Consider the following 121896-nt stretch of genomic DNA (forward strand, 5'->3'; position numbering starts at 1 on the left):
ACTTTAGTGCTCTAGCCTGCATGAGGAATACAAGCTGCAGTGAGTCTCCTGATCCTCTCCTTTATGGTGCTCTTTTCTTATTGTGAAGGGATCCTGTACCCTGCAAACTGGATCCAGTTTGAGCTAACCTCCAAGAACTCCTCCAGGAGCAGACTCAGTGGACTGCAGATGCCAACTGGGGCTGAAAGAGAGCTAATCTGAATTAAAATTAACTCAACATGAAATAGGTACAATGTAGTCTTTAGGTCCTCAGCACCCTTTTGTCTACAGATTCACTCTTGTCAGGTTGCAGAAATGGAGATGTAGACATCCTGTGCTGTGCTGCTACTACCACAGCTAGCTTAGACATCTCTAAACTGCAGTGCAATCTTTGATACAGAACAAGTACCTTGGTACAGCCAGATGTCTGGTACAGCCTGCCTGAAAAGTAGTCGAAATCTTGTGCCACGGCTCCTTCCCTTTGCCCTGTGTGTCTTCTCTCATTCAGTGAGAATCTGGGAAGTCTCACTATTTGCCCAGGACTTGCAGATGTTCTGCAGCACCTACAAATGGGGCAAAAACCATCAGGAAATCCTAGGCCAATCCACTGTAGTTTACTGTGGGGTTCATGTGTGTGTGCTTCATCAACCCATTTGAAGGCATGGTGAACCTGCCCTTTTTCGGGGTGCACAGTGCAAATTCATGGTATGCATACACAATAAAGGTGATACTTTCTAAGCATGCTGTATCTACTGAGAACAGCTCGTGTCATCAGCTTGTACATGTCCAACAAGAGTGATACACCCCGGAGTGCCTGGGCTTGCCCATCCTCTGCCTGGGAGTATTAATCGTTCCTAATCCAGCAGGCTATACCACCTAGGAATATTCTTCAGTCCAAAAGGAATTCTTGTCTGCTTCTTGGTTAGACGCCCTTTGGCTCCTTCACAGCACTTAATGTTGAGTAACTGGGCTTGCTTTTTTCCAGTGAGAGTGACACTGCTCATCTCATGTTGAAACACTTGAACAGCCACAGAGAAAACCTCCTGCATGTCTCAGATTTATTATTGCTTATGTACTTAGACAAAGTTTTCATGCAAAATTCTAGGACATTATGAGGTGGATATTAACTTGAGTGCAATGTATTACTGCTATTCAATCTGTCTTTTGATAAAAAAGAGCAATAGTGACAGATCTGAGAGGCATTTCTAAATTAATTTACCAAACTAGCATTTTGCTTCCAGCCTTCCCTTGTGTGCACAAGGAGTTTTAAATCAGGAAAGCACCAGAGCAGATCCATGAATGTGTCACTATGAAAGTGCACAGAAATACACACAGCCTTGCTGCTTAGGTGGTATCTAATTTCCTAAATTTTTATCTTTATGAACAAAATAGATTTGTTTTGTTTACTCTTTTCAAGCCAAAAATCTTACTCTTTCTGGCACTCTTTAGACAAAGATTTCAGTAACATAGCTTTGGGAAGATCTGCTACTTGAGACACTGACGTCAGTGAATCCTACCACACAGTGACAACTACAAGGATTAATTCATAGGATTGTATCAGGTTAATTCATGCTGTCATGCCTTTCCAGTATATTTTCACCCAGTGTTATGAGCCTGATTTCAGGATTTGGGAAGCATTTTAGTGTGATTCTTTAAGGAATACAACCTGGTTTTGCTGATTTCTTTGTTGTAGGACCTACTTTAATTTGAAGATGGAATACTGCAAAATTTAAGGAAAACTAAGCTAATAGATTGCCTTCAATTTTGCAATTATCAGGAACATTACAGTCTTCAAGTTGTATATTGCACTTTTCATTATTGTTTTGACTATTAACTTAAATTATTCATGTTGAAAAAAATGCATTTAAATCACCAGCAATTACTTTGATAAAACAGTCTATAAATAAAAAGATCCATCTGGTCTACCATTTACATTAATCTTTCCCTTGCTAAATTGTAGAATAAATAGCTACATGGCCCGCTCCTTATTTCCATAATGTTAAAAAAATACAAGTCTATTTTACAAAACCTAGTGTATGAAGAAACTACTTTGAGTTACTCTTTATTTTGGAAGGTGCTCCTGGAAATGAATGGGGATAATATTAGAAACAGTAAAAGTTACTTTGAAAATAAATCCTGCAGACTTATCGGGAAAACTGTACTAAATGTTTATGGGTCCCATAAACTTTTTAAAAATAGAATGGGGAATTTACAAAACTGGACCTGAAAATGGAAAATTTATCTATTAATAGAAACAGTTTACCCAATGTGTTGGTAAGTGTATTCATTCACCCTTCTAGGGAAATTTACCTTGAATCTTTCTAAGTTAGCAGTGCACTTGAATAAGTAGCAGAGAACAAATTCCACAAATTGCCACTTGAGTTTTTCAATGTGTTTGCTCTTTTCCTTCCTCTTTCCCATTTGTCCACAGCAAATTGATGACTTTTGTCACAGATATGAAAATACAGGTCAAGGAAATCAATGAAAGGATCACCACTATCATGTAAGACCAATTTCTAGGCCAGTATAATCACCAGCATGCCATCTTCACTTAGGTGCAAATGCCTTCCAACCTTCAAACAGCTCAACTTAAACATCTCTATCTTAGCATTTGTACAGGTACATCACACTCAAATGTTTTTAATCCTTCTCCTCCCAGTCCTGGAATTTTGCTCTCTTCAAGTTATATTGCTTTAAGACAGTGTGTACAGGTTGTGACTGTATGTTTTCTTCATCTGTCATTTCCTTTTGCTTCCCATGCTTACCTTCTGTATGTGCTGATTCTGTGACTCAGTCTGCAGTGAATTGTTTACCTGTTTTCCATCTGCTCAGCCTGAGATAAGCCCATGAGCCTGTGTTCAAGTCTGCAATCTTTCTAATTCTATGCCTGGCCCTTAAATGCTAATGGATAGTGATGCAGACAAATGAAACTGGCTGTCTGAATCCATGAACAATTTAAACTTGATGCTAGTGAGGTTCTCCAAACAGAAAGGCATATCCAAATCAAATAATATCATATCCATTTTTCCCAGCCATTGTTTGTATATTGTTGTATATAACTTTACTGTGAGAAGTGTTGTGGATCTGAAAACCTGCATGCCACATGAGTGTGAGAACAATGTATGATATATCCCATATGCTAGTACAGGTAGGAAAAACAGCAGATTATCCAGGGCTTGCTATCTTTTTTCCCACAGAATATAACTAACTTCTTGTAAGTGGAAGATTTGTGTACATTTACTAAGACAGAAATACCTCAGTGTAAAAAATCAGGACAAATTCTAATTATCCTCCTAAGCCTAAGTAAACAGATTTGTTAAAGGGGGGCACACCTCACTGGCACTGCACAGGAACCACAAAACTGCTCTGTATTTATCGTGGAAATGTAACACTCTCGCCATCTCATTCACATGAGCCATTCTGACCAGCTCAATTGTGTGTGTTTGGTTATTTCTTCTCTGTCCCAAAAGCTTTGTCCCAAGACAACAGAAGCTGTTGTGGAGCATAACTTGCAGTCCAGACTCTGAGATGCCTCCCTGGGACCTTAGAGCTCACCCCATCCAGTAAAACTGACCTGGTAGAATAATTTCATCCTCACTGGGAGAGAGTTGAGGTCCTCAAAGGAAGGGAGTGATACCTTGGGTTGAGGGTATGGATGACATGGCACAAAAAAAAGATCAATAGGAGTCAACTCTGCATGTGAGAGAGAAACTGCTTGTCTTGCCAAGTAAAAAATTTGTGTTACTGGTTACAGCTCAGTCAGTTCAATTTCTCTGTCTTATGCTCTGCTGATCAGAAAATCAGGCCATTAATTGAAAAGAAAGGATTTTGGCTAAAGAACATGTATGATAAAATATCCCTATGACAAAATAATACCATGATGGAAACTAATTATAACTAACAAAAAAACCAAAAACCTCCACGAAAACAAAAAAAACAACAAAAGGATCAAGCAAAACAAAACAAAAAAGAGTAATTTATAAGAGCTGTAACTCTCATAAATTCTCTTCTGGAGAATTTTTGTTGCACATTATGTCTGCATTAAAGAAATCTGTAATTGTGCTCAAAAAACATAGCAGAACTGTTCTCCACTTAGTTTTCAGCACTTTCACAAGGGATTTGTTTTAAATGTACTATATTTTCTGAGTTACAAAAATTAAAATAAAAAAAATAAAATATTCTTAAACTACATCTGTTTGAATTTTCAGTTACATTTTTTGCCTGATCCTCAGCTGGAATAAACTGATATAGTATTGGAGTCTCCTCAGTTTATACTGTTGAAAGTCTGGCTTCCTATCACATTTAAACATAAGGTTCTATTTAAAAATTAAGAACTTGATGAGACTATGGTCAGGCTAGAGCTGAGATTAAAGTAAACTTGAGGCAGTTTGTAAAAGCAACACTACCTAAAACCTTTCTGGAAACAGATCCCAGAAAAAACACTGCCTTATTATTAGAGATCAGATCAAAGACAATTCTGGCAGAGAAAAACATGAAATTCAAATGCCAATCTAATTTAACCAATGGCTAAAAAAGTTTCTTAGGAAAAGCAGTCTACAAAGAAGTGGTTTCCATGAGTAGCTGCTTGGCGTACTGTGGCAGAATCTGTGGAGTGCTCTTTTCCCTTATTATGAGGGCCAAAGTAGCAATAATAGCACCAATGTCAGCAAATAGAAAAACAGGATGTGAAAAATACGAGCTGACATTTTAGTTTTCCCCAGATGTTTGACTGACAAGTCATTGGGTACTGACCAAAGGGAGCATGTGCTTCTCCACAAAAAATCAGCCATTTTATGACCAAGACTTGTTTTCTTCTTTTTGAACTTTTAAGTCCATGAGTAACTCTATAAAAAAGTACAGGAAGCCAAGAATAAGAAGGAAATCCATTAAGAAACAAAACAATGAAGTGGATGGATTTTAATGTTGTCCATTAGAAGGTTTATTCAAGGGAAAATAAAAAAGATGCATCAGCCTCTGTAGTTAACATGAGTTATGGTCAAGTGGAGTTCGCTTAGGGAGTCTTAGCTATACCTTTAGCTATAGCCCAGAGTGTTCCTCTGGACTTACTCTCTGGAACTGGATGAGAAAGAAGTTGTCTCTCATTTCCAGAGTTCCCCTACCCCAGGATACTCACTGAGTAAACATAAAAAGATCAAAACTGGGATGGACTGTAATGAGTTCTACACACTGGGTAGGGATGAGAGGTCCTGTTTATGCCTTGAAAGTGTAATTTCTTGTCTCAGTAAAACGCAATTTGCCTTTCCATAGAATGGGGAAAGTGTTGTAAAGTAGCAAACATCCACCATCCCTCCTCTTTTGGCTTAGCGCTTCTCTGCAGTGAAAGAGCATGAAATACCAATCTGCCACAAAGGCATTTTAAAATTTCTTGGTCCACAATCCCATCAAGCCAAGAGTGCTTACTAGTAAGTAGTTTGTAGCCAGGACGTTTCAAGAAAGATGAGAGATAGGAAATAAAGACAAAAGCTAGGAAAAAATATGAGTTATGATGAGAATACTCTTCAGATGTTACAATTTAACTTGAGCGCCCTTAGAAACTGAGAGTATTCATAGTGGTTTTTTTATTACAAGAGTATGTCAAGTAAACTTAGGAAGCAGAATGTACAGGAAAATCTCAGTACATGAGATTGCTGTCCGGTAGAAGGAAAGACAGACCTTGTACTATGCTGTAGAATGATGCTAAGTACATGGTAGATACTAAACGGCCATGCAACAAGCACGGCTGCATGGTACAGCAATCTAATGCAACATTATGCAGCCATCTAATTAAGACAAAGTTCAAAAAGCATCAGCTGAAATACCTGAATCATGTGAGATGATAGAACAGACAATAGGAGAGCCTCCAATTGGATGGATAACAAGATCTAGCAAGCATAGCACAAGGACATTCAGAAAAAGATGGTCTGTGAAGGAGGATGGTGTAACCCTAGTGTGTAAATCTGGAAAGAAACAGGTGAAAGAAACAAGAAAAGATGAACTCAAGCAAAAGACAGAACAAAAGTGCAGTTCTGAATAACTGAGTTTGGGATTACATTAAGTGATGTAGTAATCTAAACTGTTTCTGCTGATAGAACTGTGTTTTAGACCTCAGTCCCAGCCTCTGTATGCCTCTATTCCAGTTACACAGAGGATAATTTATCTTTTTCAAAGTGACATGGTAGGGTTCTCAAATACTAAAGGAATTTCTGAGAGACGAAAAAGCTACTTTTGTCAGAAAAGCAGGTACTAAAATGATCTTAAACAGAATACATCTTATTTAATGATATTCAGTGAGGACACTGGTCTTGCCAGCACACTGCACCATTTTAATATTAAACCAGAGTGCCTGCAAGTAACTTTATTTGACTCCATGTTTACTGCAAAAACTTGTTATTAAAACAAATGAAAGTTTACATACAGACACAATTTGAATATTAGTCATGCATAAGTATTTATAACAGGATGTGATAAATGTCTCATTTCTGTGATAAAAGTAGGGATCGTTATCTGAGCTTGAAAACTTCTGGTCAGGTATTTACACTCTAGGCTATGGACATGCTTACCTGATAAAGATTAAGTCTGCGGAAGAGTCTTCCGTAAAGTATTGAGCCTCTCCTCAAAATTATTAAGACTTGCTTAAACATAAACGCCAGATAGGAAATATTAATGGGGGAACAAGATGCACAATTTAATCTTTAATGATCACTGAGTAGTGACTCAGCACTATCCAATCTGAGAGACTTTCTGGCTACCTGGTAGCATATTGATCCATTATTATCTCAGAAAGAAAGAGCAAATTCCCATAACATCACGTGTGGCAATGTGAGATGGTAAAGTAGAAGCTAAATATTGCCACTAATTACTCAGTGAACAATAAAAAATATTACTCACTGGGACTATCTATTGATGGTTTAGTTTTCACTGGAGGTTTATAACATAACATATATGAAACAGCAGGATGAGACAAGTTATACTCTACTGCACATATCAGTAAGAGAGGGAAACAGAATTTACATCAGCAAGGCTAAACAGGAAATTTTCCTGCTTAGCAAGGCTAATTTTCAACAAACATTCTTGACTTGAAATTTTAAATGAGCATATTTAAAAACAGAAAGAATGATACATATTCATAGTAGCAAAAATGTCTAATAATGTAATGTAATCTACTTATGCTATAACAATATACATCCAGCAACATTTTCAATTGCCTCCATTTATTCAATAAAGTGTCTTCTTGCAGACAGGAAGGAATAAGGAAAGCAAACTTTAGAAAGGCTGAAGGAAAAAAGAGGAAAGGCTTTACTGGGAGGATAAAAGGGCAGATAGCAGGAGAAGAGTGTTTTGTGTAGAGGGGCACTGTCTCATAAATGCTGATCTGCAGAGAGCTGCCAGCTAATAAATTCTTACCTGTGTTTCTGGAACCTGTAATTACAAAAAAAGATGACATGTGGGGAAGATTAAGTATTATTCCATGAAATATTGATAGTGACCTTTTCAGGGGATGAAGTTCTACATTAGATAAGGTGAGCCAAAACTCAATGAAGTCACAGAAAAATTTCAGTTTTCCATCTGCTAGTGACAGCCCGTGCTGTTATCATCACACCCACACTACTGCTCCGTCTGCTTCCTCACCCCAGTTATTATCTCTGGCTTTGCATAGCTCCAGGGTCTCTGTATAAAGTTCTTAGTCACGTTTTATAGGAATCAAGTTATTGAGTACCTGTGCTGGAAACACTCCTATAAGCATTTTTTCCGACCACTCTGAGTCAAAGGAAAAAATTGTAGTTGCATTTTTCATAATACCTGCCCACATATTTAGAGAGATCTCTAGAGATTTTTCAAGCAAATCTAAAAGGTGACACTTTGATCTCTACTTCTAGGAAGCACACTGAATTAAAAAAACAAAACAACAATAACAAAAAAACCAGCCCTTGTTTGGCAGAAGTGATTTACAAAAGGACAGAAAAATCACCTAGAAGGCCAACAAAACATTTCTAAGGTTAAGTATACATTAAGGAAAATGCATACAGTTTTAAGACAGAAAGACCAGGAAAATTTCTCCCTCTCTTGTTCTATCTGATAGGCTAAGTTTGCAAATGTTTACAAAGTTTCATTCCTGTTTTTAACTTTTAGGAAACTAAATCCAAGAACATCTGATTATTTTATTAAACTATTAGGTTTTTGCTCATGTAAGTTGTGTTTTCTCGTGTGATGCTTAACAATAAATTAACACTCTCTGTTTGAGAATGGACTTCTGTCATGAGCAACCCAACAAACAGATCACACGAATCTTGTCTTCAAAGTGAGATTGCAATGGATCTCCTGAAGCTAAGTTCCTTACCTGAACCATCCAAAAAATGGGCAGGCTTTTTTTAGAGTTTGTTTGCTCTGGACTTTCATCAGATACTTCCATATCTCCATTTGCAAAACCTGATATACTTCATGAATTTACCCATTTTTCAATAAATAGTTTGAAATGACCAGTGGTTGTCCTATCTGATAGCATGGCATTTTGGTTAATGGAACATTTGTTTGTATTTGAACGTCTCATGAAGTGCAACGTATTTGATGAAGTGAAATGATGTACATATGCAATAAAATGTCAGACTTGGAAAAGGGGAATATTTTTAAGGTGCTCTAGAAGCCAAAAGCATTTATGAAATCTGACATATGTGAATTGACAGCATGCCACATTCATGAAAGGCAACTTTTATTATGGAAGACATAGGAATTGTCTCCCACAGATATGTCTCTACGGTGTGCTAAAGCTGTAGCCCAAACAAACAAGGTGGTGAGATTTTCTTGTAGGCAAAAATCAATAGCTTGCGGCTGGTGCTTCCTGAAACAGTACACCAGGGATCTCTCTTGCCACTGCTGAGTGGCATGTAGCAAAGCTTTCCTAAAGTTATGAAATTCTTTTCAACTCACAATGAATCACTCTTAAACTATTGTAAGCATTTGTATCTACCCATATCTTTTGTCTGAATCCTTCAAATTTTATTAAGAGGAATGAACACTGGATGTGTGAGCATGTGTAGGATTGGAAACTTATGGAATAGGTATGAAATTTAGGATAGCAATGCCATTAATCAGTGCAAATCCTGACACGGATGACATGATTTTAAGGCCTCCTGCTCCCTCCCCAAACTTCCCCCTCAACACCCTCCCATCCCTTCCAAGCTCCTGTGTTATCCAAAATCTGTGCCAAATACCTTCAAAAAGACAGGAGACTCATTGTCTGCCCCGGATGAGCAGGAACACCCATTTCACAAGGAGCTTCGAGCGGTGGCTGTGCATTGCAGGAGGGTGTCCGAGGCTGCACCGTTTCCAGCAGCCTCAGAGCTCTGGAAATGGCCAGAGGAGTTGTGACTTCTGCAACACAGAAAGGAGCTGCAGAGAGCAGCAGGGTATATCTTGTGTGGGGATATCCCTGCTCGTGGAGGAAGCTTGGACACCTTAACTTTACTCCCTGCATGTGACATGACAGGCCAGGAGTTATCGGAGAATCATAGAATAGTTTGGGTTGGAAGGAACCTTAATGATCATCTAATTCTCCAACCCCCCTGCTCTGGCAAGGTCACCTCTCAATAGACCAGGTCGCTCAGAGCCCCCACCCAGCCTGGCCTCGAACGCTAGCAGGAATGGGGCATCCACACCGCAACGTGCTGTGGGCAGATGATGAGAGTGGCATGCTTTGACACTTCTTCACGGTCTGTCAAAAACACTGACCCGCGCACTCGCCGAGGAGGAGGAGGAGGCTCGGAGAGCTCCAGCAGAGCCGAGGGGCGGCACCTCCGGACATGCCCGCGGAGCCGGGCTCCCGGGCACACACCTGGGGCAGCCCCGCCAGCCCCGGGCCCCTTCCCCGGGCCCGTCCCGCCCCGTCCAGCGCACCCGCACGCCCCGAGGGACGGGGCTGCTCCTCGGCCCGCCCCAGCCCGCTCCGCGCAGGCAGGCAGGGAGAGAGGCGCGGGCAGCCCCCAGCCGGCTCCTGCTCCCGCTCCTGCTCCGTCGCCGCTCCTCTCGTTCTGCTGGCCCGCGGCCGCGGGAGGGCAGAGCCCGGCGCAGGATGGCCGCGCCGCCGGGCTGCCCGCTGCTCTGGGCGCTGCTGCTCGCCCTCTGCGCCGCGCAGCCGGGCCCCGGCACCGGGCTCAGCCTCCACCCGCCCTACTTCAACCTGGCGGCGGCCGCCCGCATCTGGGCCACGGCCACCTGCGGGGAGGCGGCGGGCGGCGCCGGGCGGCCGCAGCTCTTCTGCAAGCTGGTGGGGGGCCCGGCCGCCGCCCCGCTGGGACGCGCCATCCAGGTAAGCGGGCGGGCGGGACCCCTTCCCTGCGCTGCGCCTCCCCAGCCCGCCCGCATCCCCGGGGCTGCGCGTGTCTTTGGGGGCTCTGAGGGAGCGTGTGCCACGGCCGTGGAAGGGGAGCGTGGACAGGCGGGAGCCCGGGCAGGGAAGCGCCGGGCAGGATGGATGGAAGCAGGCAGCGTTGCCTCTGCCCGCGCACCTGCCCTCAGGTGTCCCGGCGCCTCCCGGAGCCACACACCCACACACCGCCCCTCCCGGGCTGCTCGTCCCGTCGGGCGCCTGGAAGTGCCTGAGGGAGTGCCCAGGGTGGTGTTTGGTGGTCTCAGCGCTTGGCCCGTGGTTGCGGTGTGCAGCGGGATACTGCTGGGGGTGAACCAGCGAACCTGGGGGAGTGGGTGGGACGGGGCTTCACTGGCTGGACAGCGGGCATCTATCTCTCTGCAAGCGGCCAGAAAAGAGTCCTGGCTTTAGTCAAGTATTTTGTGGTGTTTTAGAAGCTCTAAAAGTGAAGCTTATCGTTTGTGCTTTGCGCTGCTTGTGGGAGGAAGCCAGAGACTCCTTGCGACTCTGGCAGGGAGTATAAGTGCAGAGGGCAGCAAGCATCGTGCTGTTCTTTCCTAGCATAGGACAAGATTGCTACACACGTTTTGTGCCAGTCACAAGAAAGATAACAATAAGCTGCAAAACTTCTGAAAAAGGATTAATAGAAATACATCTTTCCTTTGGGAGAAATATATATTTACACATTCGTTAGAGGATTAGGAAGGAGTAACAAATGCACCAAATTGTTGCACTGTGATAGATGCTTGGTATCTGTTTGATCAGGGCTTTGTTTAAAGAGGGGACTTTCCTGAAGCCTCAGACCTTCCAAAGTTATTTTAATTCTCACTTGGTGGGAGGAGAACCAGAAACTGCAATTTGAAAGGGATTCTGAAAGTTTAAAGGTCCACTGTCTGGCTTCAGGCAATACAGAAAGCATACAAGTAAATTTTTAGGATCTTGAAAGAAGAGTTAGTGTTTCAAAGTCTTATGAGTGTTTGCATGTTTAATAGTGAAATAACCCTAAAGATATGGTTTCAGAAGGGGCTGCAATGGATAACAGAGTTGTTCTTCTCTCTTTTTTAATGAGAATAGGCACTCAATAGAGGGGGGGGGGATGACTAAGAAGGTGCAGCATGTGTATTCCTTGCCCTGTGCCAGAAGGGAGCATGCACCATCATGCAACCTGCCCTCAGTTCATCGGGCAGCCACAACCAGCAGTGTGCTTTGCTCTGGACTTCCCTCTGCTATAACTCCCTGCCTCACAATGAAACCTTCGTGCATCTCTCTCTCTTTTTATATTACCTTATAGCTCTGTAGTGCTTTCAGTCATAAAAAAAGCTCAAAGTACTTTGGAGATGCTTACAGGCTGAGTAATATACAGTTCTAATAAAAGGGAAACTGTGACACAGGTATTACATGCTTAAACTGCGGTTACAAAAAAAGTTGTGATGATCAGGAAACTGCTTGGTTTACTGCTTCTAACAAACTCTGACATTTAGGCACCCATCCTTCCATACTGAATGCAGTACCCATGTGTAAAGTTGCGTGAAATAACCGTGCCACCTGGTAAATTGTAAACCCAACAATCTCTCTGCAACTCACTACAGCCCACTGCTGCAGTGAAATCTCAAGGTGACATGCCTTGAAATATCAGAAATCACAGGTGATAAAAATCATCAAAAGCAAACATCAGATAAACTTGTCAAGCAAGCGGAACGAAGCCTGCGTGTTGCCACTGATGGTTTTTGCAATTGTTCCCTTTATATGCTAACACTCAACTGGAAATGAGGGCTTGCCGTCTAAAGGAAGAGGGAGGCTAGAAAGGGGGGATTTCTTAAATGTTTGACTTGCAGGTCCTAGGTTAGAGGGCTATTATGGTTCCTGCCTGATTAAGGTTCCCCGAAGGACTACTGCTAGCTCAGCCCTGGCAGGAGAAAGTGTGTTGTGCCTCTCAGAGCGCTTGTGTAAGCGCAGATACCACAGCATCTCTTTCCAGTTTTAACAAAGCCCCTTTGAGATACATAACATGAATGCTTCTGTGGTTTACCAGTAGTTGTTGTGGTTCAAGAAGGGCTGGAAAGTCTTTCAAAAGGCCGGGGAAATCCAGACATGGAAAATGCACAATGTGTATATTCTCAAGCTGCTTCACCTCTCAAGTTCAAAGATGCTGTAAATGAGAGAATTTCTTCTTTCATGGAAAATTGGAGAGAATTGCATTAAACTTTTACAGATTGTGAGCTTACATAGAAGGTTTTAAAAGTATTTAAAAGCAGAAGTATTCAAGTGTTTTTTCTTAAGAGTGTGAGGGAAGGTCATGTGGCTTTTGAAAACGTGATAGGTATAATGGCCACTGTGTTGTGCTGGTTCAAGTTCAAGTGATATCACACACTTGAGTTGCTCTCTTTTGGACTCTCTACAATGCTTGATTGCAGGAGTTCCTGTATGAATACTGAAATTGGAAAGGAGGTGCAGAATGTGATCCTCATTCTGGCAAAGGGAACAGACAGCTTTGTTGCCAGTGCTATCTGAAAATAAGGCAAAGAGGAAGAGCAGCCCCAGCATAATTTCCATTGCTCTGACATTGGTTGTTCTTGTTCAGGTTGTCATTTAGTGATGTGTGTTTTAATGAAGCCTGTAATATCCAGCAAATTCAGAAAGAACATTTGGATGTTGTTTAGAGGTGGTCAGTGGGATGGCCAGTCCCTTCGTGGGCAGCTCTTAAGGCAGTGCTGGACATACACTGTGGAAAGAAGTGGGTTTCCCTTATGTAGTGCACTGGGATGTGGGACAATGGCTTAATAAGAACAGTGTTGAGTGAAGAAATGTGCTGCAGTATAAAATATTTCAGCAGCTGGTAGATAAGTGGCATGCCTGGTTTTGCCTGCCAGCCTGTCCACAGTGGTGTGCAGGCATGAGTTGAAGTCTAACTGCATACCTGTCCTGCCCTGCCAGTGGGCACAGAGCTGCTAGGTATGAAATAGTGAACAAATCCTTCATTGTTGTCACTTTCTTATAAGTTACAGGTGAGACATTTTTGTCCCGTGTGTCCCTGGTCCACACTAGCGTATTTTGGCAAACTTTCATGCAGTTCCAGGTCTGTCCTTTGCTCAGGAGAAGCAGGGGAAAGGAGGGTAGCAAGGTCACCAGCAAATGCACACCTGCCTAATGAACTGCAGCCAAAATCAAACCAAGTTTCAAGACTCTGTCTGCTGGAATGGAGACGTGTCCTGTAGCAGCCAGGCTGAGCACGATGTGCCTGAGATCCTGCCAGTAAGAAGGAAGGAAGGCTGCTCTGTCCAATAATTTTTTTTCTTTCATTTTTGTTTTGTTGCCTAGTTGGCAGGGTTGCTGGAATGTAATTTAAATAACTGAAACTCCAGCTGTTGCAATGAACTTCTTTGAATTATGTGCCCAAGAAGAGAAAGATGGTATCTTGAGTTCAGATCAAGTGCTCGGGTATACTGAAATCACATAAGTGCATGTAAATTAAACTCTTGTGTTTAATACTCCCCATTGTTTTTTTCTCATTCAACCTTTCTTTGAGGTTGTTCCCTGATCAGAGCTGAAACTGCTGTAACAGCAACTGTTTCCTGTGTACTTCCAGCCTAATCATTGTGAATGTAATTTAGATCTAAAGACTATGTTTCAAGCCCATTATAAAGCTATTTAGGGAAGCTTGCCCTGTTGTAACATATATGTCAGAACTCAGGTATGCGTTTGTCAGGGAAGATGCTCTGATGTGGTGGTGACTGCAGCTGCCAGAGCATAGATTGATTTCCCAGGGTATGGATTTTTGCAGATAGTGACATGATGTTCTTTGTCGTCACTGCAGAAACTGGCAGCGTTGCCTGTAGCTAGCACGGGCTGATGTCTATCTGCTGCAGCAAACCACCTGAATCAGACAGAGCCCTGGCATATTGTAGTTTGTATTAAAGTCAGCCAAACCATCTTTTCTAACAGAGCTGGAGGAAAATCGTGTTATAACATGACCCCAGCTGTAGTTAACCAACTCATGTTTGTGAGTGTTTAGTCTCTCTGAATTGTCAAGAGTTAATCCCCAGCCTGGTTGGCATCAGCTGTTCTGAATCAGAAGAGCTAATGTTATCAATGTCTTCTGGAAACTGCATCATATTCTAGGCTTTCTGGAGGAGGAGGATGAGGGCTATTGCTAGATGCAGATGCTGAAATTACTGCTATTGATGAAGAAATATTCAATTCAGTGAACATCTATGTTTCATATTTGAAAGGCACAGGATGTTATATTGGTATCACATGAGATTGATGAAGTATTTTCCAAACTGTTAATAACTGTGGTAGATGTTGAATAAATTCTGCTGGACATCTTGAACTCACCAAGCTTGCAAGACTGCACACAGCAAGGGTGTGAGAGCTCTTCTGTTACTTCTCTATAAAAAGCAGACAAGTATGATTGCTCCAGTTACTTTACACTAGTTAGTCTGACAGCAGTGATAAACATAACAATGGCACTTATATAGGAATCTGTTAGTTCTTAAAAGATGGGGATGTGCTTCATGTTGGGCAGTGTGGATTGTGGAAATAACAAAAGATTTGTCACATGCTTTTGATGGTAACATATGCTTAGTTGATAAGGTAACATTTGCCCCATACCCTTTATTTTAAACAGGAGTCCAACATCATGTCAGCAACTCACAGACTGGCTACTGAAGTAGCCATGGTGGGTGTAACTGCTATTCAATGAAAATGTAATTTTTCTACAAAGATCTGTAGCTGGCACAGTTTAGCATTTTCACTTATTATCTCCACCTAGTGATTGGAATAAGAAGTGAATGGGACACTCAAAAGATCCCTTAATAACTAATTTCAGCAGTTCAGCACTAATCTTAGTAGACTGTAAAATGTGTTTTCTTGGAGATAAAAATAACTTGTGGGGCAAGCCAAGATATGAAATCAAAAGACAATTAATTTTCCTGAAGTTTATTCATCATTATTGTACAAAGAGCTTAAGAGACTCTCAAAGGGCATCTCTGGATTGTGGCTTTAGTTGTGTACTGGAAATTGGGCAGTAACTTCTTGAAATGAAGATACAATGGCATTCTATAAAGGGAAGCTTAAAGGGAACAGTCTGTTGCATTTTCCACAAGTACATATTGTTTAGAAAACTCTGATTCAGAATGTATTATAACAGCATGAAAAAAAATGAAAAATTATAAAATTCTAATACCAAACTTATAGCCAAGTAACAGAGCTTTTTTTTATGGATTCATTTATACCAGGCTATGTGCATATGCAGATATTTCATGGTGTTTTAGAAGAATTGAGGATAATTTTTTGTTGCTCCTAATCCTGTTCTAAGAATCTTTATTTCACAAATTTTCTGCAGATTTCCTGCAGATACCACTCTAGAAGTAATAGAGGTAATTTCACCAAAGTGTCAATAAGTTAATAAAGATTTACTGTAATTGCTGTATTGAGATTTCTGAAATTTTAGTTTGTAACATAAAAGTTAGTGTGTAAGAGTATAAGTGTTTAATTTAATTGCTTTAACTGCTTGGGGAATAATTAATACATAAATAATTATGGTATATAAAGGAACAAAATTTGCGCTTACTTTTAGTCAAGATTTTAGTTCAGAATCTCCATTAACAACCACACAGATCATCAATGCGTAAGATGTTTGTCTGAGACCATGTTTTTGATTGCTTGTGTTTCAGGGCCAATTTTGTGATTACTGCAATGCTGCTGATCCCAGCAAAGCTCACCTGATAACCAATGCCATTGATGGCACTGAGCGCTGGTGGCAAAGTCCCCCTCTTTCCATGGGCTTGAAGTACAATGAAGTCAATGTCACCTTAGACCTGGGGCAGGTAAGTGCTTGAGCTATGGGGTGAGGTGTGATAATTTCTTGTATTTGTGCATATGCTTTGCAGTTGGGAGAGACTTTTGAGCTGATGATTTTTACTTCCTGACATCACAGCTTTTTTTGGTTTATGTTCTGTACTTTTTTTACCAAGCTGACTGTGTACTGTTGTCTTTGTAAGGAAGGCAGGAGGCTCCCTTCAAATGACAGATGTAAACCCCCTCCCTCTGAATTATTATAATTTTGAAATTAAGGGCCTCTCAGGCAAAGATATGGGAGTAGGAATAGCAGTTTTTTACTAGGAAAATTAAAATAAAAAAACAGTAATACAAAACATCAAAACACTGACAGAGTTTCAGAATACAACTTGACACCCCATCAGTCAGTCAGGGTGTTGGTAGCAGTCCCATTAGATGGTGGCTGCAGTCCTCCTGCAGTGACAGATGTGGCTCAATTGAAGCAGTGCTCCTGTGGAAGGGTGCAGTTTTCCTCCAAAGGTCCAGTGATGATGTAGAAGGATCTGGTTTTCTCTGGAATCCAGTGGAAAAAGGTTGCCTTAGTGTTTCAAATCGCCATTTTATCTAAGTAGGAAAGGCTTGGCTCCTTTCCCCATGGGGGAGAATCTCCCAATGGGATGATGTAATTTTATAAGTCATTCAGTGGGACTTCATGACCCATTAACAGAACATATCTTCCTGGAGGAAGGATGGGTTGTGAAAAGAACACTGCCCCTCCTGGTTTTAACATATTGTCCATTAACAGAAGATATCTCCCATGGAGATAAGGATCACTGCCCCACCTGGTTTCAACAGATGGCGATAGAATAGATACTTTTGGTCACATCCTGTATTCCAACCCAAGACAACAGTATCAAGTGATTATTTTCCTTCAGGAATTTTTATGATGGGGGTTCTTGCCACTGGGATCACGCAGATGGTGTACTTTCTTGCACAGACCCTGTAACTCATTAATTTTCAGTGACTTGGAAGGATCTCTTACTTGAAGCTCAAACTCAGCCTTCTGTTTAATATTCTCCTTTTCCATGAGGTTAGAGAGAGAGAAGCTTCATGATCTCTGTGCATGCATGCATTTTGAGGATAATGTTTGGAGTCTGCTTTTGCCTCGGGGGTCCTTCTGGTTTCTCTGTTATCCAGTAAGATCTTCAAGATAGACAGAAAAGTACTGATAAGGTGGTCTAAAAGGGAAGGGACAGCAAAATCAGTGTAATATGAATTAGTAATGAGACAGTAACAGGAACACCCATTTTTCCCCTGCAAGTGATAGGGAAGTAGTTAAGAGTAAACCTCTGTATCTGTTTTTAAACTGGATTCTAAGCTGCCATAATTGGGTGCTGATCCAGTGAAATTAGTTACACTGTGCAAATTTACACCACATGAAAACACACGTTTATAAAAATATGTGTGAGCCTGCAAAATATATGTATTCACGTGCATATATACTTTGGACTGCAGTAATTATTTTTTGATTGATTATATAGGACAAGATTTTTTGAGTTAGTTGACAGCAAGGTGGGGGATAATTAAGAAATAATTTCTCTGTGAGACTTAGCTGCCATTTTGCTGGGGATTCAGGTGCAACTTATTTTGTCTTGTTTTACATTGTGTTTTAATATTCTTGTTCCTCCCATGACTGGAATGGCTCTCATTTTGAGGATATCTTCATTCATTGTTCCAGTAGAGCTGCAGCGCAGAAAGGCCATACCAAACTTGTTTTCCTGGTGTGCAGTTTTTACCTTCTTTGGAGGACCTACTGACAGACACTTTACTTTTTATGTGCTGAGTAAACTTCTGAGAAACCTCTTTCCTTGAGAGGAGGGATATGAACTAAGTGCCCTCTTTTCCTGGCACTCCTTGGACACCAGCAGTTATGTGCTAAGATTTCTGTAGCTGTTAAAGGGTTTCTTAGAGTAAGGTTGTGTGTTTCGCATTACTCTGGTACTACTTGGAAAGATGACTCTGAATCCTCTTTCTTGGAAATGAATCCAAGACAAAGGCGAAAATTACTCCTGTGATGTCCTGTGTTCAGGAATGAATCATTTTAGCTGGTGGATGGATGAGGATTTGGTAAGATTAATATGATTTTTTTTCCCTACTTTGCAGACATTATCTCATATCTGCTTTCATCCAGATAAACCTTAACCCCAAGATTTGTTTGAAGTTGAGAGTCACTTTTGACATTTTACTTAGTACTTTCACTCCCAAATTCATACAGTAGCACACAGTATTAATAATGAAGACCGATAAGTACTGTGACAGAGTATGTCTACTCAAGTGAACACGTAAGCACTGAGACCACAATTCACCTTACCCTATTTCATGGTCCTAAGTATTAAGAGCTTGGTGTGTCTTAATGATCCAGACTTTCTTAGTAATTGACAGAGACAATTTTTCAGAGTGCAATACCCCATCAGCTGAGCTGAGATGAAGAATTTGGGTTTTAAGGAAAAATAAATCTTCTTAAAGTTAGATATGTATCTAAATACAGAACCACATACTGTAATATTGAAAAGGTAACAGGGATGTAGTTTTCCTCACTAATTATGTGTTTTGTTTTGTTGTTTTATTTCTTTATTCTGCACTTTATTCTGCAAAAAAAAGGATACGTTTTTGGGTGTGCAGAACATGACAAAGAGTAAGGTACAAATGCGTGCAGGGAAGCAATGACTGAGTGTAAGCTACCCATCAAGAATCCACAATTAGAGGAAGCAGGACATAGTGCAAAGTCAAAAGCTTTTAATTTTCTTCATTCCTGCCATTATATCTTTATGACTGAGAGCAGGGTCCCAGCGGACTCTCTTACCATGGTCTCATGACAATATTTAATTTAATAGCTGCACCACGATGGAAGTTTTAGTGCTCAGTACAATGGTGTTGGAATAGAATACCCACCTGGTGCTGTTTCTGTTTCACATGGTCTTGGGTGATCTTGAAAGTCAAAATGCCTTCCAGATGTTAAATCTGCTTGCAAGAAGAATGCTTATTTTGCTGCATTTCATTATATGAGAAAAAGCAAAAACCTTAAAGCAAAACCCCTGCTTTACTTCCCTTTCTGACTTTCTGTACTATAGTTACATTTCTAATCAATGACAGTCTTTCTGAATAACAATTATAATGTTGATCCCTGAGGCAGCCTCTCCATTCTGTTAACATACCTGCTTACACTGTGGCTGTTCCTGACTTGTTTGAAATATTTGGATCAAATGAAATCTCAGTTATTTCTCTAATTGGTTATGGTTTTCCCAATGTAGTTTTCAATGTATTTTAAACTTCTGAATCCTGTCTGACTGAATTTCATTGCCCTTCCCCTGACCCTTTGGATTGCCTAATTTCAGCAGGTGTGTCCTCATCTTTGGCTTGCTTAATGCCCAACAGATATTTCTGTAACACTCCTCCAGGTATTTTTCTGAACTCTCTCTTCAGAAGAAAGTTCGGGATAGCATGATAGCATATGATGAAAAAGAAATGTCCAGCTACAAAAAGTAGTTCAATGAAGTAGAGCCCATATATTTTATTGTTGCTTTGAGTTGTTTATTTTTTTATTTTTGCTGTGTTTTTGACAATAATATAGTGCTGAAGGACTCAAACTCAGTGAAGTCTTGTGCACTAATATGTTGAATAGTTTTTATGTAGAGATATTAATAGTCACTGTTGTAAATTAGAAGTACACAGTGGAATGCAATGTCCAAATTAGTACTTTTATTAGGGAGGGAGGGCAACTCAACCATAAATTTAAGCTAAGTGGTGTGGCCTGTGGAGGACTTCATGCTTTTATGTTTTATACCAGTTAGAGTGTATAAACATTTTGTAAATTGCTTCACAGTTTGGCAAGTCTTCTGAGTTGCTTTTATATGGCAGATATCTAATTTTTATATTTGGTAGCAATCCTTTGATTTACAAACAATATTTGTTGTTTGGAATATTATTCAGCTTTGGCTAATTGTTGATAACTAAAACCAATTGTTCTTAACTTACAAAAGATTGACATGCTAACTTAAAATGTTCCCAAAGTTACAGTTAATTAAAGTGTTATTCTGAAAAATATGAAGTGTCCTGTGCTCACTTCTTCCGTAGGGAGAAATTCTGAAGGCAGTGGGAAATTTATCACAAACTTTATTGAACTGGGCTCCCAAAAATAGTCATTGCACTCATTGTGCTTGGCTTTTGAAGACTTTGTATTATCGCTGACCCTGAAATCAGACCCAGCTCTAGCATGAAGTTGCATAACCTCTATAATAACACTGGGAAATCCTACAGATCAGGGCATGAGAATCACTGCACGAGGCTTCTGCGGTTCTGCAGAGCTGTACCTGCAGTGAGACCAAGCCCTTCCTCTGGAACCCCTTCCAGCTCTGAATCCACAGCAGCACCAACCCTGCTCTGCTGTTTTGGTTCACAGTGGGGAGAAAAGAGGCTTTTAAGTCTGGGGAAGGTGTAATATTGTCCCTACAGTACCCAAAAATGGGGATGCTAACAGCATCTCTTTATATTAGAGAACTCTGGTTCTGAGTATTTCAGTGTGCACAGGAAGCTGATTTGGGATCATGCTGCAGAAGAGTATGCTTTGAAGTTAGTTGTGATTTTTGGTTCATACCCCACAGGAAGGTGCATCTAGTTGTGAACTCTAGAGTAACACAACTTCATCTGATGAAATAACAGCTGCCTGATAGAATCTCTTAAAAGTTGTATCATGTAATACATGTTTCGTTTATTCCTAGGTCACACTACAAGCAACTCATTCAGAGTTGAGCTACCAGCCTTGATAAGGAAAATACCTTAAAACACATTCTTTCTTGCTCATATGTTTCCCTTTAAGTTGTAGTCAATGTCTCATGGGTTTTTAAGCTTTAATTAAAGATCTTTTCGATGGATCAGCATTTTTTTCTTGTGTTTGCATTAGTAGTTACACGTCATTGGTTTTAAAATGCGTTTCTGATACTAATTTGATATTAATCTGAAAATATACAGGAGAAAACCTCACAAGTCTTATTCTCCTTTGCTTTTCTGACTTTTTTCTCTGGCTCCTGTTCAGCATCCCTTTAGGAAGGTCTTGGTTCCCACTCCTTGATCTCACTTCCCTCTTTCATGTCTGTACTGCTTCCCCCATCTTCATTTCCATGCTCATTCCTACATGGTACTTTAATTTTGTGATATGTTGTTCTGAATACCTCCATTTCAACCCAATGTAGTACAAGCAGAACCTCTGCTGGTTGCCTCTAATCCTGTGCACTTCCCTGGGTTTCCTCCCAGTGCTGACAGTCCAACTGTGCTCCTTCTGCTTTGGACTGCAGCCCTCATAAGGAGACATTTATCTTCTGGACAACTGAGGGCTGAATTGTACAAATCATTTCCCAAATCTCAATAGCTTCAGTGTTCTGTGAAGAAATAGGCCATGTATAAGAAATAATTATGAGCATTAAGTTGGTCTTTGTCCAAATCCTAATGGAAAAATGGCTGCACAAGAACTTTCAGGAAAATAACCAAGACTCATTGATGTAGCTGCCTGCAGCCTTGACAAAAAGGCCAAAGACTGGTTGAATGTGGAGAATGGACTATGCTTTCATCTCTGGACATGGTTCTTCCTTCTAGAGTACTGCCCATGCTATGTAGGGAGAGCCTCTCCCTTCTGGTCCTGCCATCAACTGAGACAGAGAACAGATGTGTCTGTGAGGCCTGTTCACAGGCACTGACTTACCTAACTAAAGATGTTTTTCTGCATCGTCTGGGTAAAGGAAAGCATGATGTGAATACAGCGTGGCCAGGGATAACTGAACAACATTGAAAATCCTATGCTTGTTCCTGGCTTCTGCACCCCAGACTGGGAAGCTGGAACACAAGGAACGACTTCAGCATGCTGTGCAGTGGGAGGATGCCTCTGCAGCCACTGTCACTACAGTGCAATGTAGTCATTGCTGTGTATATGTGTACTCAGTTGAGCTGGATGGAACCCATTCAGGAGGTCTGATGCCTCCCATGTAGCACCCACACAGGATTTTCTCTTCACTTCTGCTACAGCTATTTTTCCACATACCTAGAAGAGTAGCTGGCAACTCCAGAAATGCCGGCTCAGCTCTCTCTAATTTGCATCTTTTTGTATTACTGTTTATGTTACAAAATGCATTGTTGGAAATTGATGAATACTGACTGTCAGGAGTGCTTCACACAGTACCTGGATCTTCCAGGGTGCCTAAAATCCTACTGAGATGTTTGAATAAAAGGACTGCTTCCCTCTTTGCAGCATCAAGAAATCAAAGCATTTAATTTTAGTCAGATTTTTGTTTCTTTTGAACAGATTGGTGCTTTTGTAACTTGGTCTTTGAGAGGAAACAGTGCTCAAGACCTTAAGGCTTCATTACACCAAGAAATCAATGGGCATGCACACGCCAACCCTATGCAGTCAGTGGCACTAAGGTGTGTTCTGGAGCAGATGCTAAGCACAGTTCACACTCCTTGAATCCCTCTCCTGCATCAGTCTCCGTTTGAAAAGTTTATCTTGTGCACTGAATCATATCAGATCTCTGTCTCATCTGAGCAATCTGCAACACCAACCACATTATTCAAAATAATGAAAGAAACCTACAACAACCATACCGCGTTGAGGGAAGTTTTGGTGCTGAAGCTCTATCTGCCAATAACCATCTGAGGAAATTCCACCCTGCTGGAAACAGATTCAAATTACATGAAGAAAGATTGCTGTGGTATCTTTTTGAATGCATCTAAAGATCTACAGAATGCCTCAGAAAGAAGGTCTACCTGGATTAAGTTGGGTTCTTTCTCCTGCCACATTCTAGGACTTTTTAATGAGCTAAAAAGGAAGAACAATCTTTTTCTATAGAAGCAGCACACAAAACATTATGATTCTTTGGAACATAAGGTGTTTTTTCTTTTGTGCTAGTTTATGTCCAGCACTCATCTAACAAGTCATTTCAATGTTTTAGTATTCTGGTTTGAGTTTATGGTGCCAGGAATGGAGGAAAATGTGCTGTACCTTTATATATGCATATCTAACTTTTATCCATTTGTTAATGCTTTCTAGGATTCAAAAAAAATATTGGAAATTTCTCTATGTAAAGGGTTGTTTAAACTTTTAAGGAGAAAATAGAGAAAACATTTACAACTAATATTATTGAGAATTTTAGCATTGTCATGAGAATGCAGTGGGTAACAGGAAGTTTTCTTTCTGTTGGTTTAAAATAAGTAGTGTGCATGCTGTTAGAGATCATGAATACTGTATCATTAACAATGATGGTACAGCATAGGTCTCAATCAATTTAAATGACCTCTTTTAATACCTTCTTAAGTTCACCTCAGAGCTGTTATAGAAATCTCTCTCTTGGTAATGTAATGTTAGTGAATAACACTGGATTTTAATTTTCATTCTCAAATGAGGTGGGCATTTTTTTTCATTCTGCTCAATGATTTTTAAAAACTTTTTCGGGGTTTTTGTGAACTTTTAAGGTCATCAGCTGCTAGCACATTTTAAGTCTGGACAAACCTGAGTGAATAGGGAAAAGGTCATATCAGTGTGGAACTTATCAAATTCCAGCTGTTGATAATCAGTCAGGTTTGACCTATGATGATGGATTGAAGCAGGATATGATATTGGACTCTTACAGTAATACATCCTTTTTCATGCATTTGTTTCCATTACTGGAAACAAAATACTGTTTCCACTTTCAAATTCAGTTCTTTATTCATACAAGAAAATGGTCAGAATTTTGATTCAGTTGTATTTTTGGGATTTTTTGTGATTTTTTTTACTATTATATAATTATATCATAATGCTTACTTAGAGTTTTAACATTTCTTTTGAGAGATTTTTTTATGAAACAAATTTGGCTTAAAAGCAGCCAAATAAACATTTTTTCAAAAATTAATGCAGTTTCTTTTTTTCCTCAGAACTAAATGGCTGAAAGAAAACATTGCTTTGAGTTTAGTTTGCCTTCTTTTCAGAGTAGGTCTTAGGTCAGGATCAAGATTTAAAGTAGTGAAATGCCAGCTTAGAATATGTGATTAAAATTGGCTTTAATGGTTGCTTTTCTAGGTCTTATGTCAGCAAGGTTACTCTTTTATCTTCAGATGGGATTTATTTGCTAAGCCAAGATTATTTTTCTTCTGTTGTTGTCTCATCAGATCTGAAGAGAGACTGTTCATCAGCTTGGTCAGTGTTTAATCTTAGTGGAAGTTTAGATGTTCAAGTGCCATTCTGCATCCTTGATCCAGGCCAAAACAATCACAGGCACTCATGTGAAGTCAGGAGCAGGACAGATGATAGGCTTGGTGATTATGTTTTGGTGATATGTTGTCATTAACTAACACTAATTTAATTTTTATCAGACCTTTCCCTTTCTGAATGTGCCAGTACAAATCTGAGCAGTATTTCAAACTGAGAGATGTAAGAACAGTGCCTGCCAGTAGAAGGTTTTTGTATACAACAGTACCGTGAAGTTGCCATACTTTTTGGTTTTTCCCTTCCGTTTTTTATTTGCATGGAAATATGCAAGGAGTGGTGCTGGGTGGCAGTTCTTCAAGCATTGGCAGACTTGCAGAGTTCCTGATATAGTATACATTTTTAGGAGCAGGTATGTAATTGTTGTAATCACTCCACATTGTGACTACAAGCAGTGGAGGCCTGGAAAAGGCAGGACATTGTCTACATGCTCCCTTTATTTCCTTTTGAGCTTTCTAAACCACTTGTCTTAGATAAATCTGGATCAGTCAACACATGGAGTGTTATCAGTACTTGCTAACATGCATGTCAAGATGGGACTTCCAGAGATCTTAAGACACAGGGGAAGGAAGACAATAAATATAATGTTGCCTGCCAGTGCAAACCTGATTTGAACAGGTAAATTCCCTTGAGAGATTCAGCTGACAGAAAGCGAGAACACGAACCACTCTTTTATTTTATTTTAAGGAGTTTCAGAACTGTTATGCTTTCCTAGAAGGACACTAATCTTTGCACTGAGTAGCCATACCAGATGACATGTAATGTCTGTATGGCCAATATCTCTACTCTGAAACTTGGCAGTGAAGTAGCAGAAGTTACTCAGACATAGTATCAGAAACTCAGAGTAAATCTTGCCACGGTCCCCAAAGTATTCACCTATTTCTGACAACGGCTAAAATCACAACTTCTGTCAGCAATTTGAGGGCATTACTACACCTGTGCAGTCACAGAGCATAGGTTTGGGTTTTGCCGTGGCTCTGTCAGCAAAGTGGCTGCCACTTACTGTGCTCAGTATGGTTGTCTAGGAAGTAATTTTTCCTATGCATATAATATCTGTTTCCTGAAGTACCTAATTTAGTATCTAGGAGGTGAAGCTGATGCTTGTCAGGCTGTGTTAAATACAGGGTAAATTTCAGCACTAACAGAAAAGTTGAGTTATTTTCCTCCCAGTTCTCTCTGCACTGACCTAAGTCAACAACATTCAGCAAAGTGAAAGTTTCTGAAATAGGTTGCAAGGTAGTATACCTGCTGCAGTGGTGCCTTGGTGTGTGTGTGGAACAGGGACTTGCCCTGGAGAGTAGTTGTACATACTGCATTAAATTAATGCACAATAAAAAAAAAAATCAGTTTTTTTAAATTTTGAGATGTGAGGTATAGCATGCAAACATACTCTATGAAGCCCCTGAGTTCCTCCCATTTTTCCATGAGGTTTTACTCTCTACTGCGGATACACATACAGATATTCAGAAGCTGATGTCCGAAATAGATGTGAGGATGGAGGCTGCACATAGCCATGGGGTTGTTGTACAGAGCTGGTTAGGGGCAAGTATTTCCAGGTTTCTGTTTCACTGCATTATTCACCATTTGAGTCTTCCTCTTGGTGGTCCCTGTTGGTGTGACAGCTATTGAATTGTTCCTGGCTGACAGCTGAATGGGCCAGGCATGCCAGAAGATGCTGTTCCCAGTTCATGGTTGAGAGCTTGTATGCACTTGCGGTTTGGAGTCTAATAAACTTTGCAAAGTATTAGCTTCAGAGTTATGACATTTGTGAGGTATGAGCAGAGATAAACTGCTTGGGTGTATTTGATGTGGGGGCTCTGACAGCAGCTTTTGACAAGCTGCTGACTGCAGTGTCCCCCATCAAAGTCAGAATCTCCTGCCAGCAAATGATTCTCAGTTGAGGTTGTTGAGGGGGAAATTCCAGTGCAGCTTCACTTGACTACTGAGTGTACCTCAGTATTGGTTCACTTTTATTGACAGCTCCATCCATGCCATGGTTTAATTTCCAAATGGCCTTTAGAATCAATCTGTAAAGATAATTTTTATTGATGTTATGGTTTTTTTGACTGTGGACTATCCCAAGGGCTTACAGTAAGTCTTCCTGTCTTGTAAGATCCATTTCTTCTCTAGTGTTTGAGAGTCCTCTGTGTGATATACAATGAGCACGTAAAGAAGCCAGATGAAACTTTTGGCCTTGGGAACCTTGAGCTGATGGGGCTTTTTGAGCTATTTCAGACACTGAATGAGCTATCAATACAAAAGTCTCTCCTGTGCTGTTTGAAACCCACAAACTCTGGGGTGGCTTCCTTCCAATACTTGTAAGGTCTGTCAAATACCAAATTTGTCTGGAAATAATCTTAACGCGAGGGAGCGGGTGGCTGGGATTATTATCAACCAAAGGACTCCCAGTGTAAAGGGTATCTGCATTTTCTCTTACATGATTTTGATATTCCTTAGCTACAAGCACAATTACATGATTGGAATGCATCACAAATGTACCAGGGTGCTGCAAAAGCAACTTGGTTGAGTGATGTAACTTTTCCAGGTTGAGTACTTTACCCTTAACACCCCCAAGCAGTCAGATGCACAGCAGACCTGTTCTGAAATGCAGGAGAGGGCATTTAACACAGTCCACTTGCAGATGTCTTAATGTTCTTGAACACATTGCCAGGTGAAGTAGCCAGCTGAGAATGTGACCTCTTATTTTAATGGGAATGAAACTGCAGAGTGTACCTTTTCCCTGTACACTAAACAAAAAGTGTTTATTTGCGTTAGTTTCATTATTGCTGTGCTTTTATAGAGTTCAAAAAAAGTTCCTGACAAGATCTGTGTATATTCTGTTACCAGCTATTCCATGTTGCCTATATCCTTATCAAGTTCGCAAATTCTCCTCGTCCAGATCTCTGGGTCTTGGAAAGATCAGTGGACTTTGGAAAAACTTACATTCCCTGGCAATATTTTGCTTGTAAGTATCAATCCTTGTGTCACTGGTCTTTTAGGGATAGGTTTCTTTAATAATTTCCTCAGTATAAGCAAAATCAAACCATGGGGCTTGCTGAAGATTTCACCTGCAGAGAAGGCAATGAATGTTAAATATGTTTTTTTTTTCTAATTTAGCCACAATAAATTAGTGATGGGAATGTATGAATATGGTATTTTGAAAATGTAACTCAACACATGAATATTTTTCACTTTCTTAGAAATTTCTGATTTGCTTTGTTTCTCTTGTTTCTTGAACTTCAGTGTCCTTCATCCCTTGGGATCCTGGAGTTTCTTGCAAAAAATCAAAACTAAATACAAATGCAAATCTTAGAGTATCTATGTAGTTTTTTTTTCTGGTGATGACATTAGGAATACTGTGCCAATTCTTGTCAGACACCACTGAATTGCTTAGGAAGAGAGGTTATTGTTTTGGGGAATGTCTGTTACTCTGTCCTGAGTGACACAATCACTGTTATTACTCTGTTACGGGGAGAATTTACCTGAAAGCACAGGGGATACCTCTCTGTTAATTTAAATTCGAAAAATAGAGCCTATTTCATATAAAATTAATTTTGTTCTTGTTTGACTAGACTCGAAAGCAGATTGCTTGGAGCGCTTTGGAAAGGAAGCAAATGTTCCCGTGAGGGGGGACAGCGATGTCCTGTGCACCACCGAGTACTCTCGCATTCTGCCCCTTGAAAATGGAGAGGTGGGTGCTTTCAGGAAAGACGTGTAATGCTGGAAGCAAACATCATTGGTTTCAGAAGTTTTTTGGAAGTAGTTTTTTAGCTAAGACTGCTTGAATCTCTGTCATAAGCTAAACCTCAGTGAGATTTTGGGAGCATGACCTGACTCCTAATTCTCACCATTCCCTATGGGGGTAGGGGCTGCTCAGGGAAATCTGTGTTGATATTTATCATAATTTGTGTACTTCCCTATAGTCATGTGCATTTGAAGGTGTTGTCTGCATCTTCTGTATACTTCCAATGTGCATGGCAATACTTGGTGCACCAGAAATGCTCATGTGAGTAAAGGCTGTAGAAACAGATATTTACCATTCAAGAATAAGTAGCTGTCAGAAAAAAAAAAAGAGAAAGCTACATGTTTATAATATAATAAAAGTATTTGGAAAACACTACTTTGATTTTAGCCATTGTTCCTTGCTAAGTAGAACTGTGGCTTGTATTACTTCTATGAATGTTAAACTCCTGGATGTATTGATGGCTCCTCCTGGCATTCTGCTCTAATGCCTGATGTTATGAGAATTCAGATCTGAACCCCTCAAGAGTTAGCCAGAGTTTTGAGCGGATGGATCTAGGGTTTCATATTAAAATAGAATTTATTTGTTAAAACATCTGTAAAATTTTCCTAATCAGATATTGTAAATAATAATTTCCACAGAAGAACAATGCTGGTGCCATTCCCTATTACATGCTCTATGACTTTTCCTGAAAGAATTGTGTTGCAGTTGGAACAATCATCATACCCTTGTTACATGCTTCAGAGTATAGGAGACATTTGAAAATAGAAATCTGTTATCTGAGTGGTTATAAATAAATAAAAGTCTTTTACTAAGCTCTGTATGTACAAACTAGGTTGTTCATTCAACAGAGATTCATGATTGCTGAGCTGGCAGTTCTTTCTTTAAAAAGTAAAATTGTGTTGGATGCCTTGTTTTGGAAGTCAGACAAACCTGCTTTCACGTGGGGGGATTTTCTAAAGCAACACTGTGTACTTTCTTCCAGAAGACCATTAATATGCTTGCAGGCACTGGACCTGCTAACAATAATATTTTCCAGGAATGTTTATGCCTTGACCCAAAAATAAATGTGCTTTGGGAAAGAGCCAAAATCTGATGTTTTTAATCAAGCTAAACTTCCATTGACACTGTAAACTGTTCAAACAACTACTTGCAACTATTCCTATTGTTTTTTCCTATTAAAATGTACTTTTTGCATGCTATACCTACTGTTTTCAAAACACAGGGCACTTTTTTTCTTTTTCTGATGCGTCATATGGATAATGAGAATACAGGAGGCTCCAAGACTAACAACACTGTTTTTCCCAATATCCTGATTTCAGTATGAAATGCCTAGTTGTTATTGCAAATATGTTCAAAAACAATAGTAAGATTTTTTGATTCTTTTATTAAGTCTGCTCTATGCTGCTATTGGCACTTGCAGCCAATCTATTTTAACAAGTGTACTTGCTTCTTTGTTAGATTGTAGTATCTTTGGTAAATGGCCGCCCAGGAGCAAAAAACTTCACTTATTCCCCTGGTCTTCAAGAATTCACAAAAGCGACAAACATCCGTCTCCGTTTTCTCAGAACTAATACTCTTCTTGGACACTTGATATCCAAGGCTCAGCGGGACCCCACTGTAACTCGTAGAGTAAGTACTGTTGTCACTGAGGTGCAAATACTCAACAAACATACCCAGCATGTTAGGGACCAAAAAATGGTCTGACTGTTTTAAGTTTGCAACAACCTGACAATGAAATTTGCATTGCCCACCTTGAAATTCTCATATTTTTCTCCAGGTTTGTTTGAGGCATGAAGATAACTGGGCCAGCATGGATTTATGGAGGGGCAGTAATGATCAATTATTTTGTAACACACCATTCTTATTCTCTGGTTTCTAATATGGAAGGAAGCTCAGTGCATAATGGGAGCTATAAAGAGCCAAAGCAAAATTATTCTAAACTACCTTATGGAGAACTGAGGAACTAAATATCTTCAACTTTATTTGTCACTACTTTCTGATATTTATTCACAAAAGGTTTTCAGAAAATAACACCTCTGAAGGAGCAGAAATCAAAGGCTGTGCTTGAAAATTGCTATCTTTCCACAAATCATTTGAGATGCCTGGGTGTTTTCAGTGCATTTTGGGCTATCCAAGAGCTTGAAGGCCAAAGTTCCACTCCCATTCAGGGGAAAGGGATATAAGGAAATACAGGGAACACCACACATAAATTCATATACTTACAGAGATTTCAGACTTCATATTGTATTGCTATTTTTAAGCTTTTCATTTAAAATGAAGATTCGGTAACAATTGGAGGAAGCCCTGGGGTGAGGCACCACACAAATGTGTGTGAGGGTTTCTGCACTGCAAAACATAAAGCTATTCTAGTTTTTGACAGCACTCCCATCAAGTGCCCTTACTGCCTTAAGTGAATTTTAAGACATTGCTCATAGGTAGATGTAAATACAGTTTGCAGTTTACTTGGCAAGCAGCACAGCTGTAGTGTGAGGAACTTCTGGTGTTATCCTGGCCATGGAATAGATAATGAAATCTCAAGTGTTTTACTAAATTCCTAAAGGAGAGTGCAAATTTTTTATCATAGACACCTTCCAAGTCTAGCACATGTGATGTTGATATTTCTGACACGATGCAAGCAAGGCAAGACCTATACATGCTTCTTGTGCTTGTTCCACAGTATTACTACAGCATAAAGGACATCAGTATTGGTGGTCGATGTGTTTGCCATGGCCATGCTGAGGAATGTAATCCAAAGAGTGCTGAGAGCCAGCATCGGTGAGTAAATGGAGCCTGGCATTTATCTGAGAAAAACAATACAGGAGTGCTTTCAAATGACCTTTTCTTATTACAGAATTATGTAGTTGTGCAGGGATTTTTTTTCTTTTTTAAAAAAATAGAACCTGCTAATGGCTGGCAAGGAAACATGTCAAGAGTGATTGTATGTGAAATACAATAACAGAAAATCTTTAGTTAGATTTTTCATTTTAATTGAAATACAAGTTTGGCCGATTGAGTATTTTCTTAGAAACCCAGAGTTCTTTGTGGAAAACATTAATTGATATCACCTTCTTACAATCAGGAATTAGAAATCCTACTCAGGAACAAAATCAGTCAACTTAATGGAAATATTGCTCACTGTAAATGAGCTCATGCAAGATCCAATGGCTTTAGATCATTACTGTAAAGAAACTGAATGGACTATTCCCTTTCCCTGTCAAGTTTCTGTGACCTCTACATTGGTTTCACATGGAGTTAGATCAGGCTTCTTGGCTCGCCTGCTACAGGAAAGTAACTACGAATAATCAGCCTGTCTCAAACAGGTTTATTTTATAAAACTGCTTTAAACCAGCTGTTGCTGTTATCCATGGCAGTATTAAAACAAGCTATTATTAGGATGATGCAATATTTTCAGCTGTGTTTTAATGAAGAGTAAGTGGGGGAGGTGGGTGCCTCCATTCCATATCTGTGCTAGAGAAAAATAGGTAAAGAAGGTAAGAAATCTATGCAAATAGGGTGATTATACTGGAAAGGTTTATCCCCTGTGCTATTAGACTAGAGTGTTGTAAAAACCCTGAGTCCCAAGGCCTTTGTTCCTCCTGGGATTCAGTTAATATGCAGGATGGTAAGACCTAGCTCATAATTAGAGCCTGGCTGTTAAGTAGGCTGTTCAGCGAAATAAATCAAAAGCCTTCTTACATTTTGTTGATGGATAGTGTGCACTATCTTAAAAATAATAAGATCAAGTTATGATCTCAGTTTATTAAAAGCACTGATAATATTATTGTAAACAAAGTGTAATGGAAAAATTATGAAGGCGTGCATTTAAAGGTGATAAATGTTTTGATTACTATCAGCCAACAAACTTGAGCCTTGGAATGAAGTTAAAACAAGATACATCCTAAATGATTGTATATCAGCTTGATTTAATAATCTACCATAGTTTCATAACCTGATCTGTTGAATCCAATTATAAATATTTTCTATAAGTAATGTGTTCTAATAAACTCATAATCACATGATTAAAATAATCAATCTTGAAGAATTTTAGGAAAGTTCCAAAATGTTCTAGTATTACTGATTGACTTCTCTACAGATGAGGTTTATGTCCTATCATTTTCATACAATATATGTCTTGCAGTAAAATGAAGAAAAAACGAATTATTTTTTTATTTTAAAAACTTAAGAAATAAATGTTAAGCCGAGGTTTATTAAGAGGCTTTCATTTCTATAGGTTTCAGTGTGAATGTCAGCATAACACTTGTGGGGAAACCTGTGATCACTGCTGCCCTGGATATAATCAGAAACAGTGGCAACCTGCAACAGCTGGGAGCACAAACATATGTGAACGTGAGTAGCCAAAAAGAGGGTGGCTTAAAAGAGATACTGGCAAGAGGGTGGGAATTAACTGCAGCACACATGTTCATGGAACATAATCAGCATGATTTAACACCTTTTTTTTCTGTATGGAGAAAAAACTTTCCATACAGAAATAAAGAATCAAAAATGCAGTGAATATTATTTATGTTCTTCTTTCTTATTAAACAGTGAAAGTAATAGTTTGTGTGAGAATATGATGTGAGAAAAGTGGAAGACTTTTTGTAGAACATTGAGTCAACATTCCCCCCCAGTCATAGCTGTCTGCTGACAGACTGTGGATCTCCAAGCAGAGCAGAGACCGTAAGCATCTTGTACAACTCCAAAATGTTCCTTCCCATCACCTGGCCTCTTGGTGCTCAGATTGCAGAGACGTTGCTCGAGGCTGCCATTGTACACAGGTGCTTGAGCTGCCCTCCCTTCTCAGGCTGAGAGCTGCCCTTCACTGACGGTGTGCAGTGGCACAAAGGTGTTTGTGGTGGGCAATCCTGGTGATTCCACACTTGTATTCCATTCTTCCCATCCTTGTGTTTGGGTGTTTGGAGCATGTTAGCCCTACAGACTGAGTAGTCAAGCTGGAGAAGCCCATTCATTTCCCTTTTCTCCCACTTTCCCTGTGTTTCATTCTTAAAGAAAGCCACAGCACGGACCCCCCTTTGGTGGTGGGTTTGTACTGTCACATACGTGTGTTTTGCATTCCCCCTGGTAGAAGCCGTGTGGTGTGGTACACAGCATTCCAATCTCTGTGCACAACCATTTCCTTTGTGTCTGGCCCAATCTATTTTTCTCATCTGCCTTTCCCAAGAGCAGCATAGCCAGTGGGTACAAACTCTTAACAGGAGAACCTTATTTGGAAGCCAAAGAGATGTACCTATATAATTACTCTGAGGAATAAAGAGATGACTTGCATAATTAAAACTGCAGTACTAAGTCTTGGTGGGGGAAGGAGGTTGTGTGTGATTAAATGTTTGATAGGAGATAGGCATGTTGGGACACAGTTTTTGAACAATATTAGAAACCTCATTTAAATCCCCCTCTTCAAAATGAAAACATTTTTGCCAGAAGAGAGACAAAGAGCATAAATAATGTCATGTTTTTTAAAGTATGAGTGTATAGAAGATCATCTACAAGATTGTGAGCCAAAATCACTTCGTTTCTAACTACCTCTGAAAAAATATCCTTTTTAGTATGGATTGCTCCTAGCGGTTTGAGGTGATTTGTTGAGAGCATTTGCCAGGTGCAGGGCTCTTTAGCTGGCAGCCATCAGCGAAGGAATTAAAACAACTTTATTCAGTTTTCCATAAGTCTGCGGTTCCTTGAGAGAAACTGATTGAAAGTAGTTGGTGGAAGCTTGTAGGGATCAGCTCAACGTTTTGCTGTGAGCTTCCCAGGACGTATGGATCAGCAAACGGCCCAAAGTAGTGAAAAAGTGCTTGATGAAATAGAAGTAGTTTCTATTCTCCTATGAGTGAAAGTGCTGTTACTGTGATCAGAGCAAATAATTTCCCATTGCTGTTAGAAGACAGAGCTGAGCTGTAGCTCACTGATGTTTTGGCCCTAGAGGCAAGGGAGATTTTATTTACATTGTAATTGTACACACATATATATATTATGTTCTCTTTTTTCTTTTTCTGATTTAATATCTTGAGCCAACATCTCATTTGTGTAATGTTTTATTTTCTTGAAGAATTTTACAAGTAAAAAAATCCAAAGGTTTAAATTTAGGCTATTGCATCCTGGCCAGGGAACCCAGTATTGAACCCTGTCCAGTTCTTGTCAGCAGACCAGAGGGGAGCCTGATGGCAGGGCACCTCCTCAGCTGTGTGGTTGGTAATTTCTAGGAAAAGGTTTACTTATCCACAACTCTTCAGACAAAAAAGACATAGAGAGAATGCAGAGAATGACCCAGTTTCTCTTCTCTTGTCTGTATGATTATCTATCAAGACATGGAAAAGCAGTTGTCCCTGAGTTGTGCTCCAAGTTCTGCCAGGAACTTGGAATAGAGGTTGGAATAATTACCTCCCATATGGTTCCCTCATCCTGAAGAAGGGGCAGAGCCCTTAGCTTCTGTAACCCATTGCCTTCCAGAGTAGTGTGTCCCCTGGTCCAGATGAAGGGACGGTTTCCCTAAATGTGAAGTAATAGCTTTATCAAGTCATAACTTCAGGAATTTCCTGGGAATGTAATTTCCTGTAATTAAAAGATCAGCTCGCGCCCCAATGCTTGGGGAGACCTGATTTTGCTACCTGCATTCTTTCAAAAAAATGCTCATTTTCCTTTTCAGCGAAGAAGGAAGAGCAGATCAGATCAGAAAAAAAAGAGGACATGAAATGAATTTATGGTCCTTTGGTTTATTCTATTTGTTTGTTATTATGGTTGGTTTCTACTCAGAATTATATTATAACCAAATTTGCTGATATATCTATATCTACAGCTGAATATGAGAGTTCTTTGGTGTGGGTCTTTTTATTCATATGTTTATATCTTATCTATAATTGTTAATTTTAAATAAAGGTTTAGTGCACATAGCATCAATCCATCTGTATTTTTGAGGCATGAAAAAATAAAAATTTGTATATGTTTTTGATAATTTGAAAAAAGCTGCTGTGGCCATTTTTCTGGAACTTCCTAGTTCAGCATTTATTCATAACTATACAGTTTTGAGATGGTACAACTGTTGCCTTCTCTGGTAAGACTAGCTGCACGTTTTCTTCATGTCTTCATTACTGTACTGTGTTTCTGGTATGAAAATCCAGTTGTTTATAGGTAAATATGTGTATTTGAGTATACTCCAGTATTCCTGAGTGCATGTACACACATAGAAAATAATCTAATCTCCTTTTATACCTCTGCTGGAGGTAAGCGCTGGAGATTGCTGAATTCCAGCATTATTAAAAAAGATGACTTGGAATATTACTTTTTCAGCCTGCAACTGCCATGGACATGCCACTGATTGTTACTATGATGCTGACGTTGATCAGCGTCGAGAAAGCTTAAACATCCATGGGCATTATGAAGGTGGAGGAGTCTGCATTAACTGCCAGGTAAAAAGATCATTTTGATCAGTTTTAAAAAATGTTCACACCAGTAGTTTTGAGTATGACCAGTCCAGATAGGCCCAGTTCTTTGATGGTGTTACTACTTGTACTCAAAGTGCAGGAAAAGGTGCATGAAAATAATTTACCTTGTTCAACATTGCTTGGTAATGTGTGAAAGACACATAAAATCTGTATTTATGCTCAGTCCTATGTGATCCAAATAAAACAACACAATCAAAGCAAACAATTTAATCAGCTATAAAAATTCCCTTTCCTGTTGTTACAAACTCTGCCATTTCCCTGCTTAACAGAAGGAAGTAAAATTAATCAAATAAAATGCCAGCTCAGGCCAGCTGGTTCCTTACTGTGCAAAACACAGAGGATTCTTATCAGCAGAAATAAAGGAGGATCTAGACTATAACAAGATAGAAAGTTATAGATATTGGAAAAGCACAGAATCATGGAAGAGCCCTCTGGAATCCTTTTGGACTAGTGCTCCACTCAATCTAAGGGTAGATGCAAAATTATATCCAGTTGCACTGAGAAACAACCAGTTGAATTCTGCACATTTCTGAGGATGCACTTTACACACACTCTGGGTAATCTTTAACAACATTTAATCACACTCCTGTGTGATTTCCCAATTGCAGCTTGTGGTAGTTAGCTTTTGGGCTTGTGCTATGCTTACATGAGAAGAGTTGGTTCTGTCTTTTGTGTAAAGATACCTCAGGTAGAGAAAAATGGCCATTAGCACCTTCCCCTTCCATGTCAACCAAAGTCATTCCCTCAGTTTCCCCGGAAAACTGAGGGTCTGAGCTCCATACCTATATTAGAGGCTCCTTTGGATTGAATCAAAAGTTGTAAATTTGGAGTAAGAGACTTTACACTGTGTCTGCCATAAATGGATAGCACGTTTTTTGGAAAGAACAAGAATTTCTTTCATTCTGATTTTGTTCTACTCTGGCAATGACTATGAGGAACGATCAAATAAGACTCTGATAAAGATCTAATCTTGGCTTTATCCTGCTTCTAGTAGGACCGAATTAGTTGACCTCCTGAGGTCCCTTACAACCTGGGTCATTCATTGGTTCAGTGATCCAGACTTAATTGGAAGTCTGACTTCCTTTTTTTTGACAAGTCATCTGATGTATGACAAGCAGCTGACCAGAATTTTGCATTACAGGAAAATTATCATCAGTTCTATGTTCCTGTGAAATCTATGCGTCGTGATTTATGTATTACCATGTTGTGCATTTTAAAACATAGCTGTATTTAAGCAACAAAAAAGGCAAATATCCAGTATGGAGTATGTTTTCCATATTCTTGCCACAATATGATCAGATATCGTCCAAAAGGCAGTCAGAAGAGATTAGAGTTATTTTTACTAACATGAGTAGAATATTCTTTGTCTTCCAATTGACATTTCTGTGCAGAACTTTGTTCATGCAGTCTAGTAAGATTTACCATGTTGGTCCTTTCTGTTAGCTCTTTGTTCATGAAAGAATATTTCTTTTAATACTGTTTAAAGATAGAAAATAGCAAAATTAGTCTAAATCTACAAATCCTAGTTATATGACTGATACAAATTGTTTGTAATTAATTTTGTGGAAGCTGTGTTGGATTAAATGAGTTTACCATAAATCCAATTATAGCTTTGTTTTTGTTTTTCTTTTCATTGACAAAGTGCATAAATTTTAGTTTACTTTTTCTGTTTGTGTCAGGGGAAAGAAGAGTTTTAAGAACGGATGCCTGAATGAAGAAGTGATATAACTGAAGTGTCGCATGCAAAGATAGAATAAGTTTCTTTAGAGTATGATGTCAAAGGAGCTTTGCAAATCATGCAATCCTACTTAGAGTAGGTCCAATTAGATCAGGTTGCTCAGGAACTTTATTCCTTCAAGCTTTGAACACCTCCAAAGATTCCACATTCCAAAGACTGGAATGCCACAACCACTCATGGCCTGTTTGTGTTTGACTGCCTGCATGACAAATTTATCCCTAATACCTAATTGAAATTTTCCATGTTCCAATCTATGCCTGTTGCCTCTCATCCTTTTGCTGTGCACCTCTGACAGGAATCTGAGTCCATCCCCTCTGTATTCTCCAATCCTGTAGTTGTAGGTAGCAATAAATTCACCCTTCTTAATGCTGAGGAAACCCAACCATCTCAACCTCTTCTTGGCTATCATGTGCTTCAGTCCCTCACCATCTGCGTGGGTCTGCCCACAACACCTGCCATCGTATCACAGAGGTCATGAGGTTGATTTGGGAATATTTTACCCTGAGTAAACTATGCTGGGTATGTCCCATCACCCTCCTATCCTTTGTGTGTTCTGAATTTGTTCACCGGATCTCCTTCCCCACTGAGCAATGGGCCCCTATCCCCATTAGCTTTTCTTTTGCTTCTCATCTACTCCTGGAATCTTTCCTTTTGCATTTCACCTTCCTTGCTAGTTTTAACTCTGCTAACCTTTGGCTTTCCTATCTCCACTATTGCATATTTGGACAATGTCTTTGTATTGCCACCTAGTAGCCTGTCCCTGCTTCCACTTTCCGTGCACTTTCTTTCTGAGTTTGAGATCAATCAGAACTCCGAGTTTATCTGTGCTGGCATTCTGCCATGCTTGCATGTTGGAAAAAACTCTTCTAGTTCTGAGGAGGCTATCCATGAGACTCAGCTGTCTCTCTTGGTCCCCTTTCCCACCCAGGACACTTTCACGCAGGATCTTGTCAAGTTCTTTGAGCAAGGACAAACCTGCCTTTCAGAAGCCTAGAACTATAATTCTGCTATTTGTCTTGTTTGCTTGTCCTTCATACATCCAAAATAACTTCTGGATTACTTGCACCCTGCTGCATTGTTCTTCTGGCATCTTCCTGAAGCTCTCTCTGGGCAGGGACACTGATGGACCATTGGAGTGAGCAGTGATGAAGAAGCTGCAGAGTCCTGAGTGCCCTGCTCATGAACTGCTCACCAATCCGTCCAGAAAATTCTGTGTCCTGGCTCACGCCTGAATTGCAACACTCTCTAAGGAGGAACTAAACAGGGAGTGGGAGCTGAGGAAAATGTTTTGGTTGCTCCAGGGCAGAGCTTCCTGCTCTGGTGCCCTGGCTCTCGTGTCTGTGAGCTCATCAGGGTGCCTCATGATCATGATTTGCTCAACTTGTACTTGCCATCACTGCTGTAGTTCAAATCACTTACGATTTTTTTTTTTCTGGTGTGCCTAAACCACATTTTTATAGAGACTTATATGCTTTCCTAGTGGAAAATCCGTTTTGTGCTGGCTGGACTGTTCAGTTTTTGGTTTCTTCTTGTATTGCTGATGTTAGACACAAGGTATTCAGAAAATTAGGATATAGTATAAGAAAAAAATCATGATGCAGTTTCAGAACAATGTATACATGGTGGTAAGAAAAGCCTAAAAGACATATTTTACGATATAAAGAGATATTTTTCCAAAGATTTTTTTTAATGGGAGGAGGGGTTTGTAGTGCTTTAGAGAAAAAAATTCAGCTGATTTATGTGAGAATACCATGATTCAGAGCCCTGTAGAGAACAGGTGATTAAAGAACAACACATGATGATTGATTCTTTATTGCAGTCATATTCCATTTTTCCCTTTCTTAGTTGCACATAGAAAAAATGTAAAGGATGTTATTGTTTCTTAATCCTCCCAAGTTTCTCTCTTTATCCTGTATTATCCTTTTGTCTTACTTTGCACAGCATAACACAGCTGGGATTAATTGTGAGAAGTGTGCAAAAGGTTACTATCGTCCTTACGGTGTTCCAGTGAGCGCTCCTGATGGATGTATACGTGAGTCCTCTATGGAGAATCTCCTCCTCGTGGCTTGAGGGGTTTGGGCTGTAATCAAGGCATAGGATGTGTCTTTTGGAGAGGAAGAAATTAAAGACCGGGCAAAAAATGTTGGAGAACAGCTGCAAATTAATTTCTGTGTTGCTTTAAACCTTTTAAATTATATTCTTCTCAATTTATGTGTCATATGAACATATTCAGAACAGCAGAAAGATAATAGGCCATAAAAGGGTACAGAGGAGACAGGATCATGGAAACCTGGGATGCTGCTACACACTCCACAGTGGGGATGATCTCAGGACCCCTAGGAAGACTTTCCCATCTCCTGTTCTCATGATCTTGTTTCTCTTAGCTCTCTGATGTACAAGCGAGCTATCCTTTTACCCCTGGTCACTTGAAAAATTTTACTCTGTAGCTCAAGAGGTCCCAAGGATCACTACTCTGATCTTACATAGTGCTTAGCCCATCAACTCATAAGTGATGAAATAGGGTAATTACTAATAGAACATTTGAAAAAGAACTGAGAGGAAAGTGTTGGATTACAAGCAGGCTAAAGGAGCTGTGTGACAGGTAGGAGGGAACTACAGTTGTGTTTGGGGATTGAAAGAAGTGGGAAGTCAGCAGTGCTGTGGACATAATGGTGCATGTAGTGTGCAAGTGAAAGTGAGTAGTGTGGTGCTTAGCCTAGACCATGAAGAGAGATAAGTGATTCCCACAGAAAAATTGCTGCAGTGGAGAAACAACTTGCAGCATTTGGAATTAAAAACCTCTAAACACTCTGAACAAATAACACTGGCTATGCTTTTAAGGGATGTACTGGTGATATGTAAGTACTTGGGAAATGTTAACTCTTTAAATAAGCAGTCATTCACATCTGCAGGATTGTTGTTATAATGCCATTGTGCACTGCTGTGAAAGGCAAATTGATTATTTTCCAAGGAGTGCCTAATTGCTGGTACTTTCACTTAGCCTGCAGTTGTAACTTGGAGCATGCAGACGGCTGTGAGGAAGGGTCTGGCCGCTGCTTCTGTAAGCAGAATTTCCAGGGAGACCACTGTGAGCGCTGTGCTGATGGATTCTATGGTTATCCATTTTGTGTCTGTAAGTATACAAGTAAAACTGCCTCTTTTTCTGTGTTTTAAATGTGCATTAAAGAATTAATGGTTTTCATTGATCTTGTCTTGGTTAAAAAAAAATCTAGTATTTCAGCTTCGTCTGTTTATGTGTTCTGATAAATCAGTTGTTACAATACTGAAGAGAGTTGGGTTTATTTAACAAAATGATAATGACTTGAAAAACAGAGATTGTGCTGCATTCTCACAATTCTGAAATCATTTGAGACATCAGGTTTACAGCCTATCCTCAGTGCGTTGTGAACTCCAGTCCTAAAGCCCTGAACAAATTGTTCAAATATGTCAGGATTTTTAGGTATAAAGACCACCTGCACAGAGAAGTAGAACATGTTTGTAATGACAGAGAGGGGAGAAAATGGGTGTGTGTTCTCCTTGAGATCTCCTAGGATTGGAACTTGCATCTCTGATAAACAAAGCTGTTCCCATAAAAAATTACATATAAAATAACTGAGGAGAAAATGTAGTATCAGGATTGCTGCACAAAAACTTCTGACTCCATAAAAAGATTGCAGAAATGCATCAGTGGAATGTTTTGGGCCTCAGAAAAAAGACATGTGTTTCTGAGAGCTAGTAAAAACCAAGTGTTGATCTGGGACAAGATCTGACATCTGACTAGAAGAGAGGTACCACAATAGAAACACAAGAAGAGAGAAAACAATACAAAACAAAGGAAAAAAAAACCTGTGAAAATTGAATGTTGTTTGAATTCAATGGCTGTGATATAATACTGTCTGTACACTGCATTCCAGATCATCACATGTCTTGATTGAAATTTGACATTTTAAAAATAGTTCAGCTCAGGTAGACATTGATTTAAGTCCCACTGGTATTTGTAACTCAGATCCCATCTCAATGCAAGAATGTTTAAGAATGGGAAAGACAATCCAACAATCTGGAGGACTCTCATATAAAAGCTCCTAAGATGTACATGTCATAAATTCTGTGGCAGTTATGGAGGTAATGCCACATAGAAAGAGATGGACCTTCAGCTGGAAGCAGGAAATGTGAGATAAATATGAAGATTTGTTTGTTGTGATTTTTAATGAAATTTATGTGTTTGTTTCAAATGCTCCTTGTTGTTTCTTTTGTTTTAAAGATAATCCTGTATATCCTTCTACTTCTTCAGTTCCCGGAGATGCTGTGGCTGGTGACATAATAGGCAAGTTCTTGGTGGTTTTTCCCATATCACTGTTTTTTTCCCATTTTACTGTTTTCCACTGTTTCAGTGTTGCCTGCTCTTTTGTAGAATCAATCATAGAATCATAAGTTGATTTTTAGGTTGTAATTTTGCCTCTTTTGGTATTTATCTTTCAAGAGAACCTTTGTTCTTGCCAGAACATATCATATTGTCATGTTTATACCAAACAGTTTAGTGGGCTAGCTCCAGAAAGAGTCATGGATTGAAATAACTTTGGCCAGCCTCTGGCAAACATCTGCAGGAGGGGCTGACCATCTTGTTTGGTGCACTTAAGAACAGATCCATCAAGGTTTTCTGACATGTACAACTTTCTGACACGACAACCACTGCTTTATGGTGTAAATCACTTTCTTGAGGCTAACTGGCCTCTGCCTCTGGGCTGTCCTCTCTCACCTGGCAAATTGTACATCACCCTCGGCAGTGAAGGACTTTGATTTCTAAGAAAGCTTCATATTTCTTGTTTAGCCCACTGCAAAGTTGCTTGAAATCTATACAATGATTCCCTTGGTGGCTTGTATTTTTTAACCTATATTATTGTACAGCACAATGGAGGCATCATCACAGCTAGCACTTAATCACCTTTGTACAGCATGCTAAATACAGTAATTTCACGAATACAAGCCGCAGCAATTTGACAAAAATTTTGGTGGAAGTGCGGCTAATAGTCGGGGGTGGCTAATATGTGAATAATTTTCTGACATTTACAACCCCAGACGTGCCAGCCAGGGCGCCGAGCCAAGCACCTGCCAGTAAAAGCCGGCATTCCGCGATTGTTACAGTGTTACCGTGTTGCCCTGGCTCCCTGCAGGCAGCACGGGGGGCAGGGAGAGAGGCGGGAGAGCTCTCTTCTTCCCTCCTCTGCCACAGCCCAGGGGAGGACGGGTGGGGGGGGGCGCCGCCATTGCCACGGTTCGAGTAGGACGGGGGGGGGGGGGGGCGCCGCCATTGCCGCGGCTCGGGGAGCCGACGGGGGCCCTGCGCTGCCATTGCCACGGCTCCAGGAGCCGACGGGAGCCCCACTCAGCCATTGCCGCGGCCCGGGGAGGGGGGGGAAGTGCGTGCCGCCATTGCCGCGGCTCGGGGAGGAGGCGGGGTGCTTTGTCCGCGCCCGCTGCTGGCGCCACGGGCGCGGGAAAGCTCCCTCCCCGCCCGCCGCCGCTACCGTAGGAGCAGGGGAAGCTCCGTCCCTGCCTGCCACCGCGGGGCAGCGCCGACCCGGGGTGACCGAGCCCAGTGGCAGCGGCGGCCGGCCCCGAGCGGCAGCACCGGGCTGGGCCACCTGGCCCCGTCAGCGGCCCCTAGCGGGCCGAGCCTGCACAGCCTTAGCTCAGCCAGTAAACCCCGCCCTCCCGTGGTTCTGTTACTAATTGCACGCGGGTCCTCGCTGCGAACGACAGAGCGGCTTATATTCGGGTGCGGCTTATCTATGGACAAAAACCGAAATATTTGCCAACACCCAGAGATGCGGCTTTTACTCAGTGCGGCTTGTATTCGTGAATTTACTGTAATTGCCTTGGTAGGCCTCTGGGTATGCTCTGTTGCATATCTCCTTTTCTCACAAATTTTTAAAAGGAAGAAGAAAAAACTCCAAAGGAAAGTGAATAAATAAAACAGGAGAAAACAGATCTTGAGCTCTTTGCACTTTCAAAAAGCAGCATCTGAATTTGAAGGCCTAAGAAAGGCAGCTGCCTCTAAGTGGAAGTTTCAGTAGAGATTGAAAATTTCTGCTGTCATTCTAAGCACAATTACACATTGTGGTTTTTTTGCATGAGATTTTGCATGTTATTTGCTCATACAAATAAGGTATTTTTGTTCAAGATTATTATTTACTAAATACTGATCTGTTTTTCTCTGAAAAAGACAAGGAATTCTGGGATTATATGCACTAACTTTGTTTTTTGTTTACCTTTCCTGTTTTAAATAGAAAGAGGCTGCAAACCAGGGTATTTTGGCCCCCAGTGTCTGCGTAAGTGATGTTGTTTCTTTGACGCTTGGAGCCTGTGCTCCAGGATAAATGCCAACCTGTGGCTTCCAAGGGAAGTAAGAACTTTAAGATCATAATATTGCAAATGTTTTCTTTGCAAATGTTTTCTTTACAAATGTGCTCTTCAGCATGCCAGTGCCACGGTGCAGGAGTGCTGGGCAGTGACTGTGATGGAAGTACTGGGCAGTGCCGATGTCGGACAGGATTTGGGGGTTTTTCCTGTGATGCCTGTGCAGCTGGCTATTTCCAGTACCCCTTCTGCCACAGTAAGCCAAATATTCCCTTTTGGCAACCATATCCAAAACACCAAAGCCCCAAGTTTTGTACTGAAGGATGAAGTTATTTTGCCATGGAAATATATTCACAACAGGCTCTCCCAAAACTCACACAAGTCAAAAAAGAATAATGTGATGAGAGGAGATTTTGATCTAAAAATATCTAAAAATGCCCATGTTTCCTTGGTTGCTGTCTGCCGTTTGATGCAGCTGCCAGACTCTAGTTTGTGTTTGGTTTTAGTAACATTGATTAAACTTAGAATAACTTTGGAAATATTCCTGTCACTTCTCCTTGGGTTTGTTTTTTTAAAAATTGTGTTCAATATGAATTTGCAACCTCACTTTGATGCACCAAGCTACTCTATCTAATCAATACTAGAAAATTGACTTGTGTTGAACTTTAATAGCTGTCTCTGTGCTGTCTTATTAGGCAATTTATTGACCACTCCCACATAAGATTGTAAATCTAAACCATAAATTGGTTTACTTCAGTTCCAGAAGTTATGAAACTACTTTCAATAGTTGGCAAACAACTTGGGATTGATAAGTCAGACTCTCAGTGGGTCCAGGCCAAGTCTTGACACTGATAATTGAACTTTGAGCCAGCCTCATTGCTGTTTCATTAATGTTTTCCTTGTTCCTGAATTGTTACGTATGTGAACAGTCAATAAAATCTGTTATGAATCCATATAAATCTGATGGGAAAATTGCCATCCTGTTGAGCATCAGGGAGCAGGGAGTTGCTTTTACTGCTTTTTTTTCAAATGTATTTTTATTTCAAGAAAGATAAAAGAAGAGAACCTGTACAGAGGCTGCCTCTGAAATACCTTTTCTCATTGGCAGTGTGCGAATGTAACTTGCTGGGTACCCAGCCTGAAGTCTGTGATTTTCTTGGGAGGTGTCTTTGTCGCTCAGGGATCACTGGACTTCAGTGTGACAGCTGCCAGCCTGGCCACCACTCCTTCCCTGCCTGTCAAGGTAAGGCTGCTGATTGAGTGTACAGCATCAAACAGACAGCAGTGATTTCCAGGAGAGCAGCCAAAGCAATGTTCACTTTGTTCAAGCAAAGGGCAACTCCCTCTTGTGCTCTAGAGTGAAATCCTCATGTGTTTCAATTCTCCAGTTTCAGACCTTTTTTCCCCTCATGGTCAGACTGTTCAATGTACCCTCAGCCAGCACAGCTGTCTTACTAATAACCAAAGCATTTGAGAGCTGTTCTCACATGGAGGCCCACAGCAACAGGGCACACTTGACTGCTGAGGATCCAGCATAGTGGAGCTGTGAAACACTGGTCTGCTTTTGCAGAGAGTCTTTGGTATCAAAGTTTGGTACCTTTTAAAAAGTGTGTTCTGTACATCTGAAAATCTGAAGCTGTCATTTTGCCCTTCATGGTGGTTTCTCATTCCTTTTAAGATCATCTGATAGGAACTAACTGAAACTGTGTCCACATAACCATGAAACATGGAAGATTGCTATGGAGTTTCCCACCAGGGACTAGCCTGCTTTTGTACAAGACAAGGAAATTAATGGAGTATAACTTTTGAGTATCATACTGGTCTTGTGTTTGTACAAGGACTCCCATCAAGTCCTACTTGGCTCTAGGTTTTGTCTTCCTTTAAAGCGAATGAGAGAGGAGGCCCTTAATCCTTAGTGATTTTTCCACTGAGAAATAATATAGAATATTTCAGAGTTCTGGTATGTGCTTTCCTGTGCTGATTAACAAGATTTATGTATAACATTATGATTTGATTTCTTCTCTTTAATTATTTCTGGCTGTTGGCTGTCAGTCTTCTTCCTTTGGGCTTACACAGCTGTTTATCTCCTACAAAAGGACAGCAGAATTCCTTTTGCCCTCATGCCTTGGTTTCAGCTGGGGTAGAGTTAATTTTATTCCTAGCACTGTGTGCAGTGCTGTGTTTTACCTTTTTTCCCCAGCTCTTCTCCCCATCCCATGGGTGGGGTGTGAGTGGCTGTGTGTACCTATTTGCCAGCTGGGGTTAAACTGTGGCACCTTGCAAAGACAGACTGTGCTGTGCTACCAAACACAATGGGTGGAATAAAGAAACACCACATGACTGTGGGTTTTATGGTCTGGAGTAGATGAACATTTTTAATGAAAAACATAAAATTAGGATTCTGCATTGGTACAAACTGTTCAGTGATTTTAAAATAAACTTTTTTCCCCTAGAGCAAAATCAAGTAGCACTCTTAAAGCAAATCAAACCCGTATTGAATATCTTTGATCATTGAACACCAAAAGCTGAAAAGAGACAGAAAAGCTTAAAAGAGCATGCAAAAACAAATTGTAAAAGACAGATAAAAATAGTTGAAAACACAGTCAGTGGGATTACTCAGAACTGCTGCAGTTCACAGTTTGTTCAGTTAAAATGAGCTGCCATGGGTTTAAACATAAATTAACACAGCATGCTGCAAGCTGTGGGGAAAGTGAGCAGCCCAGCCTGCTACTCCTGTAAGGAATTGTCATCTTCAAAAGGGAGACAGATCTACATTTTTTGGGCTGCTGTGACTAGAACTAATCTCTCTGGTCTTGACTTGTTGAACTCAATAGAAGCTTTATTCAAATAACGTGATATCCAAACAAAGCCTTTAAACAAAACACTAATACTAAAACTTGGAGAGAATGCAATATAACAGTCAAATGATGGGGGACTCTAGTGTAGGTGTTGTTCTTGGAAGCCTCAGTGTTTGTATTTCTCTTATACTGACTTCCTAGCAAGCCCTGTGTCTTTCCAAGCATCTTTAAAGTAAACACAGCAAAGTCAAATGTCTTTCACTGCAGCAGAAATTGGAACCAAAAGGGGGAACCAGAAACATGAACGTGTAACAAGAAGACAGTGTTTGCTTTGTATTTCTGTCCGTCAGCCATTTCTGCCAGTCGTAACATCCAAGTGGTTACTACAGCACTTCTTCCGGTACCTGGGACAGCTGCCCATGGCTGTACCTGTGAAGTGTGACCCTGTGGAACATTCCAGCATCATCTCAAGAAAATAGCAGGTCTTGACTTCAGCTGTTAGTTCAAAATAGTGGTAACTCCACGAGAAGTTCTCTGTTATAGCTGACAACATGCTTTGAGTACATTTAAAAGATTTTTTTTAGAAGTATTTCTCTCCTGTGACATGTTTTCCAATGTAAGATGGATTTGTGTCCCTTACATGTGTTTTGCAAGGCATCAAACTGAATCTCTTAGCTGTGCATTACAGAACTGCAAGAACCACGATTATGAGAGGTTGAGGAGACAATTGCAGAATAACCTCTGTTTGAGGATATTTATTTTTGGTGCTAAAATTACGGCTTGTCTGGTTTTTTGAACATAAATTATTGATTTACATTCAAAGGCAAGTTTTTTTGGAAAATTCTAGGTTTAGATATGTATCTGTTTTGTTTTTTGCCCCTGTGCAGAATGCAGCTGTGATGGTGTTGGCTCATTGGGGAACACCTGTGGTCCTGAAGGGCAGTGTCAGTGCCGTAGTAACTATGCTGGGCTGAGATGTGACCAGTGTGCTCCAGGATATTACGGCTACCCCAGCTGCTTGCGTGAGTAAAAGCCTTCCCTACTTTTACTGGGGTTTTCCTTCCTATTTCTGCAACACGGAAGAAAATCAATCTTCTCAAATATATTTCCATTTTAGTGGTGCAGGAGCTTTAAGAAAATATCTCTCAGTTCCATTGGTTGGTGTTCTGTTTTTCCAAGTGACTGCTTAGTATACAAACCCAAATACTATAAATCAGGCTGAATACACATTTTAAAAATCATTATTAAAGGCTTCTGCTGTCTTGGAGTTTAAAGTATTTGAGCCTCTCCAAGGTAACCGTATTAAAAAGCCCTTTCAGGCTCACACCTGCTACACTGTGTGTCTGCACTGCTGCATTCCACAGCTCTGTTTTCAAAAGATCTTTCAATGTGTTTGTTTTATAAAGGTATCAGCAGCGAGTGTGACCCTGCAGGTAGCGTTGGCTCTCACTCTGTAAGTATTCTGCCAATAACAGTGCATGTTAATCATTTGTGTGCCTTTGCTGAGCACAGCCAGCTCATTGCTCAGGCCCTGAAGCCTGCTCTTAGACTCTAAAACTGCATGAGCTTGTTTGAAGTCTAGGAGTGGAAGTAAGATTTGTGTTTTATTCTTTGATCGTACATACCATCATAAAACCTTGTCAAGGGTGGGGTTTTTTTCGTCTTATATATATAGAATATGCATACTGTTTATGTCGTTTTGGTATACTCTTAATGTTAACATATGCATGAAGATATAAGCCTGTGCACGTCTCAAAGACCTTCTGGGTCTGCGTTTCAACAGGCCTTTTAGCATCAAACTATTCTTGGAAAATCATTACATCTTTGTTGCTTTTCCACTATTGTTATTAATACGATGATGGTTATTAGTAGTTGCTTATCGCCAGAAATTACAAGCATTGATAAATGTGTAGCAAAGACCACCTGGAGGGTGAGTGTGATGGATGGTAGGGGTACTTATGTAGGCTTCTGTATAGAGCTATGTGTGTCTTCCACCAATAAAGAACAGATTAAGTATGACAGTGACTTAGTATTTTTAGGGAAATATGGGTTTTTTTCCTTTGTGTAAACCAGTTAATAATTTAGAGCAATTCTAGTAAGGCTATAAAAGAATTGGAAAATACATCCTTTGGGACCTTTAGAATAAATTAAACACATAAAAATAGTCAGGGTGGAACAATCCTGTGCTGACAGTATGAGACAGAAAAATCTATGATGTCTGAATCAGCCTGAGATCCATGTATCTGTAAAAGTCAGTAAACTGCATGAGCTCATAACAATATTGGGTTTTTCTTAGTAGTAAAGAGAGTAAGTTTTTTATGAAGCAGGTGAACCCATATTAGCTCCTTTCTGTTGTTAGGGATATTGTCAATGTCTCCAGCACGTTGAAGGTCCTACCTGCAGTAAATGCAAACCTTTGTACTGGAACCTGGCCAAAGAAAACCCTCAGGGATGTACAGGTATGGCTTCATGGCATATTTCTCTGGCTTATGAAATGTAGTCATCTTTGTTCTCTGACACTGTCTGTGGTGCTTTTTGTGACTTTCACAACTCTTGTTAACAGTGTGTTTCTCATAATTTCACCAAATTACCCATGATACCAGCAGTTACTTTCAGAGACCAGGCTGTAATTTCATGGGTGTTTGCCTAGTGCTGAACCAGGATGTGCTCTGAAGTTACAAAGATGTTCACTTCATATGGCCCTATGGAGCAAGAGAGGGTTTTTACCTGTAACCCTGAAATCAGAATTTGGCTCATTGTTTTGAGAAGTAAAGTGCTTTTCCACTTTATACTATTTCCTAGCTTGGAGTGTAAAGCCTTCTTATGGCCTCAGGGTGTGACAAATCTGTTACGGTTTATATCTGTATAATAACCTGTGATTGTCAATGTTTTCCAACAGGGAGTGTGTGTTTTTCAGGCAGATAATAATAATTAATGAAGATTAAAAAGGGTAAAGACAAAAAAAAAAATCTTTCAAGGTTCTCTCCAACTGTTTCCTTTGGAACAGATCCCACCACAACAGCCACTTAAGACGAGTAGCTTTAGACCTGATAATGATATCATTACATTTTTTTACTTCAGATCTCTAAATACTAATCAACTCCTTAAATATTAATATTGCACTTTCCATGTAATTCTCTACTTTTAGTCAGAGTCAATACTGGGTTTCTCCAAACTTCTGGATCAACATAGTTCCTCCCTGTAATATTTTCTCCATTTCTATTTCATATGGAGAGTTGATTTGGTCCCAGAGTGTCTGCAGAATAGAAGGTGCCAGTCAGGCTGGAAGACACTGTTTTGTATCAATAGTCTGAATGTTTCTAAGAAAGAAAACAATTGTAAATTCAAACTCAATACTGTTTGTTTCAAATACAAGTTAAATCATTTTAAAACACACCAGTAAATCACACATACGTAGAAATCCTCATTCTTTCTCCTCCTCTTTTTCTTCTCACCTCATACCAGTATCTTGTCTGCTGTTCTAAATCTTCCAGAATAAAATCCATGTTGTGGCACATTGACTCAAAATTGCAGATTCAGGGTAGTGGGGTTTTTCCCTGTAAAGTATCGCAAAAATATGAAATACAAATGTCTTTTTTTTTTAATCTGTTCAGCATGCCAGTGTGATGTGAGTGGAACACTAAGTGGAGTTGGAGAATGTCAGCAGGTAAAGTGAAATTAAAAGAAGGATGTTAATTAAATTGATTACTGTAAAGGTAAACTATTCTAGCATTTGCTAAAATAGAAGTCTTAGTACTGTTTATTGCTTTTGAAAATAAAATAGCTGGTTTTATACATCAAAGAATCAATTTTACACATCCCAGGGATGTACAAAGTTTGTACAAAATTTTTTCTTGAGTTTATATATTTTCTACTCTGTTTGATAAATGACAGAAATTATGTCCAGATAATGTTTTTTGGTGTTCATTTTGTTTTGTTTTGGGGAGGGGTTTGTTTGGTGGGTTCTTTTGTTTTGTTTTTGTTTTTGCTTTTAGATTAGAAAGTTTTTCCTCTTTAGATTTAGAGGGGATTCAGAGTATTGAGAGATTAAAGTTCTGGAAATGTATTGAAATATTTTTGATGAAATTTATTTTCTTTGCAGGAAAATGGGAATTGCTACTGCAAATCTAATGTTTGTGGAGATTCCTGTGGCACTTGTGAAGCTGGTTATTATGCTCTTGAAAACAAGAATTATTTTGGCTGCCAAGGTAAAATAAGTAAAGGATATCTCTAAGTGAACATTTGCACTTAGAATTCTTTAGAATTCCCTAGGCTGTACTTTTAGGATGGGGATGTTTGAATTACTCATGAGCACAGCATTTTGCAGTGGTGCTGGTGCTACAACCTTGCTTGTGACTCTTCTTTTGCCTTTCAGCAGGAGAAGGAACAAGGCAGATGTTACCACTGTGCTTCCCAGTAATTTTGTGCATCTCTTAGAAAACGGGATGCTTTTAGACTTTTTTTTTTAGGAGCACACAGCCTTTCAATTCAGCTTGAAATTTTTTGACATACTTGTTCCTTAGTACATCATATTATATGTCATTACTAGAGGTGTCCTTTAGTTTGTGCCACAAGTCCTGTCTCATTCAATATTGTTGTCCAGTGTCAGTTGAAAATATGTGTATTATATGAACACATACACTGCAATTTTGTCAGATAGATTAAATATTGGGATACCAGACTTCAGAAAATTAACATCTTGCATTTTTTATAAGTTAAGTTTTAGATTTTGTTGTTTGTGGGTTTTTAAAAACAATTATTCTTTGTGATATTGCTGCAGAAATTCTGACTTGCTAGAAAAACATTTGAATAGCTGATGTGCAAAGCTGCAGCCCTGCATTTAGCAATGTGGCAGAATGTATTATTTGTATTACTTTTTAAAAGGTGACCTTTGTCACATTCTAAGGAGAAATTAAAAAGAAAACAGGCACCAACACAGGAAGCTCGAAATAATTGCAGCTTATGCACGTGTATTAAGCTGCGTTTGAAAGAGTCTAAAGGGAGGAAGAAACGAGTCATTAATGGTGTTTAATTAGGTGAAGCCATGGTGTGTTTCTGATAACTTTTATCTCTCTTTTTCTGACTGGGTTCTGCTCCTGGCCTGCCAGGCTGCCAGTGTGACGTTGGAGGGTCCCTCAGCCCAGCCTGCTCCCAGCCCTCGGGCAGCTGCCGGTGCCGGGCGCACGTCGTGGGCGCGACCTGTCGCGAGTGAGTCCAGCTCCAGCACACTTCTCTTGGAACTGCCCATAACTCCCTTGTTATCCTTTCATGTCACAGTCTGGATTGGTTGATAATTAACTTGGTAAATTGCACTGGTTACTGATATTAGTTTTCCTGGGCAGTTTCCTTCTTATATTTTAGTAAGATTTTCTGACTTGTTTCCTTAAATACCAGTTTTTCAATAATATTGCATATGTATCCATATCTATCAAGAGTGTATATGAAAAAGTATAAAAGCTGTAAAAGCCTCTGGAAAGAAAATTCTTGCTGCATCCCTCTTACCAGCTGTCTTGAATCTGTGCTGTCAGAATTCCTCAGTCATCAGTAGACCATCTCCCTTCCACTGCTTTTTGCCCTTAGATGTAGATCATAAATGACTGGTAATTCTTTTTCCTCCTTGAAAGGCCTGAAAAAAATTATTTTTTTCCTGATCTGCATCACATGAAGTTTGAGATTGAAGATGGTACTACTGTCCAAGGACAGAAAATTCGGTTTGGCTATGATCCTCGGGAATTTCCTAGCTTCAGTTGGAGAGGATATGCACAGATGTCCTCTATACAAGTAAGCTGCTACTTCACTCAAGACTGTGGGGTGAAAATGAAAACAGAAGTGCATGGCACATCTGTCTTTATAATACTTTATAATACTTTATAATACTGCTATGTGTGTGGAAGGTCATGGAAAAAATGAAAAAAGGACAGGATCTGACTAGTCTAAACCCTTTGGCACTATGTTGCTGTTTGAATTTGTGAGGGTTGGTGTTTTTGTCAGGTCACTTGCATGTTGCTTGTGCAAACACACCTTCTTCAGAAATGTTCTTTGAGGTTGTTTTGGGTTTTTTTTGTGAGACAGCTGAAAAGAGGGAACTTACAGCTTTAAAGTCTATGATACTAAGTGCAGAAATGCTTGTCATGCCAAGAACAGTGGGAACAGCAGAAGATTAATGCTTGGCTAAATAATTTGGATTGCACAGGTCTATGACACTCTGTGTCCATTTTTATGAGGGACACCTTCACATTACAGCAAACAGGAAAAGGTGTGGTTCATTAAAAGAAGCTGTGAGCAGGGTCGTATTGGCAACATTTATTTGAGTTTCTCAACAGATTATGAATACACTAAACAACATCTGAGGGAATAAGTAAATTGCAGGTAGAAAGTCACCATAATTTCTCTGAGAAGGGCCCTCCTGACATTGGATTGAACTGCTGATCAAATTAAGCAGAATTTTAAAACAGTAGATTTGAATAATAAATGGGATTGTTCACTCATCTTGAAAGTAGTGCTTTGGTATAGTCCAGCCTCCATTTGTCCAGGGACTAATGAATCACCATAGCATGGGACAAAAGCACATAATCATTGCACAATGATTTCCTTTATGTTCTGCATTTTTCAGTCTTTCTTCTTTTGTTCTTTTGTTTTTGTTTTGTTTTTTTTAATCCCAGATAATTTTTGAATTTTCGTTATTATTCCACATTGAGGACAACTCTTTGGTATCTGTGATTTCTTGATGCCTGCTTTCTAATTCAGCTGCTTTTTGCATTTCTTTTCTAGGGGCATTTTGTACGGGCTTTTTGTTCTGTTCTCAGATGTGGGAACCAGAGAAAATGTTTGCATTTGTGGAAGCAGAGTAGACCACAGTGGTGGGGAGGTCACTGTGCCACAAGTAGCTTGGAAGGGGACAGCAGGTGGATTGTGATGGGTGAACTGGTAGGAATTGGATAGTGAGGGGAGCTTTAGGATTTAGGATGGAAAGAAAGAAACCAAACCCATGAGATTGCACCAATCCTGTTTTTTTCCTAATCCACCACTGACCCTTAACATGTCTCTTAGTTTTTCTAAAAAACTAAATAATGGGGCTTTGTGAATGCAGAGTATTTTGTGGGTCTGGAGGTATCAATTCAGGACAAGGACAGCATTCCTGGTATTGCAGCTCTAAGCAACTGTAGGATCTGGTAGAGGATCAGAAGTTTCAGTGACACTCTGAGGTGGCTGCATACTGTGGGATCTCAGACTAGGATCAATGGCTGTGGCCTGTTCCTTGGAAAGGCAGGGATATTGACAGCCCTTGATACCGTATGCCTCTTTTATGGCAAGAGTGGGGAGAATACCAGCAAAACACTGTTGGTATATCACACTAACACATGTTAGTTCAGCCATTCTGTGTCCTTCTGGATCAGCTGGTATTCAACAAGTGTTGTATTTTACTGGAGATTTTGTTCTATGCTCTTTGGAAGCTGCCTGTGCCTTTTTGTCTTTGCCAAGTGGTTTTTCTTTCTCTGGGTGCTAGTAACAAGTAATGTACTTTCCATTCCTCCTTTTTCCTTTTCTTTTTATTTTTCCCAGCCAGAGGTGGTTGTGCCTATCACTGTGGCTTCCGCTAAGCTCTTCCACCTAGTACTCCGCTATGTCAGCCTGGGCTCAAAAAGCTCTAAAGGGAAGATCTCAGTTGCTGAGGGAAAACATTTTGGCACTAATTATACTTGTAAGTGATTAATTTTCTCACTAGGCTTCCTGTCTTCCTCTGTCATACACCAGCATTGCCAATCCAGTATATACTTGTCTGCATGTGCCTTTTTTCTCATAGGACTTTAGTCTGGTGCTTGCATGGCTTCTAACTGTTCCTCAATTCAGCATGTTACAGCTGTTTTTGTTTATTAACTTCCATTTTTCAGAATGAAGTGAGGATAACTTTGAATGTGGAAAAATCCAACCTCTACTTATTTCGCATTATCCTGAGGTATATTAACCCTGGAGGTGAAACATTACCTGGTCACATATCTGCTTATCAATCTCAGCCTGGAGCAGGTATGTGTAACTCAGCAGTGCAACACCTCAGATGAATGTTGGGTCAGAGAAGGCTTTCCAAGGTCCACCTAAGTCAAGTCTTTAATGTTGCTTAAAAGGCATCACTTTTAATAGTGTCAGTGCTTTTTTGCTTCTCTTCTCCTTGCACATTTTTGCTGTGTAAATGATGTGGCTGTGTTTGCCTGAAACCCCTGCAGTCGTAATCAACATTTGTTTCTTTAAATGTTTGCCACACTAAGTATTCTCAGTCCTGTACTTGGAAGCTCTAAACTGAGGGTTTTATGAAGCTTTTAAAGAAGGGGTAACAACACTTTGTTTGGGTTTCTTGCCTTTAATATTCAAGTTTTAAATGTGGCTTTTCCCTTCATTCAATGAGTAAGATTTGTTTAAAATTATGAATCCAGTCTACCACGTTAGTTCTGATTACAGACCTCAAAAACATATTGTACCCTTCAGGCCCTGATAAAAGATAAGTGCTCTATATCCTTTGAATGATAGGGGCATACCAAGCCTATATGCAGAATTGTGTCTTAATTATTCCTGCCTTACTGAGAGGAGTAAAGTCATAGATCCTTAAAAAAATTCAAGTAAGACAAAACTGAGGACTTCACAGACACCATTCAGCAGAGTGGCAGAAGTTTGTGGTCACCACTGACTTCTATTGACTGGGAGACAGGGAACCAGATTTTGTCTGTGTCCAGGATCTTCAAAGAGAAAGCCTTCAATATTCCTAACAGCTGATCCTCATGACTTCTATTTGACAAAGCATACCACAGCTATGTTTCTGTAGTACACAGAGTCATAGATTTGTCTGGGTGGGAAGGGGCCTTAAAATCATCCAGTTCCAACCCCCTGCCATGGGCAGAGACACCTTCCACTAGACCAGGCTGCTCAGGGTCCCATCCAACCTGGCCTTGAACATTGCCAGGGATGGGGCATCCACAGCTGGCCCATCATCTCTGCCTGGAAGTTATCTGTCTGTAAGTAAACAGTTTAGATGCTACTGAGAACCTTCAACACTTGAACTATTTGACTTAAAGTCACAAGAGAATATGAAATGTGTCAGCTGTACATATGGAGAGTCAGTGCAGAGAGAGGTTGAATGGAAAATTATGGCAGGGGACACTGAAAAGTGACCATTTCAGAATATTGCAAACTGGTCATTACAGGGGCAGAGCTCTGCTTTTCTGTACCAATTTGCTCAAGAGTAATAAGAGTGAAAACAGCAACCACTGTGTCTCTCTGAGTGCATTGCTAACGCATGTTATCTGAAAAGCATTGATCAACTCCTGTGAAACAAAGTTTAATGGACCAAATTATCTGTTCAGCTCACTAAGCAAGTAGAGACATTTTGCACAGTCACTTATGTTTTTTGCTTGATTTTTTTTTCTGGCAGGGGCTGCTCAGACCAAAGAGTTTGTCTTCCCACCCAGCAAGGAGCCAGCTTTTATCACAATCCCAGGAAAAAGCTCCACAGAGCCTTTCTCACTGGCTCCAGGCACATGGACTGTCAGCATAATGGCAGAGGAAGTCCTCTTGGTAAGAAAACAATTGAGGAAAACAACTGCTTGAAATTTGTCATGACGTTACTGCTCTGGGGCTGTTTGCTGGAAAGAACCCTGCAAACAAGTGAAATTCAGCACTAGTGAAAGGAACTGAATACAATTATGAAAATTTAGACTTCTTCCTCTTATTTCTTCTCTGACTTTCATCTGCTCTAATTTTTCTTCTCCTTATGGACTTTAAGTCCATTTGGAATCTGTACCTTCAAATAATAAGGTATTATTAACATGCAGCACAAAGCATAAATGCTCACAAAAATTAGTAATTTTTACATATTAGATGTTGTGTCTAGAGCTTAGTTCAGCCAAGGCCTTAGTTTCTTGACAAAAAATCTTCATAAGAATATTGTAAAATGAGCTGCATTATGAGCAGGTCAATTTCTGACTGCTTTAATCCACCTATCATTTCTCTCCTTTCATTCACTGAAAAACTGAAAAAAATTCTAGGAGCAGTTCTAAGAAATTGCTAGAGAAAGAGAAATTGTTTGAGATGATAATTTATGAAAAACCTTAAATACGTATGATCACAAAGACAGCATACTGAAATTCTTACAGGGATGAAAAGCAGTGTCTAATCATTAAGCCTGGGGCTGTGTTAAATTTATGGAACAGCACATGAAGTCTTAGTAAAGACCTTGCAAACATATCTCTTGCTGAAAGTGACAGTATTATTGTGCTGGGTTTTTTCACTAATACCTTTGAAAGTGATCTGGGATACGTGACTCTCCTTTGTGGAGTCACCCGAGTTGAGTTTTGTGTTTTGTGTGTGGATTCAACTCACAGATGAGAACTGCAGGCATCTGGCTGTGTGTTACTGAGCTGCAGGGAGGCTCCTGTTGTACAACACATGATGGGGGAGTGGCTTCAGAGTTTCCCTGATCACAGGGCAGCTGTCTTCATGCCGTCTTTCTGAAGTTACAGGGTTAGGGAAATGCATTCTGGTGTAATTGGCACAGGTAGTAACAGAAAAAAAGCCCCGCCCACATCTTGCAGATACCCTCTGTACAAATTGTTTGCATGATTGGTTTCATTAATTGTTACGTTGTAAAAGCCTCGAGATGTTCTTTTTGTCATTGTTTGAATGCTTTAGCATTTGTTGTATTCTCTTTTCCTAGGACTATCTGGTGCTGTTACCCAGTGATTACTACGAGGCACCCCTGTTGCAGATCCGAGTTACAGAGCCTTGCACACACCCCAGCCCTGCTTCAGCAGAACAGTCAGTAGATATGCTGCAGCATAAACCAGTGCCTTGGTTTATTTTGTTATCATCCTGCTGCACTTGAAAACAATAATAATCCTGTGTCTCGTTTGTTGTTTTATTTTTGTGTAAGCTGCTTGCTCTATCAGCATTTGCCTCTGGGTGGATTTTCCTGTGTCCTTGGTTCAGAGGCAGTGCATTTCAGACACGGGGGAGAGTCCAGAAGAATACCTGTGCGACAGCCAGCTCCCAGTCAGCCAGTGATGGCCCATATCAGTGGAAGAGAGGTCAGATTCCTGCCTGCTAACTGCAGTCCCATCTGTGCTGTTGACTATAAACCTACCAGACTAAAATGACTGCAGATTTACAGCTCAGGATTTTCAGATCTTAACACATCCCTAAAATTGACTCTGCACCCAGGTCTGCATTTTACACAAAACTATGTAAAAGTATCAGTATAGGCAGATTTATAACTGTGACTAGAGTGGACATTCCACTCTGGCAAAAGCATTTCATTAAATAAAAATCCTTCTCCTTTAGGCATACTTTAGAAGAAATGACATAATGATTTGTCAGCAGAAATGGCATACATACATCACTCTAAATTAATCTTTTTTTTCTTAAATAGCTACACTTAGGTAAAATGTTTGCTTTACCGAAAAGCAAGCAGAAGCAATTGTGCCACTACTGTAGGTCCTTTGAAAGAAAACATGTTTTATGAAATGAGAAGATCTACTAGAAGTGTGTTTGGCAAAAAGGAAGGGATTTTATCAAGTGTGTGATAGTGGTGTAAAATGATTATGGCCTCTATTACTTACTTGGATATTTCTTTTTAAAATGCCAAGTACAGCAAGAATACTCACATACCACAGGCTCTGGTGCTTCATCACTGATGCATGTGCAAAATTTACTGGTAGGAATAATTGCAGTGAAGTCAAGAGGGCTGTTGACAGAATTATTTACATGTTTAAGTGTTTGTAGCCTAAGGAAATACTGAGAAAAAACAGTTTAAATTTGAAAATAATTATGTAGTCAACTGAAGCAAAACCTTTGTAACCACAGCCCTTAACTACTTAGAAATATTGTCTTAGCCACTTTGTGCAAGTAACCTAAAAGAAAACCTTGATGCTTCAGTGTTATTATTTGCTGGAGAAGATGCTTTCACTCCTTGTAAGGAATCAAATACAGCATTGCTATAGTCAGAATTTTATGTTCCTTGAAATATTTTTTCAGGGGAGAAGTAAACTTAGTTTTTGTACGTTGTTAGGGATAGCTTAGAGATGATGGTGACAATTTTTTAGTATTGTGACATTTCTTCCCTTTCTGCTGGGGAGAAGAGAAATAGTAATACAGTCATTTCCCAGGGTTATTTTACAGCTTTCCTAGAGCTGTTATAATGGCAGCGATTTCTTGAACTTGTTTGACTCTTGTTAGAGGACAAAGTGATATTTATAAGCATTGCTTGCATTCTGCTGGGTGTTTTCTGTTGAGACACTGCAGGACTGGCCCTGGACTAATGCTGACCAGTCAAAAGAGCAGGAAAAGGGAGCAGGAAATGGGAACTTCCTGCAAGGAGAGTGAAAGATTTAACTACTTTTTTATTTTTCAATTATTTTGACCCAGGTCAATTTAGAGATGACCATAAGTGTTCCTCAAGTTGGTCGCTATGTTCTGGTTTTTGAATATGCCAATGAAGAGGATCAGATAAACACTGCAGAGGTAACAGTGCATAGCCCTGGACCTGTCACTGAAGGCAGAGTGAGAATATACAATTGTAGATACAGGTAAGAATTCCAGGAGTAGTCACTAAATGATTAAATAAGCATTTGGAATGTAATTATACTTTTTATATATTAGGATCCATTTTACCATATATATTGTTCAAGTTCTAGGGTGATTTAAAAGCAAGTTCAGGATTCTGTGGATTTTGTAGAGGTTTTTAATTCTCTTTGTGCAATCAGCTCATTAAATATTGCTATTGCTTCAATTAATAATTTTCCTATGCAAAGGGTTACTTTTTTATACACATTCTTAAATCCTTATAAACTATTAATCTCCAAGTACAGTGGAAGAGCAACACTGTTGGCTGCAGATGCCTGCCCTGTTTTTCTTCAGTTAAAAGTGTGTCCAAGGGCTTTGGCTATAAAAAGTGTAGCAGCCAGTTTTACAAGGATATTTCCACTATTTCTGACAAGATTTGCTGAAGCAGAAGTATCAAGGTCTCTGAAATTCAGCCTGTAGTCATCCTCTAACTGTTAGGCTGTAGGCAAGGTCTTCAGCCAAATGCTTCTTTATCCTTGTTGACTGATGAGGTTACTGCAGATGTTTCTGTACAAGAGATTTTGTCTGTCCTAAGTGAGATTGCCTTTAACACTTGAGCACCTCAGCTTATTTTGAGCCCTTGGGAGAGCGTACCCAGTGCCAGGGGACTACAGACACTCATCCTTTACTCCCATGAGCCAACTGTTTGGCAGAATGGAGGCTTAGGGATATTCAGGATGAAATTGCTCAGTAAGAAAAGTCATTTTCATCAGCATGTTTGTGATACAGAGCACAGCCATGTGGAGTAGTGACTTTGTCACGTTATTGCTGGGGAAAACTCTTATTTTAGCCTGTTACATAACACTTTGAGCCCCAAACTTCTTGATATAAATCTTCTACTTTATTGGGGTTTTTTTCCCCCAAAACACCCACATTTCCCCCACATTTTATGGGCTGGTTTTGAACATACTTGTTCCTTTCTATAACACATTAGAATTAGGTTCATGGAAAGAAAGCCCTTGCTGCTCTAATGTAGCAATGCAGCAAATCCCTTCTGCTGACATTCTTCATGAACTGAGGGGTCACATTGTGAGTGAGGTGCTGTGTCATCTTTCCCAAACAGGAAGGTGCAAGTCTCTTCTGATAAAAAATGAATCAAGCAATGACATAGTGAGGTACATGTAGGTAACAGTAACTTGTAAAATTTTAATATATTGTGCCAGACTTTCATACAGCTCAGGGAGCTTGAATATTCGAAATAAAACATGGTAAGAGAATAAAACATCACAGGCTTTGAGCAAATCATGAACAAGGGACCGGTATTTCTCTAGTTTTACATGTCCCTAGTCCTCAGCTGACCTTTTTTTCTGATCTATGCTAAAACAAGAGCGACATTTCCACATTCTCTAGTTTGTAGAGGAGGCAAAGCTGTTTTTTCACTTTCATTGAGGAGTATCTCAGTGTACAGAACAGTTTCCTAACATCAGGCCTGGCCCAGCTGCCACTGTGTGTGCAAGAGCTGCTGATTCACATCCTCAGTGGCACATGGCAGCAGTGGAAAGGAGTGACTGGTGTGTGCTGGCACCTCAAGGAGCACAGCCCAGGCAGGAGAATATTACTTACACAGTGTGAGAATGTCTGCAGGTAGCATCTTTGTGTAGCTGTCTGCCCACGTCCTGCTTAAGCCAGTAGTTTGAAGGGCTTCAGCTCCAGCCCACCCAGGATAAGCAGTGTTTTCTACATGGTGGATCCTGTGTCTCGCTGGCGAGGACAGTGTGTGTTCTGTGGTGGCCACAGGCAGGTTAGTTATGATCCAGCAAGAGGGCTAGGTGCTGTGGCTAGCCAGCAGCCAGGCAGTGAAGCTAGGTGACAGCCTGAACAACGTGACAATGCCAGCAGGCTCATCCTTCATCCTGTTTTCTGTCTCAGTTTCCTTTGTCGCAGCGTTGTAGTTGACGACAGGAATCGCATTGCAGCCTATGACCTTCTAGCAGACACAAGGATACATCTTAAGGCATCAGCAAGTAATTTTCTCCTGGTAAGTCGACATTTTCTTTTCCCTTTGGTAATACTTGTTCCTTGATGGGGTAAACAAAAATATTTGTCTCCCTATATTCACATTCTGAAAGGTAATGTGTGAAATTATGAATATTAGATGCTTGACTAGACATGCTTTATACATACCCCAGAATGCTGAGGCACTATCAGGCACTTTCAAAGACAAACAGAACTTTCCCTTCATTGGCAAGGTTTTTCCCAGCTTTCTTGTGCTTTATTTCAGTTCCCCTTTCTCTTCTACAAGTAAACTTGAAAGGAAGAATATGCTGGTAGCTTTAATACCTGATTTTTTATTTTCTTTTTTTTATCTTCCATTTTTCCTAAATCCTCAAAACCCATGTAGGAGTTTCCCGTGTCTCTTACAAAATTCAGGTAATAAATGCATTAATTTCAGGTAATAAAGTCATATAGCTTTCAGATATTTTAAATAAAAAGCCTTCACTGACCTCTTTTGGCCACATCAGGAATACACTTTTCTGGAGACTGAATTTTTTTACATGTTGTTTCTGTTTTCTGTTTTAGAAATACAAGGTTTGTTAAAATCTAGAGCTCCAACCCAGCTAGTAACTATAAGGACTAACAGCTGATACATGCTTTCTTCATTTCATGAGCCAGTGTAAACTAATACCTTTTAAATTTTCTGTTAGCTTCCTGCAGCAACTGCTGCGCTAACAAGAACCCATCTTCACAATCTTTAATTGTAAAGGCTGCACTTAGCAAAAGATGGGAAAGGGGAAAAGAAGTGCTTTTGGTATGTAGACGCTAATCAAGACATCAGTGGCAGCAGTTGTGGGGTTAAAGATGTTCGTGTGTTCCCTTCATGCAGAGAGGCAAATGGGAGCCGCCGCTGGCGCTGGAGACATCTGGTCTAAATAAAGAGGGAAAGGGGTTCTTGAGGCCACCTGTCAGGAGAAGCTCTTACAGCTTGATAGTCTTTATCTCACACTGATGCAGACAAGCTGTCTGAACCAGACCACGCTTGGTACTCACCTCTTAGCCACTCATGAAGTGCTGTTCAGAGCTTCAGCGTGTACCCTTCTTCTGCTGCACTGGCCTGCAGCCCTGTGGGTTGTTACATTCAGGACAGGCAAAGTGTTGGCTGCCCAGGAAAAGGGATTTTTAGCACTCTGCCTTGTAGCTTGCGAAGGTTTTTATCCCTGCTTACTACTTTTAAAACACATGCTAAACCCCTTTAGGATGTGCTTCCAAACTAGATCACGTTGCATAATAATGAACTCTCCTTACACAATTTTTACTTACATTATTAATAATATCTTATTGCTTATTGGACACCTCCATCTCCTTTTCAAGTAGTTAATGGATAAGTTCTGTAATTTGTGCATATGTATTTTCTTATATTAATGCATATTCTTGTGTCTACAAACAAGCTTTCCCTTATGTCCTTACAGCATGGGTACAGCAGAACTACCACAGATTCATTTGTTCATGTCTACTTTTTTACTTTTAGTTAAAATAAAAAATCCCATACGAGGTCTTGCTTCTTTTGAAATGAGTTCTGAATCCTGGGAGAGAAATCCTGGTGTCACTGAAACTCACTCCCATGGACTTTGCACGAGCAAGTGTTTGTGCCTGTATTTGATAAAGTCTGGGAGTTCCCCCAGGGTCCAAGAGTGTCTACACCACAAATTAGGGCTTTTCCCTCCTACCTCTCTACATTCCTTGCCTTGATTCTCGGCCTTTGAGCTGGTTTTCTGTCTTTCCCTTTACCACACATATATACTTACCTTTTAGTTATTTCCCTCCTGAAAAGCTAATATTCCCCTGACAAGGACAGAAAAATGCTATTTAACCCTGAGGCACTGAGATGCAGGAAGGTAAAGGGGTCCAAAATCTTGTGGGAGGTCCATGACAGAACATGGCTTTGGGCTCATCTCTCCCTATGCTAAAATTAGGCTTCATCCTTCCTGTTCAGGCCTGGCCCTGTTATTTATTATATTAATTGTTAATTGTGCCTTGTGCTTGTTTTTCAGCACAAGGTTTGCATTATACCAGCTGAAGAATTTTCGCTAGAATATGTGGATCCTAAAGTACAGTGCATAGCTGCTTACAGGAGTAACAGTGATGGAAGGTAACTTCCTTGGTTTTATTTCCCTATTATCTGAGGACAATAAATGTTTTTTTAATTCATTTGAGTGAAGTTTTGCTTAGTGACTCACAGGTGATTTGAAGGCCGCTTCTGTAAAGTAAAGAAGCTGAAATATTAGTGTTAATCTCGACAGTCTTTGCACAGAATTTTGTTGATAACAGCCTTTAAACTGGCCCATCTGAACTACCCAGTGCTGATGTGTGAGAAAACATGCATCTTTCACATGCCACCTAGTATGACAGGTGTCCAGGCTGGAAAATCATTCCTACTTTAGTGGCCTGAAATGCTTACTGTTCTACCTGGAGTTTTCATCTCCATGTTACTCCTTCAGTGTCCCAAAATGGCTTTAATTTGTCACTAGGTGTGGGATGTGACTGCCCTTTTGGGCATAAATCCACCAGCTCAACTTGGCAGCATCAAATTATTCAACATGTAAACCTCTACTTCCCAAACAGCCATTCCCTTTTCCCTGTCATTGCGGGGCCCTTAGGGTAGGTGTGCCCTCATCATTCACCTCACACAGTATGCCAGCTGATCCTACTTTATGGGGCCAGTAATTAGGGGCTAATGTACTGCTTGGTTGATCCAGGCTGACAGCTCTTCTCTTGCTGTGAAGATCTGAACCTGAACCTTGCCTTCCCAAGTGGTCAGGCTTGGGTTCCACAGAACATCTCCTCTGTCCTGTTGATGCTCTTCCCTCCCCATCTTTTGTTCTTTGGGACAGAGAGGAACTGTCACTGCAGCTTCCAAATTAGGGACCTCCACATTTCAGTGCCTGTTGCACTCCCCAGGATGTGCCTCGTGATGCCTACTCCTAAGGCTTTCTTCCCACTGATCTAGCAGTGGGAAGGGTCTCAAAATAAAAGTAGATGTCATTTGCAGGACTTAAGAGGCAAAAAGAGTTGGTGATTTGGTCTAATAGTTTTCCAAATAGTAGCTTCTAATATAATGGCTGAATTGAAACAGAAAGAAAAATCTGGATAGTAAATTGGATAAAAACATGTGACTGTGCTTGGCCTCTAAGCATGCATAGCATTGAATCACAACTTTAATTCTCCTGCTCAGTGTTACCACTGAGAGCAACTGTCTAAGACTTAAGATACTTGTCCTTGCCCCAAAGTTATTTTGCAAATACAGGCATTTATATTTTGAGTAAAACAGGGAAAGAAGATGGGTGAAAAACATGATTCAAAATGAAACTAATGTAGCAATTTACATATTTTACTTTGAGTTTGTGTTCAGTATTTTTTTAAAACTCTTGTTACATTTGCATAGTTTACTGTAGGTTTTTCCTTTTTTAAAAATTGTTATCTGACAGCATTTTTGCTTTCCTGATGGTCTTTAAATTTATCGAGTTGAAAGATGCACAGGTTTGGCTCGGATGAACAGTATTGTAAGTGGATGCTGCACATGATTTCCCACACAGGCCTGGCAAATACATCTCAGTTCTGGCCCTGAAACATACTTGGCATTCCAGTTCTGGGCCTGTCTTGAACAAAGATTAATCATTGTCTGTTTGAGTACTTACTAGAAGTGAACAAATGCAACCAGGAAACCCCCCAAAAATATTTTATCCTGCAGTCTTGGAAAATTCTTCTCTCAATCCCAGAATTAAATATGCCACGAAGAAATTGTTAAACACAGCTGTGAATGAATAAGGATGCTTTCAAGGAGTACTGTTATTTATTTTGGCTCAAATTCTACAAATATTTGAGTATATACTTAACTTCTAAGTACTTAAGTAGTCTCATTGACTTCAGTGGGAGAACTTGCATGTTTAAAGGATACACCTATGTAAATATTTGTAGAACTGAGAATTCAGTATTAGTACAGATTCTGGTGAATGTAACTAACTGGATTAACTAAAAGGTATTTAACTTTTAGTGCTCCTGATTCCCTTAAGTTTCCTCTTCCTTAGCAAATTCTTTCCACTGTAACTTAAAGTTATGGAAATTTTGTGTGAATAAAATCAGTTAATGCATTAAAAGTGTACACACTTTCCCCTTTATAAGTTAAATCCATATCTCTTATTTTCATTTACTTTCTGAATATTCACAAAGAATCCAAATAACCCAACAGGGGTTATTATCAATTTCAATACAGTCTAATACGCTAATTTTTATAAGTCAGCAGCTTTTCCTGTTATGATTAAAACTTTCTCCTGGCCCCAAGGATAATTACTGTGATTCTGTGTTTAGTGCAGCATGCATTCCCTCAGTTTTTGAGACTCCACCAGGATCTTTGGTTTTGGATGCATTCATAGATGGGAAGATTTCCGAAGTACAGGAGAATATACTCCATGATCCATTGAGTGCCACTTTACCTGCTGGTTCAGTTCATGGAGTCACCTTGACACCACTACAGGTACCCCATATTTTGAAAACGTTGTTTTGCAAGTCACAAAGTATGTCATTAGTAAAATTAAATAGATGGCGTTTAAGATAAGAGAATCAAAACTGGATGATGTGATTAAAATGTTGCAAACTGAGTAAGCCATAGAGACAATGTAAAAAAAGGAGGGGGGGAACCCCAAATGCCAGCTTCTTTCTGAACTGCACAACAGTCTCGCAGACTGCAGAAGAATGTCAAATGTCCTTGGCAGGCAGAGCATGCAGTTGTAATGCCATGTTCCTTGAGGAAATTGAACTTGCTGAGAGATGCTAAGCCCCCTCTCTCACTGCAGGTAGGGGGCACAGCTGATAAGCCCAAGAATGTTTCACAAATCAAATCTATTCTGTGATTTAATACCAGAGCTGTTCTTGTTTCTCCAGAGCCAGATCACCTTGAGTGGCAGAGTGCCTCACTTGGGCAGATACGTGTTTGTGGTACATTTTTATCAGCCGGCACACCCAGTGTTCTCTGTGCAAGTTCATGTGACTGCAGGACATGTGTGGTCAGGTAGGCGTCTGAATTTGACCTAAACCCTTTCCTTTCTCAGCATTTTGGGATAGGGAGCTTTGTTGGGTTGACCCTGGATGAACACCAGGTGCAATCAAAGCCACTCTGTCATTCCTCTCCTCAGCTGGACAAGGGAGAGCAAATATAACAGAAGGCATGTGGGAGGAGATAAGGACATGGAGAGATCACTCACCAGTAACAAACATGGGCAAAACAGACTTGACCTGAGCTAATTTCAGTTTAATTTATTTCCAATAAAATCAGATCAGGATAATGGGAACTAAAGCCAAGGCATCAAACACTTTCCTTCCACCTTTCCCTTTTTCTTGGGCTCAGCTTTACTCCCAAATTCCTCCAACTCCTCCCACTGAGTGGCACACAGGTACTGAAAATGTGGACTGCACTCAGTTCATCAGGTTGTCTCTGTTCCTTCCTCCTCAGCAGGGGACTGCTCACCCTTTTTCCATGCTTTAGTGTGGGATCCCTCACATGGGAGACAGTCCTCCACCAACTTCTCCAACATGGGTCATTGTCCCGGACTGCAATTCTTCACTAACTGCTTCAGTGTGAGTCCCTTCCATGGGGTCACAAGGCCTGCCAGGAGCCTGCTCCTGTGTGGGATTCCCAGAGGTTCACAGACCCCATTTGGGCATCCACCTGCTCGTGTGTGGGCTTCCTCCACAGCAGATGGATCTCTGCTCCAACACCTGGAGCACCTTGTCCCTCTCCTTCTTCACTGACCTTGGTGACTGCAGAGTTCTTTCTCTTGCGTGTTCTCCCTCCTCTCTCTGGCTGTACCTGCTGTTGAGCTGGATTTTTTCTCCTTTCTTAAATATGTTATTCCAGAGGTGCTGCCAGGGTCAGGCTCAGCCTTGGCCAGCATTGGGTCTGTCTTGGAGCCAGCTGGCATTGGCTCTGTCGGACATGGGAGAAGTTTCTTACAGATTTTCGTAGAATCCACCCCAGTAGCCCCCCGCAACCAAAACCAAAACCTTCACACATAAACCCAATATATTTTTTTTTCTAGGTGCTTTCAATGCTTCATTCTGCCCTCACAATTCTGGCTGTCGGGTTCAGGTGATTGCAGCAAACCAAATTGAGCTTGACATTTCTGAACCCATGGTCTCTATTACAGTGATGATACCGGATGGAAGAACACTGGTTTTGGTATGTGTATTACATCAATGTACTTGAAAATGTTATTCTCAGTTTCACCATTCATTTAGAGATAGATGCAAAGATAAAAGCCAAAAAGAATAAATTTTTTAATGTTATGTTTCAGATTTTTAGGATCTTTTGCACTGCTTTTGGTTTTATTTTAAATTTTTAAGATACTCTGCACTGTTTTTGTTGTACACTGCTTGTAGCATAATAGCTTTGAGGGCAATATGCAAAGTTTATTTTCTTATTCTTGGTTAAACTCTTAGAGATTTTGAAAAAACCCAGAATATATAATGAAATAACATTTTAATATTTAAATTAATTAGCTTGTATTTTTTTGTTTTTCTCTGAAATGTACAATTTGGTTTTCTTATTGTTTTAAGGAAAATATCTTAGTTGTTCCAGCAGACACCTACAGTTACAAAATTCTTGACAAAAAGACAGTGGACAAGTCATTTGATTTTATCAGCCAATGTGGAGGAAACAGTTTTTATATTGAGTAAGCATCACTTTCTAAAAAAAACTGAACGTTGACAACAAACTGGGGATAATATTACTTTTACTCTGCATTAAAGAGCTGTCTTAAATCCCTATAATTGTGCTGCATTAAAATGCTTTTCATGGCTTATGCTAGCCCATTGAATTTCCATGAGTCATTTTTCCATGACTTTCTATTGCAAATGCAATGTAAAGGTAGAGCTTTATTGCTCACAGTACAAAAGAGGAAAATCTATGTCATCTTCCTGTCTTTGGTATTTCCATCTTTGGTATTTGGTATTTCGCTTGGCATGTCTGAACTGATACAACTTATGCGCACTTGCTATGAACAAAACCTCTTACCTGCATGTTCAGAGCTCTTCACCCTGATTTAATTAAAGTATATCCTTGCACGTGTGCTGATGCCATCCTTATGTCAAACTGTTTGAAAGACAGAACCCTAATTTACTGAACCACTGCAAAGCACTCTGAAAGCAATTCCCGAGTGCCAGCACTTACATGATTTATGTTTCAATTGAAACAGCCCAGAACAATCCTCGCCCTTCTGTAAGGACTCTGTAAGGTCACTGGTGGCTTTCTACAACAACGGAGCCCTGCCATGTGATTGCCACAGCGTGGGTGCCGTGAGCCCTGCGTGCAGCCCCCTGGGAGGGCAGTGTGTCTGCAGACCCAACGTCGTCGGCCGCCAGTGCACCCGATGCCAAACTGGCTACTATGGATTCCCCTTTTGCAAGTGTGAGTACGTGCTTGCACTCCTTCAGCTCCTGACCCAACCACCTACTTAGTCCTCTGAATTTACTGCAGATGTACTGCAACCTGACTTTTCTTTGGAGAGCCTGATCCTGTGGGAGGCTGGTCAAGCTGTTTTAGCTTCACCGTAGCATGTGTTTCAGTTTAAGGCAGAAGAAATCCCATTCCCCTAAAGCACACCTAGCTCATGGTGAAGTGTGTCTTTGCATGTGTTGTCTGATCAGGTATAGTGGGTTTACAGCTGGTTAAAATCCATATTGCCACTATTTCAGTGAAATGGATTTATTTCTGCACTGACTGCTAAATAATTTCCAAGTTGTTAATGTTTAATCCCGTTTTACACCTTCAAGCTTCTCCATAGATAATCAGAGACACAGCATTCCTAATTTCTCATATTCTGATGTTAATAATAACACCAGATCCATAGATTACACCAACAATCCTCAGCTGCTTTCATAGATATTATACTTGATGTTTATAAACATTGCTTTATAAAAGTTGTGCCCTTGACACCAAAACTTGTTTAATCCTTGGCAGTTTTGACAAGTGATGAACAATGTCTGCGGTGAAGTTAAGCAACCAATCTGTGGAAAAGAGCCAAGCACTAAACCTGCTCTTTGAAACTATTGTTGCAGTCACATAGCTGGTTTCTTTGACCCTGAACTTTAAACTAGCAAGAAAAAGGAATCATGTTTTCTATACATAAAGGTTGTGTGTATTTGTTGCATATTCAATAAGAGCTGATTGTTGTAAGATGAGATGTGATTGACTGGTAGAACAATTTCTTTGATCTAGTATGCAACTGCGGGCAGCGTCTTTGTGATGACTTGACTGGTAAATGCATCTGCCCTCCACGAACTGTGAAGCCAAAATGTGAAGTGTGTGAGAAATATTACTTCAGCTATCACCCCCTTGCTGGCTGCAAGAGCTGCAATTGCTCAGAAAAAGGAATTGTTGATGTGGCAAACCCAGAATGTGATAAAACCAGTGGGCAATGCAAGTAAGTTTGGGTTATGTGTGTTATAAACAATGCATGAATGGTTTGTTTCAATACTCTTTTCAGGTGTTTGGAGAAGTTATGGAAAATTTAAGTTATTCACTCTTCAAAAATGAATTTTATCCATTGTGAGCAGTTGTAAACTAACCCAAGCTTTGTGGGTGATTGAGGTCTCTGTAATTATTCGTATGCTTGCAGTTCCCCATTTTTCTGTTACCAGGTGCATGCCGTGAGTAATGCCCAGGCACATTTTCCAGCTATAAATCTTCTTTCAGCTCTGCTGAATAGATATTCAACATCTATGTTTTACACCTTGGTGTACAGAGAGAGTAGTTCTGCACTGCAGGCAGAAAGAATAGCTGCAGAAGTCAAATCCATTCCTAGTCAGTTCTGTGGCCATTTAAAATGTCACACTATTCAAAATCTGAGAACAATACTAACCTGCTGCTTTTTCTCTCTGGAAGTCATAAAGTTGTCTCATAGCCATGCAATCCCTTTGAATATCCACCTGCCTGTTCTTTTGTTTTTCCTTCCCTGCTCCATTACTACCTCCCTTATTGACTGTCTCCTCTGTGTTTGTTGATAAAGATGTAAACCAGGAATAAAAGGACGTCGATGTGATCAGTGTGCTCCTGGAACTTATGGTTTCCCTAACTGTGTGCCATGTAGCTGTAACAGAGATGGAACGGAACCAGATGTTTGTGATCCCCAGACAGGAATTTGTCTTTGCAAGGTCAGAGAAATCAAATTACTTCTGCATTCACAGGCATCATTTGCACACCAGTGACTATTTAATATATAATGGGGTGAATAAAGTGAGTTTATCATTAAGTTTTCAGTAAAAATTAAATGCAGCTGTACAAAGCCATCACACTTTGCAGTATGTGCACGGATTATCATGGGAACATTAAACATCATTTTTAATGGCTTCATTATCTGTCAGTTTTACAGGTGGTCTTAGGTTTTGCTGGATATTAGGGAGCTGCAGAGTAGATGCCCATTGAATCACTGAAGCAGTCTGTACCCTGCACAGACTTTATCCATCTGTATCTTGCCTTTTGGATGTTAACCAAGTCCCATGCTTTTTTTAGCCATATTATGTCAGTTGACATTTTACCACATCATTATAGCTAGGAAATCTTCTTTTGTTCTGATCTGCATAATTAAATGTGATAAATGTGAACTTTCACAAGTGACCTTTTATATTGTGGGTTTGCAAAAGCCAGCAGGAGGGTTTTGGCAAGGAAGTTACCAGCTGTCTCTGACTAATATTTATTACTCAGTGGTTTTCACATTTCACATTATAAACTGGAAAGAAAGCTCATAAGAGAGCCTACAAGATAGTTTTATTTGCATTTGGAATATAGTCTGTCCAGGAAAATCACATGTTTTCCTTCATTTGTTTCTATACATTTAAATACATATTCTTTTGGAAGATTTGTTTCATGTGCAGGACGCTTTGGGGACCTCATCAAAGCAAAGAGAAAAGCACTGAAATGTCTTTGAACTATGCCTTAACAGGAAAATGTTGAAGGTGCAGCATGTGACACTTGCAGACCAGGATCCTTTTATCTGAGCCCTTCTAACCCCAGGGGATGCACACCTTGCTTTTGTTTTGGGGCAACCAGCAGCTGTCGCAGCACAGATCGTCGTAGAACCAAGGTGTGCCAAAGATTTTTATTTTTCTTTTCTATCACAAACTTACACTTGTTCCATTAAGGAAATTCCAGATTTCTTTGAAGATTGAAAATGTATTTTATTAGTGTCTAAGGATGAGAAATACTCTCCAAGCAATTCTCCAAGTGAAGATTTAGTGCAGCCTTCTTAAGATTAGGTGTAGTCTGAGAGTGCAATTCAGCAGAAATGGCCCTTTCCATCTGTTTGTTTACAGGTCTCTACTTGGATTTAAGTTGAGCTGGCCTTTATCTTGCTTACTTGATCTTCAAACTCTATGTCTCATTAAAGTCAATGATCTACTTCAAGTTGCTTTGATTAGCACATATCATTTTACATGTCTATATTATTGAGAACAGTGTGACAGATTCTACAGAGATTGTAAAAATTGTCTTTCTTCCCTCCCTGTAAAAGACTTAACATCAAGTGTGAGAAATAAAGATTTTTAGTAGCATAAATGAACAGTAAAATGGCTGAAGACTGAAAAAAAAAAAAAAGCAACAGCTGCTTAAGAAAAGGCAAAAGAAAGGAAGAGAGAACTAGAATGTTGGATGAGGATTTTAGTTAAGGTTTAGGCATAGACTAGATGCAAGCCAGATTGTGCCCTTTAAAGCAAGAGGTGAAAATATGACCTAATATGGCCTGTGAAATCAGTAGAAAATTGCCTCTAGTCATTACTTGTCCTCACCAAAAAATGTTTATGAAAACATTTTTTTGTTTTATTTTTTGCTCTGGCCAATCAAGGGAAATCCACCAGAATCCAGAATTGTTCTGGTACTTCATTCCTCCAGCATAATGATTAAAGAAACAGGCATAGTCTTTCATGTATCAACATCCATAAACATAAAATGGGCATTAAAGAGATAGGATGTTAGTCTACATTGCCTGCCTTTCCAGAATGTCATACCATGTCCTTTCCCACTGTTTAGAACAGTTTATCTGTTCCAAACTCTGTCGTTGAGGTTAGCACCCTGGGTTTGATTTTGGAATGGACTTTCAAAAGCATGTCCAAATTCCATCCTTGGGTGCACAATTCCTAGTCACCCCCAGAAGGCTATGTCTTCCTGTGGCTGAAGATAGAATTTAGTTTCCAGGTGACAAACCAATTGCCTGCATCCTAAGTAGCTTTAGCACATCTTCACATTTTCACTCTCTTTAGAGGTCCTTGGAATATCCATTGTTCAAAGACTTTAGGCTGGCTCTGAAGGGGTTGGATCTCATGCTAAGGGAATTACAGAGGCTAAACAATTTCTTCTCATTACTTGGTGCTGGTAAAGTTTTAATAAAGAATAAGGCAAACTTTTGTTTCCTTTATGTGTTTTTCATTAGTTTGTGGATATGAGGAACTGGCGCTTGGAGGCAGTAGATGAAAATATGGACATTCCAGTCACTTTCAATCCAGTCAGTAACAGCGTGGTGGCTGATGTTCAAGAATTGCCAGCTTCTGTGCATAATTTGTACTGGAAAGCACCACCATCCTATCTGGGAGAGAAGGTAAATGCCACCTAACTCTTCTGTTCTAGTAGCATGTAATTCGTTTTTTTACCAGCATCATTGATAAAGAGTCTCACTGTTTTTCATAGATAAGTTTCTCTCTCTTCACTTGTCTCTTTTACCTGTCATGCTAGGAATCACAACATTTTACTTCTGAGTACAGTTTTGAAATTAACTGATAACACAAAATTAATCATAGTTCTTGGTGCCAGACAGGTCTTAATGTGAAACACTTGATCAAGAGCTCAGTGGCTCCAATGGCTCAAATGCATCAAGCACCTGGTACCTCCAGCTGTTTTTCTGAAGCCCAGGACATGTAGAACTTGCCAATGTGGCTGCTCTGAAACCCAGAACACATAGGGCTTGTCAATTCTTTAGATCCCCTAGAGTATGTCCTGGGCAGATTTCCAAAGGAATAAAAGGTGATTATATACTCAGTGGAACACAAAAAAAACCCAACCTTTTTCTTTTGATATGTTGCTTGGGAAGAGCATCAACTGGTTTTCTGCCCTTCTTGTTCTTTGGGCTGCTTGCTGCTCTGTCCTCTCGTGCATGGGAGCAGCCTCCTGCTCTCAGCTAATGCCATCAGCATCTCAGCCTGAGGATCACACCAACCAGGGGACTTTGCTAATGGTGACTGGCAGGCCCAGAGCCCCCCTCTTTGGAACTCTGACAGTGCCAATACTTCCCAAACAGTTACAGGACACAGGCTTTTTAGATGCGATCCTACTGACACACAAGAGAAAACAAATGGTGGAGACACCAAGACATGAAAGATGGTACAATTTTTGAAGTTTCTCCTAGTCCTCATTTTAAAGACTAGAGCAGTATGTTTCCTCCTGCTCTCCTATGCTCAGAGTTGTATATATATATCAAATGAGCAGCACATTTAGTTAGGGTGATTTTTGTTGATGATATAAAAGTTCTTGTTTCAGACCCTACAAATTATTTCTGAAAGAAATTTCATGTTAAAGCATACGTTATCACCTGCAGTGTTGAACCAAAAGTACTTTTGTTGTTCCATAAGAAGATATAAAGCAGGCAATAACCCTTTTTAAACATAGCTATTAAGATCAGTGCTATGAGTTTTATGTTGCATGTCAGACTATCTACCTAGGCCTGCCATTAGTTGCTGTTATTTATGTTATGACAGCACTGCAAATAAAATAGTTCTAGTTTGGGTCCTGCTTTTCACTGTGGGTAAATGTATATTTTAACACAGGCAGTACTGCAGTAGTGAAAGTCCCACCAAAATGCTGTCTAGCTGCGAGTTTACAAGGTTGTAAATTTACCAGTTTTTCCCATTATTGTGTTTTGAAAATGTCAGGGTTTGGTCTGCTTCCAGTGATAGCATATCATTTTGAAAATATGAACAAGATCACTTCAGCTATTTTTCATTATGATGAGGTTATAAATATGTTTTCCATTATCTGAAACCTTTTAACTGGTTCCACTGGAACATTTATATTTAGCAGAGTATATTTTGTTTCTTTTCTCTGTCTTTTGTTTACAAAGTTAGAAGGAAATAAAATATAAAATTTATAGCAGTATAGAAACTAAGAGTAATTGAGAAATTCAGATTGTGTTGTCCCATTTTCTTTTGTATTTTAATATTCTGTTTAGTAGACCATTCTTGACTTCTTGACAGAAAATAAATGCTGTACATACAGAATACAGAGGTTAGTTTGTAGCACCAATAGTGTTGTATTAAAAAAAATTGAAGTAGAAGTAATTTAACAGCCTCTCAAATGGTGCAGTTCTGAAACTTGTTAAACAGGAAATCAACTCTAATTTGAATTTTCTTATGTTTTTATAAAATAATTTATTCATAAAGTGTGGTTTGATTGTGTCGGCAAGCTATAGCTAATGTTCCAAATGATGCTTTTGAAAATGCAGTTGGCTAAGGAGAATAGCATTAATTATGGACCCGTGATCCAAGGAACAAATTTCATGCTGAGATGTCAGTATTTTGTTTGTAATTCATCAGAGACATGCAGAGGGGTAGATTGAAGGCTGCTGCTTACCTGTAGATGAGCAGAACCTGACAAAGCAGTTCTTCATGGCAAAAGCAAGGATAAGATGTAAGGACAGATGAGAAAGGTGCAAACCAAAACAGGACATCCATGGTCTGATTTCACCTGGTACCCACTAACTTTCCTTTGAAAGGCTCTTCTTGGAAAAAAAACTGTCTAGGCTGTGCCTGGAGCTCCCTTTTCTCCCAGGGTGTTTGGTACTGAGTCCCTCACACAGCACCCAAGGGTGTGCTGTGTTTGTCGGGTGATTCAGCCACACTCAGTCTGTTCTGGGCAGCAGCCCCATGTTCAGCCGGGTTCGAGGCCAGCTGTGGTCACCTGTAGCTGGTTTCAGCTCAGCCTACAGGCACAGTCTGCTTACAACAGGACTGATAGCAACAGAAATCCTGTCCTGAAAGTAGAGCACAGGAATCCTGATCGGATTCATGTTTGCAGTAAGTTTGGAAAATGCTGGCTTTAAACATGCCTAGTCTGCCTTCTTCTCATCCATGGCTATTCATGCGGTTCACCACCACTTTCACTGTTCTTGATGCACCAAATCTGTGCTGCACAGTCAGGGAAAGAACAATGTTCATGTAACCATATGATTTCTGTATGACACTGGTGGTGCAAACCCAAGTATGGAAAAAAACCCCATGATACAGATAACCTTTCAGAAAACAGTATCTGCTCATATGTCAGATACACATAATAAACAAAATAGAATCTAACTTCTTCCAAACAACAATATTTTCATGTTTTTTCTAAAGAAAAAAGAGTAAATGTGTTATTTATAGTGCTGGAAGATGAGATAAACTAAAACTAAACTTTACATTAATATCAAGCAGTAATTATCACTGGTCTTGTGCATTTTGTTACAGCTTTCTTCATATGGCGGCTTCCTAAGTTACCAAGTGAAATCTTTTGGCTTACCTAGCGAGGGCATGGTTCTTCTGGATAAGAAACCTGATATACGACTAACAGTAAGCTTTAAAATACTATTTTTACTTATAAGCAATACAAATACCATTTTTATGTTACTTTACAACTATGGAAAATTTTGCTCTTGCAGTGTACTTAACTATTAAAGCATTAGCTTAACTATTAAAACTATTAACTATTTCTATAAAAGTGATTTTACTGCATTTTGATCAAAGCCATCAACATATCTGTCTCTGTTGCCAAAGTAACATATTATTAAGCATAACTGATTTGAGAGCAAGTAAAAAGATAAAACAGGATTTTCTCTGTAGAATATGCCTGTGGGAAAAAAAAAAAATTAATGCATCGCACACTTGTCAACAAGTATGGCCTCATCTCTGCAAAAGATGCCCTGGATTTCATGTGTAATTAATCTCATTTTCTGTGAGATTCTTTTTTCAACATAAAACTTAGCATAATTATAAGGCTTCAAGGGCCTGAAATAAAAATGCAATTTAGGTTGACAGTTTTTTAATGTAACCACTTTAGAGCCAAAACTGAAATCTCTAACTGTTTGTTGAAACTCTCAAGGAGGTGTTTTGTTTTCTCACACCATCAGAAATACTAATTCAATGTTCTAGGATTCTTACTGGGAAATGTACCTCATAAACTACTATCATAATACCAATAGTTGCTGGTGCACCAGGATGCAAAGGAGAGTGTTTTGAAATGCAAAACCATTTTTATTCTAAAGTAATAACTAGTTCCTGTGAAAGTTGATCAACATTAATTTGATTCTCTTGATGTTTTACTTGAAAACAAGGTTGTTAATAGGCAAAAGCAGTGAAAACTTTGCTGGCACCAGAACGCAGTGCTCACTATACCACTTTCCTGAGAAAAAGATGTACAGTTTTCCTAGTATTACTAAGTTTTGATCCCCCAAACAACAGGATTAATATGCTTCACCAAATTTTATTTTATCTGAACTTTCCCATAACAAGCAGTGAAATAGCAGTGTTATATCCCCATTCTCACAGGGCCAACAAATGGAAGTTGTTTATATGGATCCTAACAACCCTCTGCCTGATCGTCAATATTATGGCCGAGTGCAGCTGGTTGAGGTAAGAACTGAAAAAGGAATGGCCTTCTCCTCTCCTTCCAGAGTTACATAAAAATAACACATGCAGAATATGTGCAGAAATACCAAATATTTGGTAACGGTGATGAATATAACCTTAATCACTTTAGACCTTAAATATAAAGAACAGGTTTTATCTCTCTTTACTGTCACATTGAACCTGGGTTCTGGTTCATGACACTTCATTTTCACGCCTCTGGGTTGGGCATCTTGCCCAATGTAGCCCTTAGCACTCCCTCCAGGGCCAGTGGAGTAATGCTGAATCAGTCCTCAATAGAAGGTGATTCATTGCAGCCACAGACTGTACTTAATAGGGATGGAATGAATTGTTATCTGGTTTCCTTGGTGTCTAGGTACCTAGTTTAGAATGGGATGTCCAGCATTGGTAGGTGAATTCAGCAGGGATTATTCCTGCCTTAAACCTGAGCTCAGAAGGTCGAACTGGGTTATTTATTTCACATGCAGATAAAAAAGATGTTTCTTCAAGTCAAATTCCATTTTCAACAATGCTGTGTTTATTAGCAGAAAGAAATCCCTGAAAGATTGGGTTTCCAGGACTTCACTTACTCTTAAAAATAAAAGCATTTTCCTTCACATTTTTATGGTTTGGTGAGTGATATCTCAAAGAAGTTTGGATGACAGAAGAAGAATCTACAGGCTTCTTCACTTTTCAATACCTCAAAGCCATACTCACCTTGTAGAGTCAAAGCTACATCCCTTTCTTTATGCTCATTATTCTTTTTTCCACCTATCCTGTGTCTACTCTCCTAGACTCTATTACCCCATGCCAGTTGGCACTAGACAAGTCTGTTCCATGGGTATTTTCTCCCTTTTTCTGTCCTCTGGCCTTCTTTGAAGCTACTCTTTAAAGCAGCAGCAGCACCAGCAGCAGCATTGTGCTGATTCTGTACCCCTGGCTGTGCAGGACAGCTTCAGGCACGCCGGCAGTGGTAAGCTGGTATCCCGAGAAGAGCTGATGATAATCCTGTCCAGGCTGGATGGCCTGCACATCCGAGCCCTTTACTTCACGGAGAGCCAGCGCCTGACGCTCGGGGAGGTGGGGCTGGAGGAAGCCACCAGCGAGGGCAGCGGCAGCATCGCGCATGGCGTGGAGATGTGCGCCTGCCCACCGCAGTACGCAGGGGACTCCTGCCAGGTAGGAGACATCCACCTCCATATGCACCATTATCTTCTGTCTTTTGCCCACAGCTATACATACTGGGTTGATTGGGGGAGCAGGATGGTTGTTAAAGTAATTGACAACCTGTTAATTAACATGTAAGCCTGTGGCTTCAATGGCTCAGGTGCTTTCACCGTCTGAGAACCATGAGTTATGCTACTCATGATTGCTTTTATGGAGCTGCAAACGTAATTTTACATATGTAAGGCACTATAATGAGGGATTCTTCTGTGATGTCCTCTGAGAGGCTGAATAATCTCTTACTTTAATAAACAGAAGGTTAAAATTAGCTTGATCGAAGTCTGAGAGACCATACACAGTAGAGAAGATTCCTGGTGTTTCTTATTTTAGCAGGGTCAAGGGAAGTAGCCTGAATCCAGATAATTCAGGATACTATTTGTGTAGAAAACCATGTGAAATCTGAAATTAACATATTTGCAAAAAATATTTGGAGATATGTTTATCAAAGATAGTGTAGGCTTTGCAAAGTAATACTATCAGCTGAAGACTGCCAATACAGCTGTATATCCTGTCCCTGGTGCAGTTCCTGTAGCTGTAATTCTTTTGGTTGTCACTTTGCTTAGCTTAGAGCTTGGCTGTTGCCATGTATAAGCACCCAATGCAGCAGAATAAAGCACCAGAGAGATAAGCAGTGCACAAAGTGCACGAAATATGAGGAATTACTCTCAGAAAATGGTTGAGCATTACCATAAAATAACAATTGCTGTAGTAGCCTTGCAAAAGCTTTTTGAATTGGGAATTAATAATATCTAGGTTGGAGCAGCTGCAGAGAGACTGAGCAAAACCACATATGGCTGGCTTACATTTAATGTGTGCACTGCTCAGGACAGCTAATTCATCATCTGCAGAATAACCATTTTGGAAATTTTTCTATTTTTTCCCACTTCAGTTACTCTGTGCCACACACAAATTCATGAGCATTGACTGAAAATTCTACTGCCATCCCATTGCTTTCTACATACTGCCTTGGTTAAACTAAGCTGTTGGGGTTTTTTTTTAATGTAACCTGGTGAAAATACAAAGCCAAAGGAAGTGATCAAGACACTCACAGGGAAGCTCATAAGCCCTGTATGTTTATGCAGCATTACTCAGGCGGTGATTTACTGCTCTAATCACCAAGCTCTGTCTGGCTGCCTTAGGTGGGGAGGAGGTGATGCCTGCCACACCCCGATTTAGGTATATATTGAGCTACAGGAACTGCAGAGTTACTTGTTAACCTTAGGAAACGGTACTGTGTGCTGAGCGACTTGACTCACGGATAAAGTTTAAAGGTGGGGCCCATCACGGCCCAGAACTCATTAATCTGAGTCAGAAGCTGGAGAAGAAGGGGGCGTAATAAGAGAAGGAGCAGTGAGCACCGAAGGGAGAGCAGCGAATGTTCACAGGGGAGCCAAAGTGAAATGATGGCCCAAGCAGAGAGGCCAAGAAATGTAGGATGGCTGGCTGTCACTTTAGTGTCCCTTGGGCACTGTCTAGCACAAGCCATGCAGCAGAGGGTCTCCAATCCCCATCTTCAGGAGAGGAGTCAGTGGCAACAAGTTCAAATGGATTTTTATCTGAGAGAGGTAATTTGCTAATTTTTTCTTCCTCGTTTCCCTCCTCCTTTCATTCTGTTTTTAAATGAACTAATTTGGTAACAACTTCTATATTTCTTAATATAGAAATAATGAGAAGATTAATCTTTTGTCTCAAAGTATTTTACTAACAAAAGTGTGTACAAGAGATTTCTTTTAAATTGCTGTTTACTTGAAAACAATGAACCTAAAAAGCACTTGAAAGTGCTTACAGTTTATCTTCATGTGGAATCAATTTATCATTTGTGGGGAATCACAAATGCTGCTTCAAAAACAAAGCACCCACGTACTCCAAATGTGTCATTTTAAAGACAGCAAAAATAGAAAAACAAAAAGCTATACAGATACTTTCCAAATGCAATTAGATGTATTTTTTAAATGTCTCATTCATTTTTCTCTCCAAAAAGTCTCCAAAAAGAGACTTTAAGTAAATAAAATTTATATGTATTAGAGCACATATTTTATCTAGTCATGTTGTTTACTGTATTTCAAGCTGTGTTTTTTTCTGAAGCTGTGTATATTGGCTCCCTGTTGTTCAGAGAAAATATTCACCTTTTAAAATATGTATCTGAAAAGCTTCAACTGTCTATTCTAAATTTAGTCCTTGCTCACATTGAAATCAGTATTCAAAGCTGTTGATTGTATTAGTATTCTGCATATTTCTTTTTGTTTTTTCCTAATTGTCCTACATGTAGAGAAGACAAAGGTGCTGGTAGTTGTTGTTTCAACAGCAGTAATTAAAAAATATTCCTTTTGGGATCTGCTTTGTGAAAGATGAATATTTTTTCACTGTGGTAGTTCTATCATTGAAAAATTCTCTGGTCAATCCTGCCTCTGCATAAATACTTACACCTCCAACCACTGGAATGTGATTTGTGACACAATCCCACAGACCCTTCGCTTTCCAGATTGGTTCTGTCAGTCTTGGTGGTACACTTACTATGAGAAAAGATTTATGACTTCAGGGTTCAACTGTCACTTGTTTTCTGCATGTTGTTGGGGCCAGCCCCTGCCCGTGGGGCAGAGGCAAGGCACAGGTACAGCTCACAAGAACATTGCTGGAGGCAGGAACCTGGGAGGTGCTGGCTTCGTGGGGAGCACGGCTTTCTCCCCACTTCTGTAAGCCTTTGATCCTCCTTGCACCACACCAGCTTAGTTCCTAGGGGAAAAGAGCTACAGAATAGAAAGGATAGACTGATGTCCAGTCATTTTTAGTGTGGTTGGTGTGCCCAGAGTATTCCAGGGGAAGATGGGTGTGAATTTTTGATCTGTATGCAGAAGGGCTTCATGCCCATGAGGAATTCCCTGTGATTTCCCTGCTCATGCCACGCAAGAGCCTGGTTTTAACATATTAGTTACTTCCTCCCTGCTGTAGGTGAACAAACTTGATGTCTCTTGCTTCATTCAGAACATCCCTCTGGTTCAGCTCTCTGTTTAAATCCAACTGTGATCTGATAGGCTGCGCTCCTGCTCCTGTGCCCTCAATAGTTGGAACATTCTTCTCATGCTTCCCCAGTCTCCAGGGCAAGCCTCTACTTATAAATTAGACCACTGTATGTTCTGTTACATCACCTAGCTATGTCTAGGTGTGGCTTTAGCTCTTGGTAAGACTAAACTGTGGAAATCGTGATGAATGTATATAAAAGGTATCCAGAATTGTTTCCAAGGAATACATTGTAGTGAAATTATTATCAAGATATAACCACTAATTAGTATGTGAGATATCCAGATGTTCTTCTTTAGATTCACAGTACAGTGTTCTCCTACTCAAATATTTTTCTGTGGTTTAGAAATCATATTCTACACTTTTGTACATAGCCATAGGAAATGTGTTTTTCTCTAAGGTTAAGTCAAAATGATTAAATCATCACTGCCAAAGTTTCCAAAGCAGAGGGTTCAGATGAAACATCTTCATCTCCATTATTTGCTATTTAGTGCATTAAAAAATTGAAACATTATGAGCTTAGGAGAACTTAAAAGGAAATTCACGCCTTCACTTCTCTTTGGAAATGGCATACATATTCAAAATACACTTGCTGTAATATGCAAAACTTTCTATCAATGCTCACCAATCTTCTTCTTTCTTCTTGCTGTCCAGGAGTGCAGCATTGGATTTTACCGTGAAAATAAAGGATTATTTGCTAGACGCTGTGTGCCCTGCAACTGCAATGGAAATTCAAATAGATGTCAAGATGGTACTGGAAAATGTATTGTAAGTAATTAGCAGCACTACATTAGTAACATTAATTGGTAAATTAATGGGAAGAAAAGGAGAAAAAAACATTTATCTTACTGCACCATGGACTATACAGTATTATGAAATTCCAAGTAACTAAGAATAATCCTTGTATGTCTCATTCTCTAAATTTTGTATTGTTAATGAGCATGAGATGCATACACTTAAATGTACATTTAATGTGACTGTGGTTGATTGGAATAATTTGTGTCCTTGTCTTCAATTTTTTCTCTCCCCTGTAATTTTGGTTAGCTCCTGGTCACCAAACTTGCACATAAGGAAATGCTTGTAGTTATTTATAATAAACGCGGGTCTTATCCTGGCATATGCAATCCTGACCTTTATACAAATGTATTCGTGTAATGATGGCAAACAGAACGTTCATGCATAGCGTAGGCCTTTCAGAATCTTGTTTAATCAGCTTCAGTGCATCTCCACTAATCATTGTCTATAGCTTGATGGGTTAAAAAATACTGAACTAAATAAGATAAAATAAAAGTAATAGAAGTTAGATTAGTTAGAATATTCCAGCTGTTACAGAAGATGTAGTGGGGTAGATTTTGCTCCTTGGCATGCTGCATTATACCCAAAGCAGCCCCATGGGAGTGGATCAGCCCTCAGCAATGGAAGTGTGACACTTGGCTGACTGCTTCTCCAAATTATATCCACGATGCTTCTTTGAATAGTTTGTCCTGAAAAATTCCCCCTTAAAAAGTTTTCACTAATTTTTCATTTACTGTGTAAACAGGAACCTTGCCAACATCCTTCACGGCCTGTCTTTTCTGCTCCTTCTTCCTTGTTCACAGTGCATCCATTCTGCCTGCGGTGCATTCCTGTGCGTTATGTCATTCCCCCGACTTTGTTCCAACCAACCATGTTGCTTTAATGGAAACTATAAACCAATTCAGCCCATTCTGGGAGATGACTTACAGGCTGCTGCTTTGGAGGGGCAGGGCAGGCTGTGACAGGAAAGTGCTGCAGCACAGCAAGAAAGATCAGGAAGTTTCACTTCAGATTAGAATTATGAAGGCAAATTTTACTTTCACCTCATGAAGTATGTGATCTAGGTTTTCCTTTATCCCGTCCTCCTCACAGCTGAATTAACTTTCAGATAGGCAGAGCTAAATCAGCCATTGGTCCTGCTAAGTCATTTAGAATAATGTGGTGAAAAATGAAAGCCCCGAGGGCCTTTATTTCCATCATGAACTTCTGCCTAAGCAAGAGCAAGTTTGTCTGTCTATAGAGGAGCCATGGGACAAAAACCCGACATGGTGCAGAGAAGAAAAGGAGGCTTCCCACTGTAGAGCCATTAAGTTCCACATCCAAAGTGCAAAGCTTGTTCATTTGGCTTCTTGCTCCTCACCTGGCATCCCAGACCTGAGTACCTGCATTTGTCAGTGTCTCTCCAGTGGCAGCCTCCAGAGGTGGCTTTGTGAGAGGGGCTGAACCAGGCTGGCTCCTGGCCCTGTGCAGCAGCACAGCCCTCCCTGGCTCAGGCAGTCGCTGTCCCGCTGCTGCATGCTGGTGGAAGGAGAGGAGTGCACTCCCCTGCTGTTGGAAATGGGGAACAGTGGAGGGCTGGAGTAGGTGGAGAAGGCTGAAGACCTTGGTTCTCTTGTGAAGGCAAAAGGCATTTTTCTGCCATTAATCAGGATTTGTGTCCTAGTGGTCCCTGCCCTTCCTCCTGGAAGGCACATTCCCTCAGCAGCAGCATGGAGAGACTTGCTTATCCCATGGCATGTTGCTTCATGTCACGGAGCCCCGTGTGTTTGACGTAACCTCGGTGGTGCTGTGGCCCTGACACACACTGCTCTGACTGCCTTGTACCATATGAAGGCATGTGGAGTCAGCTGGCAGTTTTCCTTTAGGGTTTGCAGTACTTGATGGTTTGGAGATGCTGTGACTAGAAGGAAGACCCATGAGGGAGTTGCTGCTCTGGCTTCATTGCACTGTCTTAGGGAGCTCGAGCCCTTACATACCATGTAGCTAGAGGAGCAGCATGGCACATTTAGGGTGGCTTATATGTGAAATAGCTGAAATTTTCATTGCAATTATAGAATTGTTTCAGTTTCTATAGGCAGAGTGAGCAAAACAAAAAGCCAAGGCATAAGCTTGTGGAGGTGGGAGGAGGTTGCTCTAAGATGAAACCAGCACATATATCTTAAATACATCACTTCTACTCTTTTAGCAGCTGAATTTATTATTCAGGATCATAAAAATTGACAGTAATTTTTCAGAAACAGTCTGAGTTTTCCATTAGGCTTTTAGGCAGGAACATACACACCTGCTTTTATAGAGGCTGGATGATAAAATGGTTTCTTTTACAAACATAGTGCCTTTGTGATACTTGGTGTTTAACCTCATGTGAAATGGCTCATATGGGAACTGGAGCTTGTCCTGTTCTTTCCCAGAACCTTTTATCAGTGAGCCACAGATTCAGTTCTTTAACCAAAATGAAAACAGATCAGAGGTTACCATCTGAGGGAAGAGATCATGGTTGAGGGAATCTGGTGTGAAGAAATGTGAAGGAGAATGGAGTTTTAGAGAAGGTGGAAGGGACAGAACTATTTCACATTTGTAGGGGAAAAAATGCCCCTCTTCTGCCAGTCATGATAGTAGGGTCTTCAAACATAGCTTTGAACCGTCAAGGTTCCTGGAATGGAAGCACAATTTGCTCTATGACTGCTTCCAGACGATTTCCTGCTTTCTTTTTTCCATCTTCTGCTCTGTTAGTAAACCTTCAGATCTGTGGGACATTCAATCAGTATGTTTGCACAGAAGACAAACAGTTGTAGAACTTGGGAGCGTGAATGCCTCGTGACTGTTAGTCATTTGGAGTTTTTCTTATGGCTGCTTATGTATTTTTATGCTACTTGTGTATTTGAACAACTTCTATTTTAAATTAGCAACGCTTTAGGTGATGCAAAGGCAACTTCCTCATTCTGTACCCATAGACCATAAATTTATGACAATTAGACAACACTAAGAATGTTTCTAAACCAAGATACAATTGCCGACAATTTTATCATGGAAAAAGGGATCCAGCTGCATCACTTTCTATTGTATTCTTAGTTATATTCCAGTTACTGTAGAAAAATACATGGAGAAACTACATGAAACTCAATTCTGGTCCGAATCTACAAAGAGAAACAAATTTTTGTATTTATTAAATGAGATTTTTAAAGGAATGTACTTGGGCTCGGTTGATGGCATGCTTTTAGATTGTATCTGCCTTCTAAGTAATATTAAGGATGCAAAATTTAAAGCTTTATATAAATGTAGTGATTTTTAATTGTAATATGAAGACAGAGCATTAATGGAATGCTCCTTTGCTAACTATGCATCTGATTGAGTTTCTTTAAAAGTATGTTGAATTCAATATTTATCTGTTGCTTTCCCACAAGAGGGAGGAAATTGTGCTTTGTACAGTTAGAAAATTGACTGAAACTGCTCTACCCTGGTTGTGAAGGCAGTTTGGCAATAAATGCTTGATGATGTGGAAGAAAAAGAACATATTCTCCAAGTAAAAAGGCTGTTGGGGTTTTTTAAAATAATAGTAAAGACATATTGAGTGATAAAGCAGTGCTAAATGTCTTGCTTGTTTCCTTTCCAAGGACTGCCAGTATAATACTGCTGGGGAGAAATGTGAGCACTGTAAAGATGGTTATTTTGGAGATGCCACTCAAGGTTCCTGCCGGGAGTGCCCTTGTCCATATACAAACAGGTACAGTAAAAGCCTGGAAGGAAAATCAAGCAGGGGAGGGAAGAAGAAAAAGGGGAAAAAAAATAGAGTGGGAGAGAGAGAGAAAACCTCAAAGCCCAAACTCTGCTGCTTTAGGAATATAATGATCTTTGTTCTCATATTGAGAGCTTGGTGGTCCGTCTCACAGCATTGCCCGTTTTAATAAGCTGAGTATTCCAATTCTCATTCAGATTCTGAACTTCAGAGGTACACTGCTTATAGCCTTGGGGAGCCCCACAGGGTAGAAGTGGTCTTTTTTTCAAAACCACCAGGACTTCCTTTCTAGTGAGAAATATATGATTGAGGTCTTTTCCCTTACTGGGCATATCCAGACTCTTTCTTTTTTACTGGAATGCAAGATGTTTAACACCATTACTCTGACTAGGAGATAAGAGAAAACAGTGACAAAAGCCTTTTTCAAAAAGGAATTCAGAAAAATTATTAAGATGCAAAGATAATCCAAAAACATTTAACGTCTTAAGCACATATCTAGAACTCTCAAAGTATGGTTGCTTTTCTTGTGGAAGCCCTGTTTGGAGTGCAAATATACCGAAATGAAAAGTGAAAAGTGAAACTTCCTTGGATCTAATAAGGCTTTTAAAATTGGGCAGTTGATTGCATATTAAATGCAAGGTATATTTAGCCAGATTGTCATAACTGGTCAGTTCTGAAACATGGTAAATAAAATCAAATTTAAAAAAAAAACAACATAAGCTATAAATTGCTAAAGACACCACACAGTATTTGCCAGGTGCATTAACACACACGACGTAACCTTGAGTAAGAGATTTACACCATGAGACAATAGACAGGTTTATCATTTATCAGAGAACTCTCTGATAGATCTGGTTTTGACAGCCTCTTCTGCAGGTGCTTGCCTGGGGCTGACTGAACGTGTTTTTAGTCATTGTCTTCTTTCAAAGTTCTGAAATACCTAGGGAGACCATAAACCATAAATGTGCAGTTTCATAACTGCAGATTAGGATGGTGAATATCATTCTTGACACAGGAAATGCACCCCAACTGGCATTACTGGAGTGGACAATTTTCCATCCAGTCAAATTCCAGTAATTCTTTGTGCAGACCTCTGTCTTTGATGTACAGGCTTGCTTTATTCAACTGTTCATAGATTAAAAAATGAAAATAGCAAACATGGCTCTGCTTCACCTCCTGTCTTCTCCTTCACAGACATTGAACATTGAATCTAGACAAATCTGCTTGAAAGAGCAGAGAAAAAAGTTCATTGTGCTAACCAGATCCTCGAGATCCCAAAAACTGTGCACAACTCTACTCTCCTTGGTTATAAAACCCCTAAACAACATTAGCCACATAAAAATATCCTTTAATAAAGAAAAGAAAAGAAAAGAAAAGAAAAGAAAAGAAAAGAAAAGAAAAGAAAAGAAAAGAAAAGAAAAGAAAAGAAAAGAAAAGAAAAGAAAAGAAATTGTACAAACATGAGGAAATGTTGTCCAGCACAGGCAATCAATTCTTGCCTACTAAGATCAAATACTTGTCATAAAACTTGTTTTATGAAATCACTATTAAGGTTTATTTTAGTTATTCCTTTGGGTAGTGAACTATTATACTCAGTCCACAGGGCCAGGCAATTAAATTGGCTGAGAAGTAATTTGGTGGTGTAAAACCTTTTTAATCTGAAAGTCATTAAACTGAACCTCTAGAGTGTAAAACCTATATGATCATGTGCTCACAACAATATTTTTGCTTTTTCTCAAAGATTTGCAGCTGGCTGCGTGGCAAATGGTGAAGAAATCCAGTGTCTCTGCAAAGAAGGCTACACCGGAGCTCGTTGTGAGCGGTGAGTAACCGGTTTCTCAAAACCAAAAGTTTGAGAGACACGATAAAAGGAGGGCTGTCTGTATTGGGACAGACACTTGTGGACATATGGACACGCACCTGTGCACAGTATGCATGTACATAAGGAGCAGCTATTTGTATGAACAGCTGCTGAAGAGTGGTGCTGTAGTGTGATTCCAGTCACAAACCCAATACTCCCTGGGGAAATGAAAACAATTTTCCACAGACTACTGACCATGCCATTTTTACCAAAAAGAGGTGTCTGCCTCTTTGCCTAAGTGCCCTATGCCTTGCCTCATCCTGCACTCTGGTAGTAATGAGTCCCATTTATTTCACTCCTTTTCAAATTAAAAACATTTTCCCATTTCCTCCAGCGTACACGATGGTGCCTCAGCAGTCTTATCCAGCAGCAACCATGTAACATTCAGCACCATATCCTTTATCACAAATCATTCTGATGTGCTTCACAGCTGGAGCTTACACCAAGCTGAAACCATCTCTTTTGCTGGAACATTGCAGCACTTTGGCAAAGCAAGAGAGGAACAGCATAGCAGTTTCAGGCAGGCAGAGGAACCAATTTCACTGAATTTCAAATCCAGAGAGAACTGAAGTGCAATGGAGTGGTGATGTCTGGTTTGGAAATGTAAAGTTAATAAGTCATGATGTCAGATCTGAAGACAGGGCCTGGTCAGTAAGACATAGTCTTGTCCTTCAAGACTGGTGCCTTTGACCCTGTCTAATCTGCAGGTTATAGGTATTTTCTCTTCCAGGTATAGCTGTACCTCAGCTGCTCATCATGCCCTTTGAGCCTGCATTATCACCCTTATAGGTCTTACCACAGAGTGACTTCTAGGAATGTTAGCTACCCAGTGTGAACAATATATTTTACCTTTAAAATGTTTAGAGATCAGTCACACAGCCTGCTTTGCTGGCAGGAGGCAAGAGGGGGTATCATGCAGCAGAAGGGTGATGATGTCATTCAGTGCTGTTGCTGTTTGAAATCTCAGCTGTGCATGCAGTTTGATGGGAAAAAGGCCAGAATGGTATGCTTTGCTTGGTTAAGCCTTGTCAAATTCTCTGTGTTCGTATCTGTGTGCACTGGGTTTTTTTCAGAGTAAGCAAATTATTCCTGCAAGAGCACTGTGAGACTTCTTTTATTTTTAGAAAAAAATTCTGCAGTGCTCACAAAGATATTTTTAGCATAGTGCAGAGGAAACTGTAAACCAAAAATATATTATTTCTGTCTAAGTCAAGGCAGGAAATCAAAAGTTCTTGAAAGTTTCTTCAGGAGAATAACTGCGGTTTTATCTCAAGGGAAAGTATATTTCACAAAATTAGCTTTGACTATTTAATAAAAACTACTTGTATCTCTTTATCTAGCTGTGCTCCTGGATATTTTGGAAATCCACAAAATTATGGAGGCTTCTGTCAGAAATGTAATTGTAATAATAATGGACAGCTGGCTAGCTGTGACCACCTGACTGGAGGTATGTGAGGGCCTGTAAATGGAGCGTTGTTCTGAATGGAAGGGAGCATTGTTTTCTCTTTGGGAAGCAAAGAAGAAAGATACTTGGATAAGCTGAACTGAAGGAAAAATCTAGATTACAAGAAATGTAGACAATTTTTTACAAAATGTAAGATTTCCTGAAACACAACACCATAGTAATAGAAGGTCTGTCCTGAGTCATCAGATTTACCCTTCTAAATGGTTTTGTCCTGTATTTCCCTTCATAAATACTGCCGACTTTTTTTGGTTTTGTTTCATGGCTGTGTTCTTAAACATATAATGGTTCCTTTGCTTAAAGGGTTAAATCATATCCTGCCAATCTGTGTTATGATTTAGGAAACTGAGCATCCTCAGTATGCCTTTTTTAAAATGTATTTGGCACAATTTAGTGAAATCTTCAGAGTCTGCATCAGGCACTGCTGTCTTAGGTATCCAAGCTGCCTGCATTTACAGTGGAAGTCAGAACCTGACTCAGGAGGCTCATTTATAAATTGTGCTACACTGCTCTTCTAGCTAAAACATCCATTTTCCAGAATCAGTCACTCATGTACTTCACTACTAGTAAACTCTTATATAATGCCAAGGGTATATCTTTGCTTTATCTATTAGAATTCTGAAGTAAAGGGCCTGATCTTACATTCCTCAGAGTGTCTTTACCTCGATTCACCTCAGTCCTTTGGGATACTTCTTTATCTTCAGAAACACAGAAGCTACTGCTCCTGAAATGCCCTTGATTCTCCCATATTTTCATTTCCAATAAAATTTCACTTTTCCTTCCCGTAGACAGATTTGCTTCCTTATATGTTAGTGAAGTTTCCAACTAGTAACTCCAAACATTTTTTTACTCTTCATTTCTCTGCACTGCTGTTTATCCTGCAGTTTAGTAACTACAAGGAGCTCACTGTCTTTCCTTGGCCACAGAAATTAGAAAAACAGCAAGTGATGTGAACTGCTGTTGGAAGCTGGTGCAATTTTTCAATAGCTTTTTCTCGTTTCATATTTCATCACTGAAGTAATACATCTCTATTACACCTTGTATGGACCAGATCCAAGCAGTGTTTGATGTTTTATCATTCCTTTCTTTTTTGAGGAAGAGTTTGCTAGGACAAACTAATCCATAGGGCAATATTCAACAAGTCAGTTTGTTTTCCTCCAACTACACATCCTGATCAGCTGTCTGTTCCTCTGCATTAGGAATAAACCCCTCTGTGATCATTGGCACAGCATGTTCTAGCAGGTTCCTTTTGCGTGATGTTCGGCGCTTGGCCAGAACTTCACCATTTCTTGGCTGATGCTGGTGCACAAACTGTAATGATGATTTTATTTAATTGGTACTTCACAGTGACAGTTGAAATGTGCCTGCTAGTAGCCGAACTTCACAACAGCAGAACTGCATGGATGTTTGAATTTTGGAGGAATCTTCTTCATTCTCTTAAAAATATATTCTTTATGACTTCTGCCAGCGGCAATCACTACCAGTTCTATTAAACTTCCTGATTAATTAATGTGCAAGTGCCAAAGGAAATGACACAGCTAGGCAGTTTGTTCCAAGCTGTTTCATGCTGCTGGTAAAGTTCAGGTCCAATTTTATCACTGTATCCTCTCAAAAGTTGCAAGCTGTTGTTGACTCTTGACAGTGGCAGCCTATACTGAGTGCATCCTTTTCCTTTGGAGCAAAAGACATAGAATGATTAAGGTTGGAAAAGACTTCCAAGATCATCAGGTTCCATCTTTGACCAAGATGCATGTCCCTTTTCATTTTCAAGAGGAGATGAGAGCTTGGCAGTGGGGCCAAGCCTGTGAAAGAAACTTGGGCATCAAGACAGAGAGATTCCTGTCCTATGTGATGGCACTTTCAGGAGTCAGTTCCTCTCCTGCATCCTAGAAGTTAGGATCCTAGTATATTACTCCACATGCACCTGGACACTGTTAAGCTTCTTTGTAAAAACCAAACAAGGGAATGCATTGGACAGGAAGTCACCTGTGCTAGCTTGTTGGAAAGTCTGAGGGCAATGTTTGTTATGTACCACCTGCATCTGGGGTCCAAGCTGCACACCTTGTCTTGTACAGTGTCTCCATCCATGCACACACTGTGGATATCTCTCAAGCTTGATTAATACCTTAATCTTGCAAGAAGGAAGGCCATAAATATTTCTCAGTTCCTTGTGGGTAAGACATCCTTTGGGGAATCAGGACCTGTGGTTTGAACCTGGATACTAAAGTAGATAAAGGGGTTTGAACTTACGTCCTGGGTAAAGTGCTATAACAATATAATCTTGTCTCCAACCCTGGTGTTATTCTAGGCAAATTCTAGCAATACCTTTGGCACACTTGGTGTGAGAGGATCTCCTGCTCCTATCAAGGTAGCATATATTGTGGGATTACAGTAGGTTTCCTTTGAGGGATCAAAAAGATGTTGCTTTCATCAAGGCATAAGTGGGACTTGAATGTTCTGGCATGCTCAAGCCTTCTGAGCATTTCAGCTCATTCACAGTGAGTATGGATTTATGAAAGGGCAGCATCATGTTTTAATGTCTGCCAAACAGGAAAAGTGAGGGAGAAAATGCAGTAGTATTTCCATAAGAAGACTTTGGTTACTAATGACAATCTTGTGCTTTCAGAATGTTTCAATAATGAACCAAAAGATGTGGATCCCAATGAAGATTGTGACTGTAAGTGATAAAATAGAACTGTACTTAGATTACTTTCAGCTGGCTCTGAATACATACTGCTGACTCTTTCAAGGGTGACATAGTTTAAAAAGGACTGAGATACCTTGTAGTAAATGTTTTAAAAGCAAACGTTCAACCAAATGCTCGAAAAAATTATTAAAGAGGTGCTCGTCTAGTCAGATGTAAATGGAACCTCCTCCTTACTTCCAGCTTAAGTCACTTTCCTTAGTGCTGCAGGCTTTGTTGTTGCCTCTGTTCTTCAGGCAGCACCAGGTGACAAGCTTCAAAGCTTTTCCACCATTACTGACTGATATGTTCATGAAATGTTCTCCGTGTTAAATATCAATTATATGTATTGATTTCCACTGCTCTCCCCAGCCTGCGATAGCTGTGTGATTACCCTGCTGAATGATTTGAGCACAATAGGTGATGAGCTACAGCTCATCAAGTCTCAGCTGCAAAATGTCCATGCAAATACCCGCACTCTGGAGCAGATGAGAGACCTGGAAACACGCACCAAGGACCTAAAGGTAGGCACACAAAAACAGAAAAGTGGATTTCAGATTAAGTAGATAGGCAATGAACCCAGGAATCTTTGCCATAGTTTTTTCACTTGCAAGAAGACATACTTCAACACTTGAATCCAAATACCAGATGCTGGCAGCACTGGGCTTCACCTGTTAAAAGGTAGCTGTAGTTTCCATGTCATGCTCTGAATCAGTATCTCTGCTTTTCCTGAGGCCTGCTCACCTTGGAAGTTATTCAGTAATTCTGCTTTTATTTACCTTGGATAAAGATTTCATCCAGTGAATTTTTTTCTTTTTGTCTGCTGTGCAGTGGGTGGTTTATTGGATTGTTTTTTTCCTTTCTTTTCAGGTCTTATTGAACAACTACCATTCTGTTGTTCGTAATCAAGGTTCAAAGGTAGATGAGTTGGAGACAGAATTCGTTAAACTAAATCGTGATATAAATGCTCTCCAGGAAAAGGTGACTTCCCAAATAAATTTAAAAGTATATGTCTCCTGACTATTAGCATGCTGTATCCAGATACTTTTAATCTAATAGTTTTTTTTCCTTGCTAGGCTGAAATGAACTACAAAGAAGCTGAGATATTACTTAATGATTTTGGCCAAACTCATCAGAAAGGAAAGGATTTGGTTTCACAGATACAAATAGTGGTCAATAATATACAAGGTAAAAATTAATTTCTAACTCATATTTTATTTTATAGCATATTTTCAGCTTATTTACAATATTCTTAATTATACAGGAGATTTTCTTAGAAAAAAATTTCATAAATAAGAATTTAGTCACAGCTGTATAATTCTCTCTTCCTATTAGAAATCTAATAAATATATAACTTTGTTTAGGACCCTACCTTCTCTATGAAGTGAAAATGGGCAGAGAAGCTTCACTACAGAGACATTTCAAGCGACAAATTTGACTATCCTGATTCAAGTCTAACTTTGTTCTGGGTTGTTATCTTGGGCTCTTTAAAGTTAGAAGCTTAAAATTTTTGCTATGAACTTGGTCATTTGGGACAAATTTCAAGGTTGAAGCCATCTGACTGTCTCTGGTTATGTGTCATGGGATACTTTCCATGTTATTGAATTAATACAAAATGGATCTCCTTCATTAAGGAAAAAATAAGACATTTCTATTCCTGAATTCACTGATGAAGCAGATCCATCTCAGAAAAGATGTTGGCCCCGCCATTTGGGCATTTAGAATAGGCTTAAGCAGATCCTGTTTTTAACTTTGACAGTGCTTTTTTTCAGCACTCTTGGAACAGATATCTGGTACGAACGCAGGAGGCAACAACCTGCCCCTGGGAGATGCCTCGGAAGAGCTGGCCGAAGCTCAGCGCATGATGGCCGAGATGCGGAACCGCAACTTTGGCCAACTTCAGGCCGAGGCAGAGAAGGAGCGAACAGAATCTCAGCAGTGTAAGTGTTCTCTCAGCTCTCTGACTTTCTAGAAAGATCAGTCTTAAGATTTAAGAATTTTTGATTGGGTTGGAGTAGAAGGAGCAGCCTTTTGCAGTGTGTCCCTGAGATTTGTGGCTGTTGTTAGTCAACAGGAAAGTGGTTGTTCTGGAGGGGATTTAAAGGCATTTTTAGTGTGTTATGGAAGAAAACGGGTTGAGCTGGAGAAGAAACCCAATAGATCCTTCTTTTGTAACTAGATCCATCTCAGTAAAATAAAGATGTAGCCAATCCTACAATGCAATACCTTCTGTGCATTGTAAAATATAGGCAGAGGTACCTAGAGTTTTTTTAGAGGAATTGCATGTTTAATTTAACAACATATTTTTCAGAAGCTACTAGAGTAGTCCAAGGGCCAGGTCATACCAGGACAAGGAAGTTCGGGAGATCTAGTTGCATTGGTTGTACTCCCTGTCATGTTCTCTGCAAGTGTTTGATTGGGACATCCAGAAACTTGATTCCAGACAGTGGAGACATCAAGAAAAGTTGTAGGCTTATCTCCTCACCAGGGGCATAGTGAAGGAATGAGAAGCCCATATGAGTGACAGTTAATTTCCATCAACCTTGAACATTCATACCAGCCTCTGAGTGACTCTTCTGTATCCTAGTTTGTCGGCAGTGAAATGGGCATGCTTAAGAGCGTGATGAATTTGACATCTTCTGTGCTCCTGTATTCTTTGAAATTAAATGCGCCCATATGTCTCAATTGATTGCAGAGGAGATTACTTTGATAACTAGTGCAGTTGTAGATATCTACATTGTAGATTAAATTGTTGGTGAAATTATGTTATTTCCATATAAAAAAAAGAAAATTAGTATTTTTGGATCAGCCTCATGCTTAATTAAGAGAACATTTATCTGTGCTCTGTGTCTGCAGCCCCAAACTAGTGAGCAGATTTGATCCAGTGAGATGCTGAATAGTATTTTTGCTATAATAGCACTGAAATTAGCATTGCAGTAGATGCTCAGTTCACACAAGCACAGCGTTATAATCCTAAAGGTCAAGCCCTTTTTAACAAAACTTGTTCCAGTTCCCTTCTTCTCTGAGCAAAACTTTTCTTTCTGGTCCTGATACTGCAGTACTGGCACGTGTTAAGAATGAACTACAAAAGCACCACCAAGAAAATCGTGGGCTTATTAAAGCTGTGAGGGATGCACTGAATGAATATGAATCCAAAATCACTGACCTTCGTGAAGCTCTGAATGATGCAACAGGACAAATCAAGCAGGCTGAAGGCTTAAACAGAGACAACATAGTTCTGTTAGCAGACATCAAGGTAATGTTGGGGTTCAGCGGAAAAAAGTTAAACCTCGGAAGATAAGAACTGGTTTTGTTTGCTGCATTTTAGACTTTCTTCAGGGTCTCTTTCCATCTTCTGATATGTGTATGGACAGGTATTAATATAGTGTACTGCTGCTTCTGGCCTCTGTGTGTGACCAGGACAGCGTGACCAAAACGTAGCTCTGATGAGAGCAGGGAAGCAGACTCTCTTCCCAGCATCTCTTTCCAGCTGCCACTAGTGCTTTTGTTTCCTTTTCTAGACCAAATTCCTTATGCTGATGTAGTTTTCATAGTAAGTTCTTTAAAGTATTTAGCTTTAACAGCCGTGAAAGATGGGAACAAAAATGTGTGCAATACTGTTAAATTATTTGGGATTAATTTTCTACAGAACAGCTTCTGAGGTCTCATCATGACAAGGAACAGTTGTTGCTGAGCAGTGTTTGAATTTTAGAGCTGGTAAAATAGTACAAGGAATAAGTGTGTGCTGCAGGACACATTCTCTTAATTGTGGTCTTGCTGAAATGTATCACTGGTTTAGCACACTCATGTCCATATTGAAGAAAAAAAATGTGACTGTACCCTTGGTAAATCCTACTGCCAACTAGATTAGGTTTGGATTTGTTGTTTTGGTTTGTTTTTGTTTTTTTTTTTTTTAATTTTGGTTTCAAGATATGGCTTTTCCTGCCCCTTTTCTTAACTCAAGCACATGTTGTTCAACTTGTCATTTTTCCTCAGAAACGGATTGAGGAGACAAATGTGCAACAGAATGGTGTCTTGGATATTTTGAGCTCGGCCCAATCTTCCCTGACACAAGCTAAGAATGCACTTGGATTATTGCAAGAGAGCAAAGAGGTAAAGCTTACCACCTTAAAAGAGGGTTAAAAACTCCTACATTTTGTTGGAGATGAGGCTTGTGTGTGCCAGTCAAGAAAGGAAGGATCTTGCAGCCCATCCTGGATTCAAAAGGAGTCTGCCTGCCTGTGCAGGTTTCTGTAAGAAAAGCTTGTTGAGGGTTGTTATGTGTCTGAGGAAGACATTGAACTGCAGATAATCCGAATTTGGGAGAACATCTGTGAGAAGTACCATGAGGAATTGTGCTATTTTTGTATTTCTTTCTGGTTAATTGCTTTTAGCCACTGTCAGAGAGGCAAGATACTAGGCTAGAAGGATCTTTGCTCAGACTCAGCTTTTGTGTAATGGGTCTGGAAGCATAACACAATGACTGCCAGTTGTTTCCAGTAAACTGTAGAGTAAGTTGGAAGGGAATGCTTTTCCCTTTGGTTTTCTCAGCTGCAAGGTATATGTAACACTGAAGTAGATGTGGACAAAATGAAACATGTACAAATACAAATAAAATTAAATCTTTTTAAAACCACAGGAATATGAAAGTTTGGCTGCTCAGCTGGATGGAGCAAGGAAGGAGATGAATGAAAAAGTGGCAAATATCTCATCAGCAAGCAAAGAACCACTGGTGGTGAGAGCTGAGGAACATGCCAAATCTTTGCAAGATTTGGCAAAACAACTGGAAGAGTATGTTGCCATTCCTGTAAATGAGTAATTTTTATGCAGAAAAAAAATGTGGTTGTAATCGTCTGTAATTTTACTTGCTTTTATAACCTTTTGCAAAGCTAGAGAGAGATTAAGTTGGTCTCTTTCTGTTTATTTATGGAAGTTTTCTTTTTCTCCAAAAAACAGATCGTGCTGTATTTTTTCTGATTTTTTTCCCCCAGAAGTGTAAACTCACATAATACTGTTTTATACCATTGTACTAACACTTCATTAATATCTTACTAGTAAGAGAAAATCCTCATGTACAGAGTGGGAAGATGTTTAGCATATTTTTTGTAGAGTTATTTCAGGTACTCTTACTCAGGAATGCTTTTATGACATCAAAGAATTGAGGCAAATAATTGGGATAAATGCTGTCTTGGCAGTTTTCAGACATGCCTGCTCAACTCTATGGAGGAAAAGACCTCCTCTAGTTTTCTTATCTTTCAAGGAATCTTCTAGAAAGGCGAAAATATGATAAACTTAATAGTGTTTCTCTCTCCATTATTTGTACTTTGCACTGGAATCATGAGAAGAGTTTTGGAGTCCTTCTGTGATACATCAGAGCAACATGAAAAAAGTGAAATCCTGATTTATTTTTCCCTGTGCAAATTGTTCGCATTTTGTTGTTGCACCAACTAGAAAGTCTCAGAAAGTTAAATTCTAAAATACCTAACATGGCTGGGAAATTCTTGGGTAAAAACCCCACATTTTCATTACTTTTTTTGTTAGTTTTCAGTGTGATTTTTTTTTTAAGTTAAGAAGGCATTGTTCTCACAAATACAAGACAGCTAATACTAGACAGTTGTATAGTTCACAGGGAGTGAGTAGAAGAGATTTTGTCTCTTGTTTCTGATTCCAGAGCTGCTGTGCTGGTTCTTGGGGAAAACACAAAAGTTCTTGTACTTGCTAGATGATCTGACAGCTACAGTTGTCTGAATTCCTCCTAAGTGAATTATGTTTGTAGGGCTGTGATTGAGATGCCTGATTACTGACCATATGCTTTGGTGAATTCTCTCTGTCTTAATCATTTGAAGGTGGCTTTGGAGTCTCAGAGCTCTGCTTTTCCACATGCCTGAACTTATCCTGTCTTATGAAGAGTCTTTCCATGTCAAATATCTCCATTTGATATTTTTGTAGAATTAAGTTGCAGATCTAATTGAAAAGCATCTTCATGTTGGCTTTACTTAGAAAATACTGAGTTCAGATCTGTTCGTAATCTATCTCACAGCCTTGGCAGAAGGCTGCATTTTTCACCCTGTTTTCCCACAGGATAAAGAACAGTGCCAGGAAGGACGAGTTGGTAGGCTGTGCTGTGGAAGCTTCTACTGCCTATGACAATATTATTGGTGCCATCAAGGCAGCAGAGGAGGCAGCCAACCAAGCTGGGAAAGCAGCTGACTCAGCTTTATCAGTAAGTGGCCAAATTAGCTAAACTTGTTACAACCCGAGTTTTATTGTCTTTAACTATGGCAGAGGCCCCGAAATCAAACACCGGTGAGTCTTGGCATCCTTTATTTTTTCTGTGACCTTTCATATGACTTGCTGTTCTGCATGTTGATCAATTAGTCTTTGCTCAGCACTAATCAGTCCTAGTACTGCCCTTCTAATGGGAATACAAAATAGAGATCTTACAAGGCAAGCCTGGTAATAACTACAGGTGATTTCAGGTATTTTCTTTTACTCTGCACTACTAATACCCACAAGTTCTTCATCAGAGACATGACATCCACCAGCTGTATGCTAGTGATTTCCTCCTAATGCCCTAAAATCCATCTGAAGTTTGCAAAAGACCAAGGTTGTAGTACGCTTAAATTAACCTTGGTAGTTGTTGCCAAAGGTGATGTTCTTCAGAAGAGATCTCTGCCCTTGCAGAGTTGGGGGTTCTTTGAATTGGATTGGGCTCTCTCTTTTACTCTTCAAATTTTAATGTAATTACCAAGTGATCTTACAGTACCATGCTTCTATTATCAGACTGTGAAGAGAGAAGACTTATCAGGAAAAGCTGAAAGGTTAAAAACTGAGAGCAGCACACTCATGGATCAAGCACAGGACACTAATAGGAAATTGCAAGGTACTAACAAAGAAAGTGGTACTAGAAATGTTGACACAACGCAAGAAGCTTTCCTTGAACCATAAATTTTCACATCTCAGCAAAGTATTTCAGCACTTGTTCCACAATAAAACTAGTTCCATTACAGTGGCACTTTTTGTGATAGTTATTTCCCATGGCAAAAAGGCAAAAATGTAAATTTCCTGCTTCTGCTATGCTATATACCTTTGCAGTCCAGCAAATCTTTTGCCTTGTACTTGTTTTGCAGTGGACTCAATGCTCAGTGGCCACATGAGCTGGGTAAGAGTGTAGACAAGTGCTGCAACACCATCTGTCCAACAGAAAATTTATATTTTTCTTTAAGATTCTCATGGGTCTTTCACTGTTTTGCAGCTATTGGTCCAGACCTCGAAGACCTAAAGCAAAGACTTGATGTCGCTGATGGAAAGACAAATACGCTGAAAATTGATCTTGTTACTGCTCAAAACAATCTCAATGGGATAAACAGAGGTTTGTTACTTAGTGATCACTTCTGGCCTGCCCCTTTCATCTGTTACCAAAAGAATCTGTGTGTTCATTTCTGTGTGTTTCAGGTGACATTGACAGCATCATCACCAGTGCAAGGAACATGGCAGAAAATGCCAACTCTGTCACTGATAGTGTGTTGGGTGAGCTGGTCCCGATTGAAGCAGAAGTGGAAAGAATTAAGAGTAACTATGGAAGCACGCAGAGTGCCAGCTTCAATAAAGCACTGATGGAGGCAAACAATTCAGGTATTGCAGTGCATTGCTGTGCAGTGGGGCCTTCCAAATCATTGTAGGGTGAACATGGCCAGTTTTGCAGCAACAACTTTAATCATTCAAAAGTTAGGCATATAACCTAAGCAAGTGTTCTGAACTTCTTTTATGGCCAGTAGAAAGGGGCAGGCACAGCAGAAAGTGACTCAGGCCATTCTGTGACATGTGTTAAAAGCTAGTGCCATGACTGGTCTCTAAAGATTTGGAGGCCAGTGATTAATGGGGGACCCCAGGGGTCAATACTGAGTCTGATCCTGTTCAACACCTATATTCGTGATCTGGATGATGAGGCAGAGTGTGCCTCAGCACGTCTGCTCCTAACACTAAACTGGAAGGAGTGGTTGATACACAAGAGGGTCATGGTGCCATCCAGACAAACCTCCACAGGCTGTGGAAATAAACTGCCAGGAACCTCATGAAGTCCAACAAGAAGTTCTGCACCTGAAGAGAAAGAAACCCTTGTACAAGTACAGGCTCAGCAGGTAGCCAAGCTGGAAAAAATATTTGTAGAAAAGGACCTGGGGATCTTGGTGGGCACAAAATTGAAGATGAGCCAGCAATATGCCCTTGGGGTAAAAGGTTGAAATACAGGAGATTCTCTCTGGACATGACAAAACAGTTCTTTTATTGTGAGGGTGTCTGGGCACAGGTTGCCCAGAGAGGTTGTGCAGTCTCCATCCTCGGGAATATTCAGAAGCCTGCCTTGGCACAATTCTGTGCTACTGGACCTAGATGGCCCTGCCTGAATGCCAGGGTTGGATATTGTGACCTCCAGACTTTCCTTCCAAGCTCAGCTGCTCTGTGATTATGTGATTTTCTACTGCATTGGCTAGTGAAGGGCCCTAGACAGTTACCTTAGGCTACATGTCTGCTAGCTGAAATTAAGTGAAAAGGGTTGCACTGAGCCTGTGCTGAATACAAACTAAGGGACAATCACATTCCCAAAAAACTTTATTTCACATCTTCTCAGCAGCTTTATTTGATAAAGTCAAGTAAGAGGAAAACATTTCAAATAATATAAATACAAGAACTAGTCCTCCATGGTATTGCTGGGTTGTAAGTCATCCCTGCAGTTACAAAACTAGTTTATAAGTGATATTTAGAAAAACAGGAGGTCTGGATTTCATTTCAGGGTTGAAGTCTGCAAATACTTCAGGGTGGGTTTTTTTGTTTTGGTTTTGGCTTTTTTGCAGTCACAGCAGATGAGAAATTGTTTCCTATTATAACAAAAGTTGAAATTCTCATCATATTTTCTTTTCTCTGAAATAAACCTGGCTAGATACTGTAAGACTCACTGCTAAATTGTGCTGGTTAGCAACCTTGGCCCAAGAATATAATTCATGCCCTAGTCAGTCAGGCCAGCAGTCTGCCTACCCCACTGTTCATTCTCTGCCAGTGGCAGTAGGAGATGCTATGAGCCTGAGTCCTATCTGCTGTCCTTTATCCTCATCCTTCCCTAGCATCCACAGCCACTGGGTAATAATGTCAGAGACCACATCACTGTTCTATTTAATTCTTTTTTCTGGACCTTTACCTAAAACATTTTTGGAAGTGCTGATTCTGACTGCTTCTGCAAATACCTTTGGCCACAAATTGCAGGAGTACAATAACCTCTGTATAAACTGCTACTTTTAGTGAGAGCTTCCTAATATTGTAGGACCAGCCAAAACTGTTTTGTCATTACCCTGTCCACTGCTTTTCTGCTAATTGTGTAGTGATACAATATTTTTGCATCTTGTTTTCCTCCTCCTTTTTCATGTCAATGCTTTGCTTTCTTTCACTGCAGTAAAAAATTTGACAAACCAACTTCCAGATCTGTTCAGCAAGATTGAGAGTATCAACCAACAGCTGATGCCAATAAGCAACATCTCTGAGAACATAGATCGCATAAGGGAGCTGATTCAGCAGGCAAGAGATGCTGCAAATAAGGTCTGTCCTGAGCATTGCAATCATGCTTGACCTCAGTGGTTTGGATATACAACAGTACTTTCGTTCCTCTTCTTTCTTTCTAAATCATTTTATTTAAATGTGGTGAAAGACCAGACATAAATTTAATTCAACAGCACTACCCAGCAACTGAAGTAACTGCAGTGATGGGAAGCATAATAATTCATACATAAAAATGACAGGATGCATCCTGCTACATCTTTCTCCCATTAGATTTTTTTTTTCCAAGGGCATCTCTGGAATATTTATTTGTACAGCAGCCTCTTACCTTCCAAGGTACATTGTGGTGGCTTTGGCAGCAGGGACAAAGTTGGCTCTGCTGCTTAGAGACAGGGCTCTCCACCCATGCATGGTCAATTGAGACAACTGCCAAAGAAGTTGTGCAGCCCTGTGCTCTCATTACTCCAGCTGCTCCAAGATGTTTGAAATTGGCTACTGGCACCTTATTACACTGTACTTTCTCATTTAGGCAACTGCTGTAGTTGCTGAAGTGATAGTGGGGTCTCAGGTACTTAGAAGCATCCCTGAGATCAAGTAGCCTAGAGTTGCAGTGAATAAGAGGAATCAGTGATCATGGTGTTTTTAGCTGTAATAGGATGTGTATTTATAATATCAGAGGTGCGTTGTAATTCCCAACAGACAGTCAAGTCCAGCTAAGTGAAGCACCAGGATGTGTTTGTAGACATCTAAATAATTTACAGACTTGCTCTTCAGAGCTGCAGGGCACATCCTTCCCTGTCTGTTATTGAAAGTAACAGTTACTTGACAGGGGCACAGTAAGGGTTGATTAATTGATGTCTGGAACAAAACAGTGCTGTGTTAAGTATTGATAATACAGATTACTGCATTATCCAGTCTGCTTCCTAATTATTTTGTTTGGTAGGATCAGAGTCCAAATCTATGGTAATTAATGGCTGAAACATGACCAGGATGTGTAATGGGCTAGTTTGCAATTAAACACACCAGTGAAACAGGAGTAGTAGCAATAGTTAATTGTAACATACTGAACTTTGGTTTTCTTAACAGGTTACTATTCCTATGAGGTTCAATGGCAGCTCTGGTGTAGAAGTTCGACCTCCAAGCAACCTTGAAGATCTTAAGGGTTATACTTCACTTTCCTTATTTGTCCAAAGACCTCAGCAAGAACCAGACGCTCCCCAGAGGACAAATAGGTTTGTCCTGTACCTGGGTAATAAAGATGTAGGTATATTTTGATATTTAATCTGATTTTTAGACCAGGCATCTTGTTTCGAGAAAAGGATGGGAAGTGATCTGTTCTGTCTGAAATTTGTAGCTACTGTTGGCCTATTTCTTTAAAATTGCCTTTAAGTGGTAATAGAAGTGTTCATTCATTCCCTGGCAAAGTAACTCACAAGTGGCTGAGCCTTTTCCTTTGATGCTTTGCTCTTTTGCTCCTTTGGAAGTTACTTCTCCATCATGGATACCATCACACATTCTTATCAGACCTGTCAGTTTCTGCAGCAGTCAGCACAAACTCTGCCCAACTCCTGCCTCAGAGCTTTGACTCTTCACAGTATCAGTCACTCTGAGTTTCTCTGTTGGTTAAACAGTGATCATTTCAGTTTTAAAATTCAGCCCCTCAGCTCTTAATTTTTTTGTCTTCTCAATATGCAGAATAATGCAGACCTGCTTGTGCATTCAGGTTTGCTCAATCACCATCAAACATTTTTAAAATTTCCTGTGTGTGGTTTCTAGTCTTGTTATTTGGCAGCAGCTGTATCTGTAGTGAGCCTTGTGCCTACACAGAAAGCTGTTTGGAGGTATTTGTTCTACACTGGATTTCATCTTTTTATCCTCTGAATAGCTAGCCAGGACATCTGTTGAAAGCATTTTAATGGAAGCTTCTGAAATACACTATCTTGAAGAAATGAAATGGGATGTTTTGGGGAAAATCACTCCCAGTCACCTCAGTAGGAGCCATTGTCCTTCACTGAGTGTTGTTCTGAGCATCTTTTTTATGTCACAGATGTTGAGTCTAATTCGTAGTAAAGGTGTCACGTTTTCATGGTTTAAGCTGGGAGATGTTACAAGTGAGAAAAATATTTTAGATACTGTTGTTACAAACATTAAAAAAAAATCCACACATGACTTTTCAGTTAATTTATAACTATATTCATTGAATCAGTGCAACATACAGGATTATATTTTTTTCTTCCCAGAACTGATAAACTTAATTCTCATCATTAGGTGGGTGGATTTCTTATGACTCATGCACAGCATGATGATGTCTCTAAGGAAGTGCTGCTGTATTTTACCTTCATTACAATTAATCATTTACTAATTATTATTTGCTTTGCTATTTTTAGGCTTCCAAGGACTACATTGGTATGGCTGTGAAAGATGGTTACCTTACTTGTGTCTATAACCTGGGAGGTGGTGATGGAGAAGTGAGAGTACAGTCGCCAGTGACCCAAAGCAAAACTGAAGAAGCTGTTATGGATCAAGTTACATTTGAAAGGTATAAGACCCCCAGCGTACAACGATCTTCCTGAAAATCTGCTAATAATATCTTTTATTAGAGTGATGTGATATTCTGCCTGTTTTGGTTTTAGGATTTACCAGTATGCAAAGCTGAAGTACATCAAAGCAGCAACATCAACTTCTCCAGATTATGAAAGCCCTAGAAGTGCAAGCAGTGGAGACAGTGACATGCTCCTCAATCTTGATCCCAGCAGTGTTGTCTTTTATGTTGGAGGGTACCCACCAGATTTTACGGTACAGAGTTTCTTAGTGTTTGTATTAATCATCCCATTGTTCTCACAAGTACAGATTCGAACTAGCAGTCTTTCAAAAGCATGTAAAAGTTTATCTATGTCAGTGGGAATAGATGAGATGCAAGGAGATGCCACTTCCTACAGAATCTGCCTGGCATGTAGCATGCTAGAGCTCAAAGAAGGGGAGCACGATGATATTTCACTTGCCAAGTAAAGCATGAAACCTGTCTCTCCCTGCTAAATACTGTTCCAAATCCATGTGACTCTACTTTAAATTGTGCTGCAGTACACCTAGGGTCATATCAGATGGTTTGGATATTGTATACAAGCATGTAGTATCTCTTTTTACATATTTAGAATGTCATATTCTGTGTCTTAATAATATTTACAGTAAGTCTTAGCAGTTAGATAGCAATGTAAAATTTTGTTAGCTAATGTTGATGACGTGGTTTTAATGACACTGTTTTGCAGCCTCCACGTAATCTCAACTATCCTCGTTATGAAGGCTGCATTGAATTACACAGCCTAAATGAGCGTATTATCAGCCTTTACAACTTCAAGAGGACTTTTAATCTCAACACCACTGAAGTGAAACCCTGCAGAAGGTATGATATGAACACAGAGGTGTTTCACAGTTCTGTGATTTTTATCATTATGAATTCTTGTCTTTTCACATCCAGAAGTAAACTGGTGATTTTTTCTAACTCTTGGTCATTATTACATTTCTTAGAGAAAATCCTGAGTAATTACACGATTCACATCTATGGCAATCACAGTCTGTTTAAATTTAAGTGTTATAAAATCCAGACACAATTTGTAGACTAAAGTGTTCAACTACTTTATGAAGTAAATATATTAAGTTCAAAAATGCCAGTCATTAATTATTTCCTTTCTGAAGACCATTTGTGGATCCGATAGAAGCCAGTGGAAGGTTTTCTCTGTGCTTGGGTTAGTTCAGAATTTGACCCTATACCAAATGCTTTATCTTAAGCTTTTTCAAAATTATAATGGCAAGAAGTCCATGTGGTAGAAGTTTTTGCTGTCATATATTCACAGCTGTGACATTGAATTATTACAGGTATAAAGAGGAGACTGACCAAAGCTATTTTGAGGGCACTGGTTATGCCCTTGTCACAGCAAGAGAAGGAAGTGCCGACCGAGTACGGTACGAGCAGGCAGTTGAGACGACTGCAGATGAAGGCATTGTGTTTTTTGCATCAAATGGGGTAATGTGTGGAATGCTTCTGTCTGTTTTGTAGTGGAAGAACATCTTAAAAATCTTTCTTATTAAAAAAGATGTGAGACATAGTAATAAGGAAATGTCTTTAAAGTGTTATTTTCATCTGTGTGGAAAATTAGTAGATTCTGCTGTATGTTTTATGTCATGTGGTTTAGTCTTAGGTAGTCGTGCAAGAAACAGGGAGTTGGACTTATGGGTCCCTTCCAGCTTGAGATATTCAATGATTCTACAATGGTTGATGGATAATCACTTTGTCAAGGCTGAGTAAAAATCATTCCAAGAAGCTCCTCCATTAGGCCATACAGAGAATTCAGAACTGGGGGCAGGAAAGGAGGATTGTGATTGGAATCAAACATTGGAATATTGAGATCCTCCAAAACTGGAAGAACACTCTTCCCAAATCTAGATGTGTGTGGAAACAGAGTAAGAAAGAATATAGGAAGTGATGTGATGGCTTACACCTGTGAAAATGCTCAAAATCACAGTGCTGCTACTTATCTAGTAATCCTGTAGGTGTATTTGCAATCACTGGGACACATTCTGGTTAATTTTTCAAAATTAAAAAGTCAGTAGACATTTGAAATGACAGAAAGTCCTTTAAAGATTTGGAGAATACCTGGAACTGATACCAAACCTGTTTATAATAGTTTAAAATAATTATGATTCATTAGTATAAGTTGCCTTGTGTTATCCTTTCCCGAAAAAGCTTTCTTGAAGCAATTAGTTAGCTGCATTAAAATTATTCATACGACAGTGAAATATATATCTGAAATTGCGGCAATTTAATTGTGTTGGTGTTTTTGGTTTTTTTTTATTCCAGGATCAGTTCATCAGTGTGCTCCTTAAAAATGGTCATAAAGTTTTTAGATACAAACTTGACTCTGAAACTCCAGAAGAAGTAGAAGGCAAAAACACTGTAAATGATGGAACCTATCAACAAGTATGTAATTTTAAAGAATCAAGGGATCATTACTTTAAAAAATACACATTAACTGAAACTGTCCTGTTGTAAAGTTTAGCTGTGAAGTTTTCCTTTTGTGTGAGGAAATCAAGTCACTGGGGACTAGTTTGGAGATGTGAAAATTAATCTTTCTGTTTTCCTGCTTTAATGTCAATAGTTAAGCCTTATCAGTGAAACCACCAAAGAAAAATATTTTGTCAGCCCAATACTTTACATAAAGTTAGCTGTGTACATTGCAATTATTTGCATTAGTTTCATACTTAGATTAACGTTTTCACTACCTAAGGTTTTATTTCTTCAGGGTGGGCTGATTTTCATAGAGATTACAATAATTTCATGATTACAAGCCGCACGGAGTATGAGCCGCATCGCTGGGTGTTGGCACACATTTCATTCTTTGTCCATACACAAGCAGCACTCAATTATAAGCCGCTCTGTCGTTCGCAGCGAGGACCCACGTGCAACAAAGTTGCCAAATAGTACAGAATCGCGGCAGGGCGGGGTTTACTGGCTCGGCTCGGGCCATGAGGGCTCGGGGCTGCCGACGGGGCTGGGTGGCCCAGCTCGGCACTGCCGCTCGGCGGGGATGCTCAGGGCCGGCCGCCGCCACTGCTGGGCTCGGTCACCCCGGCCCGGTGCTGCCCGTGGTGGCGGCAGGGGGGGCACAGAGCCCGCCGGCACCTGCGGCGGCCATGGGAGCCGGGGATGGAGCCCCCCCGCTCCCGCAGCGGCAGCACGCGGGGATGGGAACCCCCTGCCTCCCCCCGAGCCGCAGGGCCAGCAGGATGGAGCTCCCCCGCCTCTCCCTCCCCCCCCCCCCCCCCCCACTGTGCTGCCTGTATGGAGCCCGGCTCCACCTGCCACGCAACACAGTAACCAACTTGTAACAACCGCGTAGTGCCGGGTTTTACTGGCAGGTGCTCGACTTGGCAGTTTGCACTGACTCGGTTTGCACTGACTTGGTTTGCACTTCCAGAGTTGGAAATGTCAGAAAATTATCCACATATTAGCTGCTCCTGAGTGTAAACCGCATTTCCGGTGTGGGAGCAAAATTTTGGTCAAAACGGTGCGGCTTGTAATCGTGAAATTACTGTACTCTTTTGCAGTCTTTGTTGTTGCTTGACTCCTTAGCTTCAGTCCAGTTTTTTTGTAGCACTACCAGAGTGAAATCGTAAATACATTGTTAAAAGCCTTTGATTTCCTGGTTGGTTAGTTCTCCCTTTTCCCCTTAATATATTTCCAGCTAAATAGTGTAAGCTGCAGGGTCTGCTGTAAGGAATCTTTATGCTCTACTAGGTCAAGTTACCTTCAGCTGGTTGATTGATTTAGTTTCTGTATCAGACAGTAGCTTCTCCATCTTAAGCTTCAAAGACAAGACAATATCTGAATCTTAGGTGAGGTGTGTTTTTAGGACAATCTTTCAGATAAAAATAAAACATCACCTTGTATTTGGATAGTTGAACATTTTCCTTGCTTTGACTAAATGCCCAAAGTTTGCAAAGTACCTTTGAACTACTGCAGTTATCCTTGATTTAAGTCACTAGTGAACAAGAGGAGGGGGGAACAAACATCACTGTGTCCTGCTCTGTGGGGGTACTTTTAATCAGGTAAATTTTTGTTTCTGCCAAATGAAGTGGTTCTCATTATTTGTGTATTTCAGATTAATTTGGTGCTTGACCGAAGAAGGGGTGTTGTGTTTGTCAGTCCTGATATTACCACCCGAAAACATGTCTTCAATTTCTCTGAGTACTACCTAGGTGGAGTTCCAGCTTTTCTACGGGAACGGTGAGTAACTATAAAAAGATTGTAATATACAGGTTTTGTAGGGAAACTCCATCTAAGCTCTTTTCTTACACAATTTCTTACACACTCTGTATTGACTATCTAATGTGACATTAAAAAAAACAAGTGTGTAATACATGATCACAATCCGTGATTTTTGGCTGAAGGTGAGATCTTTGTTGGAGTGCACCCTAAAAGTTTGGTTTGATCAGCATGAGTATGTACCCTCAAGACAAAATTCTCTCGTTTTCTTTTTCTATTTCTTATATTGTCAGCATTTATAGGTTTCTATAGTGGTGTGTGTGCTTTGAAATGCTAGGCTACTGAGCTCCTTTTCCTTACCCTCCCTGAAAACAGGTTCAATATAACCACACCTCCATTCCGAGGCTGCATGAAGAATGTGAAAAACCCAGCCAGAGCATCTGTTGTTTTTGATAAGAGTTTTGGTGTCAGCAAGAAATGTTCAGATGACTGGAAGGTAACTAATAAATTTCCTCAAAAACTTCTGCTGGAGTTCACAGATTCTGGTTTGTCTATAAATCCTGGACCATTATGTTTTGCTTAGATCTAAAATTATATTTGGTCAACATGTGATGGCAGTAAAAGAACCTGGAATGGGTGTGAAGATGCAAAAATAAAAGAGACACCAGCCCTATTGTGATAGCTTGTGATAGCAGCACATAGTCCACCCTCTTATTTACTATTGTTTACTATTAAGTATTCCTATTTACCATGTAAGCTTGTTGGCTTCAAGTTGGTGTTATTGATTAGGTTGGAATACTTAATACTACTCTGTCTCTCCTCTTCCCAAGGTGTTTATGCTTTGACATCTCAGCCTTTTTTCTTGAAAGATCTTAACAGACTACTTCCATCAGCATCTCTCATTCTAAGGCTTCACTCATCTGATTGTTTTGTAATTTTCTGTGTATCCTTGAGTTTTGCCACGTTTTTTTTTTTAAATGGGACAGCATGGCATTTCAGTGCTGGCTTAACTAGTGCTGCATGGAGAGATGAAAACTGTCCTTCTGCTTCTACTTACTGCTGCTTACGTTATGCATGATCTCATTTACCCTTTTTACTACAGTATTGCACTGAAAGTTTGTGCTTATTTTCTTTTACTTGTGGCATCTAAACCTTTCACAGAGCGATTTCTTCACAGACTGTCTTTGCAGAAGATCTAATCTGCATTCTCTGTAGCTGTAAAACTTCTCATGTATTAAAAAGTGTCCCGTGACTCACACAGTTTCAGTTATGTAGCTCATCTGCACAGCTTCATAGTCATGAACTATTCCTCCAGCTACTCAGTTTTATGTCCCCAAATGTGAAAAGTTTCAAAGCCACAGTAGCTAGAGATGAATAGCTCATTATTCTCAGCAAGCCTCTCTCTCTTTTTAGAGTTTCTCAGACCATAGTTAGTGCTGGTGAAGCCAACACTGACAATCTGTTCTGTATTGAAATAATGGTTTTTGAAGACTGCCTCGTGCTTGGTTTTGACAGGAACTGATCACAATTATGTTGAGTGGGGCAGCTGTTGTGTCATATTGGTATTTCTTCTGTTTAAAAGCAAAGTCACTGAAATAACTATTTTCTGTCTTTCAGCTTGTCAGATCTGCAGCTTTCTCTAAGGATGGAACACTGAGCCTGAGTGCAGTAGATTTCCCATTTCCCAAGGATTTCCAAGTTGGCTTCGGCTTTCAGACCACAGCTTCGACTGGAACACTCTTAAATTACAATCTACGGGTATGAAACACATTCAACTTAGCATATGTGATGGGTTTTATCTCTGAATCAGCCATAGGTCTCATGTAGATTCCTGTATTTTAAGGTAAGAAATGCCTTTTGTGAGTGTAGCTTCTTGCATGTCATAGGCTAGAGAAATGCAATTTCTTCACATGGCCAGCAAGTTCGATGAGTAACTGAGCTTTGAACTAGAGCCTTGTGCAGAGTAGCTCATGCACCTGGCACCACCATCCCAGTAAGAGAACTGTTGCTTAATTGGCTGGAAATTTTCTCAAGGAAAAATGGCACTCTGCCCACACAAAAATGTTAGCATGTCCAGATAGGCAGAGGAAAGGGATTGGTTCTGGCTATGATCCCTCAGAAAGCAGGGAAATTTAAGTAGAAGCCCATTCTGGCTGGCTGGAGGAGCTAAGAAGTGAGTGCACACCAGGCATTTGGGAAGTGAAGAACTGACTCCTCTGCTTTTTGTAAAAATAAAAAAGTATTTTAAATAAATGTTTGCTATTCAGAGTGCAGAGGTATTTTGAAATGGAAACTATGCTCATCATGCAGAACTGGGTACACATCTGGTACTAGATGACTGAGAAATGCAGTTCTAATCTAAGAAATTTTTTTGTCTACTGGCACCCACTGAGAACTGTATTAACAGCCATAGCAAGAACTAAAGGCTCTTGCATTTATTTAGCTGGTCATTCTGGGGTTCTTTTGTAGCCTGATGTTCTTTCCATCTTTCTGAGTCCTGGCTCTGTAACTGCAAAGATACAAGATAAGGAAATTAAACTGGAAAAGAAATATGAAGATGGGTCAATGCATTATGTGACAGTAATAAAAACAGACAACAGGTGAGTCCAGTTCTTCATCTAGTTCTTGTATGTTATGGTTGGAGAAAGGAAATTCAAATTTTGTGGGACTAGTTCTTTGGATAAATAGCTTTAAAGGTCTCTTCTAGCAGAGGATAGGGAAAGGAGATAATGAAGAGAAAGGAGATTTTTTGTTCTATGAACGTGCATGCTGGTGATGTTTCAGCTGTACCCTACTATGCATTTCTTTTATAGGTTGTGTGAGTTTTGAATGCTTCTCTAGCTGGAGCTTTGGGGTCTTTGGAGCGCTTTTTCTTCCCATAACCTTCACGTGTGTCCCTGTAACACAGGTGGTTAAAGGACCAGGGAAGAAGGAAATGCTGTGTCTGTTTTTTCAATGATGATTTGTTATGCAGATATTAGGCATTAGAAGAGACAATTTACTGAAAAGCTCCTGGATCGTACTGATTGGTGTGGAATGTGTGAAGTGACATAAGTGTTAGTTGAAGTGGAAAGTTTTCAATGCTTGGCTATAACTGTGGGTGGTTATAACTTAATGTTGTCCGTTTCATCTTGAGACAAATAAATAAATCCTTGCCAATGAGAGCTTTTTCATGAATTTCAATTCCACCAGGATTTCACTGTAGGACTGAAGTATGAACTTCAACTCTTGCTCCTTATCTAATATGGAAAACTGGAGCAATTTCACAGCAGTGAATAAACACACACTGAAAAAGTCCCAGAAGTAAGCCAATGAAGCTCTAGCATAATCACAATGTAACAGGAAACACATGTGTAAAATAGTTTATTAGACATATTTATTTGATTTTATTTCCTAACTATTTCTTTATATATCATGCTTATTTTCATTCCCTTTTTTCAGAGTACATCTGATGGTTGATGATGAGTCAAAAGATGTTGACTCTCCCAGGTCATCAAACTCACAGGAATCAAACACAGCTATAAAATTTGGTGGAGATAATTTCGAAGGTTGCATGTCAAACATCTTTATTAAAAGGTATTTGGCCTAGAAAGAATTATGTTTCATACATTTTGGCCTGTTCTCCTTCTTAAAATTACATTTTGCTAATATGCTTTTCTTCTACATGTGTGAAGCCTTCATGAACACATAACTTTACTGCTCTCAAATACTCTTTCATTCAGGTATATTATACATGGGATCCAGTTATAGTTAAATCTGCTGTTCAGATGTAAAGGAATTGTAGTCTGAATCATACCTGTTTAGTCATCTGTTAGCCAAAGAATGAACTCAGCAGAGTGAATTGGATATTTCCCAACAAGGCATGCAAAAAGATTTGCTAGATTGCACTATTATAGCTCCCCAGGAACCAGGAGCAAAGCCTCTGACAGAACCAAAACAGTTCCACAAACAACTGAGACCATATGTGTAGAAATCATCTGCCTGATTTAGGCTGTCTCTTTTTTTTCATGTGTTTGTCTGACCATTAGAGACACCTTACAGGCAAAATTTAGGAGAAAATATGTGCATAAATGTGTTTCTAGAAGACAAGCATTCCATGAGTCATAAGTCATGTCGCAGTGGGGCTTTGTGTTAGCTAAGTTTTTGATGAGTATTTATACATGTGTAGAGTGTTCAAAAAATAGTGTATTTTGATTTGATTGCCATACAACCACAGAATGGGATGGGCAGGAAGGCACCTTTAAAGATCTTCTAGTTTTAGCCCCTTGCAATGGGCAGGGACACCTTCCACTAGGCCAGGCTGCTCAAATTATGTCTTCATTTAAAGCACTACAAGGCAACAAAGTGATGCTAAGATGATTTCTTTTTGCCTTTTCTTTTATACCCTCAGTACTCCCAGCATGCATACTTGTAATTCCTTAAGTCTGATAATTTAGCATAGTCCTAATATTCTGTTAGGCCAGGAACCAAACATCCTGGAGGCCTCACAGCAGGAGGCTGGAAAGTCCTATGCTATCTTGGGAAACCAAGGTCCTTTCTAGAACATAGCCTGTAAACTAAAGATTTGGCCCATCCAGGGGGGAATTCCTTGGATGGGGGAGTATCAGGCCATTCATCCAGGCCTCCCATTGGGGCATCCTTGTTAGATATGCTAATTTGTAAGCTCCATAAATTGTATATGTGATCTATTGTGTGTGTGCATTGTAGCGCATCCCACCTTGGTAAAGTGGTGCACCACAAGGATCCGTACTAAAATACCGAGGTAAACACCCCTTATCCCTTAACCATGTCTGGATCTCAATTTTTTTAAGAGCAGGAAAAGGCATTAGAAGTAGCCTATATAATATACTTCCCATCAGAAAACAAATTTGGAAAGTTTTTGTGCCAAAATAGATGAAGAAATAATACTGTAGCTGGTCTGATGGAGTGACTGGAGAATAACCAGCATTAAAGAAGTTGAGTGTCTACTCACAAATCTACCACTCTTCTCACAGAAAACCACAAGCAAGGAGCTTTGTAGCATTTTTGTAGTTTTAAACGTTTTTTGTATTTACTGATTAGAGATGCTTTGTGTAACTTAGAAAATTATAGTATTGCTTAATATTTTTCTTTATACAAAGGGTAAATTGGCTTTGACAGTCTTTCTGATAATTTGGTTATAATACTAGAGCTACATATTAAGTTGTGATGGGCTATGTCCCTTGACAAAACTCATTAGCACATCTTTTTTAAGGAGAAAGTGAAGCAGAACCTGATGATGTTATATTTTTTTGATTTGAAACTGGTTATGTATAATTCCCAAAGTTTTGTAGTCTGATTCAGAAATCTTAATCAAGGCCTAATCTTAATCAAGGCTTAATCGTTTTTTTTTCTTTTTTTCTCTTTTTTCAAGGGCCATATAGGTTTGTGGTTTTTAAACAACTTTTCTAAAAAATTGCTTTGTTTAGAAAAAATGAGAACAAAACTTCAGTTTTTCTATAGCCAAAAAGAAATGAGCAGAACCAGGGAAAACATGATTTACAGCATTGAATGTACATTTTTCATTGAAAAAAAAAAAAGGGTACTTTACTATTGTGTCACTGAGAAATATATTTTGTGCAGAACACGGTTTTACAATGTGTTTATTGTTGATTACTCTAAAGAAAAGGAATGCTGAGTCACAGCACTTACTGCTTTCATCACTACAGGGCAGGTCAGCTCCCCGAGGTTCAAAATCTTGTTGCTAATACTGGCAAGACTGGTGTATCCCTTGGAGCTTGCCGGGAATACGAAAACCTTGAACCAATACTGCTGCAGGAATTTAAAAATCCTCTCAGGCTTAAGATGCTCAAGGTATGCTTATTGTTACTGTCATCTTTGATCCATATTGGTGCCTAGGCTTTGTCTGCACAGCCATCATTTCTGAAACTAAGATTCAGATGTTCTTTCTTTCCTTCTATCTCACCTCTGAATCAAGTTCTCGCTGTGTTGGAGTTCCATGCTAAACCCACAGCTTTTCTGTCTTTTAGGGAAGGCTGTTGACTGCCCTGGGTGGGAGCTCTTAAATGTGTTAGTTAAAGTGTTTCTATTCATGTGCACATACAGTAAATGTTCCAATTTTGTCTTATGTCCACAGAATGAAATATACCTTGACTATTTGAAAACTGCTAACCTGCAAAACCACACTGTACCAGGTCTGCTACATGACAGCAGAGAAGCGTATCTCTTTGGAAGCACCCCTAACAGCTTCATATCCTACATGTTTTCTCCATTGTTATCTACAAACAGGTAATACAAACATTCTCTGTTCTGTTCTCCTCCTAGTACTTCAGTTGCTAGACTCTTTGGGTCAAGTGAGTGTAAGGATTTTCTTTTTGTTTATGTCTTGGGCCTTAACAAAAGGTGGTTCTAAAAGTCTAAAAGTTCAAGCCTTTTTTTTTTTTTTTTTTTGTGCAAACATGTACCTAAACTGAGCAGTTTGAATGGGGTGTGGTGGACAATTATGCTGCATGTTGATGCCAGTTCCTAAGTCTGAATGCATCAAGTTTCATTCACATTCAGAAATGCAGTGTATGCCATTATTAATGCAGAAATGCCGTTATTCTACCCAAATGCTGTTCTGCATTTCACAAATAGAGTTTCACTGGAGAACAGAAAAGATAAGCAACTAATAAAATAGACCTATACTGGAATATGCTTACTTTCCACTGCAGGTTACACTTTTCTGTAGATGTACGGACTCGATCATCAAGAGGATTAATAGTTTTCATGGAGAAAAGCTCTGAGGACTCTTATATGGCTCTCCGCATTTCAAAAGGACATTTTGTCTTTTCACTTGGCACTGGAGAAAAACAAATCAAAGTCAAAACCAGTACTAAATACAACGATGGGCAATGGCACACTGTAAGTAGCGTGGAACCACAGTGATAACCTAATTAGAGTTCAGCAGGCACAGCCTGTTGCATTTTTAAGAGAGTAAAAACTTAATTTTGGTCATCGGAAGTTAATTCCTATGCCTGAAAGTTCATTGCTTGAAAATGGTTGATAGGTCTCCGAGACACCTTATTGAGACTGATGGTCCCAGGATGTTATTTTCAATTTAAATATTTCAACAACATGGCGTTTAATTTAAAGACAAGGAAAATCTGCAGTGGCTTTTGTTGGCTTTTGGGTTTTTTATCCTGTTATGTTTGTCTCCTGGAAAGGTGGTCTTCAGCACAGATGGGAAGAACGCCCGCCTTGTCATTGATGGTCTAAGGGCCCAGCACAGAAAACTGGCAACAAATTCCCCCATTAGCATTAAGCCACCAATCTACGTGGGAGGGCTGCCACCACTGAAGAAACAGGTAAATAATTGACACATCCACCCACACACACTCCCTGGGCTGCACTAATTATAAGGGAAAGTCTTTAATATGCTGGATTTCCTGGCTGAAAAGCTTTTCCAAGGACCAAGTGAGCACCATCTGTGACTGGTGTTTGCAGTGGTTCATTGCAGATCTCTTTCCTCACCTGTTCACACAGCCTTCACCTGGACCTGTATTTTCAATATGCTGCTGAGGCACTGATGACAACCATGTACTCCTTTCATTTTTATTCCTTAAAAAGAGAGAAGACCAAAGACATATTGAATTCCAGAAATATCATCTTTCTGCAGAACATTTACCTCGGTGGACTAAGTAATAATCAGTAGAGAAACAAAAGAATCATTCTCATTAAGGAATTGTGGATGTAAAACTGGATTTTAATCTGAAATATGTATGGTTTCCATTTAAAAAAGTGGACAGTTAAGGATACAGGGTATTTTATAAAATCAGATTTAAATAAACAGACTTAGGAAGGGAAGAGTTGCTTGGGATTTCACAATTCCTCTTGCATTGTCTTTTCGACACATCATCAGGAAGTATCTGTTTTACAAGCAGGAGTCATGTTTATTCAAAATCAACTTTTACTGGGTTTCAAGCACTTTTTTTAGGATTTTGGAATACCTTTTCACTGCATCAAAGATGGCTGTTAGGTGTCTTTAGTTCCACTTGGCTTTCTATAGTCCAATAGTCCAAAAGAACCAATATTTAGTATTATTGTTAAAAAAAAGCCATAATGCTTCAGTACTCATGTTTTGAAATATGCTTTCAGAATATACCAATGAAGAGTTTCAAGGGTTGCCTGAGGAATTTTAAGATGAATGGAAAAATCATGAATGCACCTCAACAAATAAATGGCGTACTTCCATGTCTGGATGTTCCCATGGACACAGGGATTTACTTCTTTAATGAAGGAGGATATATCACCATTGGTAAGCTGTGTAGAGATTATGGTATATGGGATTATGTCTGAAGCGTGTAGGTGTACAGGTTACTTGTTTTTACGTGGTTTTCCAATTATCTCCACCTGTGATCATTCCTCTCCCCACTGTTTAATTCCCCACAGGTAACTTGCTGATGGGATTGGATTTCAGGATTGTATTTACCATTCGGCCTAGGAGTTCAACAGGTGTACTCCTCCATGCTGGAAGCAAGCAGGACAACTACTTGACTGTTTACATGAAGGGAGGAAAGGTGGGTACAGGCTGTTTCCATTCCAGCTCTATTGCCCTCATTCAGCAGGGGGAGTTCTGACCTTGCCCCGTTGCTCCTGTTCTTTGTCACAATAGCTTAACAGGTAACGTCTTTACAGGTCGTTGCTGCTGGAAATAGTGGTGCTGGAGAATTTCAGGCATCAGTCACACCTAAGAAACCTCTATCTGATGGACAGTGGCACACCATTGCAGGTACACTGTACATACCATTTCTCCCGAAGCTTTGAAAGGACAGTGCACTGCAGCTCCAAATGTTTATTAATCATTTCACTTCTATTTAGTCTGAGAATACTCTTCAGAACGATGTGTCTTGTGTTAATTAAAGGCTTTACATAAGATTTTTTTCGGAGGCTCTGACCTAGGTTGGTCAGTCTGACTCTGAATCAAAATAAAATCTGTTTTTTCTGTGCCTTAATTTTAAAAGTAGTGCCATATCTAGCTGATTCCTTAATAGGGTTGAGAAAGAGTTCTCATTTACCTCCTTCTTTGCAGTCTCTCAGAAGAGGAACACAGTGCATCTAGAGGTGGGCACACAGAGTAACTCTACCACTGAACTTCAATCCTCTCCTAGACGTGTGTATCAGCCACTCTACTTCGGCAAAATTCCAGGTAATATCATTGCTTCTTATTTTTTCATGTTTTTTCCTTTCCAAAACAAAGGTCCCATTCAATCATGTACGCCTTGCCATAATTAATGTTCTTTAAAATAATTCTTATTAACTTGGTCTTTCCACCTTGTTTTTTGTAGCAAATTTGGACACCCCATGGCTTCCAGTTGAAGACCCATTTTTTGGCTGCCTTTGGAATATTACCATCAATGACAAACATGTCTCCACCAGGAGAATTTCGGAGGTTCACGGTGTAGTGAATTTGCACGGGTGCCCAGAGAAGTGACCCTGCTGCTACAGTCATCATGCACACATCGGGCTGTGCCTGCTGAAGAACTGTGTGGGTTCTCCTTTGCTGATCAGCATCAGGCTGCTTGTTCTGAACAGCCGGTGAGCAAATGCATCCTCTGGATGTGGACTGTGCCGAAGCAAACGAAAAGTATTTGCTTTGGCAATCTTCCTTTTAAATGGTATTGATTTCCAAGGTAATCCGTTGTGCCTTTTGAGATATATGTAGAAAATATAATTGCATATGCCCTACTGGGCCAAATTCTGCTCTTACCCACAAGAGCAGGGACTTGAGCAACTCCAGTGTCTTAATTTTGGAAATTTTTCTTAATTTTGGCCATCTTGAGAGTAAATTTGATCAATTAATATAAAGAATTTTATAAAAATATAAATCTCTTTGGATTGTTGCTTATACAGAAATGTACATTGATGTTAAAAGTAATAATAATAATATAAATGGAGTTTGAAGCACTTTAAGGAGTGAAACTCTGGGAGTTTGTTACAAAGTTAGGAATTGTGGGACCAAATAAATGCAGTATGTTCCTAAAACCTTTCATTTTCTTGTTTGGTTGTTTTAACCCGGTGGGTTTTTAATGTACTTTTTAGAAGCTGCTAAGTCCTGCTTGCTTTGTGCAAATAGTTCTGTAGGCTTAAGATGCTGATTTGCCTGAATAAGCAGGTATCCATCATCTCTGCATTTCCGCTCATCACAATTTGGTTATCTAAAAATCTCAAAAAGAGCGTAATTTTTTTTTTTGCAATCTTCCGAGTCAGAGAGTCTCTTCCATACGCATTTTTTTCCTAATGAAATGAAAAAAAGTTTTATTAAGAATAGCAGCTGCATCTGCTACAATTATGTACCATGAATTACAGGACTAACCCAGCAAAACTGTTTTCTTCAACATTCAAATCTTTGTTTTGTACCTGATTGTGAACCACAGTGGAGGGCAGGGAACCCACTTTGCTTTATTCTTCTGAGTAGAGGGCTGGACTCTATAGACTTGATATGACTTCTTTTTCCACTGTCTTTCAGAATCAGTATTTTGATAATGTTTTTTTTAATCCCCAATGCCCTGTTTTGCAAAATGAAAAACATGAAAAAAATTTTCTAAGGCTGGTCCTCGATATAGGGAGACAAGCAGACAAATTCTCCTTCACTCCTAATGTTCCTACTTTCTACTGCCACCTTCTCAATGTACAGCAGTGTGTCCGCAGTGTGCTTGAAATGAGGTGCAAGCTGGACTAATAGAAGTAGATGCAGAATCAATAGCCCTTATGGCTTTGGTCATTAATCCCTTGTCAGATTTTTGCAGCTTTGTAGGTCCTTTGCAGCTTTGCAGGGCGGCAAAAGTGTCAGAAAGCTGTTCACACCAAATCTTGTGTTGCTTTCTCTTTTATGGCAAATCTTTCACTGGCAAATCTGTGTCCATGCAGAGTATTCTCAAGTGTAAAGCCAATATTGGTGGGAATGGGATGCATGCCAGGGTTGAGGGCTCAGAAGGAGCAAAGGATTGATATGTAAGGGCAGAGCCCTCTCTCTGGAGATGCTCTGCAGAAACATATTCCCCTGTACAGCAACCTGCCACATGGGACAGAAATGCCCATCAGGCTGGAGGTGATGAGTTCAGAAATCATATCCTGTGATAGCAACAACTGAATCCTTTCTATTTATAAAAGCGCAAATACTGCTCAAATACTCAGTTGACCAAAACTGTGAAAACACTCAATTCATTTACTGGCCTGAGTTGATACTAAAAGTTTCCAGAAGGAGAAAGGAAGAACAATTAAATTTTATCATGCAATTCTCTAGTAACATTCCCTGTCTCATGCTCATCAGATAGATCTGTGAGGCAGATTTTCCCAAATCACAAAAGAAAAGCCTTTTCATTCTTCTCTTAAGCCTCCTCTGTAAAACAAAACAAAACAAAAAATAGCACAGCAAAGATTTTTGCATCACAACCTGGAGCCAGTCCTGGATTTCAATTCCCTTCCATTCAATTTGAATTTATCAGAAGTAGTTTTAATGCTAACAAAAAGAAATAAAAAATGTATGAAGACTTGAGTAAATGTAAGATATATTGATCAGTAAGTATTAATTCCAATACAATATTACTTTTGCACAACAAAAAAATAGGAAAGTCTCTTTGGTTTTACGGTTCTTTGTGGTTTAGTGTTTTTTACCTACAGTTTTTTTCAGTTGTATTGCTTCCACAGAATCAGGCTGTCATATGTTGCTGCAACAATGAATAAATGCCAACTAGAGTTTCAGGTTCTGTACTTTTGCATAGGTAAATTTATATCAGGCTGAGGAACGTTTAGTAAAAAGCTTTTACACAGAATGTTTTGACTTGGAAGGAACCCTCAAGGATCATCAAGTCCAGTGGATGATCTTTACATGAGGAAAGAAGTTGTCCTTTTCAATCGATGAAGAATTTTTATTATTGAAGAAATCCACGTGGACACTGTGCTATGGGATTTTTTAGTTGTTACCAGTAGTAGCTCCAAGACTTTAATCATCAGTGTTGCCATTTGACAATAACTTGCATGAATTATTTGCCTCTTTTGGCTGTGGCATTTCAGGTGTGCTCCCAAAACTAGCAATTCCCATGTTAGAATAAAATACTCATACAGGAGAGGCTTTCCCTGTAACATTTTATTCCATTGTCATTTTACTAATCAAATACCATATTCAGTACACTGAGAGCACATGGCTGAAAAATACACACTCTTTTAACAGCATATTAGAGTTCTTCTGAATCCCAAATCAATTACAGAAGGAGAACAGAAGATTTCCTCTGTAAACTAAACCGCATTGGTATTGTGAGCATCAAGTCTCTCTCTTGTCCATATAAGTACCAAGGGCAAAGGGTTGTCATCCAGTTAATTTGGCTTAGATTTAATAGGATCATGTTATCTGAGGTGGATGACACCAAGGTCTGTCAGTTTCCATTTATTATAACTACAAACTACAGCCAGATTATTGGCAGCGGAGAGACAGAAAACCTAACACTGAGAACTGAGAGAAAATAAAATGAAATAAATCACAGGGCACTGTAGAAGGAAATACACATTCATTGTAGAAAAAAAAAGTGTGTATATATTAAAAAGTAAAACAAACTGCCTTTTCACTGCTTATAAATGACTGTAGTTTAAGTTTCAAATAACAAAAGCTTCCAATTAAAACTTTTAACATTCATTCTGTACCTGAGCTAAGGGTTTGTACTTCTGTTACTGTGGAGCTTTCATTTAAAACACAGAGCCATTGACATTTTACACTGTCACCAGCAACATGAATTGGGTGAGCTAACTTTCTGTGGTTTTGTAACCACTTCTTTGAGTCATCTGTGAGCCAATTCATTTCAGCTTTCCATCTTCTTTGCCTCTTCATAAGTCCTCCATGGGTATTTTCATACATGGTTTTTTTTTATTATTTGGAGTATTTTCTCCCCTCTCCTTCCTTTCTGCCCTTTATAAAATAGCCTTGCAAATGCAGTCTCAGTGAACACACTATAAATGTGTTATGGTTTTGTAATGGACTCTTGCCATGCTTTTTGCCTCTTACCATACTCTTTGTGGTTTCCTCATCTAAAAAAATGAAAAACCACCTGCATCTTTCTCTAATGATGCAAGGAAATTTGGGACACAACCTTCTGTAAATCTATCTGCATTTTCTAAAAATACATTAAATAGACATCCCTTTCAAAAGGGATGTTAAATGGGATGGTGCCGTAATACAATATTATAGCTTCACAGGAGGCATTAAGACTGCAAGGCAGAAACATAAACATCCTTTGTGCAGCTGGCCCAGACATCTTAAAATTGCGAGAGACTGGTCATTGCCTGAGCTGCAATGAAGCACCCTCTGAGTATAAAAAATTGCAAGAAAAAATAACCAATGAATGTTTATGTTCTGTCTGTCATTTTAGGGGATCTTCTGTAGCAATGAAACCAGACTACGACCTGTTATTCATATTGTGCCATGTCTCCTTCTTTGCAGCTGACAGCATAAGATCTTTTTTAAACACACTCCTATCATTACTTTATACCTCAGCCAGTTACTATGTTTTCTATGGGTTGTTCAAAATGTGAAGCACATGTGAAATGTTCCATGAGAAATAGTTTCTTTGTTAAGGTGTCACTCACTCGTTGAGAAAGATGGAACACTGCTGCATTATCACACAGAATAAAAAGAAAGATAGTTGGCATCATGGCCTTTTGTCTCTGTTCAGTTATATTTAAACTGGGAGCAACAACAGATTTCTCCATTGTGTGGGAGCCTATGTCTAACATTCCTGTCACAGGAGGACTATGCACTGGTAAGACTGAATAATTACATTCATAGTTGTGTCAGTAACTTTTAAAATAATATGTATCATGGTTTAGGAGTGGTGCTTCACAATTCAGTGCACCCACTGAGACTCCTCCAAACCACACTGACACTTGCCCGCTCCTCCTTTCCCCTGCCCCTTCCTGGTCCAGTAGGGGAAATAGAAAATTGGGGCACAAAAGGTAAAGATCAGAGGTTGAGAAAGGAACGATTTACTGGAAACAGCAATGAGATAAGAAAATGAACACTAACAGCAACAATATGAATAATGAACGTATACAAAGGGTGATTCACGTGCAGA

The 121896-nt window shown here is 39.8% G+C and overlaps 1 protein-coding gene across 2 annotated transcripts; it reads left to right on the forward strand.

Moving 5' to 3' along the window:
• Positions 1-16033: 16033 nt before the first annotated feature.
• On the forward strand, positions 16034-121420 carry LAMA3 (laminin subunit alpha 3). Of its 2 annotated transcripts, XM_033070660.1 has the most exons (74): positions 16034-16170; positions 27258-27375; positions 27983-28101; positions 29614-29784; positions 30833-30930; positions 32387-32502; positions 35455-35573; positions 39289-39379; positions 40349-40480; positions 41609-41671; positions 43635-43676; positions 43823-43960; positions 44813-44947; positions 47390-47524; positions 47909-47955; positions 48862-48961; positions 50117-50169; positions 50605-50710; positions 51611-51710; positions 52127-52283; positions 54395-54527; positions 55924-56066; positions 58911-59071; positions 60978-61086; positions 63098-63195; positions 65412-65577; positions 65985-66111; positions 67139-67278; positions 67656-67771; positions 68294-68505; positions 69316-69520; positions 70106-70250; positions 71039-71179; positions 72521-72685; positions 75579-75680; positions 76656-76739; positions 77682-77912; positions 81630-81743; positions 85382-85491; positions 87245-87325; positions 88705-88811; positions 91453-91503; positions 91882-92033; positions 92380-92490; positions 92586-92697; positions 93282-93449; positions 94569-94765; positions 95506-95622; positions 96149-96300; positions 97591-97732; positions 98293-98392; positions 98765-98881; positions 98965-99144; positions 100955-101097; positions 102142-102315; positions 103443-103594; positions 103689-103851; positions 104322-104455; positions 104929-105076; positions 105911-106030; positions 107712-107836; positions 108191-108311; positions 109433-109573; positions 110285-110415; positions 111257-111391; positions 113503-113647; positions 113931-114082; positions 114508-114697; positions 115000-115140; positions 115931-116090; positions 116225-116352; positions 116471-116564; positions 116865-116981; positions 117121-121420. In XM_033070660.1, exons 1-74 carry the CDS (start codon positions 16123-16125, stop codon positions 117264-117266), a joined length of 9537 nt encoding a protein of 3178 aa, XP_032926551.1. In that variant the 5' UTR covers positions 16034-16122; the 3' UTR covers positions 117267-121420. The 2 variants fall into 2 exon arrangements, with proteins under 2 accessions (XP_032926551.1, XP_032926561.1); XM_033070670.1 differs by lacking the exons at positions 16034-16170; positions 27258-27375; positions 27983-28101; ... (14 more) ...; positions 50605-50710; positions 51611-51710 and adding exons at positions 54066-54204; positions 57205-57305; positions 57421-57574 and having other exon boundaries at positions 52201-52283.
• The last annotated feature ends 476 nt before the right edge of the window (positions 121421-121896 follow it).

The sequence above is a fragment of the Catharus ustulatus genome, chromosome 1 (genome assembly GCF_009819885.2).
Source record: "Catharus ustulatus isolate bCatUst1 chromosome 1, bCatUst1.pri.v2, whole genome shotgun sequence".
Taxonomy (NCBI): domain Eukaryota; kingdom Metazoa; phylum Chordata; class Aves; order Passeriformes; family Turdidae; genus Catharus; species Catharus ustulatus.

What these genes read in the sequence shown, in the direction of transcription:
- LAMA3 (XM_033070660.1), top strand. Translation starts at nt 16,123, where the DNA reads ATGGGCTTGAAGTACAATGAAGTCAATGTCACCTTAGACCTGGGGCAG. An exon ending in ATATACAATTGTAGATACAG is followed by an intron (nt 59,072 to 60,977) that starts GTAAGAATTCCA and finishes TTTCTGTCTCAG; the next exon opens with TTTCCTTTGTCGCAGCGTTG. An exon ending in ACGATGGGCAATGGCACACT is followed by an intron (nt 114,698 to 114,999) that starts GTAAGTAGCGTG and finishes TCTCCTGGAAAG; the next exon opens with GTGGTCTTCAGCACAGATGG.